Source organism: Monodelphis domestica, chromosome X (genome assembly GCF_027887165.1).
Source record: "Monodelphis domestica isolate mMonDom1 chromosome X, mMonDom1.pri, whole genome shotgun sequence".
NCBI classification, from domain to species: Eukaryota; Metazoa; Chordata; class Mammalia; order Didelphimorphia; family Didelphidae; genus Monodelphis; species Monodelphis domestica.
Window position 1 is genome coordinate 4,129,233 of NC_077235.1, and position 140,856 is coordinate 4,270,088.

Genomic DNA, 140,856 nt, shown 5'->3' on the forward strand with positions numbered 1-140,856 from the left:
AGTGTTTGTCTCAGCAGATAGATTCCTAAGTATTTTATGTTGTCTAAGGTGATTTTGAATAGAATTTCTCTTTCTAATTCTTGCTGCTAAGACGTGTTGGAAATATATAGAAATAGTGATGACTGATGTGGGTTTATTTAGTATCCTGCAACTTTGCTAAAGTTGTTGATTATTTCCACTAGCTTTTTAGTGGATTCTCTAGGATTCCTTAAGTAGACCATCATATCATCTGCAAGGAGTGATAGCTTCGCCTATTCATTGCCAATTTTAATACCTTCAGCTTTTTTTTCTTCTCTAATTGCTACTGCTAGTGTTTCTAGTACAATGTTGAATAATAGAGGTGATAATGGACATCCTTTTTTCACTCCTGATATTATTGGGAAGGCTCCTAGTTTATCCCCATTGCAGATGATGTTTGCTGATGATTTTAGATAAATACTGTTTATTATTTTTAGGAAAGGCCCTTCTATTCCTATGCTTTCCAGTGTTTTCAATAGGATTGGCTGTTGTATTTTTAGAGACTTTTTCTGAATCTATTGAGATAATCATGTGGTTTCTGTTAGTTTGCTTGTTGATATGGTCAATTATGTGGATGGTTTTCCTAATATTGAACCATCCTTGCATTCCTGGTATGAATCCTACCTGGTCATAGTGAATAACCCTCGTGATGACTTACTGGAGTCTTTTTGCTAGTATCCTATTTAAGATTTTTGCATCTATGTTCATTAAGGAGATTGGTCTATAGTTTTCTTTCTCTGTTTTTGACCTGCCTGGGTTTGGGGTCAGTACCATGTTTGTGTCGGAAAAGGAATTTGGTAGAACTCCTTCTTTGCTTATTCTGTCAAATAGTTTGTATAATATTGAGATTAGCTGTTCTTTGAATGTTTGATAGAATTCACTTGTGAATCCATCTGGACCTGGGGATTTTTTCTTAGGGAGTTCTTTGATGGCTTGTTCAATTTATTTTTCTGATATTAGATTATTTAAGAATTCTATTTCTTCTTCTGTTAATCTAGGCAATTTATATTTTTGTAAATATTCATCCATATCACCTAGATTGCTGTGTTTATTGCCATATAATTGGGCAAAATAGTTTTTAATGATTGCCTTAATTTCCTCTTCATTAGAGGTGAGATCTCCCTTTTCATCTATGATACTGTTGATTTGGTTTTCTTCTTTCCTTTTTTTAATTCTTTCTTTCTTTCTTTCTTTCTTTCTTTCTAAACTCTCCCTCACCTTCCATCTTAGAATCAATACTGGGTATTGGTTCTAAGGCAGAAGAGCAGTAAGGGCCAGGCAGTGGGAGTTAAGTGACTTGCCCAGGGTCACACAGTTAGGAATTATCTGAAGCCAGATTTGAACCCAGGATGTCCTATCTCTGGGCCTGAGTCTCCATCCACTGAGCCACCCAGCTGTATTTTTCTTATTGCTTGTTGTGTCTCTAGTCTTCTCTTCTCCTCCATCACTTCTGCAGCCACCCTAATCAATATCCCCAAGGCCAGGAAACATTTCTGGGAGTTGGAGAAAGTGAGTGAACTGAGGTACCACCTTCTCATGCACCAAATCCCCTCATGTGACTGTTTACCTTAGTGCTGTGACTTTGGTTTGGCTTGGGCTTTTGAGACTGGGTTTTGAGATAACTTATGCTCATTACCTCTATTCTTTCCCGCCTCCCTCACTGCCACATATCCACATGTACACACAAGTACTCATAAACACACTCAAACACACACACTCTCTCTCTCTCTCTCTCTCTCACACACACACACACACACAGACACACACACTCTCTCTCTTAGGTTACACAACATTTCCAAGTCAGTCAGAGACTCAGCAGAACCTGTGGAAGGACTTTGGGCAGGTCTTTGCGCTCCAGGTCAGGAGATTTGCCAGTCATCTCAGAAATTGGTTTCACTAGGTTAGCAGGCCAAGGCCTCTCCTTCTCCTGCCTTTGCTGGTGAATGGAAGAAGGCTAGAATGTTTCTCTTTGATCCAGCAGCTTTTGCAAAGCTTTTCAAAATCCCTCCTTGTTCTCCATCTCAGAATAAAATGTTGCTCTTTGGGGTCCCCTAGTTCCCTCCACCTTGCAACTGTTTCTCCCTTCATTGTTCTTTGTGTCTTGTGCCTTCACCTTGGGCAACAGCCTATCCATTGAAATGATTCTTTTATCTCCAGGGAATAGCTCCTTCCTCTGCCCACAGCCACTTAGTAACAGTCTTCTCTTATCTACATGCAAGCCCAAGGAAAGAAAGTATCAATGGCAAAGCAATACAGATGTCCTGGGGTTTCTGTTGAGTCTTAACTAGAATCTGGGTGAAGTGCTCCAGGCTTAGAGGGCCCTCCTGGGCATTTTAGGAGCAGCCACTCCCCCAACAAGGCACAGAACTGCCAAAGAGAATCTTCACCCTAGAGGGGCTGTCAGAGGGTTTCTGAGAGGAGATAAGACACAAGAAGAACAGAAAGAAAATGAAAGTGAAGGAGGGATCCAGAATGCTCCAGGGAGACTTTCAGGGGGGAGAGAAGAGATTAAAGACATGCCCGGCCCATTTCCCACAGTTTCTCCATATGTTAATGGAACTTTTTGTCATTAAAACTCTGTGCTGAGGCAAATCCTTGGTTCAGAACCCTGTACCTGATCCTTCCTAGCTGTGTGACCCTTGGAACATCTGTCAGCTTTTCTGAACCTGAATTTCCTCTTCTGTGAATGGCTTGAGGTCAAGTGTTCAAGGCACTCAGCAAACCTGAGATCACTCAAGGCTCATTGGCTGCTATTATAAAGCCAACCTTATTGCCTCTGATTGAAATCAATATGGTTCTTGTCCATTTCCAAGAGTTGGCATGAAATAGGCCACTGGTGGGAGAAGGCTTCCCTAGTGCCTCTAGGAGAGAGCCGAGTGTGTTCCCTGGAGAAGGTGGTGCCTGACTCCTGAAGTGCTACACCTGGCAGAGAGGAGGCAGAGACTGGTGTGAGGATGGCATTGTAATGTGGCCTAAAACCCAAAGAACCACTGAGGCCAGAATTGCCGGCTGGAACTACACTGGCCCCCACCCAGGTCACCTTGAGGGGCCTCCTGCTTCTTCTAGGATTGCTTTCAGAAATGTGGGCACCCAGTGAGATATCCCCACTGTCTTATATGGACGAATTTTCATTTTGGAAAAGATTGAAAGTCTCAGATGATCTGGCCTCAGACACTTCCCAGCTGTGTGACCCTGGGCAAGTCACTTCACCCCCATTACTTAGCTCTTACCACTCTTCTGCCTTGGAACCAATATGGAGTATTGATTCCAAGATGGAAGGTGAGGGTTTACAAGAAAAGTCTCAAATGATGTGCCAGGCACTTTATTTCCTTGTTACCTGGTTGATGGGCAGTATTTAGTGGTCCAAGGAAGCTTTGGGAACAAAGTCATCCAAGGCAGGTTTCTGGTGCCGATATGAATGGACTCTAAAGGTAATTCCTGAGGAGGGTTCTAGGTCTCTTCTGAGCAAGAGGAAGCCTTGAAAATATACATAAACTGGCCCCCTGAGCTGAGTATTTGGAAGGACAGACATGGCTCTCCTTTGTGCCCTACTTCTGGCCTATTTAGGACATGGACAACAAGGACATGATGCCTTGATAGCCAAGCCTAAAGCCCTCTCAGTTAGAATCTTCCGTAGGGCCACTCCACCTTTAAAACATTTGTTTGATTCCTCTCTCTCGTTTTTGTTTGTCTGTCTGCTTTCATGAGTTCCTTGATGATTTAGGGAGAGGAGAGCAACAGGTTTTGTAAGTTGGCCTTTCAGGTCATCACCCCAACAGTCAGTGATTCTAAGGCAGGGGCTCCACATCTCTGCCCTGTTGAGGGCCCCTTGGGCAGCCTCATGGATAACTCTATGGGGCCCATTGCAGAATAAGGCTTTTAAATTATTAGATTTAGTTTAAATTATGAGACCTTCTCCCTGGGAATCTAGAGAGCTTGTTTCCATGGTTACTGGAGACAAGCGAGCCACTTGGCTTGTCCTTCTGCATGTAAAGAGGTTTTATAAACAAGGGATGGATTTTCCTGGGAACTGGGAGCTGGAATTAGAGGTAGAGAAGGCACAACTATCCTATTATCCTGCTGCCTCACATAAATAGAAGTCCCTAAAGTGTGAGCCATGGAAGGAGAAGTTCCCTGGCCAAATTGTAGGGAGTAAAGGGTCCCAAAGAAAAGACCTTTTGGAAAGATGCAGATATGGTGCTGTTTAAGGTTATCACGACTTTAGACTGACAATCCTTTTCCATCTTCCTCTAGCAGCTTTGATCTCAAAATCGTATGACTAATGGAACAAAGCTTGACTCTGTGTGTGTGTGTGTGTGTGTGTGTGTGTGTGTGTGTGTGTGTGTGTGTAACAGTATCAGTATCATATCCCTTAATGGAAAATTCCATTCAGTTTTTATGTTCATAGAGGGGAAGGATTTATGGAAGGGAAAATATATCCTGGGGGCAATAAGAGTACTTATTATTACCATGGCTACTCCCTAGCGCACACACACGTGTGGTACAGATTATATATTTGCTATATATTCTATATGTTATAGATATATTATATATACCACATACATTTATATGTACCACATACATACACTTAATTTTCTTTCAGATTATTTTAAGAGCTGAGACCCCCTGCTAGCAAGCAGAGTTGAGGAAGGGCCTGATAAAGAACGGCCCTCCATTCCAGTGATACCACCTGCCATACCAGGCTGACTTAATTTCCACCTAGAAATTTCTCACAACTTTGGGGGAAATTGTTGGTGATGAGCACGACCCCCTACTAGAGGTTCATCTGTCTTGGTATTGTTAGGCTGGCCATAGTTGTAATCTCAAGACAAAGTTCATAGCTAGATGCTTCCAGAAAGGCCTGAAGATGAGGCCTTGGAATACCTGGATTCTGGTTCTGGCTGTGCCATTTATTGGGTACATACTGCAAAGGACCCAGGTGTCCTTTGGACCTCATGTTGTCATTGTCAGCATGAAGTGTGGTAAGAAATGGGAAGACTTTTGAAAGAGTTACGTTTTGCTGAAAGGCAAGATGGTCTTATCCTCATTAGTGGGCCCAGAAGTTTCCAGGGAGCTGATGACAGTGGCAGGTACACACTGGGTGGCCAGTAATTGGATGTTGTGGATAGCAGCAGTGATGAGGACGGCGTTCTCCCAAGATAAACTGCTTCTCTGGCTTATACTGAGCTCTTTACGAGGCCTCTGGAGAAATCGCCTTTGTTCTTGGACCAAGAGGATGAGTGTTGAACAACTTTTCTTGGAGCAAAAACCATGTTTCATGACTTCAGAGCCTTTTTGAAATGAATCATTTTATAGACAGTTGGAGCCTTAAGTTGCAGGCTTAGTTGCATTGAAATGACATTTCCTATATCTGGAGTTTGTTTAGTTGTCTGGGGACAGTGCATTCCTAGTCATTAGTAGAGTCCTTGTCCTTAAAGTTCAGTGTCTCTTCAGCGGAGAACTAGCTGCTTGTGGGTCAGTTTATCAGTCAGTCAGTTACAAAACTCCAGTTAACGTCAAAAATATTGCTGGGCTTCCTGACCCGTGTTTTTCTTATTGCTCTTCGTGTCTCTAGTCTTTTCTTCCCCCCTCCCTCTCCCCCCACCCCATCACTTTCCCAGCCACCCCAAGGCCAGGAAACATTTCAAGGGGTTGGAGAGAGTGTGTACCCAGAAGCGCTGTCTTGTCACGCACCCAAAATCCCCTAATGTGGCAGTTTGGGAAATGCCAGAATTATTGCTGTGGCTCTGCTTTGGTTTGGGTTTTCAAGGCTATAATGTTGTCATTGTCCATTCTGGATTTGAGACAAAATGCTGCCCATCCCCTCTCTATTCTTTCCCTACACTCTTCCCTTTGCCCTCTAAAACACTTGCCTCAGCTTCCAGGTTAAGATGGCCCCAGAGTAGAAGCAAGGCTCTTCCTCTACTCTCCACCAACCTATATAAAATGCCTCAAGAGGACAAAAATCAAAATCAGATGAGCAAAGGGGCTCCACAGTAGGATGCAGTATGGAAGATAGGCAGAGTTTGAGCATTTCCATGCTAAAAGGAGGCAGAATTATTCCCACTAAAGCACAAGCTCATCTCCTCTCCCCCACTCCACCTACAGCACCTGAGTCAGAGCAAGGGGCAACCTCTAGATTCTCGGGGGTGGGGGTAGGCTGGCTGAGGACACCAAGATTTACCCCTGAGAGCAGAGAGACTTGTGACCCCAAGAGACTGAGGAAACCTGGAGATTGGGCAGAGAAGGGCTGCACACAGCAGACACTAGAGAGACTCAAAAAAGCCTCAGGGCAAAAACCTCTCTGGAGCTCAATACAAAGATCTTCCACCTTCCTCACTTAGACTTCTGACTGGGAAGGAACAAAGCAATGGCCACCAATACCTAAGAACTACAATACACAATCACACACACAACAAAAACAAGAATAAAACCTTGACCATAGATAATTTTTTTAAAACCTCACCGTCCATCTTGGAATCAATATTCTATATTGGTTCCAAGGCAGAAGAGTGGTAAGGGCTAGACAATGGGGGTTAAGTGACTTGCCCAGGGTCACACAGCTGGGAAGTGTCTGAGGCCAGATTAGAGCTCAGGACCTCCCATCTCTAGGCCTGGTTCTCCATCCACTAAGCCACCCAGCTTCCCCCTAGATAATTTTATGCAGAAAAATTCAAAAATACAGAGGAAACAGCAGAAGATGACAAACAAGTAAACCCATCCAAAGCTTCCCCCCTCCCCCATGGAAATTGGTCACAAGCTCTTAAGGAGCTCCGATTTGAGATCATGAACCAAATTAGAAAGATAGAAGAAACATGACAAGAAAAGTGGGAAATAGTTTTAAAAAATAACAGTTTAATAGACAGAAACTCCCACTTGAAAAAAGAAGCCGGGAAATCAAATGAAATGATAAGCAAATCAGAGATCAGAATTGAACAGCTGGAAACCATGAAAAGCAGGATAGACCAAACTGAAAAGGAAAACCAAAAGATCATAGCTTAAAACTAGTCTTTAAAGACCAGAATTGTTCAAGTAGAAGTCAAAGTGAAAAGAATGACAAAATAGAAGGAAACATGAAATATCTCACTGAGAAAATGACTGACCTAGAGAACCAGTCCAAAAGAGACAATCTGAGAATCATTGGTTTACCTGAAAAACTAGAAATAAACAGAAACATTGACGTCATACTACAAGAAATTATCCAAGAAAACTTCCCTAATGTTCTTCAACAAGAGGGCAAAATAGACATTGAAAAAATCCATAGATCACCCTCTACATTAAATCCTCAAAAGACAACCCCAGGAATGTAATTGTCGAATTCAAGAACTTCCAAGCTAAGGAGAAAATATTACAAGAAGCCAGAAAGAGACAACTCATATATCAAGGAGCACTAGTCAGGATTACACAGGATCTGGCAGCCTCCACACTAAAGGACCTCAAGGCTTGGAATATGATATTCAGAAAGGCAAGAGAATTGAATCTACAACCAAGGATCACCTATCCATCAAAATTGATTATATAGTTCCAGGGGGGAAATATGGGCATTTAACAAAATAAAATATTTCCAAGTATTTATAAAGAAAAGACCAGAACTAAACAGAAATTTTGATGTCCAAATACAAAAATCAAGAGAAATAAGAAAAGGTAAATAAGAAAGAGAGGGGGATTTTTTTCTTTTTTTAAGGGCTTCAATAAAGTCAAATTGTTTATATTCTTATATAGAAAAATGTTATTTGTAACTGTCAAAAATTATATTCACTATTATAGTAGTTAGAAGAATTATTCATAGCTAGAGGTTGGGGGTACTAAGTGGTTTAAGATGATATGAAAAAAGAAAAGGGGGGCAATAGAAGATGGCACCAAGAAAAACTTGAAGGAATAAAAAAATAGGATAATCTATATCACACAAAGAGGTGCATAGGAAGGAGAAGGAAGAATACTATTATAAGAAGGAAAGGAAGAGAGTGTTAATAGGTAATACTTAAACCTTACTCTCAGTAGAATAAATTCTGAGAGGGATGAGCATCTAGATTCATTGGGATACCAAATTCTATCTTGCCCTACAGGGAAGTTGAGAGGGAAAAACCAAGGGGGAGGAATGAGGCAGGGAGTACAAAAAGGGAGGGAAAGAGAGAGGGAAGGGTATTTAATAAACCCTAAAAAAATAAGAGGAGAATAAGAAGGGAGGAATGGGAACGGAAGTAAAATAAGGGTGGGAATTAGGGGGACTGATTAAAAGCAAAACACTAGTGTAGAAGGAAATAGTGAAAGAAGAAAGGGCAGGACTAGGAGAGGAAATCAAAATGATGGGGAATACACAGGTGGTAATCATAACTCAGTGTGAATGGGATGAACTTACCCATAAAACTGAAACAAATCGCAAACTGGATTAGAAACCAAAATCCCACCATATGTTGTCTACAAGGAATACATATGAGGCAGGTAGATACACACAGGGTAAAGGTAAAAGGCTGAAGCAAAATCTATTGGACATCAACTGAGAAAAAGAAGGCAGGAGTCACAATCATGATATCTGACAAAGCCAAAGTAAAAATAGATATGATTAAAAGATAGGGAAAGTAATTACATCCTGATAAAAGGCAGTATAAACAATGAGAAAATATCAGTACCCAACATGTATACACCAAATGGTATAACATTCAGATTTTTATAGGAGAAACTATTGGATCTTATGGAGGAAATAGAGAGTAAAAGTATGCTAGTTGGAGATCTGAACCTACCTCTATAAGATCTAGATAAATCAAATAAAAAGATAAATAAGAAAGAGGTAAGACATGTGAACAAAATCTTAGAAAAATTGGAGTTAATAGACATATGAAGAAAAATAAATAGGGACAAAAAGGAATACACTTTTCAGCAGCACATGGTACATTCACAAAGACTGACCATGTACTAGGGCATAAAAACATTGCAAACAAGTGCAAAAGAGCAGAGATAATAAATGCAACCTTCCCAGATCACAATGCAATGAAAATAATAATTAGTAAGAGTACATGTAGAGGCAAATAAAATTTATTGGACATCAGGGGAAATTTTCTATCCTTGAGTTCATATATTAAAATTAGGGAGGGCAGAGGTCAATGAATTATGCATGCAAATTAAAAAACTAGAAAGTGAACAAATTAAAAATCCTCAGATGAAGGCTAAATTAGAGATCCTAAAAATCAAAGAAGAAAATAATAAAATTGAATGTCAAAGAACTATTGATTTAATAAATAAGTCTAGAAGCTGGTACTTTGAAAAAACAAATAAAATAGACAAAGTACTGGTCAATCTAATTTAAAAAAAGGAAAGAAGGAAACCATATTGACAGTATCCAAGATGAAAAGGGAGACCACATCTCTAATGAAGAGAAAATTAAGGCAATCATTAAAAACTATTTTGCCCAATTATAAGGCAATAAATACAGCAATCCAGGTGATATGGATGAATATTTACAAAAATATAAATTGCCTAAATTAACAGAAGAAGAAATACTATACTTAAATAATTCCATATCAGAAAGAGAAATTGAAAAAGCCATCAAAGAACTCCCTAAGGAAAAATCCCCAGATCCAGATAGATTCACAAATGAATTCTATCAAACATTCAAAGAACAACTAACCCCAATATTTTACAAACTATTTGACAGAATAAGCAAAGAAGGGGTTCTACCAAATTCCTTTTATGACACAAAAATGGTACTGATTCCAAAGCCAGGCAGATCAAAAACAGAGAAAGAAAACTACAGACCAATCTCCATAATGAATATAAATGCAAAAATCTTAAATAGGATACTAGCAAAAAGACTCCAGCAAGTGATCACGAGGATTATTCATTATGACAAGGTAGGATTTATGCCAGGAATGCAAGGATTGTTCAATATTAGGAAAACCATCCACATAATTGACCATATTAACAAGCAAACCAACAAAAATAACATGAGTATTTCAATAGATGCAGAAAAACCTTTGACAAAATACAATACTTATTCCTATTGTAAACATGAGAAAGCATAGGAATATGTATAAATGGAGATTTTGAACCTTTGGACTTCATCCCCCAGAAGTCCCTTAGTTTTCCCAAAATTCTCTTTTCCTGTGTCCCCACGTTTTGTGTGATTGTATTTAAGCAGCTGTAACCCCTCCCTCGTCCTCTTTTGAACCTGTGACCAGGCTGAAGTCAGGTAGTTCTTTTGTTTTGGCTATAATTAATAAAACTTTATAAAATATAATACTTAGTTATTGATTATTAATGTAAAAACCCACAAATAGAAGGGCCTTTCCTAAAATTAATAAACAGTATATATCTAAAAACATCAGCAAACATCATCTGCAATGGGGTAAACTAGAAGCCTTCCCAATAAGATCAGGAGTGAAACAAGGATGCCCATTATCACCTCTATTATTCAACATTTTACTAAAAACACTCGCAGTAGTAATTAGAGAAGAAAAAAAAATTGAGGGTATTAAAATAGGCAATGAGGAGACCAAGCTGTCACTCTTTGCAGATGATATGATGGTCTACTTAAAGAATCCTAGAGAATCAACTAAAAAGCTAGTAGAAATAATCAACAACTTTAGCAAAGTTGCAGGATACCAAATAAACCCACATCAGTCATCACTATTTCTATATATTTCCAACACGTCTTAGCAGCAAGAATTAGAAAGAGAAATTCTATTCAAAATCACCTTAGACGATATAAAATACTTAGGAATCTACCTCCCGAGACAAACACAGGAACTATATGAACACAACTACAAAACACTCTCCATACAATTAAAACTAGATCTAAACAATTGGAAGAGCATTGATTGCTCATGGGTGGGATGAGCTAACATAATAAAAATGACAATTCTACCCAAATTAATTTACTTATTTTGTGTCATACCCATTGAACTACCAAAAAACTTCTTTACAGAATTAGAAAAAAAAACATAACAAAGTTCATTTGGAGGAACAAAAGATCAAGGATATCCAGGGAAATAATGAAAAAAAAAATGCAAAGGAAGGTGGCCTTGCAGTCCCAGATCTCAAACTATACTATATAGCAGTGGTCATCAAACAATTTGGTACTTGCTAAGAGACAGAAAGGAGGATCCATGGAATAGACCTTTTCAGCTTTCCAGTGTCTGGATTTTCAGTCATAAAGTACAAACTAGTCTCATACCTAATTGTGCTATCAAAGCAAAAGAATGTTTTTGTTGTTTTGCAGTTTTGTTTTGGTGTTGTATTTTAAAAAAAGAAAGAAAGAAACAATAAGCCCTTTTCAGTACTTGAAAGTTTTGTTTCTGAATGCTATGGTCAACCATAGAATTTGAGTCAGTGTGTAGATCACATGAATCACATGACTACTTTAAAAGTACTATTTTTTTAAACCCTTACCTTCTGTCTTGGAGTCAATACTGTTTATTGGCTCCAAGGCAGAAGAGTGGAAAGGGGTAGGCAATGGGGGTCAAGTGACTTGCCCAGGGTCACACAGCTGGGAAGTGTCTGAGGTCAGAGTTGAACCTAGGACCTCCCGTCTCTAGGCCTGGCTCTCAATTCACTGAGCTACCCAGCTGCCCCCTAAAAGTACTTTTAAAAGTCTAATTAATGGAAGACTTTTAATTTCCCTTCATTGGTTATCATACTTAGGGAAGAACATTTTATAGGAGATCACATAAAAATTAAATGAACACTTGGAGGATGGGTTCGACTGCACTGAGTACATTTAGGCATTTGGTTTGGCATCAAATTGATACCTGATTCAATCAACTAACTATATAGTTACCAAAAGCAGACAATACAAAAGCCTGCCCAAGGTTGTAGCCATCAATGCAAAGAAAACCCCCAAATGGACTGAGGGGATGCCCATCAATTGGGGAATGGCTGAACAAATTGTGGTATATGTTGGTGATGGAATACTATTGTGCTAAAAGGAATAATAAAATGGAGGAATTCCATGGAGACTGGAAAGACCTCTAAGAATTGATACAGGGCAAGAGGAGCAGAACTAGGAGAACATTGTCCACAGAGACTGATACACTGTGGCACAATGGAATGCCATGGACTTCTCTACTAGCAGCCATGCAATGATCCAGGACAATTCTGAGGAATTTACGAGAAAGATGCTATCCATATCCAGAGGAAGAACTGTGGGAACAGAAACACAGAAGAAAAACAACTGCTTGATCACATAGTTCAAGGGGGATATGATTGGGGATGTAGACTCTAAACGATCACCCAAGTGCAAATATCAATAATATGGAAATACGTCTTGATCAATGACACATGTAAAACCCAGTGGAATTGTGTGTTGGCTACGGGAAGGGGGGGAGGGAGGGAAAGAATATGATTCTTGTAATCAAGGAATAATGTTCTAAATTGACTAAATAAATTTTTCAAAAAAATAAAAGAATTTGAAGGACCAGCAAAAAAAAAAAAAACAGTGGAATTGCTCATTGGCTATGGAAGGGGGTGGAAGGAGGGAGGGAAAGAACATGAATCATGGAACCATGGGAAAATATTCTAAATTAATTAATTTTTTTCAAATCACAAAAAAGAATAATAAAAAAGAAAAATACTTGCCTCCCTAACTGCCACATATACATGTGTGCACACAAATACTTGCCCCCCCAACACACACACAATTTAGTACAACATTTCCAGGCTATCCAGAGACTTATTCGACCCTGAGGAAGGGCTCTGTGCCAAATGAGGGGTTCATAGCACTCAAGACCAGGAGGTTTGCACATAGTAGAATAACTTAGATATAAGGGCCCAAGGCCTTTCTGTTATCCTGCCTCTGATTGTGAATTTCGAGGCTGGAATCCTGCTCTATTTTCAGCAAGATGCTATCAAACATTGAAAAATGCCTCCTTATTCTCAGTCATGGACTAAAATGTCACTTGTTAGGCATCTCTCGGTCCTCCAGCCTGCAAGTGTTTTTGGCTCTTCATTATTTGACATTGGCAAAAACCTGTCTGCCCCTCTTATTCTGAGGGAATTTCTCCTGTACCCACTCTATGGGCAATGATAACCATCTTCTGTGGTTCACATTTGACCCTGAAGGCAAAGAAATCCAAATGGCCATGGTCTTCTGGTCTTCCTTTGTGGGGTCATTTGCAGCTTGGTGCCAATGAAAGGCGGGGAGCTGCACCCCAGAGTCCCCAGGCCTAGTGTTCTCCTCTTGGCATTTTCTGACTTTCCATTGAAGCACCATTTTGAGGGGCTCCTTTGGGTCACAATTCACCATGGCAGGCACTAGCTGTCAGAGGACTTGGGATTAGGAAACACGTCTACAAATAAGGAGAATACCACAAAGAATGTGATAGCGAGAAGACATCAGGAAGCCTGAGGAGGGAGAGAACAGGTTCAGATCAGAGGGCACCAGGGACCACTGCTTGGACGTGTCACCTGAACCAGTCCCAGAAGGCAGGTTGATTTTAGCAGATGGTAATGAGGCAGATATATGTTCTCAACCATGGTGGAGTGGGGCAGAGAGCCTACACCAATTCACAGAGGAAGAAAGACAAGAGGAGGCTGAGGAGGAACACCTGGGGGAAAAGAGGGGTGAAGAGCTCACCCTGTAGGACAGGTTGTGTGCAGTAGGTGGAGAGCCTTAAATGCCAGTCCTAGGAAATTGGCTCTGAATCCCACCAGGATGAAATAGACTGACGGTTTTTGAGTGTGAGACGCTCGGTCACAGAGGTGAGGAAGGAGCGCTATTATTTGGGCAACTATATGGCAAGGAGGAGTCCGAAAGGGGGACCAGTAAGCAGAGAGACCTAGTCAGGAAGCTTTGGAGCTGGCTCAGATGACAGGCGATTAGGATCTGTATGAGGGATGGCCATGAGAGTGTATAGAGCAGGCTGCCCACATACCATCCTAATTGGCCCCTGTTGCTGCCTCTAGGCAGCATACGTCTGCTATTTGTTCATTATTTGAGAACAAGACCTTCCCAGAGGCTCCGACACCTCCTATCTTTTTTCTGTCTTGTGCTTTTGTTCCCTGAAGTCATCAAGGAAGGAGAGTTTCTGGTGATAATGTAACAGTACTACAAAGTCTGGGGACCCGCTTCAGAATTAGCTGGGGCTGGTGGGGCAGAGATGGCATTGGACATCGGGATAGTGCAGGAAGGGATGACAGGCACAGACTTTCCTGTTTGCCAGTCCAGTGGGAATGGCTGAATTGGAAGCATGGAACCTGACTCTGGGCCACTAGATGCCCTCATCCCTGGACCATGGCAGAAAACAACTGGTTAATGTTTCTGCCTCCAGTTCTTACCCCAATTCCCAGACGTCCCCAACTCAGAACCCAAAGGGCCCTTCCCATAGGCTAGGTGTACTCAAGCCATTCCCCTCCCTATTCAGGAAGCTCCAATGACTATCAGCTCAGGTTCAAATCGAAAATCTACTGTTCAGAGTTGGAACCCTTTCTCATCTGGCCCCTTCCTGCCTTTCCTGGCTTCTTACACTTCGCTCCCCTCCACATGCTCTGTACTTCCTTAGTGTCTCTTTCACAAGAGGCTCTCCCTGCCAGGTCAGGATGTTTCCCTTGACTCCCTGGAACACTCTCCCTCCTCCTGCCTCCCTCCCCACCTTCCCTGATTGTAAGCTCCTGGAGAGCAGGGACTTTGGCCCTTTCCTTGTGGCCCCAGGGCTCAGCAGAGTGCTTACCCACACTAGTAACTCTTGAAGTGCTGTCTGGTGAAGAGAAGACCAGATCTGTAAGAGGATGGCGTTGTAATGTGGCCTAAAGCCCAAAGAATCACTGAGTCCAGAACTGCCCTGTGGAAGGAACTGCACCAGGTCACCCTGGGAGGCCCCCCTTCTTCTATGATTGCCATCAGAGCCTCAGGCGCCCAATGGGACACCCTCACTGTCCTAAAAGGGTGCTTTTCTTTTTGAAGAAGATGGAAAGTCTCTGAAGCCCCAAATACCACACTTGACGCCTAAGCTGGCTGTTAAACTATTGCTAGATATTATTTGGGGGTCCAAACAAACTGGGAAAATACAGTAATCCCAACAAATTTGAGTAAGAATGTAAATGGCTCGGAAGACGACTCCCAAGGAGGGTTTAGACGCCTTTGCTCAAGAGGAAGCCTTGAAATCTGCATGTGGGGTTGGAAGGACAGCCAGTGCTCCCCTCTGGGTCCCCTTCTGGTTGGGCCCTTTCTCACACACTTTCCTCATCTGTCCATTTTAATCCTTTTTTCTTAGGGATTTGGAGGGAGAAGGGGAGGCAACAGGTCACGAGAGATGGTGTACAGGGTCCCCCCCAGCCCTAACAGTTAAGGATTCTGAGGCAGGGGGTCCACGCGTCCTTTGTGTCAGGGGCCCCTCGGGCAGCCTCATGGAGAAGTGTCTGGGCCCCTGCTCACATAAGGCTTTTGAATGATGAGTTTTCTTTCAGATTGTGAAACCTTTTCCCCAGGAATCAAGAGGGCTCGTTTCCATGGTTACAGACACGTGGACATGCTCACAGCTCAGGCTTCAGATACAGGATGCTTATCACCTCTATAGGCTCACCCCAGCCTCTGAGGCATGCACATGAAGTCCCACATGCCTATGTACCTGTACACACATGTCCCCACATGTTCCTGACCACATAATGAGCTTCCCCCCACCCCCCATGGATTTCCCTGCCAGCCAGACACTGTTTAGAACCTGAGGAGGGCTCCAGCACCCAAGGCCAGGAGGTTTGTACGTGGTAGAATAACATTGTTATGCAGGCCAAGGCCTCTCCTTCCTGTGACTCTGTCTGGAGAGTTAATTCCAAGGCTAGAATGTGCTCTTTTATCAGCCAGATGCTACAAAGCATTTAGAAACCCCTCCTTGTTCTCAGGCCTGAAATAAAATGTTGCTCTTTGGGGTCCTGGTTCCCTCCCTCCAGCTTGCCACTGCTTATCTCTTCCCTGTCATTTGTTTCTTTTCCTCTGGCATTGGCAAAGCTCGGTGCTGTTTACCAGCCTGTCCTTCTTTGTCCTTCCTGGGGAATTCCTCCATTCCCCACCCCATGGCCAATTGATCCCTACTGGAGACTGGAGAGAAAGTACTGAGGGCCCAGAAGCACAGATGTCCCCCTGGTCTTCTGGTCTTCCTTTGGGGGGTAACTGAGAGCGTGGAGCCAGGGAAAGGCAGGGAGGTGGACCCCAGAGCACAGGAGGCCTAGTGGTCCTGTCTTGGCTGTGGCATCATGGCACCACCTCTTGGGCCAGCAGCTTTAGGCACTAGGCTCAGAGCTTCAAAAGGAGGGGCTCTACCCCAAGGGGCTCCCAGGCCCTTCGGGAGGGGGATGAGGCACATGTACAAATCAGGTGGAAACAAACAAAAACCGTGATAGGGTGAAGGTGAGCCCCAAAGTACTCTGCAGAGCTTTGAGGAGGAAGAACAGGCTCAGATTGGTGGGAATCAGAGAAGACTTTTCTTGCCTCTTTACACTTGGCTCCCCTCCAGCTAATGTATGATCTGACTAAACTGACCTATGGAGTCCTTGTGCAAGGAACTGCAACTTGGCCAACTCTAACCATTTCCCCCAGCATTCTGTCCCCTTCCCCATCTAGGCCACTCTCTCCTCCCCAGTGCCTGACTTACCGGGCTTCTTTCATGTCTTGGCTAGTCTCCCACTTTCTGAAAGAGCCTTTCCTTCTGAGCTTTGCTTGAAGTCGTCCTGCCTGGGTCTTGCCTTTACATAGTTTCTTCCCCAAGCACAGATTCCAAATTCCTGAAGAGGAGACACTGCTTTTGCCTTTCCTTGTGTTCTTGGGGCTCAGCACGGTGCCAGCAAATCCTAGATGCATAGTAAATGCTTCTTTACCTTTTCTCACTGCTCATGCTTCTTGACTTCTCTGCTTAATCACTCTCTCCCCCTGATGCTTTCTTCTCTTCAGATTTGGGGGATAGCATTCTCTTGGATCTCCTCATACTTCTCTGAGTGCTCCTTCTCTGTCTCCAGATCCCACCCTCTGACCATAGGTGGTCTTCGGTATTCTGGCCTGGGCCCTCTTCTCCTGTCCTTCTATGCTACTTAGTCATTGACTTTAATTGTTGATGAACTGATTCCTAGATAGGATTCATGGTTCCAAATGGCTTGGGAAAATGAAGTCATCCAAATCAGGTTCTGTTTGAGGATATAAATAGGCTCTAAAGACAATTCCCAAAGAGGGTTCTAGGACATTTCTTAGCAAGTGCAAGACTAGAAATATGTGCCTTGCCACCAAAAGGGAGCATTTTGTTTCTTTGTTTTAGTACTTCTGTTGTTTATTTTTATGTTTCTCAATTACATATAAACAAAAAACTTTTTAATGTTTGTTTTTTAAAATTTTGACTTCCGAATTCTCTGCCTACTTTCCTCTCCCTGCTCCTTGAGAAGGCAAGCAATTTGCCATAGGTTATACATGTGCACTCATGCAAAACATTTCCACATTAGCCATGTTGCAAAAGAAAATGCAGACCTCCCCCAACCCCCTCAAAAAACAGGAAAAATAAACAAAGTAAGAAAAACTGCTCCAATATACATTTGGACTTCATCAGTGTATTTCTGTGGAGGTGAGCACCATTCTTCATTATACTCCGTTGGAGCATTGTATTGCTGAAGGTAGCTAAGTCAGTCATTCACAATTGATCATCATACAATATTTTTTTGACGTTTACTATTTATTTTAAAGTATTTTTCCATGGTTCCATGATTCATGCTGTCTCCCTTCCCTCTTCCCTCCACCCTCCCAGATCTAACAAGCACTTCCAGTGGGTTGTACATGTATTATCACTCAATACCTATTTCCATGTTATCTATTTTTGTAAGAGAGAAATCTTTTACAACCAAAACTCCAAATCCTATACTCATATAAACAAGAAATAAGTCATATATTTTCTTCTGGATTCCTACTCCCACAGTTCTTTCTTTTGATGTCGATAGAATATTTTCTCATAAGTAAATCCCTTGGGATTATCCTGGATCGTTGCATTGCTATTAGTAGCAAAGTCGATTACATTTGATCATCCCACAATGCTTCAGTTACTATGTGTAACATTCTCCTGGTTCTGCTTATTTCACTCTGCATCAGTTCATAGAGGTCTTTCCAGTTCTTATAGAAATCAAGCAGTTCATCATTCCTTATAGAACAATAATATTCCATCACCATCCTATACCACAATTTGTTCAGCCATTCCCCAGTCGCTTCACCATTTTTGCCAGAGACTATGACTGATCATCATACGATATTGCTATTATGGTGTACAATGTTCTTCTGGTTCTGCTCACTACATTTTACATCAGTTTAGATAAGTCATCTGAGGTTTTTCTGAAAGCATCCTGCTTATCATTTCTTATAACACAATAGTACTCCATCAGAATTATACCAGAACTTTTTCAGCCATTCTCCAATTGATGGACATTTCCAATTCTTTGCCACCAACAGGGAAAGCTCCTATAAATATTTCAGAACATATAAGTTCTTTTCCTTTTTCTCTGATCACCTTGGGAAAGAGATTTATAGTGGTATTTCTAGACCAAAGAGTATATACATTGTTCACAATTCTTTGGATATAATTCTAGATTACTCTCGAAAATGGATCACTTCACAGTTCCAACAATAGTGTTGGCTCAATTACACTTGATCTTAACCAAAAGGTCCATAAAACAATCAATGGTGTATTATTGGCCCAATTTTTCCACATCCACTCCCACATTTGTCATTTTCCTTTTCTATAATTTTTGCCAGTCTGATAGGTGTGAGATGATATCTCAGATATGTTTAATTTTGTATTTCTCTAATCAATATTAATTTAGAGCATTTTTTTTCATATGGCTATATATGTATAGTTTTCTTCTTCCAAAGCCTGTGTGATATATGTATAGCTTTCTTCTTCCAAAGCCTGTGTGTTCATATCCCTTGACCATTTATCAATTGAGGAATGACTCATATTCTCATAAATTTGCCAAATTTCTCTCTGTAGTTGAAATATGAAACCATTATCTGAAAAATTATCTATAAAAATTTCCTCCAGTTTTCCCGCTTTCCTTCTAATCTTAGTTGTGTAGGTTTTGTTTGTGAGAAAAACTTTTTATTTAATGTAATTAAAATGATTCATTTTGAAAGCTTTTAAAACCAAGCAAGACTTAGAAAAAATCACAAAATGTAAAATAAATACTTTTGATACATCAAATTAAAAAGGTTTTGTACAAACAAAACCAATGTAACCAAAATTAGAAGGAAAGTAACAAATTGGGAAACAATTTTCATAACAAAAACCTCTGACAAAGGTCTAATTGCTCAAATTTATAAAGAGCTAAATCAATTGTACAAAACATCAAGCCATTCTCCAATTGATAAATGAGCAAGGGACATGAATAGGCAGTTTTCAGTCAAAGAAATCAAAACCATTAATAAGCATATGAAAAAGTGTTCTAATTCTCTTATAATCAGAGAGATGCAAACCAAAACAACTCTGAGGTATCACCTCACATGTAGCAGATTGGCTAACATGACAGTAAAGGAAAGTAATGAATGCTGGAGGGGATGTGGCAAAGTAGGGACATTAATTCATTGCTGGTGAAGTTGTGAATTGATCCTACCATTCTGGAGGGCAATTTGGAACTATGCCCAAAGGGCGATAAAAGACTGTCTGCCCTTTGATATAGCCATAGCACTGCTGGGTTGGTACCCCAAAGAGATAATAAGGGAAAAGACTTGTACAAGAATATTCATAGCTGCTCTCTTTGTGGTGGAAAACGAGGGGATGCCCATCAATTGGGGAATGGCTGAACAAATTGTGGTATCTGTTGGTGATGGAATACTCTTGTGCTCAAAGGAATAATGAACTGGACGAATTCCATGGGGACTGGAACAACCTCCAGGAATTGATGCAGAGTGAGAGGAGCAGAACCAGGAGAACCAAGAGAACATTTTACACAGAGACCGATACACTGTGGTACAATCGAACGTAATGGACTTCTCCATTAGTGGCAATGCAGTGATCCTGAACAACCTGGAGGCATCTATGAGAAAGAACAGGATCCACATTCAGAGGAAAAACTGTGGGAGGAGAAACACCCAAGAAAAACAACTGCTTGATCACATGGGTTGAGGGGATGTGGTTGGGGATGGAGACTCTAAATGATCATCCTAGTACAAACACCAGCAGCATAGAAATAGGTTCTGATCAAGGACACATATAAAACCCAGTGGAATTGCACGTCAGCTATGAGAAGGGTGAGGGGAGAGGGGAGGGAAAGAATATGATTCTTGTAACCAAGGAATAATGTTCTAAATTGACTAAATAAATTTTTCAAAAAAAAAAAAAAAAAGATCTGGTGCTGGGCAGGGGAGCTCCAGTGTGTATATCTTAAGGAAGCTGGGCTATTGTGATGTTAAGCAGAGTAACAGAATAAGCTAATCAGTTCTGGATATTCGAGGCAATAGCCTAAATATGACTAAATAATTTTTTTAATTAAAAGAAAAAAATAAAATAAAATGATCCATTTTATATCCTATAATGCTCTTTATCTCTTGTTTTGTCATAAATTCCTCCTTTATCCATAAATCTGAGGTAAAATATTCTATGTTCCAGTAATTTATCTATTATATCACCCTATATACCTAAATTATGTACTCATTTTATCTTCACCTCAGTATACTGTATGAGATATTGGTCTATACCTAGTTTCTGCCAAAATGCTTTCTTTTTTCCCATGCATTTTTTCTCAAACAGTGATTTCTTGTCCAAAAATCTTGGATCTTTTGGTTTATCACTTTGTTGGTAATATATAGAAAGGTTGATGATTTGTGTAGATTTGTTTTATATCCTGCCACTTTGTTAAAATTATTAATTGCATCCATTAACTTTTTAGTTGAATCTCAGACTTTCCAAATATACCATAATATCATCTGCAAAAGGAATTAGTTTTATTATCTCATTGCCTATTCTGATTTATTAAATTTCTCTTATTGCTGTGGCTAGAATTTCTAGAACAGGATTGAATAATTCTGATAATGGGCATTGTTCCTCAATCCCTGATCTTATTAGAAGGCTTCTAGTTTATCCCCCTTACAGATAATGCTTGATGATGGTTTTAGGTAGATGCTCCCTGTCATTTTAAGGAAAGATCCATTTGACCTAGTCTTTCTAGTATTTTTTTAGTATATGAATTTTTAAATGAATTTTTTAAATTTTTATTTTATTTTTGGTTACAGTAATGACTTTATTTCCCTCCCTCCCTTCCACCCACACTTCCCACAGCCAACACGCAATTTCATTGGGTACTACTTGTGTCCTTGATCAGAACTTATTTCCATGTTGGTGTTTGCATTAGGATGTTCATTTAGAATCTACATTCCCAACCATATCCCTTCCACTCATGTATTCAAGCAGTTATTTTTCTTCAGTGTTTTTATTCCCACTGTGTTTCATCTGGATGTGGATAGTGATTTTTCTCATAGATCCCTCCAAATTGTTCTGGATCAGTGCATTGCCACTAATGGAGAAGTCCACTACATTCGATTGTGCCACAGTGTCTCAGTCTCTGTGTAAAATGTTCTCTTGGTTCAGCTCCTCTCACTCTGCATCACTTCCTGGAGTTGTTCCAGTCCCCATGGAATTCGTCCAGTTCATTATTCCTTTGAGCACAATAGTATTTCATCACCAACACATACCACAATGTGTTCAGCCATTCCCCAATGGAAGGGCATCCCTTCCTTTTCCAATTTTTTTGCCACCACAAAGAGTGCAGCTATGAATATTTTTATACAGGTGTTTTTCCTTATCTCTTTGGGGTACCAACCCAGCAGTGCTATGGCTATATCAAAGGGCAGACAGTCTTTTAGCTCCCTTTGGGCATAGTTCCAAATTGCCCTCCAGAATGGTTGGATCAATTCACAACTTCACCAGCAATGAATTAATGTCCCTACTTTGCCACATCCCCTCCAGCATTCATTACTTTCCTTTACTGTCATGTTAGCCAATCTGCTACATGTGAGGTGATACCTCAGAGTTGTTTTGGTTTGCATTTCTCTGATTATGAGAGATTTAGAACACTTTTTCATGTGCTTATTAATGGTTTTTATTTCTTTAACTGAAAATTGCCTATTCATGTCACTTGCCCATTTATCAATTGGAGAATGGCTTGATATTTTGTACAATTGGTTTAGCTCTTTATAAATTTGAGTAATTAGACCTTTGTCAGAGGTTATTGTAATGAAGATTATTTCCCAAGTTGTTCCTTCCCTTCTAATTTTGGATGCATTGGTTTTGTTTGTACAAAACCTTTATAATTTGATGTAATCAAATTTATTTATTTTACATTTTGTGATTTTTTTTCTAGCTCTTGCTTGGTTTTAATGTCTTTCCTTTCCCAAAGATCTGACATGTATACTATTCTGTGTTCACCTAATTTGCTTATAGTTTCCTTCTTTATATTCAAGTCATTCACCCATTCTGAGTTTATCTTGGTGTAGGGTATGAGATGTTGATCCAAGCCTAATCTCTCCCATACTGTCTTCCAATTTTCCCAGCAGTTTTTATCAAAGAGTGGGTTTTGGTCCCCAAAACTGGAATCTTTGGGTTTATCATAGACTGTCCTGCTAAGGTCATTTACCCCAAGTCTATTCCACTGATCCTCCTTTCTGTCTCTTAGCCAGTACCAAATTGTTTTGATGACCGCTGCTTTATAGTATAGTTTGAGATCTGGGACTGCAAGGCCATCTTCCTTTGCATTTTTTCATGATTTCCCTGGATATCCTTGATCTTTTGTTATTCCAAATGAACTTTGTTATGTTTTTTTCTAATTCAGTAAAAAAGTTTTTTGGTAGTTCAATGGGTATGGCACTAAATAAGTAAATAAGTTTGGGTAGGATGGCCATTTTTATTATGTGAGCTTGTCCTACCCATGAGAAATCAATGTTTTTTCCAATTGTTTAGATCTAGTTTTATAACAATCATCCAGCGATTGCTATATAAATTTTGTTGTGGGTTATAACTTGAGAAGTAGAAGGGAGCTGGAGGAAAATGGATGATAAGTGAAGACTCAAAGACAAGTTAAAAGTTATGGGGAGCGGCACTAGTTCCTTATAATGTTTTGCCTTGAAGATTAATTAAAGGAAAACATGAGAAATAAGAAAACATGTGGAAGTAAGAATTCCAAAATAGAAAGCACATGTGCAACAGTGTCCCTAGGAAAGATAAGGAGAGATAGGAGGAAGAACTCCAAGAATGCAGAAATCAAGAGAGAAAATAGCACCACCTCCTCCGAATTTATTGAGGGATGTGGATTGGGAGGTGTTCAATTAATATGTCACATTGAATAGGTCTTAACATTAGTTGAATAGACAATGACAAGATCAGAGGAGGTGGAGATTCCCCTGACATGCACTTTTCAAAGGAATGAGGTTTGACCAGGTGATATCCATGCCTTTGTGGCTTAGGCTCAGGAATTCTCCTACCCTTTGAACTGTCTATACATTGATTATTAACTGATCTGACCAAGTATCTAATACATCAACCATACTTCCCAGATGCCAACATGCCTCGTATGCTACAAGTTTTAATTGTGTGGCGAGTGTTTTGTAGTTGTGTTCATATAGTTCCTGTGTTTGTCTCAGGAGATAGATTCCTAGGTATTTTATTTTGTCTAAGGTGATTTTGAATGGGATTTCTCTTTCTAGTTTTTGCTGCTGAGCTGTGTTGGAGATTTACAGAAAAGCTGATGATTTAGGTGGGTTTATTTTGTATGCTGCAACTTTGCTAAAGTTGTTGATTATTTCAATTAGCTTTTTGGTTGAATCTCTAGGATTCTTTAAGTAGACCATCATGTCATCTGCAGAGAGTGATAACTTGGTCTCCTCCTTGACTATATTGATACCTTCAATTCCTTTATCTTCTCTAATTGCTACTGCGAGTGTTTCTAGTACAATGTCAAATAGTAGAGGTGATAATGGGCATCCTTGCTTCACTCCTGCTCTTATTGGGAATGCATCTAGTTTATCCCCATTGCAGATGATATTAGCTGATGGTTTTAGATATATACTGTTTATTATTTTTAGGAATGACCCTTCTATTCCTATGCTTTCTAGTGTTTTCAATAGGAATGAGTGTTGTATTTTGCCGAAGGCTTTTTCTGCATCTGTTGAGATAATCATGTGATTTTTGTCAGTTTGCTTGTTAATATGGTCAATTATGTGGATGGTTTTCCTAATATTTTTAAATTTTTTTTAATTTGGTCAATTTCAAACATTATTCCTTCGTTACAAAAATCATTTTCTATTCCTCCCTCCCCTCCCTCAACCCCTCTCACAGCCGATGCCCAGTTCCACTGGGTATCACATGTGTTCTTGATCAGAACCCATTTCCATTTTGTTGGTATTTGTACCAGGATGTTCACCTAGAGTCTATATCCCCAATCATATCCCCTTCCACGCATGTCATTAAGCAGTTGTTTTTCTTTAGTGTTTCTACTCCCACAGTTTTTTCTCTGAATGTGGATAGTGTCCTTACTCATAGACCTCTCTGGGTTGTTCAGGATCACTGCATTGCCACCAATGGAGAAGTCTATTACATTTGATTGTGCCACAGTCTCTGTGTATCAGTCTCTGTGTACAATGTTCTGGTTCTGCTCCTTTCGCTCTGCATCACATTATGGAGGTTGTTCCAGTCTCCATGGAATTTCTCCACTTTATTATTCCTTTTTGCACAATAATATTCCATCACCAACATATACCACAGTTTGTTCAGCCATTCCCCAATTGAAGGGCATCCCCTCGTTTTCCAGTTTTTGGCCACCACAAAGAGCGCAGCTATGAATGTTCTTGTATACGTCTTTTTCCTTATTAATCTCTTTGGGGTACAAACCCAGTAGTGCTATGGCTGGATCATAGAGCAGGCAGTCTTTTAGCACCCTTTGGACCTAGTTCCAAATTGCCCTCCAGAATGGTTGAATCAATTCCCAACTCCACCAGCAATGAATTAATGTCCCAACTTTGCCACACACCCTCAAGCATTCATTACTTTTGTAACAGTTAAATTAGTTTCTAGTAACAAAAGTATTATATTTTTATGAGGTTTATTAAAGATTATTAGAAATCAAGGATAAAGAAATACAAAATAAGAAAAGCATGTGCAACCTACTCACTACATCTTGCCTACCAGGTAGAGAGACACGTGTGCTTAGAAGCAAAAGAAGAGAGTCTTCGGAGGCAGAGAGCTCTTTAAATAAAAATTGTGTTCTAGCACTCAGGTGAGGACTCAGGTGAGATTATAGGGAATTTTGGGAAGTACCAAGGATTTCTGGGGATTGAAGTCTGGGGTTCAAATCTCCATTTTTACACTTTCCATTGCTGTCATGTTAGCCAATCTGCTAGGTGTGAGGTGATAACTCAGAGTTGTTTTGATTTGCATCTCTCTGATTATAAGAGATTTAGAACACTTCTTCATGTGCTTATTAATAGTTTTGATTTCTTTATCTGAGAACTGCCTATCCATGTCCCTTGCCCATTTATCAATTGGAGAATGGCTTGATTTTTTTGTACAACTGATTTAGCTCTTTGTAAATTTGAGTAATTAAACCTTTGTCAGAGGTTTTTATGAAGATTGTTTCCCAATTTGTTGCTACCCTTCTGACTTTAGTTACATTGCTTTTGTTTGTACAAAAACTTTTAAATTTGATGTATTCCAGATTATTTATTTTCCATTTTGTGACTCTTTCTAAGTCTTTCTTGGTTTTAAAATCTTTCCCTTCCCAAAGGTCTGACATGTATACTATTCTGTGTTCGCCTAATTTTCTTATAGTTTCCTTCTTTATGTTCAAGTCATTCACCCATTCTGAGTTTATCTTGGTGTAGGGTGTGAGGTGTTGATCCAAACCTAATCTTTCCCACACTGTCCTCCAATTTTCCCAGCAGTTTTTATGAAATAGTGGATTTTTGTCCCAAAAGCTGGGGTCTTTGGGTTTTTCATATACTTTCTTGCTGAGGTCACTTACTCCGAGTCTATTCCACTGATCCTCCTTTCTGTCTCTTAGCCAGTACCATATTGTTTTGATGACCACTGCTTTATAGTATAGTTTGAGATCTGGGAATGCAAGGCCCCCCTCCTTTGTATTTTTTTTTCATTATTTCCCTGGATATCCTTGATCCTTTGTTCTTCCAAATGAACTGTGTTATGGTTTTTTCTAGATCAGTAAAACTTTTTTTGGAAGTTCCATGGGTATGGCACTAAATAGATAGATGAGTTTGGGTAGGATGGTCATTTTTATTATATTGGCTCGTCGTACCCATGAGCAGTTAATGTTTTTCCAATTGTTCAAGTCTAGTTTTAGTTGTGTGGAGAGTGTTTTGTAGTTGTGTTCATAAAGTTCCTGTGTTTGTCTCGGGAGGTAGATTCCTCAGTATATTACTTTGTCTAAGGTAATTTTGAATGGGATTTCTCTTTCTAGATCTTGCTGCTGAGATGGGTTGGAGATATATAGAAATGCTGACGACTTATGCAGATTTATTTTGTATCCTGCAACTTTGCTAAAGTTGTTGATTATTTCTATTAGCTTTTTGGTTGAATCTCTAGAATTCTTTAAGTAGACCATCATATCATCTGCAAAGAGTGGTAGCTTGGTCTCCTCATTGCCTATTTTAATGCCTTCAATTTCTTTTTCTTCTCTAATTGCTACTGCTAGTGTTTCTTAGCATAATGTTAAATAATAGAGGTGAAAATGGGCATCCTTGTTTCACTCTTGATCTTATTGGGAAGGCTTCTAGTTTATCCCCATTGCAGATGATGTTGGCTGATGGTTTTAGATATATACTGTTTATTATTTTTAGGAAAGGCCCTTCTATTCCTATGCTTTCTAGTGTTTTTAATAGGATTGGATGTTGTATTTTATCAAAGGCTTTTTCTGCATCTTTTGAGATAATCATGTGATTTTTGTCAGTTTGCTTATTAATATGGGCAATTATGTGAATGGTTTTCCTAATATTGAACCATCCTTGCATTCCTGGTATGAATCCTACCTGGTCAAAGTGAATAACCCTTGTGATGACTTGCCGGAGCCTTTTTGCTAGTATCGTATTTAAGATTTTTGCATGTATATTCATTAAGTAGATTGGTCTAAAGTTTTCTATCTCTGTTTTTGACCTTCCTGGTTTTGGGATTAATAGCATGTTTGTGTCATAAAATGAATTTGGTAGAACTCCTTCGTTGCTTATTCTGTCAAATAGTTTGTATAATATTGGGATTAGTTGTTCTTTGAATGTTTGATAGAATTCATTTGTGAATCCATCTGGACCTGGAGATTTTTTCTTAGGGAGTTCTTTGATGGCTTGTTCAATTTCTTTTTCTGATATGGGGTTGTTTAGGTAATTTATTTCTTCCTCTCTTAGTCTAGGCAATTTATATTTTTGTAAGTATTCATCCATATAACCTAGATTGCCATATTTGTTGCCATATATTCGGCCACAGTAGTTTTTAATGATTGCCTTAATTTCCTCTTCATTAGAGGTGAGGTCTCCCTTTTCATCTTGAATACTGTCAATTTGCTTTTCTTCTTTCCTTTTTTTAATTAGATTGACCAGTACTTTGTCTATTTTATTTGTTTTTTCAAAGTACCAGCTTCTTATTTATTAAATCAATAGTTCTTTGACTTTCAATTTTATTAATTTCTCCTTTGAATTTTAGGATCTCTAGTTTAGTCTTCATCTGAGGATTTTTAATTTGTTCACTTTCTAGTTTTTTAATTTGCATGCCCAATACATTGAGCTCTGCCCTCCCTAATTTATTAATATATGAACTCAAGGATATAAATCCCCCCCCCCCAGTACTGCTTTGGCTGCATCCCATAGGTTTTGAAAGGATGTCTCATCATTGTCATTTTCTTCCATGAAATTATTAATTGTTTCTATGATTTGTTCTTTCACTAACAGGTTTTGGAGAATCGTATTGTTTAATTTCCAGTTAATGTTCTATTTACCTCTCCATCTACCCTTACTAATTATTATTTTCATTGCATTGTGATCTGAGAAGGTTGCATTTATTATTTCTGCTCTTTTGCACTTGTTTGCAATGTTTGTATGCCCTAATACATGGTCAATTTTTGTGAATGTACCATGTGCTGCTGAAAAGAAGGTATATTCCCTTTTGTCCTTATTTATTTTTCTCCACATGTCTACTAACTCTAGTTTTTCTAAGATTTCATTCACTTCTCTTACCTCTTTCTTATTTATTTTTTGGTTTAATTTATCTAGTTCTTATCGAGGAAGGTTCAGGTCTCCCACTAGTATAGTTTTTCTATATATTTCGTCCTTGAGCTCCACTAGTTTCTCCTTTAGAAATTTGGATGCTATGCCATTTGGTGCATACATGTTGATTACTGATATTTCCTCATTGTCTATACTGCCTTTTATCAGGATGTAATTACCTTCCCTATCTCTTTTAACTAGATTTCTTTTTACTTTGGCTTTGTCAGATATCATGATTGTGACTCCTGCCATCTTTTTGTTAGTTGATACTCAATAGATTTGGCTCCATCCTCTTACTTTCACCCTATGCGTATCTACCTTCCTCATGTGTGTTTCTTGTAGATGGCATATGATATGGTTTTGGATTCTAATCCACTCTGCTATTTGCTTGTGTTTTATGGATGAGTTCATTCCATTCACATTCAGAGTTATGATTACCAGCTGTTTATTTCCCAACATTTTGATTTCTTCTCCTAGTCCTGCCTTTTCTTCTGTCACTATTTCCTTCTACATCAATGTTTGTTTTTAATAAGTCCCCCTAGTTCCCACCCTTATTTTACTTCCCTTTCTACCCCCTCCCTTTCCCCGCCCCCGTGGTATTGCTGGATCAAAAGGTGTGTATTCTTTTATAGCCCTTTGGGCATGATTCCAAATTGCCTCTCTGCATGGTAGGATCCATTTACAACTCCTCCAGCAATGCATTAGTGTCCCAATTTTGCCACATTCCCTCTGACATTTATCATTTTTCTTTACTGATATATTGGCCAGTCTGCTAGGTGTGAGGTGGTACTGCAGAGTTGTTTTAATTTTCATTTCTCTAATTGAGAAGGATTTAAAACATTTTTCATATGATTATTGATGGTTTTGATTTCTTCAACTGAAAACTACCTATTCATATCCTTTGACCATTTATCAGGTGGGGAATGGCTTGTATTTATATAAAGCTGACTTAGTTCTTTATGTATTTGAGAAATGAGACCTTTACCATAGAAATTTGTTATAAAAAATTTTCCCAGGTTGTTGTTTCCCTTCTAATCTTGGTTGCATTGTTTTTTGTTTGTAGAAAACCTTTTTAACACATCTTAATCAAAACTATTCATTTTCTATCTTGCAATGTCCTCTATCTTTTATTTGGTCATAAATTCTTCCCTTCTCTGTAGATCTGACAGTTGAAATATTCTGTGTTTCCCTAACTTACTTTGTTAAAGGGATTTTCTATTCTATGTTACCCTAATTTACTTTTTGTTAAAGGGATTTTCTTAATCTCTCCCTCTGTCTACAGCTTAAAATATCACTCTTTATGTTTAAATCATATACCCAGTTTCTAGGCTCTCCTTTTTGAAAATGACTTTCAGGTTGTCCAATAATTCTTAACTTATCTCTTCTCTATGTTTTCCAGGTCCATTGTTTTCCCAATGAGGTATTTCACATTCTCCTCTATTCTTCCCATCCTTCTGATTTTGTTTCTTGAAGTATCATGGAATAGTCATTAGTTTGTACTTTCCCAGTTCTAATTTTTAAGGAATTATTTTTCTCAGCAATACAGTGATCCAAGATAATCCCAGAGACTCATGATGAAAAATGCCACCAGGGGGCAGCTTGGTGTCTCAGTAGATTGAAAGCCAGGCTTAGAAATGGGAGGTCCTGAGTTCAAATCTTAATTCAGATACTTCCTGACTGTGTGACCCTGGGCAGATCATTTGACTCCTATTGCCTAGGCCTTACTCCTCTTCTGTCTTGGAACCAATACACAGTATTGATTCTAAGATGGAAGGTAAGTTGTTTTTTTAATACCATCTGCCTTCAGAGAAAGAACTAACAGAGTCTGAATGCAGACCAAAACATATAATCACTTTCTTTCTTCTTTTGTTTATTTCTTTGATATCCCTTCCACAAAATGACTAACATGGAAAAATGTTTTATATGATTGCACATGTAAAATCCATGTCAGATTGTTTACCTTCCCAAGGGAAGGAAGGATGGGAGGGAGAAAGAAAAGGAAAGTGGGAAAGAGGGAGAGAATTTAGAACTCAACTTTTTTAAAAAATGAATATTAAAAGTTGTTTTTAAGTATAATTGGGGGAAATAAAATATTTTTATTTGTTGTTTCCCTTCTGATTTTAGTTACATTGGTTTTGTTTGTACAAAAGTTTTTTAATTTGATGTAGTCAAAATTATTTATTTTACATTTTGTGATTCTTTCTATGTCTTGCTTGGTTTTAAAACCTTTCCCCTCCCAAAGGTCTGACATGTATACTATTCTGTGTTTACCCAATTTACTTATGGTTTCCTTCTTTATGTTTAAGTCACTCACCCATTTTGAATTTATCTTGGTGTAGGGTGTGAGGTGTTGATCTATTCCTAGTCTCTCCCACACTGTCTTCCAATTTTCCCAGCAGTTTTTATCGAATAGTGGATTTTTGTCCCAAAAGCTGGGATCTTTGGGTTTATCGTATACTGTCTTGCTGAGGTCGCTTTCCCCCAGTCTATTCCACTGATCTTCTTTTCTGTTTCTTAGCCAGTACCAAATTGTTTTGATGACTGCTGCTTTGTAATATAGTTTAAGGTCAGGGACTGCAAGGCCCCCATCATATGTGGTTTTTTTTCATTATTTCCCTGGATATCCTTGATCTTTTGTTCTTTCAAATGAACTTTGTTATGGTTTTTTTCTAAATCAGTGAAGAAGTATTTTGGTAGTTCAATGGGTATGGCACTAAATAGATAAATAAGTTTGGGTAGGATGGTCATTTTTATTATATTGGCTCGTCCTATGCATGAGTAGTTAATGTTTTTCCAATTGCTCAAGTCTAGTTTTAGTTGTGTGGCGAGTGTTTTGTAGTTGTGTTCATATAGTTCCTGTGTTTGTCTCGGGAGGTAGATTCCTAGGTATTTTATTTTGTCTAAGGTGATTCTGAATGGGATTTCTCTTTCTAGTTCTTGCTGCTGAGCTGTGTTGGAGATATATAGAAAAGCTGATGACTTATGTGGGTTTATTTTGTATCCTGCAACTTTGCTAAAGTTGTTGATTCTTTCAATTAGCTTTTTGGTTGAATCTCTAGGATTCTTTAAGTAGACCATCATGTCATCTGCAAAGAGTGATAACTTGGTCTCCTCCTTGCCTATTTTGATGCCTTCAATTTCTTTTTCTTCTCTAATTGCTACTGCTAGTGTTTCTAGTACAATGTCAAATAGTAGGGGTGATAATGGGCATCCTTGTTTCACTCCTGATCTTATTGGGAATGCATCTAGTTTATCCCCATTGCAGATGATATTAGCTGATGGTTTTAGATATATACTGTTTATTATTTTTAGGAATGACCCTTCTATTCCTATGCTTTCTAGTGTTTTTAATAGGAATGGGTGTTGTATTTTATCAAATGCTTTTTCTGCGTCTATTGAGATAATCATGTGGTTCTTGTTGGTTTGCTTGTTGATGTGGTCAATTATGTGGATGGTTTTCCTAATATTGAACCAGCCCTGCATCCCTGGTATAAATCCTACTTGATCATGGTGGATGATCCTTCTGATCACTTGCTGGAGTCTTTTTGCTAGTATCCTATTTAAGATTTTTGCATCTATATTCATTAGGGAGATTGGTCTATAGTTTTCTTTCTCTGTTTTTGACCTGCCTGGTTTTGGAATCAGTACCATGTTTGTGTCATAAAAGGAGTTTGGTAGAACTCCCTCTTTGCTTATTATGTCAAATAGTTTGTATAGTATTGGGATTAACTGTTCTCTGAATGTTTCATAGAATTCACTGGTGAATCCATCAGGCCCTGGGGATTTTTTCTTAGGAAGTTCTTTGATGGCTTGTTGGATTTCATTTTTTGATATGGGATTATTTAAAAATTTTATTTCCTCTTCTGTTAGTCTAGGCAGTTTGTATTTTTGTATATATTCATCCATATCACCTAAATTGGTGTATTTATTGCCATATAATTGGGCAAAGTAATTTCTAATGATTGCCTTAATTTCCTCTTCATCAGAGGTGATGTCCCCCTTTTCATCTTTGATGCTGTTAATTTTCTTTTCTTACTTCCTTTTTTTAATTAGATTGACCAGTACTTTGTCTATGTTGTTTGTTTTTTCAAAGTACCAGCTTCTTGTCTTATTTATTAAATCAATAGTTCTATCACTTTCGATTTTATTAATTTCTCCCTTAGTTTTTAGGATTTCTAGTTTGGTTTTCTGCTGGGGCTTTTTAATTTGATCGCTTTCGAGTTTTTTAATTTGCAATTCCAATTGATTGATCTCTGCTCTCCCTAGTTTGTTGATATATGCACTCAGGGATATGAATTTACCTCTGATTACCGCTTTGGCTGCATCCCAAAAGGTTTGAAAGGATGTCTCGCCATTGTCATTTTCCTGGATAAAATTATTAATTGTTTCTATGATTTCTTCTCTAACTAAACAATTTTGGAGTATCATATTGTTTAATTTCCAATTAGTTTTTGATTTGGTTTTCCATGTACCTTTACTGATCATTATTTTTATTGCCTTGTGATCTGAGAAGGCTGCATTTATTATTTCTGCTTTTCTGCATTTGTGTGCCATGTTTCTGTGACCTAATGTATGGTCAATCTTTGTGAATGTGCCATGTGGTGCTGAGAAGAAGGTGTATTCCTTTTTATCCCTATTTATTTTTCTCCATATGTCTATTAATTCTAATTTTTCTAAGATTTCATTCACTGCTTTGACCTCTTTCTTATTTATTTTTGGTTTGATTTATCTAAATTTGATAATGGTTGGTTTAAGTCTCCCACTAATATGGTTTTACTGTCTATTTCTTCCTTCAATTCTCCTAGTTTCTCCATTAGAAATTTGGGTGCTATATTATTTGGTGCATACATGTTGATTAGTGGGAAATAAAATATTTTTAAAGGAAATATTTTCTTCAGTTGGCACCTCTTTTTCCATTTGGCCAATTATGCTTTTTAAAGCGTTCTTTTCAGTGGATTTTTGGGTCTATTTTACTATTTAATTAGTTCTATTTATTTTCTTAAGAATTTTTGGTACCAAGTTGTTGACTCTTCATGAAGTTCTTGCATCACTCTCATTTCTTTTCCAGATTTGTTCTCTTCCTCTCTTATTTGATTTTGATAATCATTTTTGAGATCTTTCTGTAATTCTTATAGGGATTGTATCTGATTCACATGTTTCCAGGCTTTATTTGTTATTGCTTTGGCATTATTGTCTTCTTCTGAGTTTGTATCTTGATCTGCCCTGCCACCATAGTAACTGGTTATGGTCAAGATTTTAGTGTGTCTGTTGTTTACTCATTTTTTCAGCCTATTTTTTGACTTTTTACCTTGTGTTAAAGTTGGTCTCTGTTCCTGGGGTGGAGGGTCATTGTCCTTAGCTTCAGTCCTTTCTTGTAGCTGTTTTCAGAGCTACTTCTAGGGGTCTGTTGGTTTTGGGTGCTTCCAAGGAGGTATGATCTAGGGAGCTGTGTAGTCACTACTTTCCCAGCTTGCACTCTAGTTTTTACCCAGGAGGGGACTTGGTTCCCCTCTAGTCACCAGCATTAGGATTCCTCCCTGGCCCTGGGACCCTGATCAGGTCCCCCTCATTCTTGATGTCACATTTGCTAGTGCTCCCCACTTTCTTGAAATTGGCATTGCTCTGGGTTGGGAGGCTTTAATGACTTATGGCATCTTGGGTGCCAGCAGCAGCAACTCATTCTTGAACCCTCTGTCCCCAGTGAAGTAGGGCCCAAAAAACCTGGGGGAGAACCCTCTGCCCCTTGATCTGTTAGGAACTCCAGCAAGGGCTTCTGCCTCACCTCCTTTTCCATTCCATTCTGTAATAAAAGCTGGACTTGGTGTCTAAACCCCTTCTCAAAAAAAAAAACAACTGACCAGAAGCTGCACATCTATTGATCCTTTGGGAGTAAGGACTGTGTTATTTTAGAGTTGCTTGAAAGGGAATAAGGGAGACTCAGGATGAGTTCTCTCCATAGCCTTATTGGCTTCATCCTGTAATGAGAAGGTTTGGAAGGACAGCCAGTGGTCCCCTCTGGGTCCCCTTCCGGCCATCATGGACACTATTCCTCAACAGCCACCCGGAAGGCCTCTTGGAGCAGAACGCACACACCCCATGTCATTCTTTTGGGCCCTTTCTCACACACTTTCCTCATCTGTCCATTTTAATCCTTTTTTCTTAGGGATTTGGAGGGAGAAGGGGAGGCAACAGGTCACGAGAGATGGTGTACAGGGTCCCCCCCAGCCCTAACAGTTAAGGATTCTGAGGCAGGGGGTCCACGCGTCCTTTGTGTCAGGGGCCCCTCGGGCAGCCTCATGGAGAAGTGTCTGGGCCCCTGCTCACATAAGGCTTTTGAATGATGAGTTTTCTTTCAGATTGTGAAACCTTTTCCCCAGGAATCAAGAGGGCTCGTTTCCATGGTTACAGACACGTGGACATGCTCACAGCTCAGGCTTCAGATACAGGATGCTTATCACCTCTATAGGCTCACCCCAGCCTCTGAGGCATGCACATGGAGTCCCACATGCCTATGTACCTGTACACACATGTCCCCACATGTTCCTGACCACATAATGAGCTTCCCCCCCACCCCCCATGGATTTCCCTGCCAGCCAGACACTGTTTAGAACCTGAGGAGGGCTCCAGCACCCAAGGCCAGGAGGTTTGTACGTGGTAGAATAACATTGTTATGCAGGCCAAGGCCTCTCCTTCCTGTGACTCTGTCTGGAGAGTTAATTTCAAGGCTAGAATGTGCTCTTTTATCAGCCAGATGCTACAAAGCATTTAGAAACCCCTCCTTGTTCTCAGGCCTGAAATAAAATGTTGCTCTTTGGGGTCCTGGTTCCCTCCCTCCAGCTTGCCACTGCTTATCTCTTCCCTGTCATTTGTTTCTTTTCCTCTGGCATTGGCAAAGCTCGGTGCTGTTTACCAGCCTGTCCTTCTTTGTCCTTCCTGGGGAATTCCTCCATTCCCCACCCCATGGCCAATTGATCCCTACTGGAGACTGGAGAGAAAGTACTGAGGGCCCAGAAGCACAGATGTCCCCCTGGTCTTCTGGTCTTCCTTTGGGGGGTAACTGAGAGCGTGGAGCCAGGGAAAGGCAGGGAGGTGGACCCCAGAGCACAGGAGGCCTAGTGGTCCTGTCTTGGCTGTGGCATCATGGCCTTTTAGAACAGGCTAAGATTGGTGGGAGTCAGGGAAGGATTCTTAGAAGTGATACTTGAGCTGGTCCTAGAATGAAGGAAGATTTTAGCAGGTGGTGGAGAGGCATGCCTAATCTTCCGTCCCTGGGGGACAGAGAGCCTATCCAAATGCATAGAACAGGGGAGAAGAGGAGGTTGTAGAAGCACACCTAAGAAAAGAGAGAGAGAACAACTCAGGCTGTAGAAGGACAAGTTGGGTGCAGTTGGTAGGGAGCATCAAATGCCAGGTTCAGGAGATTGGTTCTTTAGTCCACCAGAATAAAATAGACTGAACAACTGAGCAAGGGAGCAGAAGTGAGGAAGGATCTCTATTCTTTTGGCAACTATTTGGCAAGGATGAGCTGGGGAAGGAGGCCCTTCAATCCTAGAGGCCAAATCAGGAGGCTTCTAATAACACAAAGATGATGGATGATCAGAGCCTGTGTGAGAAGAGTAGCTATGGCAATAGATAGAACTTGTTGCCCACATCCCCTCCAAATGGGTCCAATCATTTCAGGACAAGACCTTCCTAGAGGTTCTTTTGCCTTTTCCTGACCTTCATCCCTGAAGTTATCAAGGAAGGAGGGTCTCTGTTGATATTGTACCAATACTGAAAAGATTGGAGACCCAGGTGAGAGTGAACCATGGCTCATGGAGCAGAGAAGTAAGTGAGTCTCCTCAGGATATTTGGGGGGTGGTTGCAGATAGGGACTTGGGGACCTCCTTACCAAAGCAATGGGGTATAGAAAGAGTGGGAAATGGATCTTTTGGAAGGGTGGGGTCTGGTTATAATGAGGAAAGCCCAGGGTCATGTACCTGGGACCACTGTATCCCATCATGCTCAGACAATGACAGTAGCCTGCTGGTTGGTGTACTTGTCTCAAGTCTTTCCCCTCCCCTACCAAAGTTCTCTTCTCATTGGTCAAATTTTCCCATATCATTCTCCTAGTCAGTAAGATCCAGGCGTTCCCTATTAGCTCCAGGGTCCAATTGAAAAGTCTATGTTTTGAGTTCAAAGTGTTTCCTGACCTGGCCCCTCCTCATCTCTCCGGCCTTCTTACCCTTGAATCCCCACCATATCATCTATGATCAAACTACACTGGTCTTGTAACCTCCTGCAGTTACATATTAATATTTCTGTGGGTGGACACCTGAGAAGGGAATTGGAAACTGAGGGAAAATGGAGAGAGGAGGGAAGGAGGGAGGGAGGGAGGGAGGGAGGGAGGGAGGGAGGGAGGGAGGGAGGGAGGGAGAGGGAGAGACAGAGAGAGAGAGACAAAGGAATAAAGACTCAGAGACAAGAAGTTAAAAAACATGGGCTCCATCGTGCGTGCTCCTCCGATGGTATTGAAAGAGGGCTCCACATGTGTCTCCAAACTTCTATTGGAGGGTTTAGGAATGTGGAGTGGGAGGTAGCTAATGAACATGTGACATGGCATAGGTTAACATTGGCTCAGTTGACAGTCACGTAATCAGTGAGGAGGAGGTTAATCGAACATGTGACTTGCTAAGGAGTGTGGTCTAACAAGGGGGGAGCCAGGACCCCGTGGCAGCTAACGCCCGGCCCAGGAATTTTGACTTTTGGACCGAAGATTAGGAAATACAGGGATTAATAAGTAGCATGGCCATGAGTCAGGAATATGAACACAAGATGCAATATCAATACAACAATGATGTTTTCAAGATGCCAATATAGCTGGGATGCGACAAGTCTCTTATGTGTTCTTGCACAATAGCCATCAGCTCCCAATTGTGGGTGATTTCCCTGACTCCCTGGAATGCTCTCCCTCCTCCTGTCTCCCTGCCCACCTTCCCTGACTTCCTTCCAGTCCCACCTAAAATTCCACCTTCTGTGTCTGTCAGTGTTCCTGTCCTCCTGTGGTGAGCTCCAGTGTACCTAGCCTAGACCCTGTGTGGCTGCTTTCTGTCTCGGGGGCCTGTTGGCTCTGAGAGCAAGTGAGGGCTGTTGCTATTTTTTAGCACAATGACCGGCACATGACAAATGATTCAGAAATGGTTCTTGTGTTGACTTGCTCCTGATCCAGCTGTAACGGAATCTGGAAAGCTTTCTACCAGTGGCCAAGTCACTTTATCTGTCCACACCTCAGCTTCCTTATCTGTCAAAGGAAGTGATCAGATGATCCTTGCTGTGTCTCCTCAGCCTTGAAGAGTGGCTGTAAAATGGTGCTTCCACAAGATCACTTTTGCATTTCCTCCCTACAGGTCCCATGTTCTCACTATGGACATGGAACTCTCTGTCACTGTCCTTATGCTGTAGCCCAACGAATGGAGAGCCCCCAATTTGGTATCATGGAAGCTTTGGTTCAGAGCCCCATGTTGAGACTTCTAGGCGTGTGACCCTGGTAATATCTCTCAGCCTCTCTGAACCCCATCTGGAAGGTGGAGATAACGGCAGCATTGATATCAGCTAGTATTATTAACGGGGTTTGATTTTCTCATCAAAATCTATTCATAATGTTCAGTTTACACTTGACATGGTTGGGCAAGACTCCCAAAGGACCTGTGGGAGGGAGTGGATATTCTTCCCCAAGAAAATGGCACCAATCTGGTTGGGGAGAAGATGGAGATTAGTATGAGGATGTGATCATAATGAGACCCTAAAACGAAATGCCATGACTGCCCCTTGGAACTGCTCTGGCCACCACACTGCTTCCTCTAGGTTGCCTTCAGCACCTCCAGCACACAATGGCATTTCTCCACTGTCCTGTAAGGAATGAATTTATTTTTGGAAATAGCAATAGTTGGCAGACACACAAGTCCCAAATGGTATACCTGGCACCTAGGTTGATTGTTGATTAATTGATAGATATCATTTCGGGGCCCAAACAGGCTAGTACAACTAATTCATCCAAAGCAAGTTCTGAGGAGGACATAAATGGGCATCAAATAAGGTTCTAGGACTCTCGTAAGCATTACAATATGTATGTGGCTGCCCAAGGTGAGCATTTAGATTCTATACCCTAAATCTGTTTAGGGGGCCAGTTCACTGTCCCTCACACTGTTGGAGGGCCAAACTGTAAAAACCTAACCCTAACCCTCACCCTCACCCTCACCCTCACCCTGGCCAGGCAGCAGTATACACAGTGTGGAATCCCCTCCTCCAGACCGCTACTCATCGTGGTGATGTCTTCCATTGTGCAGTCACATAATCCTTTGCGCAGCACCTCGTTCTAAGGCACCACGCAAAGGATGATGTCACCCGAAGTAGTACTGTAAGTGAGCGATACCGCCATTTGCGGCACCACCACATACGGTGCTTCTTTCACTGACCACCAATGAAAGAGGTGCCCCTTCCAGAAGTGCAGTGAGGGCCAGATACATGGCCTCAGGGGGCCACATGTGGCCTGCGGACCATAGTTTGGGGACCCCTGGTTTAGAAGGACAGATCAAGCTCCCCCTGTGTAACCCACCTCTGGCCCATTTAGGAAATGGGCATCATGGGCAATATTCTTCAACAGCCACATCTAAATCCCCCTTGGAACTAGTCTTCCACCTGGCCCAAGATCTCTATGTCATTCACACTTTTGCATATTTATCTGTTTTATCCCATTTCTTGAGTGGTTTGGGGGGGACTAGAGAAGACAATGGTTTGTGTAAGATGGCCCTTAAGAACCATCCAGCTTTGATTGCCAGTGATCCTAAATCTGGGCTTCCATATGTCCTTTGGATTCTGGGCCCCTTGGGTAGCCTCCTGGAAAAATCTATGGCTACTTCAGAATGAGGCTTTTAAATTATTGGATGTCATTCGGCTTATCGAACCTCTTCACAGGGAAGCATGAGAGCTCGTTGCCATGGTTACAGGAGACAAGAGAGCCACATAGCTTGGGCTTTTGTCTACAGAGAGGTTCTATAAACAAGGGATGGATTTTGCTGGGAAGCAGGAGCCAGAATCCCAGGTAGAGAAGCTCCAGCTGCCCCATCCTCCTGCTGCTGCAGATGGATATGAGGCCCACAAGTGGGAACCGTGGAAGGTAAATCCCCCTGGCCAAATTGAAGCTATGAGTAGGAAAGATGCAGAGACGTCTCTGTTTGAGGTTATCACTACTGGAGGCTGCCAATCCCTTTCCTTCCTCCTTTAGGTGATTCGATCTTAAAATCGAAAGACTGATAGGACAAAGGCAGAATGAGTTGGGGGGGGGGGGTTGTGAGACGCACATGTGACCATGATATGAGACTGACATTAGGGACAATTCAGTATCCCTTACAAGGGGAAAGTTGCTCATGAGTAGATATCTGTCCAGGGGATGATATGGACATTATCATCCTGGCTGCTGCCCGCCAGGCCTCCCTGTTATTTCACAGCAGATACAGAGTGGCTTTTTTCAGATTAGTTGCAGAGCTGCAATTCCCCTGCTAGTAATCTATGTTGAGAGGATGGGGAAGACTGGCCCTCTGTTCTGAAGGGTGTCGTCTACTATGTTGTTCTTTCTGTCTCCATTTTCACCTGGAAACTTGTCTGACATTTTAGAAGCAACGTGCATGATGGTGCACCTCACTAGACGTGCGTCTGCCCTCAGATCTCGGGCTGGCCATAATTTCTGGAATCTCAGGATAGAGCTGAGAGAAGGGAGGAACAGAGGATAGCTAGTGCCACTATAGCACTTACTGAGTCCAAACGCCAATGAATCCAAGCTCCTTTGGACCTCGTGGGGTCATTGTGAGCATCAGATGCTTTTGAAGAGTCTTCAGAGAGCTAAGCACTGCAGGAAGGCAAGGTGCTACCATTGCCATCCTCATTAATGGGGGCCCAACGTTTCTGGGGAGCTGCAATGACAGTAGCAGGTACACACTAGGTGGCCAGTAAATTGGATGTTTGTTATCGATAGTGGCAGTGAGGACAGCGTTCTTCTAAAGATGAACTGCTTCTCTGGCTTATGGTTAGCTCTTTAAAGAGACTCCCATAGAAATCCCACTTGTTCTTGGACCAAGAGGGCAAATCTGTTGAACAGCTTTTCTCAAAGCAAAAAGCATGTTTCATGATTTGATATTCTTTTCTGAATGAAATATTTGTAAAGAGGGAAATAGTAGAGGGTATATCATCTCTGGCTTTATTTGGATTCCAATGACATTCCCTAAGTCTGCAGCCTCTTCAGCTGGTCCGGGATGAGAGTGTTCTTTGTCCTTGTCTTTAGATTTTGGTATAGGGGCAGCTGGGTAGCTCAGTGGATGGAGAGTCAGGCCTAGAGGTAGGAGGTCCTGGGTTCTGATCTGGCCTCAGACAATTCCAGCTGGGTGACCCTGGGCAAGTCACTTAACCCCCATTGCCTAGCCCTTACCACTCTTCTGCCGGGGAACCAATACACGGTATTGATTCCTAGACAGAAGAGAAGATAAGGGTTTAAAAAAACAAAAAAAGTTCAGTTTCACTTCGCAGGAAAGCTGCTTGTAGGTCAGTCAGTCAACAGAATTCTCCAATAAACACAGAAAATATTGATCGGATAGAGTGGTGTGCAGAAGCACAACCTTCTCATGTGCTAAACGGCCTCCTGGAACCATCTTGGAAATGCTGAGATTACCTTTTTGTTTGATTGCTTTGGGGTAGCAAGAATTTGATATTGCTGGTAGCTGTGCAGGCCCATCACCTCCATTCCTTTCCCCTGGGCTCGTGTTGACAGATCTTTAACTCCACACAGAATCATGGCCCGCACAGACATGCGGACACCAGGGGTAGCCTGAGAAGGGCTTTGCAGAAAGAGGGGCTGGCTTCGGAGGACCCCAGGGCAGTGGGGCTCGTGTTTTCCCCCTTACTGTTGTTTCTTGCTTGTCCATTTGCCATTGGCACAAACCCCTCGCTTTTCAATTTCATCTCTTGGATTCCTGGAGAATCCCTTTATTGCCAACCCTGTGGCCAACTGGGAGCTGTCTTCCCCGGCCTCTGTGTAGAAAGCGCCGTCTCCCCACATGTAGCAGGGGGTGTTGTATCGCTCAAAGGGAGGCAGAATAGGCATCTCGAGACTCTTGTACCCCCACCCTTCTGCAGGGGAAAGCAATAGTATTCCCTGGCAGGAAGAAAAGCAGGACATTGGCTCCAGAAGTTTGGTGGCTCTGATCTCCTAGGAGACAAGGGGCAGCAGCCTAGAACTCTACCTGTCTGCTCCCTTCAGTGTTATTCGTCTTCAGATTTAAACTAACTTCTTTTTTTAACCCTCACCTTGCGTCTTAGAATCAATGCTGTTGTATTGGTAGCAAGGCAGAAGAGCAGTAAGGTCTGGGCAATGGAGGTGAAGGGACTTGCCCAGGGTCACCCAGCTGGGAAGTGCCTGAGGCCAGATTGGAACTCAGAACCCCCTGTCTCTGGGCCTGGCTCCCAATCCACCCAGCCCCCCCCCCCAGCTGTCCATGTTAACTCATTGCTCTCTCTTTTGGGGGAAAGCAGGAGTGGGAACCCAAGCTTTATACCCAAAGCTTGACTCCCTTCCCATTAAATGTGTCCCTCACAGCAGATAGCAAAGGAACCTGTTTATCCAAATGTAGCCAAACAAAAATCAGAGAAAGTAGCTTAAGAGAATAAATACCAGAGAGTAGTGAGTAAGAGCTCTCCCACTGGGAGGAAAGTAAGTCTCTGCAAGACTCAAGACTCAGAAACAGCCAGAGGCCCAGATCTTAGAGCCAAGGAGAGTTTCCCAGAGTCCCAAGGGTAGCAAGCTGGGGTAGGGACATGATGGGGACTGCCACTGCGCCCGTGTCACCTTCTCCCTAGAGACTTTTGCTTCAGCCACCTGAAGTGGGCTTGGCATTGTCCTTATTCTTAAGTATGGGAGCCGAAAGCCCTGGGAGAAACGGCAGTGCCCAAGAGAACAGGCTCTCCTCTTCCCCCAGTCTCTCCAACTCTTCCCTACCATCGATCTCCCCCAAAGGCAAGAGAGTCCATAGCGATTACGACTGGGCTATGTGTAGCCTCGGCTGGGCAACGAAATGCAAATGCTTATGGCTTTCTAGTATTGCTTTGGGGGTTACCTTCAAGCATGATGCCAGGCCTAGGGTTCCTCTTGGCTGGGGCGTCATGGCGTTTTGTGCCCATTCAGTCAGCCAACAGTGCCTGAGCACCTGCCCTGTTGTTGGGCCAGCCACTGTAGACCTTAGGAGAGTCCCTGTTCTCAAGGGGTGCAACACCACACAAGCTCTTTGAAACCTTTTCATGGCTTCTCTAGTCCCACACTCTCAGCTGAGAGTTTTCCCTCAGATTTTACTGAGAAAATCACTAGGCCTAAAACCCTCTTGAATCTAGTCACCAACAGGTCCCATATAACCCCATGTCACTGATTGGGGCCTCTTTCCCCCTCTTGTTCATTTGTCTGTGTTGTCTCATCTGCCTTAGTGGTTTGGGGGAAGCAGGGGAGGCTACAGGTCACTCATGAGACCCCTTTTCAGTCCTTCTAGCGCATGGCCCCCTTGGGCAGCCTGACGGAGAAGCCTATGGATGCTTTCTCCAAATAAGGTTGTGAAATTATTAGATTTCATTCAGGTTATAGACCTCCCCCCCCAAAGCCAGCGAGCTCGTTTCTATGGTTACAGGAGACAAAGCAGCCGCACAGCTTGGCCTTCCCTGTACAAAGAGGTTCCAGAAACAAGGGATGGATTTTCCTGGGAAGCAGGAACCAAATCCCAGGTAAAGAAGCTACAGCTGCCCCATCTTCATACAAAGCCCCAAAGTAAGAGTCATGGAAGGAGAAGTCCTGTAGGAAAACCCTTTTGGAAAGATGCAGAGATGTGTCTGGGGTTATCATTATTCTAGAGTGGAAATCCCTTTTCATCCTCCTCTAGACGATTTGATCTTAAAAATGAATGATTAATGGGACAAAACTAGAGTGAGCGAGCGTATGTATGTGTGTGTGTGAGAGAGAGAGACAGACAGACAGACAGACAGAGACAGAGGCAGAGAGGGACTGAGAGACAGAGAGACAGAGAGACATTATGGATAATCCAATATCCTTTCCTCAAGAGTTGCATTTGCTTTTAGGTCCAAAGGGGGAAAGTTGTATGGAAGGAGAAATCCATCTAGGGCGTTGTAAGGGCATTATTACTATGGCTGCTGTGCCCCCCAATTGCTTCACATCATAGACATATTCTCTTTTCTTTCAGACCATCCTAAGACCTCCTGCTAGCAATCAGTGTAGAGTGTATAGTGAAGAATGACCCTGTGTTCTAGTGATACTGTCTACCATGCTGGAGTGACCTCAGTTTCACCTGGAAACTTGTCCCAACTTTTAAAGAGGTGTCACGGATGCCCACAGCTCCCTTAGTAGAGGTGCCCTAAGATTCTCAGTCATTGCAATCTCAAGGTAGAGCTAGTGGATGGAGCAGAGAATGGGGGATCGGAGTACCTGGGTTCTAGTGTCAGCTGTGCTACTAATTAGGTATGTACTCCAATGGTCTCAAGTGTCCTACGGAACTCATGGAGTCATTGTGAGCATCCACTGATTTTTGAAAGTTTTTGTAGAGTTAAGCCCTGCAGGAAGGCAAGGTGCTATCACTCCCTTCTTCACTAATGGGGGCCAGAAGTTTCTGAGGAGCTGATGGCAGTGTCGGGTACACTCTAGGTGCCCAGTAAATTGGACGATGATGTCAATGTGATGATGATAGTGTTCTTCTAAAGATGAATTACTTCTCTGGTTTGTATTTAACTATTTTTAAAAACTTACTTTCCACCTTAGAATCAGTCTTGTGTACTGGTTCCAAGGCAGAACAGCGGTAAGGGCTAGGCAATGGGGGTTAAGTGACTTGCCCAGGGTCACCCAGCTAGGAAGTGTCTGAGGCCAGATTGGAACCCAGAATCTCCCATCTCTAGGCCTGGCTCTCAATCCACTGAGCTACCCAGCTCTTTAAAAGAAGTCTCCTTAGAAATCCCCTTTATTCCTGGACCAAAAGGGCAAATCTATTGAGCAGTTTTTCTTGGAGTCAAAACCAAATTTCATGACTTGATAACCTTTTTGAAATGAAATATATTTAAAGACAATTGGAGATGGTTTTTCATCTGTGGGTCTGTTTGTACTCATGTTTTGTTTCTCCTAAGTGGGGTCACTTTGGCTGGTCTGGTGATGAGAAATACCTGAGAGCCCAGGGAGGCTTGTGAAGGAAAGGTCAGGTGCAGTTGGGACAGAGCCTTCAGTGCCAGGCTTAGGAGACTGACTTTCTAGCCCATCAGGATGAAGGAAAGTGAAGGTGTTTGAGCAGGGGAGAGGCTTGGTCACAGAAGTGAGGAAGGAGTGTTGTTGTTTGTTTGGCAAGGATGAAGTAGAGAGGGGAGGCCCTGTAGCCTGGAATACCACTTAAAGAGACTTCTGAGGTGGCTCAGATGGCTGGTGGTCAGTACTTGTTTGAGAGAGGGTCATCATGGAATGGAAGAATGTGCTGCCCAGAATTGGCACTTGGGGATCTGTTGGGCATTTTGGTGCGAGACTCTCCTGCCCCAGGTCTTTTTTCCACCTTGTGACTTGAGTCCCTGAAACAGTGGTGGAAGGAAGGCCTCTGGTCTGACTTAACAATACCCTAAAAGATGAGAGCCCCAGCCAAGGCTTGTGGGCCAGAGAAGGGAGTGCCCTTGGGATGGTGTAGGGAGCTTGCGACAGACCACTGGGAAATCAGAGTGGGAAAGGGCTGGATTGGAGGTGGACTGTCTTAAGACAGTATTGAAAACTATGGACTGCGTGTGTCTCTGGGACCATTGGATCCCATCACAGGGGCAACAGCCAACTGGCCCGTTTCCGCTACCTTACGGTTCTGGTCACACCCTTTCTCTACTCCTGACTATTCTTCGCTGGACTCCTGAAGTCCTCTTCCTAAAGCACAAGGAGTAGCCATGTCACTCCAGGCCACTCATTAATTTGCAGTGAGTCCCTATCACCTTCAGGAACAAAGTGACAGTCCTCTGCTCAGAGATCAAAGCCTTTTCTAACAGGGACTCCTCCTACCTGTCCAGTCCCCTTCTCCTTTACTCCCTTCCATGTACTCTGTGATCTAGCGCCATTGGGCTCCTAACTGTGCTTCCGATAAGAAACTGGGCATTTCCATTCCTGGAATGCCCTCCCTCTTCCCCTCTGCCTCCTGGATGCCCTGACTTCCTTCCCATCCCAATTAAAATCCCACCTCCCCAATCCCTGTCAATTGGGCTATTGTCATCCTTTCTTCTGAGCTTCTTTCCTGTCTATAGGTGGTTTTTACATAGTTGTTTGGGTTTTCCTTGAGGGCAGGGGCTGTTTTTTCCTTTCTCTGTGTCCTCAGGGCTTAGCTCAGAACCCTGTTGTTGTTGTTGTTGTTGTCATCTTCTTCCCCTCCTCCTCCTCCTCTTCCTTCACATTTTCCCTTTCTTTCTATCTTAGCATCAGTTCTAACCAAGAAGAGCAGTAATAGCTAGGCAGTCAGGATTAAGTGACTTTCCCAGGGTCACCCAACTAGGAAGTTCAGTAAATGCTTCTTGACATGACTTGGCCCTTATACAGGTGTCTAGGAAGCAGCAGCAATCAGTGTGTTCTCTCTGTCTCTGTCTCTCCTCTGCCCAGGTCTCAGTTTTCTTATTTGTAAAATTAGATGATTAGATGGCCTCTGGTGTGTCTTCAATGTCTTGGATTTTTAAGTACTAGTTTGACATCATCTGTTGAATCATTCTTTAAGAAAATTGTTTATTGTGAGTCATGTAACCATAGAAAAATATTCTAAATCAATTCATTAAATAAAAATGTTCAATTCGAAAAAATTATTTTATTGATTTCCACAATACTGGTCTGAGTATTTCAATTTATAAATTAAGCTTTTTTTTCATCATGCTGTTTGAGCCTCAGTTTCCTCATCCAGAGAATGGCAATAATAATTGGCACCTACCTCCCAGGGCTACTGTGAGGGGGGTCAATCAGATAATAAACTTGTATTAAAGGGCTCCTAATGTTCCAGGCACTATGCTAAGAGTTAGGGATACAAAAGGAAGCGAAAGACAGTTCTTGACTGCCCAGAGCTTCTAATCTGATGGGAGAGAAAACCAGCAAGCAAATATGTACAAACAAGCTATTTCCAGGACAAATAGTAAATTGTGAAGAAAGGGAAGGCACTGGAATGAAGAGGGGTGGGAAAAGCTCAGAATTGGAGTTAAAAGTGAGATTGTAGTTGGTACTTAAAGGAATCCCGGGTGCAAGAGCATTTGAGGCATGGGGGTCTGGCAAAAAAAATGCCCAAAGCAAAGAGATGGAGGACTTTATTCTAGAAGAGCCAGGAGGCCATTGTCATTGGATCAAAGAGTATGTGTTGGGGAGCAAGGTGTAAGGAGACCAGAAAGGTAGGAGGGGACCAGGTGATGTAGGACTTTGAAGGCCACAACATTTCATATTTGATCCTGCAGGCAATAGGGAGCCACTGGAGTTTCTTGAGTAGTGAGGTGACATGGTCAGACCCATGCTTTAGGAAAATCACTTTGGTGACTGAATGGAAGATGGCCTGGACTGGGGAGAGACCCCTGCCCTGCCCCACCCCAGCCCAACAGCTAGTCCAGCTAGGAGGTGATGAGGAGCTGCACAGGGGGACAGGGGGATAGCAGTGTCAGAGGAGAAAAGAGAACACATTGGGAAGGCGTTGAACAGGTGAAATTGCTAGGCCTTGGAAACCGATTGAACATAAGTGAAGTGTGGAGGGTGACACGGGTTCTGAGCTCAACACTAATAGAGAAGGGAGGAGGTGGAGAGGGATGGGCCAAAGGTGCTGAGTTCACTTCTGGACATGTGGAACTGGAGGGCAGCAGAGAGATCTGGCCATGAGATGATCCATGCAAAGTGCTTTGCATACATGAAATCAGTACCCATGTATCAGTTGTTTTCAGTCATGCCTGACTCTTTGTGACTCCATTTGAGGTTTTCTTGGCAAAGATCCTGGAGTCGTTTGCCGTTTGCTTCTCCAGGTCATTTGACAGATGAGGAAACTGAAGGCAGTGGGGTTAAATGACTTACCCAGAGTCACGCAGCTAGGAAGTCTCTACAGCTAGCTTTGAATTCAGGAAAATGAGTCTCCCTGACTCCAGCTTGGCACTCTATCCGCTGCACTGCCCAGCTGTCCAGCATGTTAGTGCTTATTAAATGAACCTTGTTACCACTGGTTAAAATCTCTATTTGTAATGCCCCTTTCCAACGCTTGGCATGGCAGAGTCTATTGGTTTCCCAGGTGCCTATTAGAGAGTAGGGATTGTGCCTGACCCTCTGAGATGCCAAGTCTGGTGTGAGATCAGTGTGAGGATGGCATTGTCTTGTTTGTCACATGGAACTGCTCACCCCAACACTAGTCACTATGGGAGGCCTCCTGCTTCCTTTGGAACTGCCTTCCGAACCTTGGGCGCCCAATGGGATACCCCCACCGTCCAAAAAGGATTTGTTTTTGGAAGTAGCTGAAGCTCATTCCAATCTCCGAAGATGTATCCGGTACCCAAATGGATTGTTGATTCATTGTTAGGTAGTATTCGGGGGTGGTTGCTGTTTGTCCTTGATTTTCTAAGAGAACTGATAACATCATGGGAGGATGTCTTGACTTGGGCATCAGCTGGATTACAGTGAGGCAGAATGGCACCAAGTCACCATTGCCCTCGCGGTCTTCCAGAGTCTTCTAAGTCCAGCGGCAGGGTGAAAGTCAAGACTACTGGCATTAGCCCGGGTTCCGCCCAGGACAGCCTTGGTGTCTTTGATGTCTGAGCAAGCTCAACACACACCACGGTGTGTTCTGGGCTGGGTTGGAGGGCTGTCACTTACCCTCAACCTGGCTTAGCCCATGTGCCCTACTGTGCATGCTGCAGCTTCTTGGAGCCACAGGAGAGAGTTGGGTGAAAGGTGGACCCCACCGGCGGATGAGCAGAAGGGGCCAGAGGAGCCAGCCCTCCCTGAACACCAACAATGCCATTCTTTTTGAATGCCATAGTTCATTTTTTCCCAGTTAACATGTACAAATATTTTTAACATTTTTAATCATTTCTTTATTTAATAAATTTTAGATATTGCAGTTTCCCTGAGTTATATGATCAAACTCATCCCCCTCCCATGTTTTCTAAATTTGGGGGTCCCCAATAAAATAAGGCAAAGTCAACATGTGGCATGAATATAAATGGGCTCTGAGGGCTCCTGGGCTCAAAGGATGTATCTGGCTGCTGGAAGGACACACAGCCCTCCCCTTTCTGCCTTGCTTCTGGATTGTTTAGGGCATGGACCTCAATTGGCACACCTAAAGCCCTCTGGGAGCCAGCCCTTTGGAACCGAGCCCCACACCCCCTTGGGGTCCCCTCTTATACTTTTGCTATTTGTACATCCCCCCTTTTCTTAATGGTTTGGCAGTGAAGGGGAGGGAGGCAACAGGTTGTCTAATATGATGACCATCGGATGGATGGATGATTCTTAGGCGGGGGTTCAACCCCTCCTCCATGGCATGCCCCCCTTGAGCAGCCTGGTGGAGCAGCCCATGAACCCCTTCTCAGAACAAGGCTTTTAAATTATTAGATTTCATTTCGATTACGAAACCTTTTCCCTGGGAAGCCAGAGAGCTCGTTTCCATGGTTACAGGAAACAGGACAGCCACACAGCTCATGCGTCAGTGTGCATAGAGGTTCTAAACAGGTGATGGATTTTGCTGGGAAGCAGGCGCCAGGATACCAGGTTAGTTTGAGCCAATCTTTTTTCCTCTATTTGCTATATATTTGTGTGGATATTGGGACAATATTTATCTCATCCTAGGGCTGCTCTGTCAGGGCATCTGCCTCTCTCTGTCACCGGTCCTGGTTTCCTCTTCTGCATTGTGGGATATTGTTGATAAGTTCTCGTTGGCATTTTCTGTTTCTTTTATCGTTGTGGTTATTCCATGTAGCCTCCCCCCAGCCCTTCCCAGAGAGCCAGCCGTCCTTTATGGGGAATGTTAACGGTTCAGAGGAAAGCTCAGCCAATGGATCAATGCATTGAAAATGCCCCAAGCCCTGTGCAGTGGGTGCCACCTGTGGACCTCCCACCTCCCCAAGGGCTAGGCTGAGGACATGGCTGCATCCCTCCCCTGGCTCCCCTCCCGCTCGCTTGCTCGCTCGGGATTTCCGGATGGTCATTAGCCTTTCCCTGAGTGCCTGAGTGCAGCCTTTTCTTGCCTTTCCTCAGTTACTTTGCATCAGTTCACGGAGATCTTTCCATGCTTCTTTGCATGCATCACATATAGCATTTCTGATGCCGTTACATCCATGTGCCGTGCCTAATGTGCGTGGCGTGGCCAGCCCCATCGAGGGGCAGCTGCATGCTCTCACCGAATCCTGCCGTACAAAGGGGCTCCTCCTCATGGCTAGCCTCTGCGGGGCATAGACCCTGCTCCGAGGGGTGGGCAGCCTAGCGAGCAATGCCGGGGGTCGTGCACAAAAGGGGGCTGCACTTCCCCGAGGCTTTTCCTGCCTCCTTGGGGGCTCCTTTGCTAATGCTGAGCCATCCTGGCGTCCCTGCCGTGAATCCTACTTGGGCAGGGACTGCTTTTTCCAACTCCACTGCTGCAGTCTCTGGCGAGATTGTGCTCGCCATTCTCGGGTCAGTGTGCATGAACGCCCGCCCGGGGCTGGCCTACAGGTTTTCTTTTGTGCTTTTCCCTTCCTCCGAAGGCACTAGAGGGACGTTTGTCTCCTAGGCGGGGCCTTGTCTCGGTTTTCCCGAATCCTTGGGGAAGTGGAGATGCTAATTGTTGTTGGAAAGTTTGCTCGGTTCTCCTAGGAATGCGGCGGGAGCCGGAGGGCCCCTTTTGCAGCTCCGTCTATTGCCTTTCGTTCCTAGATGGGGGCGGGGGGGGGGCGGGGGGCTTGTGAGGGTCTCCTCTGGGCCCCGGAGTGGGATTGGCGCCTAAGCTGCCCTGTTCGTCCTTTGTCTCTCCTGGGTCGGTGCTCATTTCACCTGGCTCTCCTTCCCTTTTCGGGCGTCTTTTAGATTAGCTACGGGCTTGTCGGCGTTGGTGGGCAGGACCAGCCCGGCTTTATTGGCCCTTTGGGCAGGGCTTTTGTCTCCTCCGATTGGCATCCTTCCCTCCCGGGGGCTAACTGGGGGTCGGTATCGGGGCCGCCGCCTCATTTTTAAATGCTAATGCGGTCCCCAGCCCTCTCCCTCTCCCTCCCCCTTCCAGTGGACCGCTGCAGGCTCTCTGGGGTAAAATCGTGTCTGGCGGCTCCAAATCTGGCTGATCTGGTGCAGCGATTGCAGGACTCGCTGGTGCAGCCGCACTGATTTTACTACGGAAAGGCGTTCCCTCGTCCCACCCCCTAATCTGCCTCGGCTCCCGTCCCGGGGGACCGGCATGGCCCCACCAGGCTGCCGGGGCGAGCAGCGCCTCATCTCCTCCTTTGGAGGAGAAAAGGTCACCCAGCCGTCCCTGGGGACAAATCGCGCCCCCGGGCTGTGCTCCCTGCTTAATGGCCTCCGGCGGCTATTAGCATTCAGCACGCGTCTGGCTTGGGGAGAGCGCGCGCACGCTGCCAGTGAGGGGCTGTGCCTGTAAAAATCCCCGAGAAGCCGACACGTCAGCGTGGCTTCTTCCTCCCGGTACCATCGAGGCAGGCAGGGTCTGGCAGCCAGCCGCAGACAGGCGAAAAGCGCAGGTTTTGTCTGCACACACAGATAATGCCGCTTAGGCTGACATTCAGTGGTCCATCGTGTGGCGGGCTCACACTGGAGTTTCCCCAATGCGGCGGTGTACGATTTGCCAAGAGGCTTGGATAAATGAATGAACGAACGAACGAATGAATGAATGAATGAATGAATGAATGCAGCCAAAACGGCTTAGAAGGAGAAACAAACGTGCTAATATTGGGGGGAAATGAAACTTCAGGGGATTATTTTTAAAAGTCGGGGAGTTCCCTATGAAAGCTGCACATGGAATTGCTTTCTGGCATTGCTGTGAGCGAGAAACCATTTTGACTATTAGAGTATCAGTCACAGAATGAACTGGTGTCTGGCTCCACTCTGCCTGCACCCTGCTGTCATGGCTATAGTCAGAAGACAAGAAGGACTAGCAGGCTCGCCAAAGAGCTCCCAATCCATATCCTATCAGTGCAGCACGATGATTCTGGACCATTTTTTATTAGCAGCGCCCAATACCTGAACCCAAATGAGAATTAAAAGCTCGAAGCATTCAGGTTAAAAAGGCTTCTTTGCCTTCTCGTTTTCAAATACATTTTCAGTTTAAAAAAGACCTGACAAATGCCACCAGCAGTTTCTTTTTTAAAAGATGTCCTTTTAGAGACGGAAAAATCCCCAAAGAAGCCTTTTCAAAACGTAATTGCAAAATTTTCAGAAGGCAAGCTAGCCACCTTCCTTATCAATCCATTCAATTCAATAAGCATGTATTAAGTGCCTACTGTGTACCAAGCATTGTTTAAAAAAAAGGGAAAGAAAAGAAAAAATCACCATTCAGGAAGAAGGCAAAATCCTATTCATGTGAGACACCTGTGGACCTCCCACCTCTCATGCCTCTTCATTCCATTCCTGCTAGGATGTGTAATTTTGTTCCATTTCCTTTTGAAAATGTCATTGATACCTCTTGATTTTTATTATATCATTGTATGTCACATCTTATCATTTATTCATTAACATTTCAAAATGGATCCATTTTATTGATATTTTCTCTCGTCATCTTAGTTATCCCATGAATCACTCACCCATCCCTTCCCAGAGAGCCAGCCCACATGAGAAATCTAGTTTCTTGGCGAGAGAAAAGGAAGAAAGGTCAGCACATTGAAGAAACTCTGGCAACCCGTGAACCTGCCATCTTCATGAAGCAGGCAGAGAGTGAGGGGCTCCTCTCATATCTCTTCACTTGGGTCTTGCTGGCTCAGTAGAATTTTCTTATATTTACTGTTTGTAGAAATACATTTTTGTTCCTATTTTCTCTCTTACGTCATCATCGCCATCCCATGTATCCCTCCTTCTTCCTCCTCCCACAGAGCTATCCTATATGACAAACAGTATTTTTTCCAGAGGGGAAAAACATCACTAGTGATCAATATATAGGAAGAGTTTCAAATTACATGCAATGGTGATGCCTGTGGGCCTCCCACCTCCATGAAGGAATGTCTTGTCATGTCTCTTCATTTGCTTCCTGCTATTACATTTGCTTTTAATGTTTGGCTGCCTCATTGTTCTTTCCACATTCACTTGACTCTCCATCAGCTCATATAGATTTTTTCATGCTTCTCTGTTTGTAATCACACACATTTCTTGTAGCATGCTCCATTCTATTCATGTTAGTTTGCTTAATCATTACCCAACGGGCAGGTATCTACCTTCTTTGGAATTCTTAGCTCTCACAAAAAGTGCTGTTATAAACATTTTGTAGTATTTGGGGACTTTCCTCTTATTGGAGGCTTCCTTGGGATATAAGCCCAATAATGCCATCTCTGTTTCAAAGGGTATGGACATTTCAGTGATTTTATTTGCTTCATTCCAAAATGGTTTTGTCATTTCACAGCTCTACCAACAAAGTATGAGTGTTCCTATCATTCCATAAACCCTCCAATGTTGATTATTGCCATTTTCTCCTTTTTGCCAGTTTTTAGAGTATAAGCTGAAAATTCAGGGTTGTTTTGATGGGTGTTTTTCTTGTTATCAGTGATTTGGAACAGTCTTTTCATATGGTTGTGCATATTTTGCAATTTTTCTTTCAAGAATTGTTTGTTCATACCCTAGTGCAAACACCAGCATGGAAATGGGTCTTGATCAATGATACATGTAAAGCCCAGTGGAATTGTGTGTTGGCTATGGGAGGGGGGAGGGGGGAGGGGAGGAAAGGACATGAATCTTGTGACTATGGAAAAATATTCTAAATTAACTAATTAAATAAAATTTTCCAAAATTAAAATAAATAAATAAATTGTTTGTTCATGTCAGATCTTTTTTTTTAAACCTTTATCTTCCATCCTAGAATCAATATTGTGTATTGATTCTAAGGTAGAAGAGCAGTGAGAGCTAGGCAATGGGGGGTAAGTGACTTGCCCAGGGTCACACAGCTGGGAAGTGTCTGAGGCCAGATTTGAACCCAGGACCTCCTGTCTCTAGGCCTGGCTCTCCATCCACTGAACTGCCCAGCTGCCCCTGATAAAATAGTTTTTTGATCATATAAAATTGAGAAGCTTTTGCTTCTGCAGAAGCCTTGGAACCTATACCCAGTATTTATTCTAAGATGGAAGGTGAGGAGTTAAAAAAAACCTATTTTATCTTTAGTGATTTCTTCTGTTCCTTGTTGAATTCCTCTTTCCTAGCTACTAATCATTCAACAAATATCTATTAAGTGCCTAGTCCATGCTAGTTACCTGAGATATAGGTATGAAAGATAAAATGCTTTCTGCTCACGTGAGCTTATATTCCAAATTTATGTGGCCCACATAGAAAGCTAACAAATGCATGCATACTTACATGTATGTGCATACCGATATGTATATGTGTGTGTAGACACACACAGAGTTAAATACAAGGTGGTTTGAGGAGGGCGGTAGCCTTCAGTGCTATCCAACTCGTTATTGATTTCCTCTAGCTTTCTTTCTGTTATCTTCTATGCATTTCAAAAATATATTTTTAAAATGTTTATTTTATTGTCCTACAAAGCCCACTTCCATATGGGTAATTGTCGTAAGAGCAAACTCATTCATAACTAAAACTCCAAAATAAGACCATGAATACCCTGATGTGAAAGACGACTCCAACAGGACCACACCTTGTTCAGCCATTCCCCAATCAATGGACATCCCCTCACTTTCCAGTTCTTTGGCTCTACAAAAAGAGCTGCTAGAAATATTTTTGTACAAGTAGGTCTTATCCCCTTTTTAATGATCTCTTTGGGATATAGACCCAGGACTGGTATTACTGGATCAAAGGGTCTGCACAGTTTTACAGCCCTTTGGGCCTAGGCCCAAATTGCCCTCCAGAATGGTTGGATCAGTTCACAACTCCACCAGCAATGCATCAGCGTCCTATTTTTGCCACATCCCTTCCAACATTAATTATTTTCCTTTACTGCCACATTGGTCAATCTGATAGGTGTGAGATGGAACCTCAGAGTTGTATCACTTTGCATTTCTCTAAGCAAGAGGGATTTACAACAACATGATTATTGATGGCTTTGATTTCTTCAACTGAAAATTGCTTTGATCATTTGTCAATTGGGGAATGACTTGTATCAAAAATACATTTCAATGAAATCCTTTTCTTTCATTTCTCCCCCCACCCTTTTTTGGGCAACCTTATCCCTAGCTCTCCTCTGTCTCCCAAATCCATCCCTGAAATCCATGCAACAAACATGCTCAATCAAGTAATACAAATTCTCAAATTGTTCATGTTAAAAAAAAAGTTTGCTTTGCATTTCTTTTGTTATTGAGTGATTTGAACCTTCTTTTGATGTGGTAAGTAATAGTTTTTAATTCTTCCTTTAAAAATGATTTGTTTATATCCCTTGTTTCTTATCTATTGGGAAATGGTGGTTGGTCATCTATGTATATGTATGAATATTTACATGTGTGTGAATATATAGATATTGTCTTGGATATGAAATCCTTATCAGAGAAATTTGTTTCAAAGACTTAAATTGTGACTGTTTTTCTTCTTTTTGTTGTTTAATTTAGTATAGCCTTTTATTCTTAATTTTTATTTGTATTTTAAGTTCCTGATTCTCTAGCTCCTCTTCCATCCGCTGGGAAGGTAAGTGGGAAAAACAAGAAAATGAAAGAAAGGAAAGCAATCTGCACTCTGAGGCCATCAGATCTCTGTGTGGAGATAAATAGCATTTTATATTATGAGCCCTTTGGAGTTGTGTGGATCAAAGTATTGATGAGAGTTCCTGAGTCTTTCAGGCTCGATTATCTTTATATGATTGCTCTTACTGTATAGGTGGTTGTCCTGGTTCTGCTCACTTCACTTTGCATCTATTCATCTAACTCTCCCTGGGTTTTTCGGAAACTATCCCCTTCATTTCTTACAGCACAATTCTTCAGTTTCATGTATTCACATTTCTCTCTTTTATCTTGAGTAATTAGTAAGCTTGCGTATACATTTAGAATGTATTGTAGAATACCATGTAAGATGCTGGTCTCAGCCTGGTTTCTGTCAGACTGCTTTCTAATTTTCCTATCAGTATTTTTAATCAAATATGAAGTTCTTTCCTAAGCCATTTGTATTTTTCTGTTTATCAAACATTGTAATTGAGTTCCATTGTTTCTAGTTCTCCCTTTTCTAGTCTGTTCCCGTGATCCTCCTCTCTATTTTTTAAAACCCACATTCTGTCTTAGAACCCATACTAAGCCCTGGTTCTGAGGCAGAAAAGCGGTAGTTTTAATGTGCCGTCTATTCTAAACTTTCCTTTTTGATTCATTGCTCTTGCACTTATTTAGTCTTTAGTCTCTGCAATCCTCATGGAATTAAAGCTTTTGAGGTACCTAATTGGGGTTCCCTCTTCACAGTTTCTGTTATTGTCTTGTAGATCTTGCACCCTGACTCCCTTTTTACCTGTTTTGCCTCATTCTTTGTTGCTGTTGTTTGGTTGTTCAGTCATGTCTGACTCCTCTTTTTATTTATTTGTTTGTTTGTTTGTTTATTTATTTAGAATATTTTTCCATGTTTACATGATACATTTTCTCTCCCTTCCTTCTTCCCTCCCCCCTCCCAGAGCCAACAAGCCATTCCACTGCGTTGTACAAATGTTGTCTCTTGATACCCATTTCCATATTATTCATTTTTGCTATAGAGCGATTTTTTAAAGCCTAAACCCCAAGTCACATCCCCATATATACATGTGATAAGTGACGAGCCATTTGTTTTTCTTTTGCATTTCTACTCCCATCATTCTTTCTCTCAATGTGGTTAGTGGTCTTTCCCATAAGTCCTTCCGGAGTGTTCTGGCTTGTTACATTGCTACTAATAGCAAGGCCCATTATATTGGATTTTCCCACCAAGTTTTCTTTTCTGCGTAAAATGTTCTTCTGGTTCTGCTCCTCTCCCTCTGATCACTTCCTGGAGGTTGTTCCAGTCTCCATGGAATTCCTCCACTTTATTATTTCTTTGAGCTCAATAGTATTCCATCACCAACATATACCACAATTTGTTCAGCCATTCCCCAATTGAAGGGCATCCCCTCATTTTCCATTTTTGGCCACCACAAAGAGCGCAGCTATGAATATTCTTGTACAAGTCTTTTCCCTCATTATCTCTTTGGGGTACAAACCCAGCAGTGCTATGGCTGGGTCAAAGGGCAGACAGTCTTTTTTTTTTGTATATATAAGTCCTTTATTTTTTCCACTGATTTCTTTGGAATATAGAACTGGTAGCAGTATTGCTGGATCAAAGGATATGCACAATTTAGTAATTTGGGGGGCACAGTTCCAAATTGCTTTTCAGAATGGTTAGGCCAGCTCATAGCTTCATCAACAATGCACTAGTGTACCTATTTTCCCACAACCCCTCCAGCAGTTGTCAGTTTTTTTCCTTTTCTTCCTTCCTTCCTTCCTTCCTTTCTTTCTTTCTTTCTTTCTTTCTTTCTTTCTTTCTTTCTTTCTTTCTTTCTTTCTTTCTTTCTTTCTTTCTTTCTTTCTTTCTTTCTTTCTTTCTTTCTTTCTTTCTTTCTTTCTTTCTTTCTTTTTTCTATTCTTTTCTTTCTTTCTCTTTTTCTCTCTTAATTTCTTTCTTTCTCTTTCTCTCTCTATTTCTTATCAACTTTGCTAATCTGATCAGACAGTCTTTTAGTGGCCTTTGTGTCTAATTCCAAATTGCCTTCCAGAGTGGTTGGATCAATTCACAACTCGATCAGGAAAGCATTAATGTCCCAATTTTGTCACATCCCCTCCAGCATTTATCACTTTCCTTTACTGTCATATTGGCCAATCTGATAGGTATGAAGTGGAACCTCAGAGCTGTTTCGATTTGTATTTCTCTAATTATGAGAGACTTAGAACATTTTTTTCATATGCTTATGGATAGTTTTGATTTCTTTATTTGAAAACTGCCTATTCATGTTCCTTGACCATTTGTCGATTGGGGAATGGCTTGATTTTTTTGTACAATTGACTTAGTTCCTTAGAAATTTGAGAAATGAAAGGTTTTTGTTATAAATTTTCCCCAATTTGTTGCTTTCCTTCTAATTTTAGTTGCACTGGTTTTGTTTGTACAAAAAACCTTTTTAATTTAATATAAGCTTTTATAGCAAGCCAGGTCCTTCTGTCCTCCAGTATCTCCAAAAGTCTATCCAACTTCACATTCATTGTTTCCGTGACACTCAATCCATCTCATCCTCTGCCACCCCCTTCTCCTTTGGCCTCCAATCTTTCCCAGCATCAGTCTTTTCCAGTGAATCCTGTCTTCCCATTATGTGGCCAAAGTATTTAAGCTGCAGCTTCAGTATTTGACATTCCAGTGAATAGTCTGAATTAATTTCTTTAAAAATTGACTGATTTGATCTCCTTGCTGTCCAAAGGACTCTGGAACATCTTCTCCAGCACCACAATTCAAAAGCCTCAATTCTGAGGCCCTGAACCTTCCTTATCATCTAACTTTTGTAGCCATAAATTGCCACCAGAAAAACCATAGCTTTGACTATGAGGACCTTTGTTGGCAAGGTGATGTCTCTGCTTTTTAGTATGCCATCCAGATTTGCCACAACTTTCCTTCCAAGGAGCAAGTATCTTAATTTCAGGGCCGAAGTCAGCATCTGTAGTGATCTTTGAGCCCTGGAATATAAAATCTGACACTGCTTCCATGTCTTCTCCCCCCATTTGCCAGGAAGTAATGGGACCAGTTGCCAGTATTTTTTGTTATGTTAAGCTTCAAGACAGCTTTTACACTCTCCTCTTTTACCCTCATCAAGAGGCTTCTTAATTCTTCTTTACTTTCTGCCATTGGAATGATGTCCTTACAGAATCATACTTTCTTTTAGTCACCAGACATGTCTACAGCTGAGCTTCCTTTCAGCTTTGGTCCAAGTGCTTCTTTCTGGAGCTACTTGTAGTTGTCTTCTCTTCTCCAGGGGTGTGCTAGACACCTTCTAAACTGAGGTACTCGTCTTCCAGTGTCATAGTTTTTTAAATCATTTTAAAAGTTCCCTTGGGCTTTTTTAAGAAAGTATACTGGAGGGGGCAGCTGGGTGGCTCAGTAGATTGAGAGCCAGGCCTAGATATGGGAGGTCCTAGCTTCAAATTTGGCCTCAGACACTTCCTAGCTGTGTGACCCTGGGCAAGTCACTTAACCCTCACCACTCTTCTGCATTGAAACCAATACACAGTATTGATTCTAAAGCAGAAGTTAAGGGTTTTTTTTAAGAAAGAAATAAAGGATATTGGAGTGTTTTGCCATGTCCTTCTCCAGTGGATCATTTTTTGTTACAACTCTCTGCTATGACTTCTCTATCTTGGAAAACACTGCATAACAAAGCTCAATTATCTTCTAAACTATTCAGGTATAGCATGCTGTCATTCTGTGTGCTCTTCAAAATACACAGGGTTCTCTGTCCCTCAAGTGTTCGATCATTTTCCTTTCTCATGCAGTATTTATTCAGGGAAGACTGAACTTGTTTTTTACTGAATTGAGAGGCCAAAATTTCTGTTTGTTTCTCTGATTATTCTCAAATTCTTTAATTTAGTTTTCTTTTCCCTTATAGCTTGCTTATAGTCATATAGTTCTTATCACTCACTGTCTGACTCCTTCCCTTTTGAGTGTGGTTTCATTTCGGGGCTGGACTGCAAAGCCATCTCAACCTCCTGCCAGTTGAGCAATTCATGATTTACCAGACTTGGTCTCTGAACCAAGTGACTTCTAGGGTGATGGTACTGCCCCTAATTAGTTACTGGCCTTGGAGTCAGAAAGACCTGAGTTCAAATCCTACCTCAGATACTTATTAGCTAAGTGAAACTGGACAAATATCCTCTTTCAGCCTTAATTTCCATATCTCCTCCTAAATGAGAGGGCAAGACTCATTTGATGTCTTCCAATATTCTTCTAGCTCTAAATCCATAGTATGATCCTTTTACACTTTTAATAAATTTTCTGTATGCTAGAACATGGTCCATTTTTGTAAAGGTAATATGTAATTCTGATAAATCTTTGTTCTTTAATGTCCCAATTCAAAAGATGCCATACGAATTAAAAGCTAATTCTAATTTCTCCAATAGCTTGTTCAGTTCTTTAGTTTGCTTTTTGCTTCTCTTTCTGTTAGATTTATTCAGCTCTGAGACAGGGACATTAAAGTCTACTCACAATATCATTTTACCATCTATGCCTCTTTGTAATTTAGTTTACTTTTCCTTTATGAAATTATTTAGATGCTTTGCCATTTGGTATGTCTATGGTTAATGTTTATATTGTCTAGGATATCTTTAAGCATAATTTCATTTTCCTGTTAAGTTCTTTTCACACTGCAAATTTTTATTTTCGCTTTCTTTTGGTAGTGATTACAACTTCTCTTTTTGAAAATCAGCTAGTAGAGGCAGCTAGGTAGCCCAGTAGATTGAGTCAGGCCTAGAGATGGGCAGTCCTGGGTTCAAATGTGGCCTCAAATACTTTCTACCTGTGTGACCCAGGGCAAGTCACTTAACCCTCATTGCCAAGCCCTTACCGCTCTTTTGTATTCTTCAGTATTGATTCTAAGGCAGAAGGTAAGTAAGGGCTTAAAAAAAAGAAAAGAAAATCAACTAATATCGGAACTGTAACTCCCAGGGTCTTGATGAGGGCTGGTGCACATAGTAAAGGTTCTCCTCGCTTCTTATTTTCTTTCTGAATTTATCTATTTTTTGATGGATTTTTTCCACTCAACAAAGCTTTTGGCTTTGTACTGCTATGCATTTTGCCACTTTCATTTGAGCTTTTATAATCTTTAGCCCATTCTCATTTAAGGTTACAAGGATTAGGCTTGGGTTTTCTCCTTCTCCCATTTATTCTTTTGGGTTGAATTGTCTCCCCTTTGTTCTTTAAGTCAATTTTTTGACCCTGTGATTTTTTTGTTACCAGAATAGCCCATCTATCCCTACAGGCCCTCCTCTCACTCCTGCTTGTATCCCAAGTTCTCTGACTTCACTTAAACTTGATATGTCTGCTTTCTTTTTTCCTTCATCTGTTAGTCCACTTCTTTTGAGCCTTTTCTTTCTCAACCCAGCTAATCCCCGCCCATCTCTCCCATGGAACCAAGACTGGCCATTCAAAGGCAACTTTTTCAAGAAGTTTGTTGGTGAAAGAGGAGAATAAATATCTAACAACCAGCTCTCCAAAAATGTACCAAAGCACTTCATTGATGTTCTCTTAGAGTTAGACCATCAAGACCTCAGGCTGAAAATTTTACCATTGACTCCCTCCAGCTCGTCCGGGCTGGCTCTAGTGTTTATATCACTGGTTAGAAGGACCAAATGAAACTTTTTTCAGGCTTGGGGACACCTGAACATCTATGTTTACCTGATAGAACATGCGAAATGCAACACACACATTCGTTATTTCGTTCGATTTTCACAATAACCCAATGAGACAGGCATTACCATTTTATAGTTGAGGAAACTGAGGCTGAGAGTCAGTGTCAGAGGAGGGATTTCAACCTATGGCTCTGGGGTTGGTTGTCAAGGCCAATGCCTTCTCCACTACCACACACTGCAGAAAGGAACCCCAGGGCAAAGGAGAGATTGAAGATGCCAAGGAGGGGGAGAAGGACTGCTGAATCAGGGAACAGGAACAAAGGACAGAGAGAAGGATTGCCCATGGCGGGCTGTGGAGATCTCTCTTCTGTGACTAGCATGAAGGAGGAAAGAGAGCCTGAAAATGAGGGAGAGAGGAGGGGGCCTGAGGAAGAAGCTGCCAGGGAATGGCTTCCATCTTTCCAGTGAAGTTCTCATGCTCAGAGAGCTAAGGGAATGAACTGAATCCGAAGGGCTCATTTCTGCCTCGTCTGACTTTTTCTTCTTCAGACCCAGCTAGTTTTTGAAAGGAAAATATCCACAAGGAGCCAGTTTTTTCACTATCAACATTTTTATTTCTTTATTTGCCATTAGCTGAAAATATTGGCGGAGGTTTGGAAGCGGGACAGACGGGAGAGATGAAAATAAAAGGAACAGTACTGACCCTTTCACTTTGGGGGTGAAGGGCTGCAGGGAAAAATTGATTCTCCTGACCATTAGGGCCTCTAAAGAGAAATGGTGAGAGGACCTCCATTTCTATGAGATAGCTGGTACCTGCAGCTGTAATCAAGAAAACTCAAGAGAGAAGGTCGGGAGAAACTACCTAGTGATTCTGAAAGTCATGCTGGTTGTTTCTTCCAGAGAAATTACATTAGATGTTCCATTCACATACTATAGCAGTGCAACCATTCCCCAACTGATGGCCATCTATCTACCAGTTTCCAGTTTCTTATGACCCCCAAAGATGTTCCTTTATATATTGTCATGTTGAGAAGGCCTTTGACCTTGTGGTAAATGCCCAAAGAAATCTCTAAACAATCTAGTAGAGCTCCAAATTGTTTTCCAGAACGATTGGCCCAGCTCTACTAATGGGCTATTATTGGGCTTTTCTGCCCATTGTAGCCCCTCCAACATTAACTATTTCCATCTTTGAGCATCTTTGACAATTTTCTGGCTATTAGGTAAAATGCTGGCGGTTTTTTCATTTACATTTCTCTTATTATCAGTTATATGGAACAGTTTTCCAGGTAGTCATTGGTCATTTGCATTTCATCTTCTGAACTTTGTTCGTATATTTTGGCTACTTTTCTATTGGGGAATGGCTCTTGGTCTTATATATTTATAGAAATTCTGTATAGATCTAAGCTGTCAGAGTTTTGCAAGAGACAGATGCTATGAAGATTTTTTTCCCAATCTGTAGTTTCTCCTTTAAATGCTATTATGTTGATTTTGTTCATGCAAAAGCTGCTACATTTCGTATCATCAAAAAAAAGTTTCATCTATTATGAGCTCCTCTTTGCGTGGCTTAGTTATGAATTCTTCCCCAAACTATAGACCCAAAGGATACTGCCTTCTGTTCTCTGCTAGCTTGTTTTACTACGATGTGGCCTTTTGCTTTTCTATCAGAGTACAATGCTAATTGACGTAAGCTAGAAGAAGCCATCTTGGCCTCTGAGTGGGAAGAAGGTGAGTTGGAGGCTAGCTCATGGTTTGACCTAAATGATTCAGATTTGGTCAGTGGCTTTGCTCGTATCGCTCATGTCACTGTAGCCCCTCTTGACCTTGGCCCAATCTGACCATGCATGGCCCAGGCTAGGGCAGAGTTGACTTCTCAAAATGTTAGCACTTTCTATGGGTTATGTGGGAGTTTTTGAAAGATAATGCCCCACAGGGGAAAATGTTGCCTACTGTAGGAGCTCCCAAGTTTGTCTTAGCTCTGCGAAAAGTGGTTGGGAAAGACAGGTGTGCTCCCTGGGAGGCCTGCCCACTTTGACTTCCTAAAAGTCACGGTATGAGGATCGCAAGGGAATGTGGGTCTTGGTACTATCGCTGCCTTTCAGTGAGTATCGATCACAGGGTTTGCTGCAGCCGCCTGGTCTAGACCTGGTAGAGGCTATGGCTGAAGCAGAAAGCTTCTCTTGGCCATTGCAATCACAGCCCCTGGCAATGGAGCTTATGCTATGAGATTTGCTGCTCAGGAGGCGTTGGAAGACTTGCTTGTCCGAGCGCTCCTTCCTAAAGTCATCTTCAAAGGCCTTGAGCTACAAAGGAAACAAAGGAAAGACTGCAGGGACTGGGGGATTGCAGGTTAGAGGAGATCTTGTTTCCTAGGGTGCTAAGGTCATAGACTTGGCTTGAAAGAGACCTTGGAGATCGCTGGGTTCCCCTTCATTTTACAGGTAAGGAAAGTGAGGCCCACACAAAGCAAGTCACTTACCTAACGTCCTACGGGGTTAGGCCCCATCTGATTTCCCTTTGTGAATACCCCAGTCAAGAAGCCTTTACTAAGAGATGGGATTTGGATCTTGAATCAAGGTACCAGTCTGGGTCTGTCTGTTCCTCTCTTTGTCTCTTTCTCCCTCTGGAACCTCCTTCTTTTATTTCTGAATTGTGATTCTCACTCCTCACTGTTGGTTGAATTTGATTCAATCCACCAAAGGGTTGTTAAGAGGTGATAGTGCCAGGAGCTCCAGGAACTAGGAGGGGCTCTACCATGCATTGCCTTATGTGTACCCAATTCAACTGGATCCTTGGGTTGGGTCTATGAGGGATGAGGGCCATTTTACTGTGGGATTTGAGCCAGTCATGGAGTTTGAGTGTTTCTTAGTCCCAAGTGAGGACCTTGTCTTCTGCTCTTGGATGGTGATTGGCGCCTTGGCTCCCTCCCTGCTAATAGTTTGAATTTATCTGAGTACTTCCCACAGACTCTGAGGCCTCGGGTTCTAGGAGAATGGCAGCTTCTAGGGGAGAGTTAGGGTTAGGGTTAGGATCTTCCTGCGCAGGGCTTCCAGTTCTTCTTGTGGGGCATGGGGTCAGCTACAGAAACCAACCAACCTGTTCTTTCAAAAGGGCCATTTGGTGCCTCATGTCCTCCTCCTTCTTGCGTAGATTTTCACTTTCAGTTTTCATTCGCTCCAGGTCTTTGGGCTCCAGCATGGACCCAGTTTCATATAGTTCAGTCTGTTGGAAATCAGAACCAGAATGGTAACATAGGAAAGCAGGGGGGGGAAGAGACCCCAAGAGCAAGGACTCCCATTCTGTGGGAGCCCACCTTCCTTGATTGATTGCCAATGTGCTCAAATAGTGACCAGCAGTCAAGTCAGCTGGGGCGCTGGAGAAAGAATTTGCCAAGGCCTCAAAGATTACCCATAAAGAGTAGGTAGTCACTGGAGTAGAGCCTGGGGGTTGTAAGACAGCTAAATCCCAGAGCTGGACATCCTGCCAGTATCCCTAACTAGCCAGGAAATGTCCAGAACAGAACTGACTGCATGCATTTCGCCCCTACCCTGCTCCCATCCCCCAGTGCTTGACACTTTACAATCTCCTATGACTCCATAGTCTTCCTCCCAGTTCCCAGTTACTCATCATATTGATTCTACCTCTGCATTGTCTCTCCAATCCAGCCTCTCTTTTCTACTGTCTGGGCCTGATCACTTGGGCCTGAACTAGTGCAATAACCTCCTGCCTAACCTAATAGACTGTGCCCCAATACATCTTACACACAAAATGGCCACCAGAGGAACCCGCATCACTCCCTTGCTCAGAAACTCTGAATGGCTTCCTGTTAGCTCTCAAATAAAGTCTACACTCACTGGTCCATAAAGGCTTTTCTACCTTGTGACCCTGGCTACTTGATGCACCTCTACTAGTCACCCTGAGCATCTTAGCTGGCCCAAGGCTCAGCTCAGGAAGCTGGCAGCTTTGGGGCTTTGCCTGTAGTGCCAGGAACTCGAGAGAGAGAGAGACAGAGAGAGAGAGAGAGAGAGAGAGAGAGAGAGAGAGAGAGAGAGAGAGAGAGAGAGAGAGAGACAGAGACAGAGACAGAGACAGAGAGACAGAGAGAGAGACAGAGACAGAGAGAGAGACAGAGAGAGAGAGAGGGAGGGAGGGAGAGGGAGGGAGAGAGAGAGAGGGAGGGAGGGAGAGGAGAGAATTTGGGAATTTCCAGCTGGTACTTAAAATACAGAATCTTCTGTCCATTCAGATAAACTAGCCCATGCCTATACTGGGGACTAACCTTTCTGTTCTTCCTGGGCAGCAGGATTGGAGAATTGCCATAGCCTTCTAAGAAATTCTAAGAAAACGAGAGGGATTTCAGCTCAGCCAGCAATGGCTGCATAGCAACCATGGGATCAAGGCTCCTGTGTTCAAATTCTGTCCCTGTTATCCCCGAACTTCCCTAATAATGACAAGAAAAGAGAGGGCCATTTTCTCCTGCCAGAAGAGATTTACGAACTAATATGCTGTGGTTACCAAACTGGCCAGTTCTTCACACTCTCATCTATCCTCTGTCCAATAGGCATCATCCAGCTAGGAATGGCTGTAGAATCCCAGAGTTGGAAGGGACATCTCAGGAACCATCTAGCTCAATAGCACATGAACAGAAACCCTTTTTACAGCTTGTCAGATCTCCCCTCCTAACTCAGCAATTAGAGAGTAAAGTCAGAAAGACGAGTACAAATCCCACTGTGGACACTTACTAGCTCTCTGACCCTAGGCAGGTAACTTAACCTCTCAGGACCTTTGTTTCCTTACCTGTAAAATGGGCAAATAATAACGCCTACGTCCTAGAGTTGTCTGGAAGATCAGACAAGCTAAATCAGGTAAAGTAGCAAGGTCATGAGCTCTGAGCTCTTGTGTTGGCTGCCCCTGCCTACCTCCTTGCTATTTCCAAGGGCTGAGGGCAGGGGAGGGAAAGGGGGGAACTCAGGCTTTTTCTGACCCTCTTCCTGGTTCCATTGCCTGGTCCATCACTCACCACCAGGGTCTGCCTGTCATGACTCTGGCGCAGTTTGCTCTCAAGGTGCCTCACATATTCCTGGAGGTTCTGGTTCTTCTTAAGCTCCTGAAGAAGGGTTTGTTCATAGTACTCCTTCTTGTTCTGCAAAGAGACATCCAACAGGCCAAGATCACTAGGAAGCACCTTTCTTGGTACTCTGAAGACATGCTGCCTGCCCCCAGGAAAGTTTACCATCTCCTGCCTCTTTTGTGTCTCCCTGGCCCTCACCCACACTCCCAGCAACTCTCCCATTACCAAGTTTGGCCTTTGGGCAACGAATGCTACACAAGAGATCCCAGGTTGCAGTAGCCTGGTGGGGGGCTCTTACCTGCTCTTGTTCAAGCTTCATGACCAGTCGCTCTCCCCGCTGCTTGAGGCCGACCACCTCCATCTGCAAGGCACTCATCTTTTGCTGCATTTGTAGGGTCGTGGTGTGGTAGATGTGATCCCACTCTTGATTCAGCTTCATGAGCTGTAAGGGGGAGAGAAAAGGGAGTGTGGGATTGGGGGATCCTCCTCCACTCAGGCTTTTGGGGCCTGGAAGATACAGCAGGCCCCTCCATGGTCTTATGTTCACATGGCAGCCTCAGAAGATACTGAAGGTATGAGTAACTCTGTGATTCAGAGCTCCTGGTGGCATTGCTCAAAGCCCGTTGGAATATGTTCTAGCCTCCAGCAACAGCTCCCTTGTTCCCATCCCTCTCGACCCAACTCTGCCCACCCCTTGCCTTGCCACCAATGGCCCAGTGTGAAGCTACCCCAGCCCTTCCTGATGACCCAGCTTCCCTGGCCTCCCTTTCCAGCACTGGCTGACTGTGATACAGGAGAAAAGTAGAAATGCAGCATAGTTGGAAGGCACCTACTGGTTCCAGATCAAAGGCTCAAGGAGTATAGTACACTTCCTTTCTTCTGCCTCTGCCCTTCTCTTGTCTTTCTCTCATTCCCGCCAGAGTCTCCCCTGTATCATGGAGGCCTCCGGGAGTCCTTACCTCTTTGTTGAGCCTCCGGAGCTCTGAATTCTTGCTCATCAAAAGCAACTTCTCCTCATCAGCCGAGTTCATCGCCAGGCTCTCTGTGACATAGCTGATACTCTCAGAATGTCTGGACTCAGAACGTTTGTTCTCTCTAGAATGGGAAAAGAGAAGGGGAAGGCCAGAAACCAAATGAGGGAAGCACCTTGGAATTAGGGTTTGATGAGCTGGGTGCCATAGGCCACATGCTGGACAGAGGAAGAACAGAGGCAGGCAACTCCATGCCCAGGAGAGTAGCTGGACCCAGGATATGTGCCTTCTCCAAAAGACAGAAGATGCTCACAAAAGCATGGCACAACTTACTACTCCGAGTGGGCTGAGCCTGTCGAGGGATGCACAGGCTGACAAAAGGGGGTTGGGGTAATGCCATTTTAGAATAGGCCTCCATTTCAGTGTAAAAGAGCAATCATATCGAACCCCTATTTTTTGTCTTCTGGAATAGTAAATCTCTGGACCATATCTAGAGTTGTCCTGCACGGGGACAGTCCCTGGCTCTACCTTCTTGGATGAGAACATGCTTCTTCAGGACAGACCAAGTTCCTCTTTGGGCATAATACATACTTGGAACCTGGCCTGGCGGAGGGATCTAGAAAGACGATTGACAAAAGGCATGGAGGGAGACAAGAACTCTGAGCCCAGAAGGGGAGAAATCAGTGGGGAGTTAGCCCAGAATGAGAGGAACCACAGGCAGAGGCAGAGAATGAATGGGCTTTCACTTCCAACTTGAGGGCCTTGAGTTGCCTACATCAAGTAAAGAAACTAGGAGGAGGGGAGTGATTGTGATGGCTGAGAATAGTACCTACCTCCTCTGCTACTATGGAGCCTCAGATGAGGTACTAGATGGCCAGGCATCCTGCCACTCAGTAAATGCTCATCAGTATTCCTTCCAGTGTAATGGAAGCTTCCTGAGGGCAGGCACTTTTGTCTTTGCCTCCACAGGGTGGGCACTTAATAAAAGTGTGCTGAATTGAACTGAACTGTAGCCACACCCCCAAGAATTTGAGGCCTATGGAAAAGATCCTGTGGGCCTTCAGCATTCCCATCAGGCATCTGGGGCTGGACCGCTGCTATTTCCTGATACCAAACAAGGTCTAGCTTCTTCCCACCCCAGTTTCTGAAAGGCTAAGGATTGGGAGGCAGTCTCTCTGAAAGCAAAAAAGCTCTTGAACCCAGGGCCTGCTCCCTGCCTTGGGTGACCTTTTGCCTCAGCTGGGCCAAGGCCTTGCTTGCTCCCCACCTTGAAGGCACAAGGGAGGTAGGAGAGAGGCCCCAGTGGAGCTGGTGCCACAAGCAGCTGCAGGGCTTGTACAGGCAGCTGTAGAGAGATGAAGACTCTGAGACCATGCAGATGAATCACTGGGTCCTTGCCAACAGTGGGGTTCCCCTTTATGGGCTAAGAATTTCACCAGGATGTTCCTCTAATCAAAAGAACTGCCTATGCGAAATGGGAGGTTCATTCATTTAGCAGGGAGTACACACTCAGCCTTGTGACATCAGCTATTGCAGGAGATTTTTGGATGAGGGCCCGTGTCCACCAGGGTTCGAGAACAGAGGGTGGAACCCAAGGGTACATGAGGTTGAGCAATTGCACTGGGTTTGTGGAGTCACCCAAGAGCGAGAGTCGAATGAGATAAAGAATGGAAGGTAGGGGTATGGCCTGCTGGCTAGGGGCCCCTCCTCCACCCTTACGTGTAGCAGCACAGAGCCTGGGGTGACAAAAGCTTGTCAGATATTAGAGAATGGATGTCCTGTTCTACAGTTGGTCTGGTCTGCCTTAGGACTCCTAGACCCTTCCCTTCAATTATCCATTCCTGCCCGTCCACCCTGGGCCACGCCCTACCTACCTGGAAAAAGTCAGAGAATGCAGAGGCTGAGGCTGGCTTTTCTGGGCCACTGGAGCCAAGGCCAGGGTTTGGATTGGGTGATTAGCCCCATCTGGAAACCTTCTTTCCTGATCTATCCCAAAGGGTGAGCTGTCCTGCCGAGAAGCAGGTAGGAAAACGGATGTACTGCTCATGCTTCTCCACAGGAACAGGAGGGTCTCCAAAAGCCCCAGGATCTTCTGAGGCTGCAGGTAAATTCAGTGGTTAGAGTGAACCTCCCACTCTGAGCAGAGGGCTGAGATTATGGCCCAAAGCCAGATTTGGCCTCCTTTCCCAGGAGCAGAAGGAGGATGCTTCTTCTTAGTAGTGGTGACCAGATTAGGAGAGAAAATGGCATCTGCTCCCTGTTGAGATAGGGAGGGAAAGAGGAATGAGCCTTGGCCTGTGTCCAATGGGGACAAGCACCCTTACATCAAGGACGTCACCGGGTCCTTAAGGCCATGGCCCCTCCTGCACACCTATCCTCCCAAGAAGAATCCCTTGGAATTGCTTGCCAGTTAAGGCCTTTCCTCCTCCCCCTGTTACCACTTTATGCATCCGCATGCATTCTCAGGCAAACATCAGCTCTTGATTGAGGGTGAGAACTTTTTCTCTGAGCCCTCTTGGTTTGGGGTCAAGTTTGGAGTCAACCCTGAGTTGCTCTTTCGGTGGCGGTTTGTTTAGGATAAGCCTTCTTCCAAGAGCAGATTTCCTGTCCTCCCCAAGAAAAGAGACAGTGTGGTCTGAGAGGGATGAGGTGTCCAGAGACCTCCGTTAGGTCTAGTGCTACTCCTAACTAGCTATGTGACCTTGGGTTACTCAATTTCTCTCTAACTGTTTCCTCCTGGCTACAATGAGGCAATTGGAAAAGATGTTCCCTAAGGCCCTTGGAAAAGTTCTGAAATGCTGTTATTCTTTGGAGCCATCCTGGAGAGCGGGGCTAGGATAAAGAGGACAGGGAAGCCAAATTCGAGAAAGTCAGGAGGCTCCTTGGTGGGTTTATGTAAAGGTTTCACCTTCCAAATCAACTGTAGACTCTCCCGAAGGTGCTTTACTCGGCTTCTGTTCATGGTCAGTGTGGTTCTAGCTGTCCTGGAAAGACTTACCAGAAAGTGAAGGGCTCAGAAATGGGCTAGAGGGGAGCTCCTCCTACTTGGTTATTAGGCTCTATAACTGGACCCCGACCCAAGACTTGGGGAAGAACCCCCCCAGCCAAAAGCTGGTACCAGCTCCCCATTTCCACACCGTTAAGATCAAGCGGCACCTCCCTGGAAAGATGAGACATCACAGGCCCCTCAATGGGGTCTGCAGCCACTTTAGGTAAGCTTTGCTTTCAGAATGCACCCAGTTATGGTCTTTCTCCGACACCAAGGCCAGAGGGAGAATGGAATGCCCTTCCACTGCCTGCTTGGATTCCTACTTGGGGATATTATAGCAAATCATCTCCTCTCCTCCAAGATCTTCCCCTAGACCCCGGATTCCCATAGCAAACCCCAAGCAAGCAGAGTTGCCAGTTCCATAACCCTGTCCAAGTACTGGCCTGAGTTGAGGTCCCGGTGAAGTGAGAAGTGATTGGGTCAGGTCAGAGCCTCTGCAGCCTTCCGAGCTCCCGCACTGTCCCCAACCTCCCCGGGGGCATGTGGGGCCCCTTATATATGTGCCTTCTCCTTAGGATGTCTATGAGGTGGCACGGCCTTATCTTGACCTTTCCAGTGTCCTGGTCAAGAATTAGGACACATTCCACAGTTATCACCTCACTGTCACTCATCTCGCTTTGATCAGGAACAGTGTGTTCATGCATCCCCATATGTCCCTGAGATTGCACACTTGCAACAGTAGATTCTGAAAACCATGTTACCATGCTTTGGCCAAAGATCAAGGACAGATCTTTTGTTTCGCCTCCTGGAGGGGGAGGGAGTGAAAGGCCTTCCTTTTACCGCAAGGGAAATAAGGCCAAGGTTAGCTGACAAGCCCAAAGTTCTGGAAATCATCATTGTCAGAGGTGGGATTTGAACCCTGCTTCAAGTCAGCGCCTTTTTATCGTTCCATACTCCCATCACCCTGAGGACGCTTCCCATATCAGCCATTTTCCAGGGAGGTGACCCTGAGTGAGGTAGGCTCAGCTTCAGTGTCCTAAGTCTAGAAAATGGGGGTGACAACAACGAGAATGATGATACTAGGCGGGCCACGATGGACAGAGCACCGAACCCGGAGTCCGGAACACTTGAATTTCAATCCAACCTCTGGCATTTACTAGGAGTGTGACCCTGGGTGAGTCATTCTACCTCTGTTTCCTCCACTGTATGGTGGAGATCATAATAGTTCCCACCTCTCAGGGTCCTTGTGAGCATCCATCGAATGGAATAATAATATTTGTAAAGCACTTAGCACGGTGGCTGGCACACTAGGTACCTCATGGATGCCTCCCCTCCCAGGTTTGTTGGGAACAAAGTGGGAGTTATTATTGTTAGAGCCGAGTTCCTACAGCTCCTCTAAAGAGCCGGTTCGCTTCTCTCTGAACTAGGGGAACAGACCTGGAGAAGTCGCTCCAGGAACAGGAACAGGAACAGGACCAAAAGCAATGGCGGGCAGGTAGGCAGTAGCCCCAGTTTAGAGGGGAAGAAAGAAACTGAGGCTTACGGAGGTGAGAGTGGTCCCCTAGCAAGGGAGTGCCAAGTACAGTACTTGCTGGCGCCCTTCCTGGTCAGCACGGGGGAGTGAGCCTTTTAACGGCGGAGCTGCCCCAAAGGTCAGTGTCTCTGCAGGTGTCCAAGGAGAGGCTGCCTCAGAGTTTTCCCAGATGAGGTACAGGTTGGACTTGATGCATTCTGGGCACAAGTGACCTCTCTCTTCCCCCACTGCCCACCCTGGCTCCCTGCTGCTCCCTGCTGTTCTTAGCTGGTTAGTCTTTAGCGTTTGTCTGTCCACTGAGGCTCCCACCCCACCCCCATCCTTGAGTACTCTCCAAATCTTCCAAGACTAGGGAAGGACCGCCTACCCTGTCCCGGCCATTGTCTCCTGCCCTCCACCAGGGAGAGAGTTCTGCAAAGGAGCTCTATCTAACACCAGAGTGAGAAGAGGAAGGCCTAGAGAGACCAGCCAACAGTAAGTAACTGGGGCCAGTTGGAATGGAGACTACGGCTGTGACTTCGTGTCGGGGAGATAAGGCGGTAAGGCCATCAAAAAGCCGAGCGTCAGGAACCTTGAATGCCCACTTGGGCACTGGGAACTTTGACTCTAAGCCTGGGCACTTCACAAGGCTTTCAGGGAGGGGAAAAATAACCTGATCCAAGAGAGTTTTGGGTAGATGGAGCACACCGGTCAGTAGCAGGCCCAAGAAGGAGGACCAGTGCCCGCCCCTTTGGTTCCGCAGCCTCAGACATTAAGTGCGTCAACACTGACTGATGTGAGCAGATTGCTGAACTGGCCAGGACGGTAGGGAGGCAGCTGGCAACCTTAGCCTCTCACAGATGCCTTGGCCTCTACTGTGAAATGGAGAAAATAAGACGCAGAAATTCAAGCTGTTGCTGGTGGCCTTCAGGGCTGTCCTTCTTCTTCTCCCTTGATCCTGGCCCACCAGTAATCCTATTATCCATTCCTGTACCTGATCTTGTTTTTAACATTCAAAGGGTCTGAATTGTTAGGAGGCTTTTTCTGCATCTGTTGAAGCCCTGGCCCTTATCTTCTTCGTGCTCTGGTTTTCCTGATGCCAGGGCACCTTTGTTAGCCAAGTTACTAGAAGCTCTGGTGCCAGCATTTTATTGAGTAGTTTGGCATCTCCACTCTAGGGCCCTTTTTCTGCTCCATCATTCTTTGTTTGGGAATCAGGGCTACTAATGCTGGTCTCAGAGAAGTACCTTCTCAGTCTAGGTTTGAAGCTACTTAAGTAGCACAATGCAGATTTGGTCTTTAAGTGCTTGCTAGAAGTCTGTCTGTACCTGTGATGCTAGGTTTTCCCTCAGTGGACTTTACTTTCTCCTTTTCTGTCTGAGATCAGGTATTAGAGATCTAGGCTGGAACTTGGAACGACCTGAGTTCAGCCCCGGCCCCGACAGGGGCTTCATAACCCTGGGCAAGTCGCCACCTCTGGGGGCCTTGGTTTCCCCATCTGTATAAAGGGCAGCAGAATACCTCTTGTGAGGTTTAAATGAGAGAAAGCATGTCAACTTTTTCCTGGATTTGAAAGTGCTCTGTGACTGGCAGGTATTGTTATTAGACCCACTTGGTAGTTTGCTCATTTCTCTAGCCAATGGTCCCCCATTTTGCTCAGGTTTTCATTTTGTTGTCATGCAGTTGAGTAGTTTCTTTCTGATCAGCTTCCCTCACTTGTTGAGAATTTCTCTTTTCAGTTTTGTCTTGACTGTCTTTGAAGAGGGCTATTAGCAAATAACTGACCAATGAAGGCTTTCCCAAAGCAATTGTTTTATTCATTTACTTTTGTTAATGTTCATTTCTGTTTATCTCAACTTTAATTTTCAAAATCTCCTCTGTGCATGTTTTTGAATTCATTGGCTTGCCTGCTCAGGTCATTCGTTTGCCCGATGTCTTCTCCGTTACCATGAGTACTTCGGGAATGGAAATTCTCCTCTCACAACTGGGTGAGCTGCACCCCTTACATGTGGACATGGCTTATTGCTGACTTGAATCTTAAAATGGTTTCTCCGGTTTGGTTTGTTTCTGAGGGTGTCTTCTGTTTGTTTTTGTTCTCTTTGTGCTTTTTGCTTTTCCATCAGAACGATCTCCAAGTATTTTCTTCCCTGCCTCCTTCCCTTCACATAAAGATAAGGAAAGAAAAGAACCAAACAGTTCAGCAAAATGAAATCAAATGTTGTCCATGTGTAACAGCATGCACTCTGTGCCCAGGGTCCCCCAGCTCTTCTGGGGCAAGCTGGATCTCCCCCTCACCCCCAGTTCAGTTGCATGCTATTGTTCTCTCACACTGTATTTTGGGAATTACTGAGCCTGTTGATTTTCTAGTTCTACTTCCTTCACTCAGCATATGTATTCTCATATTTCCCTGAATTTCTCATTGTCATTGCTTCTAATTGTCATTCCAGTTCTTTACTATTCCCAGAGTGCTCTTTTGAATATTCTGGTATATATGGAAACTTTCCCTCCATCTTTGACCTATTTGGAGCATATGTCTAGCAGTGAGAACTCTGAGACAAAGCACTTGGCCATTTGAGTCCTTCTCTCCCAGAATTCCAAACTGTTTTTAGAAGGGTTGGGCCAATATAATGGCTCTGCCAAGTGGTTCGCTGTATGCCCATCTAGTACTGACTCTTTCCATCTTGCACTTTGGGGTCTGTGAGCAACTTTGGCCCAGTCCTTTGACCTCGGTTTTCTGTTCTCTAAAATGAAGGGGTTGGACTAGATGAACTCTGGTCTTTTCCAGGTCTAAAACGTATGATCTCAAAGTTCTTGGCTCAGAATGCCAGAGAAGGGAGGTGGTGGGCATATATATTGGGGGGATGGGAGGAGAGGAGAGAGATTCTTCTTTTCACACTAGAGGAGAGGTGGTCTTGGCATCAGGACAGCAGTAGAGATGGGGCTCAAGCCTTTACTTCTCGAGTGTCCCCCGCCCCCTTGCATTTAGGACTCTTTCCAGGGGAACTCAGAGGAGGCAGAGATAGGTATGGGCTAGAAATTAGGAAAGTTTCTTGCTTGTGGCAGTCAGATCTATAGTTGGGATCAGATTAGGCTTCAGTGAAAATGAGTGGCTCCTGCTCAAAAACCAAGTGGAAAAGCTCAGGAAAACAGAAAGAATCCTGGATTTGTGAGTCCAGAGAAAAGTGTGTTCAACTCTTAAGTCTTTGAACTGTTTGATACTGTAATGGTGAGAAGAGGGATGAAAGAAGAAACTGAGGCAAACAGGATTAAGTGACTTGCCCGGAGTCACACAGCTTGTAAGTATCTGAGGCCTGAGGATTTAACTAAGGTCTGCCTAACTCCAGTCTCAAGACTCTATCCACTTAGCCACCTAGCTGCTGTTCCAGTGGGATTGTCCAAGGCCAAGTCTGGAGTTCAAGTGCTCCTGACTTTCTCTGGTAGGAGTTTGTGTAGATGACGTTGTGCGCCTTTTGCCTTGGAAAGGGCTCTTGGTTCCCTGTGTATCCCTGTACTGTCATTGTACAATTATTCTACCATATATTAGATTTTGTATTCTTGTACGATTGTACTATATAGTAGAGATTGTACTAGCCTATCCCTGGTACTGTTATTGGAGAAGGGGGCCGTGAAACCACAGGTTTGGCTTTTTGATGGGACCTCTCCTATCACATATTTTGTAATGAGATTTAAGAGTCACCAATTGAGTATGTAATGTGTGTTCATTCTTGCTTGCTCAGCTGAACTCACGGGATTTGAACTCAGAATTCATTAAACTGAGTTAAGTTAGATTGAACGGAACCAAATTTTCTGATATTTGCCTACCAAGATTTTCTCGTTTCTACAAGAGCCTCTGCTCTGTCAGTCCTGTCAGTCCTAGGGTAGGGAATGCCCACTCAGACCTGGAAGCGCTCCCAAGACAATTTCTGTGTCATCTGCCCACAGTCTGTGCTAGGGGCTCCTCTCAGTCCCACACACACAGAAGTTGCTTACTAGGGTCCCCTGGCTCCTAGACTTCTTTTTAGTGTGCCTTGTGGAGCTGGCGGGGGTTTTTCTTCATCTGGAGCATGAACATTCCCAATAAATGACAATTTCCCCAGATAGCTAGTGCTCCCATCCGATGGGATTCCCATCTCCAGGCCAGCTTCTTCTGGTGCCCCATACTGTGTAGATTAGGGTGTACTTACTGGGTGGAACTGCAAATAAAAGATCCAAGCATTCATCTTCCCAAGTGGCCAAGGCCCAGCCATTCCTAGAAAGATCTAAAGTCCTAAATCCCTGTGGGATCCCAGTTCTCAACTTCACTCTGGGCAAGGGAACAGACATCCCCAGAGGCTTCTTGTGGAGGAGAACAGGTCCATATCACAATCCCAGAGTGGGAAAAGGGAACCATCACATCCCCTGGTGGGTGGCAATTCATGAACCTGGCGCCGAGAAGACTAGCTCATTGGCAGCTGATGCCTGCACTCTGACAAAGATGAACATTTGCATGGTCCTTGGAGGTTTGAGGGGGCCTGGAGCCATTCTCTTCCAGGAGCCAGTGCTGCCCAGAGTCTTTGTAAGCCCAAGGGGATCAGCATGCCCCATCTTTTTCTTGCCATTTCTAGGCAGCAGCAGAGAGAAGGGAAAATACAGGGATTCCGAAACCGAAATGCCATAGCAGGCTGCAGAAAAACAAAAGCAAAGAGCCCAGTTTCTAGAAAACAGGCTTAATTGAGGCTAAAGGGAAAATAGGCGAAATATGCCAGATATGGCCAAGAAAGACAGCCTGGGCAGTGAGCTAGCCCAAACCCCAAGGTTCCCTGCATTTCCCCTTCTGGCTGCTGCCCAGAAATGGCAAGAAAACCAAGGCGGGGGTGCTGAGCATGGCAGACTGACCACTGTGTGGAACACTGAGTTAACTGGAAGGAAGTTCTCAATAATGGCAGCAGCTTTCAATACTCAGGTCAGTGGATCTGCAGTGTCCATGGTTGGGACGCTCTTCCCAAAGACATGGGATCTAGGGGGCACCTTCACACCATGAGAGGAATTGGGGTTACCTCAGACCCCCTCGCCCATTTTACAGATGAAACAGAGGCTCAGAGAGTTTGTGGCTTCCTGTAGTCACACAGCTTACAGAAAGGGTTGGAGGCAGAATTTAAAGGCAGGTATCCATTGACTTGGGCAGCTAGGTTGGCTCAGTGGTTGGGTGTTGGGCCTGGAGTCAGGAAGACCTCAATTCAAGTATGGAAGAAGGAAGTGGCAAAGCACTCCAGTATCTCTGTCTTCCCAAAAAAGCTCAAAGAGGATCATGGAGAGTTGACTGAACAACAACAATTCCCTTGACTCCGTCCTGTTCATTGAACTGAGATGGACTGAACTGAACTGAACTGAACTCAGTGGGGAATTTCCCTCAGAGGGAATTCAATCCATTTAATAAGAATTTAAGTATCTACCATGTACCGGGCACTGAGGACACAAATACAAAGTGCATGACTGGTTCTCAAGCTCAGAGCAATTGCATCGTACTGGTGGGACTCAACATGTTAGCGGAGAGGTCAATAGAAGCTGTGTACATAGAGCAAAGAAATAAAAGGTCATTGGGGGAAGGGAAAATCCGGAAAGGTGCCTGGAAGGAGGGCGAGAGGTGAGAGGAGCTGATCTTTGGAGGGAGGGAAGATTGGGGGGGAGGGGGGTTCCAGGTCAGCATGAGAGAGTGGGGTAGGAAGGAAAGGAGGAATGTCATGTACAGGGATCAGAGAACAAATGAAAGGAAGTGAGGTGTGGATACACACCTAGCTGGAGGTCCCAGACCCAGATCTTGAAGTAGTCAGGGCAGTAGCCCAGTTGGACCCTGTGCTGCTGTAGACACAATCGGCTGCCAGTTGCCCGGCTGCAGGCGCAGGCGCAGGCGCACTGGAAGTGACATCAGATGGAATGCTTGAAGCCGGGGGTTACAGATGTTGAGCTGGAAAGGGCTGCGGTTAGTGATCCAGTCCAATTCCTTCAGAGAGGTTGGGCGGCCGACCCAGGGTCACACAGGTGAACAAGTGGCCAGGTCCTCTCTTTTATTCTACACCAGCTAAGGGACAGACTCAATAGGATTCTACTGGCCCGAATGACTATATACGGGAACTGATTGTGTGGCAGGGGCCTGAGATGGACTGAGTGAGAGGTGAATTGGATCCAACTGACCCGAACGGAAAGAAACCCATCACATCAACTGCAGTAGAACTGAACCGAACGGAACCGGTCAACCAAAGCGAAAGGAACTGATCCGGAAGTGACAGAACGGTAAGGAGCGGAAAAGCGTCTTGGGTTGCTAGGGAGAGTAAGAAGGGAGTTGCCCCCTAGGGCCTCCCCCCCCCCCCTTTCAGTCTAGGAGAGCTCTGGGCTGGATGATTTTCTGTCACAGGGGTCGTCGGGAAGGGCTCCTATTGGGGAGGAGACATGCTGGGAAGGGCACTGGGGCGGGCCACAGCCAATTGGCACCTGTTCTAGAGTGTGAGTAGGGGGGGCTGCCACCGATGTCACTGTGATGCGGTGCTGACGTGGCCTACTCTCATTGGGCACCACCGTCAGTCCTTCGGCAGCTTCAGAAGGGTGAGGATGGCGGCCAAGCAGCCCCGCCGCGGGTCTGCCCGAGGCGCCTCTCAGAGCCGAGGAGAGGAGATGGAGGCCATGATGGATGCCTGGCACCGCCTGGGCACCCTCACTGATCTGCAGGGCGATTCTGGTGGCCGCCAGCAGCCGCCGCCGCAGCAGCCGCCGCCGCCACAGCCCCAGCAGCGAGGCCGACCTCGTACCCGCTGGCCCCGCTGGAGCCCAGAGGGAGGCCCCTCCCCATTCATGGGCCCCAGGTCCAGAATGGGGGCAGGGGCGGTGCATGAGCACCACCACCACCATCACCACCACCACCACCACCATTCCCGCATGGAGGGGGCCCAGGGTGCTGCGGGTGCCGTTGGTGATGCTCAGGCAGGGGCAGCTTCAAGGTATGGCGGCTCCCCTTAGGGGGGCGGGGGAGGGGCAGGTCCCTGGGTTTTATGTGGTCAGAAGTGGGCGCCCAACGGAGAGGGTTTCCAGAGCTGGCCTGCTCTCTCGTGTCCTGGGGGCTGCCTGCACGTGAGAGGGTGGGTGTAAGCACCACCTCCTGGGATAGGAGGCGGGGCTTCTGTGCACAGCGCTCTGTCTCCCCTCTCCACAGTGCCTGCCCAGATGTATGGGGAGGTCAGCAGCTGAGGGAGAGCGAGGACAGTGAAGCCAGCGAGGGCAGCGAGGGCAGCCAGAGGCGCCGGGAGCGCAAGGCCGCCACTGCTGCTGCCGTTCCCGCCACCGGGCCTCTATTCCAGGAGGCAGCGGCCGCGGCCAGGGCCACGAGCGGGAATCCAAATTTGGCGCTCGGGGCCCGCCCCCGACAGCCCATGGGCGGCCGGGGCAGGGGCCGCCCTCGAGGGCGGGGCCAGAGCCGCGGGGAACTGAGAGAGGCAGAGGAGGCAGCCGGGGCCAGTGGCGGCCGCTGGCGAGCAGCCAGCCCCTCCCCGCCTCCTGTGGTGGGCCCGCATCGCTCGGGCTACCTGCTGCGCCCCAGGACCCGCGGAGCCGAGGCGGCCGGTGGCCCGGGTGAGGGACCTTCCACTTCAGCCTTCGGCCTATCGGGAACCAGGTGAGGGGGCGGGGCTCGGGCGATCGAGATAATGGCGGGCGGGGAGCGGCGGCGAGGATAATGGGGGGGGGATTCGGCCACTGGAAGGGGAGGGGGTTGGTCTTGGTTGATGGAAGTTTCTGGAAGAGGGAGGGGAGGGGCGAGGCGATCGGGCTAAGGAAAAAGAGGGCTTGGGGCTGGAGGCCTGGGGAAGCGTGGCCTTCGCCATCTCTAGGCCTGGGGGCGGGGCCTGGGCGGTCCTGTAGGGGGAGCTCTCCTCTTGGAAGCCTATAGATAGCGAACCACCTGGTAGTTTCCGGAAGAGGAAGGCGGGGAGGGAATCGGGCGCCACTGGGAGAAGAGGGATGCCGCCTCCGCCATCTCCGGAGCTCCGGCCTGCGGTCCAGCAGGGAAAGCTGGGCTCCAGGAAGTCTATTTCTGCTCTGAGAGCTGGGGCTGAGGGGCAGCGCTGGCTCTTTACTTATTCCGGGAATTGCGAGAGGGCTGGAGGCGGGGCCCGGGGAACAGGCTTAAAGGGCATGTCGGGTCCGGAGAAGGCCTTCAGGGCAGCCTGCGTATAGGGGAATCTTTCTAACAAGCGGATGGGGGTTGGCTCCGCCAGTCGTATTCAGGAGCAAGATGTCGTCGTGGTGGGGAAGAAGTCGCCGAGAAAGAAGAGAGGCCCACGTAGACGGGTGCTGCCGCTTCCCTACCAGGTGAGGCCCCCTCCTACCTCTTCATCCTCAAGAAGCCCCGGGCCCCTTCCCGGACCTTCGAACCCCCACGATCTGCCCCGGAAGGCTCTCCCAACATGGCCTCCAGGGATTCCTGATGCCCCTTAGGCAGGATTGGGAATCTGTGCCGCCACGGGAAGCGGCCTCTGCCTGAGGGAAGCTTGGCTCCTCTTTTTCTAACTGCCACTGCAGATGGAGAAGCCTACTAGTGACGAAGAAAGAGAAGAGACCAGGAGATCAGTCCCCCCTGAGGAGGAAGAGGAGGAGGAGGAACAGGAGGCTGCTGCGGCTGCAGCAGCCGCAGCCGCTGCAGCCGCAGCCGCTGGAGCTGGGGCTGGGGCTGGAGCTGGGGCTGGAGCTGGAGCTGGAGCTGGAGCTGGAGCTGGAGCTGGAGCTGGAGCTGCTTCGAGGAACCCCCTGCAGAGATCTCAGTCCAGGATTGAAAAGAAGGTAGGAACTCGTCAATCTCCCTAGTTTCTGTGCTTTGTCATCTCACTTCCCCCTCTTCCCTGCTCCTTTCTCTGCTAGCCATAGCTGCTTCTCTCTCTCTCTCCTCTCTCTCAACCCCTTCTCTTCCATCTAAGAATCAATTCTGTGTATTGGTGTCAAGGCAGAAGAGCAGTAAGGGCTGGGCGAATGGGGGTGAAGTGACTTGCCCAGGGTCACATAGCTAGGAAATGTCTGAGGCCTGACTCTCAATCCACTGAGGCACCCCAGCTGCCCCCATGCATGTCTTTCTTGAGGTATAATCTCATGCCCTCTTCCCCAGGTCTGTGAGGTGGTCCAGTACCTGCTAGTGAAGGATCAGACAAAAATACCCATCAAGCGGACTGGTAAGTGACCTGCTGCTTCTTAGATCAGTCCCAGTGGGGATCCAGGTCCCCTCTTCCCCCAGTGCCTAGACTGAGAAGGTACCCTACGTCATTTTCCTTCCCACCCCAAAGAGGAAATAGCCCCCCTGGTTAGATCCCAATCCTGCATTTGTGTCTAGGGGTTTAGATTTTTCTGCATCACCTCGTTGAACTAAGTCTCAGAGTAACAGGGCAAAGATACACACCCTTCTGGCTTATGGGGTGACTTGGGTCAAGATCTAGTGAAGGAGAAAGAAAGAATTAGAAATCCAGAGAGCAGCAAGTGATGGGCCCATGTCCAGTGCTGGGGAACAGTCAAGAACCATGAGTTAGTGACTGGAGGAACCAGTAGACAGCCCTCTATTGGGGGGAGGGATAAAAGTGAAGCTGTGGGTATTCTTTATTCTCCATAGATATTGTGAACACCATAATTAAAGAATACAAGGAAATGACCACAGAAATCATCAACCGAGCTGGTCAGATGTTGGAACAGGTAGGTGGATGCTGCCACAAGAGGAACAAACACTGTGGTAGCTGGAGAAAATCCGTCTTGCCCCTCTCTCATTTTATGGGCAGATACTAGAGCCCTGGACTCTTGTCCCCATGGGATCTTCAAGCCCTGTCCCTCCTCCGCCCCTCTTAGCATTTTGAACCCAGCCTCTCCTTTTCACTTTCCATTGGCCCAAATTCTACCCGGGGTATCTGGATGTTAAGTCTAGACCTGTGTGTTCTCTCTCATAACCCCAGCCTGACCCTGACTTTTACCTATCTGTGCTTTGCCTGGAATCCCTTCCACTTCCTATCTGTCCCAGCCCCTCACTGACCTTCAAGGCCCAGCTTTATTCTCCCCTCCAATTAGTTCTGTCTACCCTTAGAGTTGGTGCTCCTTTGACCCCTTTACCCTTAGACATGCCCCATCTTGTCTCCTTTTCTGACTTTGGTTGGTTTTGTCAGGTAAAAAAAGGCATTTTTCTCTGATCCTAAGTTTCCAGTCTCTCCTTCTTTATGTGATCCCTCTTCTCCTCTCCCTTGATAGGTGTTTGGAATAGAGCTGAAGGAGATTGATGACAAGGCCCCTGCTTATGTGCTCCTTAACAAATTGGAGCCTCTGGAAGAGGATGACACTATGAGACCGTAAGAAGGGAGCCTGATCCCATTTCCCCCATTCTCATCCCCAGAGTCCTGTGATCTCTGCTGTCTCCAGACTCGGGGCAACAAACTGGGGTGGAAACTGCCCTGAGCAGAAAACAGATGAGAGCACATTGAGCAGGAAAACCCTGGCCTTTGCAACCAAGAGGTCCATTAGCATTGACCACTAGTGTTAGTTAGCCACACCAGCTTTATGAAGTCCCAAGAGGGTCACTTGATGCTGAAGAGCAGAACCCAAAGGAAATCTAGGAAGGGCATTTTAGATCTGAATTTGTTTGTACTTAGGAGACATGAGAGCTTAAGCCCAAGCCCTGAAATTATGAGGGGGGAGGGTGCAGACCTATTTGCTTAGCTGGGCCTTGGGACTTCACTTGGTAACCAACTTCCCGTGAAGGTGAGAACCTTCTCCATTTGCTTTTCAGAAAACATGATACAGCAAAGATGGGACTTCTGATGGTGATTCTCAGCCTCATTTTCATGAAGGGGAACTCTGCTAGGGAGGGTAGGTAACCCCAGCCCTCCTTCTCTTATGGGAGGGAGGCAGAATGGGGCCTTAAGGGACCAACCTGGACCCATTTATTCCCTTTCTCTGCATTCTCTCTTCAACAGCTGTGGTGTGGGACATGCTCAGGAAGATGCGGCTTAACCCAGAGTACGGTGTAGTGATTTCTTCTCTCTCCCCTTTACTCCTATGGATAGGATAGGATTTGTCAGCCCTCTGGACCTGATGCCTAGCCCACCCTTACCCCATATTCCTGACCGCCCCAGTAGTTGATATGCATGTCCTGATTGAATATTCAGTGACATTCCCCTGAGACTGGGGATTCTCCCCCACCCCCTTGGATCCTTTTAGCTGTACTGAGGAGGCCGAGGCCAAGGAGCAAAATGAAAACCTGCCCTGGCCTCTCTAGAATTCCAAGACCGGAAGGTCCCGCAGAACTATACTTAGTTCCCAACAGTCTTGTGAAGTGGGAGATGCAAGTATTATCATCCCCATTTTATGGATGAAGAAACTGAGACTCCAAAAGGATTCTACATTTCGTATGAATTTTCTAGCAGAATATTCCAGTTTCTTCAGCAATTCCTCACATTGTGTTTCCTTCCCCAAGAGTCTTGATATAAATGCTTTGGTGTACACAGGATTTCCCCTGTAGTCTTCTGACCAAGATCCTAAGCTGGAAGGGCTCTTAAGGTCTGATTGGTCCTTGTTGAGTGGGGACTTGGGGTGGGGAGCATGTCAGACTAGGTGGCCTTGGCTGGCATAGTCCATACTCGTTCAGAGACCTAGGAGCAGTGGGAAGGGGTAGAAGGGGCAGGTTTAGGCTAATGATCAGAGCAGTCCCAAAGCAGGCATATAGCAGGCTCCCCAACACCAGAGGTCTTCAAGTAAAATTCCGTAGAGCGCTTGATTGGGTACTGAAATGGAACACTTGTGCACTTCTAGCTTGGGCTAGGTGGCTTCGAAAGGCCCTTCCCCGCCCAAGCTGGGGTGATGATTATCAAATAAGAATCAGTCTTAACCACTGGCAGGATCTTGCTTGCCATGTTCTCCAGCCCATCTTCCCTCCTTGGGCAAGGCATCTGCTCTGAGGACATCTCTGCTTAGAGACCTGCCTCATTAGGCTGGGGGGTAGCTCACTACTCCTGAGTGAGCAGCTGTCCTGGAAAGGTCCTTTCTCATGGGAATGTGCTATTTTCCTCCCTATGATTCCCACTCAATGCTCCTGACCCTGCTCGGGAGAGCCTAGCAGAACAAACTAGAATTTTTCCTCCCAGTACCAGCCCCTCAGTGATCTAAGGCTCCTCTTCCTCAGGGTAAATAAACATGTCCATGCTCTCCCAAATGATCTTCCCAGGGCCCATCTTCTTGGGAAATGTCTGACTTTGTTGCCCAAATGATTCTTTGGGTTTTTTCTTCTGTCTTTAGCAAAAAGCATCCACTGTTTGGGGATGTGAAGAAGCTGGTCACTGATGAGTTTGTCCGCCAGAGGTGAGTTGGTACCCCCTGAGCAGGCCTCCCTTGGAGCCCTAGCCAACACTGAGCTTCGGGTTTGGGGAAGTTGATTAGGGCTCTGATTTCTCTCTTCCTCTTTTCCCTCTCTGGGCTTCCAAATATCAATCTCTCTTTCATAGGGATGGGTCATTCTTGGCCCTTTGGTTTTCACACTTATCTATTTGTCTCCCCCTGTTCCGAGCAGCCTTGCTTGCACAGAGATCCCCCTTGGCCCTTGGCTGGCAAGAGCGGTGTGATCAGAGCAGTCGGCAGAGAGCGTGGCCAGGCTGTTTACCACACACCGTACAGTAAACCCCAAGAGGTCCTTCAATCACAGGGGGGCAGAAGTGTTTGCCTCACTGTCTCTCAGTTGACCGTACACACTCAATCCTGCCAGCCTTGTATCTCATCAGATGGCATGAGATCATTGGCATTGGGGTTGGGCTTAGAAAGAGGACTGACCCTCCACATGTGGGGGAAGGCCTCCTCAAGGGGACTAGGCTTTTGTCCCTGGGAGTCTGGGTGGAGGGAGAAGGCCCATCTTGGAGATGAAGGCTCTATTTTCCCTCATCTTCAAGGTATTTGGAATACAACCGGATTCCCTACACTGATCCTGAGGAGTTTGAGTTTCTTTGGGGACCCAGAGCTTTCCTGGAGACCAGCAAGATGCAGGTCCTTCGCTTCGTGGCTAAGGTATTAGCATAGATGGGGGGGGGCAGTCACTAGCAACTTCCTCCCCTTGTCTGGAGGAGAAGGGGCCCTGTCTGTGCTGAGTTTCCTGGCTTCTAACAGGTGACTGGCTCTATTTTCTCCTAGATCCAAAGGAGAGACCCTCGGAGCTGGGCAGTCCAATACAACGAAGCTCTTCAGGACGAGGCAGCAACTGCCTCTGCCTCCGCTGCTTCTGCCTCCGCCTCCACTGCTTCTGCATCTGCTTCTGCCTCTGCCTCTGCATCTGCCTCCGCCGCTTCCGGCTCTGGCTCTGCCTCTGCCTCTGCCTCCGCCTCCGCCTCTGCCTCCGCCTCGGCTTCAGCCTTGGCTGAGCCTGATGTCCTGGCTGAGACCGATTCTGAGTCTGATACTGAGGCTGAAGCCTGTGCCTCTGCCTCTGCCAGTTTCTTGGGGTAGGAGAGCGCCCAGTCTGAGTCCCCCTTTGAGGAGGCAGTTTTGTTCTACGGGAACATAGTAGTAGTTATGAGTTAAGACCCACCCTCTGTAGTCAGGGTCTAATAAAATTGCAAGTTGATCTCTGTGGTCTCTTTGTGCGCCTCTCGTCTTCCCTGTATTCAGCTTCCCAGATGTTGCCTTGGCTTTGAGGCTGGCCTCCTGAGTGGGTGGTGGGACATGGAGAGGAGAACTTGCTTGGCCTTGGCGCCCCAGACCCTGTCTTTGGCATGTGTGCGCGTGTGTGTGTATGTGTGCTTATCCTCCTAATATACTGAAGTTTCCCGGAGTCCAAGTTCCCTGGGGCTTCTTGGAGGTGGGCAGAAAGCACTTAGCTTGGCACGTAGGAGGAGCTTCACAAATGGATAACACTCTTGGGACTCCAGGCTTTGGGGGTACCAAAAGCCTGAACTGGGCTTGGTTTGTGTCACCATATTCCGTGAACAGCAATGGGAAGGAAGATGCCTCCTTGAGGGTCAGACTTAGCAGGGAGGACAGCTCTTGCCCAACTCCAACCCATGGTTCCCCTTCAAGTGGGCAAAGATGGAGTTGAGGAATGGACTTGTGACCAGCAAAGGCTACCAGTACTACAACCCCTTGCACTTTGAGCCCTCCCTACTGGTTCTCACACTTCGGTCCCCTTCTTTCCCTCTGTGGGCTGTCTGACATCGATAATAAAATGTGTTCTGTCTCCCAGAATGATTGTGGGTAAAGTGCTTTGTCGATCTTGGGGCCCGCACCATTCACTCACTACCAGTCTGTTGGTTTCTATCCCTCTGTCGAGAGCAGCCTTGTTCTTGCCCCATCAACCTTTTGCTGGCAAGAACAGTGTGATCAGAGCAGTTGGCAGAGATCTTGGTCTGGCTGTTTACTACGCACCGCACAGTAAAACCCTGTTACCCAGAACCCCAGTGGAAAGTCACGTGGTAGCTAGTACTAGAAGTGGGGAAATGGAACTTGGGCCAGGACTTGCTGGCCCTGAGGCCCACTCTAGTCACTAAGCTACACTGCCCCTCTGGGAACTGATCACAAGCACCCCGCACAAGACTGGTGCAGTGTTTGGCTAAGTGCTTCGAATTCTCTGGGATGCAGATTCTGAGGAAGAACAGTTCACCCGCCTCTACCTTCAAAGCTGGATGCTTCCTGGGGGGCTTCTCTAATCTAACCCCCCCTTTGGTTCTGGGAAGGAAGAGGCCTTGGGAAGATAAAGTCCAACCCTCTTTATTTTCAAAACAGGAATAGCAGGGAGCGTGATTTTGCCAGTGTCCCTAAAGAGATGGCCGGAGCAGGTTAACGATTATCAGCTAGCAGGGGCCCTGGAGGACACAGGAGGGAGGCAGAGCCACAGTGACCCTGTCATCGCTCCCCCAGCGGGAGCCCTGGTGCTACCCTCTTGGGTCTCCCGGATGGTGAAGACTTCCCAAAAGGCCAGTTGTTTGAAGTGGGCTGACAATTTCAAATGATCTCCCCCCCCCAACAGGGAACTCGTGGATGTTATTGTGTTGAAGGGGAGCCGCTGTTGGGGTACCCAGAGACACGTTTCATCTCTGAAAGGCCAGGAGGGCTTGGGGGCCAATCATCAGCTGTGCCCCTGGGAATCCTGGATCTGGCTGCCACATGGAATAGGTAAGAGCCTAGTTGGGGGCAGTGTTACTGGTCGGGTCTCCCCTCCCCTTTCATCATTGGCTTCTCTGCTCCAATCCCGTCCACCTCCCACCCTTTCCTGCCTGCCTCAGTCTCCAAAACTAAAGTGCCGAATCAGGGCTTGGCTGTTGGAAAGCTAAGCTGGATGGGAGACGTGGATCCCTTTGTTGGTGGGTAGGTGGGGGGGTGGGCCAGCCTCTGGCTGGGGGGATGCGAGCAGGAGCTGGCTCTGTGGCCTGGCCCAAGATGCTTAGTAGTGAGCTGGCACCGTATCCAAGGCTTCTTCAGGTTCACGGCTGATGTCCACATTCTGAAAGAGAAGGGTGGCAATGGGACTGGGGCTGGGGCTGGAATTCTGGGCTGAAACGTGGGAGACCCGGGACTGGCCTGGCTCTATTATTGCTGCCTTGCTGTGAGACTTGAGCAGGAGTCGTCCTTCCTACTGTAAAGCCACGACCTCTCTTTCAGTCCTGACATTCTGGGACTCTGGGGTACCCGGGCCCTGAGGAAGCTGGCCAGGCTCTGGCTGGTCCTCGAGGCCGTCTTCGACCTCTCTCCAGCCTGACCTCTCACTCTTTCCTTAGGGATGCCTTCAACTCCTCCCACAATATTTGTCTGGGCTTTCAGGCAGCTGGCAGGAGAGAGCTCTGCTTGCTACTGGGGCCGACTAGGGGCACAGCGGACAGCCCTGGCCTTAGAGTCAAAGAGACTTGAGCTGAAATCTGGCCTCAAATACTTCCTAGCTGTGTGACCCTGGGCAAGTCACTGAATGGCTGTCTGCCTCCATTTCCTCATCTGTAAAATGGGGTCCATGATAGCCCCTACCTCCCAGGGTTGTGAAAATAATTGTAAAATGCTTAGCACGTAGTAGGCACTTAATGAATGCTTGTTATGTGTCAGTCAGACTGACTGAGGCTGAATGGGAAGGAGAGGCTGGAACACTCTCCAGGGCTACTGCCTCCTGACCCCACTCTGCACTGCTGGCTCCACCAAAGGCCCTCCGCAAATCCGTGGTTGAACTACAAAAGCTGGCCAATTGGGGTGTCTGATGAAAGGAGATAGTGGAGTCGCAGCCCCCCCCTGAAAGAGAGAGACTCTACGGGCGGAGGGAGGGGAAGGGACGTTTACCTGAGGGTTCAGGGAAGGGAGGCCTTCACTCAGGTCTTCCAAGGAGGGCTGTTGGGTTGGTGGGGGGCTGGCCAGAGGAACAGGGTGGAAGTTCCTGTGTGTGGGAGCATGGCTAGCTGAGCAGATGGGAGTGATGCAGGATGGGAGAGGGAGGACAGAACTACAGTGACAGAGCCCCGGTGTTCAGCCCGGCTCCTCCAGTGGAGCCTTCCTGGATTACTCTGGCTCATGGCAGGGGAAGAGACCCAGGAAACAAGGGAGGTTGGAGTGAGAGCAATGTGGAGCCAGGTCTGCCCCAGAGGAACAGACATTAACTCTTCCAACCGACCACCGCCGACAACCATAGACTCTTGGAGCCAAAAGGAACTCAGAGAGACTGGGTCCAACTAACACAGATGAGGAAACTGAGGCCCAACAGAAAGAAGAGGATACCTTATGGTCTCCTGCCTTCCCCCGGCCTCTCCCCTGGAAACACGATGGCAGACATATGTGTTGCCTCAGCCACGAGATCTCACTTTAGAGATAGATCACTGTGCCCAACTAGCTGCCCATTTTCCAGATGAGGAAACTTAGAATCCAACAGGAGGAGAAAAAGATCTTTTGTGGTATCACCACCCCAACCCCTACTTGTCTCCCCGCCCCTAATTTGGTGACACAGTGGAAGTAGTAGGTCCCTGAGTTACAAGGTCCCGCCTTGGACTGAGAAACAGAGCCGGGACCTCCTTGGAGTCACCTGTCTGAGGCAGCCATGAGCTTTCCCCACGTGGCCGGTCTGGCAACCGAGTCTGGCAGTCAGGGCTAAGAAGCAGGCCGGGGCAAGGGTGAAAGAGCTCCCCAAACTCCTAGCAGCTGAGCTAGTCTGCCCTTGGGGCACTGTCTTCCCTGTGAGTGGGGTGCAGAGCCTGCCCAGCCTCACTGAGGCAATGGTTCCCATGCCTGTCCTTACCTCTGGCTTCTCCCGGTGGGTGTTCACTGCCTCTATGTTCAGGTAAATGGACTCAACTTTGCAACCTGACAATGGGGGAAGGGGAAGAACAACCTGTCAAGCCCACAACAGTACTGAGTGGAGAGGAACCTCTGCGGCCTTCGAGGCCAGTCCCTGCATGGCCAGAGACAGAACCAGAACCAAAAAAGGGATTACGAGACATAGGAGAGAGGGAGGGAGGGAGAGAGAAGGGGGCCCAGGACAGAGCCTAGGGAACAGCTATGGCAAGGGTTCCAGGGTCTGGTAGAGGAGACGGAGAAGCGGCAGTGTCAGGAGGCAGGCAGGAAGGAGGGCAAGGAGGGAGCAGGGCAAGGAAATCTAGGGGAGGAGAGATATTCCAGGAGCCAAAGGTGATGGAAGACGATGCTGAAAACTGCCGAGAGGCTAAGAAGGATGAGAAGCAAGAAAAGGCCCTTCACTTGAACCACAATGGCAACGGTTCTGGGGGAAGGCAGCCCGCAGAGAGCTAGGGGGAAGCAGAGGCCCAGGAACTGCAGAATGAGAGTGAAGAGAGGCAGCAGGAGGCCCATACTCTGCCCTGGATTTGCCATATGGCACTGGGTGAGCTGTAAAATGGATATTCTTATACTTGGAAGGGTTGGGGGACTCCTTGGATCCCTTCCAACTGTCTGGGCTTGGTCTCCGGGAAGAGAAAGTTGGTGGGAGTTGCCATAAGTGGGGGCACTTTGGGTAAGTTATGGCACTCACCGTAGGCCACTGGGGTAAGTTTGAGTACTGTGTGCAGGGGGCATTTGAGATAAGGCAGCTCCTCTGGAAGGGAAGGAAGAAAGGTCAGCCAGAGGAAAGCCCATCTGTCCACCCATTCAGCTCCCCACCCACATGGCCCTCCCCCCATCTGGCCGCTACACAAAGTAGGTTCCAATATGGCATTCTGGGACTGGGGAAGATGGTGGAGGTGCCAAGCCTGGGTTCCTGAAGGTCTAGACCAATGGAAGGCAAACCACGCCTGAGATCAGACTTCCCAAGTATGCACAGGGCCTCATCCCCCTGGTAACCCATGGAACAAAGAAAGGTCCACGCTGTAGGAACACAAGTGGCCACGTCCTTAGGCACTGAGACTAAAGGACAATGTGGCCGACTCATGCGATGGCAGGAGAACCAGAAGGAGGATTGAGAGGAGAAGGCCAAACAACAACCCGTCGAGATGAGAGGACACAGTTGAACTGAGATCAGCAGCCACCTTGGAGGGAAGACCTGCACGGAGCCAGGGAATGGGCTTGTACTTCCACTGGCAGAGGGAGGCCTCTGGGGAGGAGAGTTTCCCTAACAGTACAGACTGACCACAATGACACAGCTAGCAGGGCAGGGCAGGGCCAAGAGCCCAGTTGTTCCCAGCTTCCACCTTCTGCCTTTCCACAAACAAAATATTCTGTACCTCCAGAGATGCAGCAGTCCCTTCTCTCTCCATCGATGCCAACCTCAGCCCCTCCCATGGGAGGTTATGGGAGATAATCCAAACAATACCTCCCATTTCCAGACTCCTCTAAGTTCTCAATCCTGTTAGGTATTTGGTGTGAATATTATTTCCATTACAGAGGAGGAAACTGAGGCTGAAAGACTAAGGAACTTATCCAGGGTCACTTCCTAGTCGGGGAGATTCCAAGCTATGTACCTCGGCTCCCAGGTCAGTGTTCCCCCAGCTCTGGCATACCATCCCTGCCCATGATGCCATGAGATGCTGTGGCCTCAAGTGAAGGGCCCAGTTAGGCTGAGCCTGGCCAACAACCCTCCAGGTGAGCACCGAACCTGGCTTTCTGGGAGCTGCCAAAGGATGCACTGGGCTGGCACCATCTTTGAGAACCCAGGTGTGCCTCCATGTCAGGGCACCCTTTTTTTTTTTTAAATAATGCTTCTCTGCTAAAAATAAATAAATAAATAAAGCCTCTCCAAACCCCTCCACAGCATGAGGCATGCCACTCCACAGGCTCTGCTTGTTCCACGTCTTTGAAGGCTTCCCATGTAAGAAGGCTCGCTCTTGAAAATGGCACTTAGTAGTCATGCTTGTCTGTCTCTTAGGGGGAAAGTCTCCGCTTTGAAAAAGAATTCCCCGATGATATGTCCCATCCTGAGCAAACCACCCTTGGGACTCTGAGAGACTGCTCGAGGCCTTGTCCCACTCTGTGCCGCTTTGGATTGAAGTTGGCTTGCCCAGGCATAGGGAACGCCCTTGCCTCCCCTCCCCAGCCTCCTCACCCACGAGGGGCTACCTGCACTCTTATCCAGGAAGTAGGCCAGGAGACAACGCATCACAGCCTGGTGGCAGATCACTAGCACATTCTCCTGCCGTTCCAGTTCCATGATCACAGGCTCTAGACGCTGTACCAAGTCCTCATAGGACTAGAAGGGAGAGACAGACCCTGACGTGAGCAAGAAGAGAGGGGAGCAGGCCAGGGCGATCCCAGGGGGCATCTTGCTCCTGCCTCAGTCCTTGAAGTTCCCAGCTAGTTCGGGGCAAGGCCTTCCCAGCCCCAGCCCCATCCCTCCCTCTCACCAACCCACTGCCCACGCTCTTGGGCTTTGGCTCTCTCCACTGCACAACAAGGGAGCATGAGGTTGGGGAGACGAGAGCCAGAAGGAGGGTTGGCGTCTCCCTTCTTCCATTGGCCCAGTAAGCATGGCGGCCACCCAGGGAACTTGGAATCCAAATAGGTAAGGGATGAGGGAGAGAGAGGAGCTGTGCCCATGCACGATTGCTTGCTTAGGCCCTTCCCTTCTCCTCTGCATGACGCAGGTCATTTGTCACTGAGGTGCAGGGGAGTGGGAGGTGAGCAGCTGGGTGGGCACCCACCGCACTCTGGAGCTCGGCTCAACGCCAGGCTTGCTGGGGTACAGGGATCTGGCTGGCAACTGCTGCCCCAGGCTCCGTTTGGCTGGGCCAGGGCCGGGGAAGCTGTCCCTCCTAGTGGGCCTCCCTCACCTCTCCCTTGGGGTAGCGGTAGCGATATTTGTCCTGGTCTCGAAGTGCAAATTCCTCTGGGTAATGCTCTTGGATCTCCTCATAGGTCATCTCTTCACAGACACCCTAAAATGCGACAGGCGTCCATAAACAGGGGCAGAGAGATCTGGGATGCGGGCACACATACATGCAGGGTTTGCAGGGGGTCCATGAGGGTCGGCATCCCCTCTGCATTGGCAGGGCTACGTGTGTCTCTGGCTTCCGAGTGTGTGGACACATAGACATATCTACACATATACACACGTGTGCTTCTGGAGCATCCATATGGTGGATTTGTATGTGCGTGTGCATGTCTGGGGTGGCGGTCAGCATGTGTGTCTGCAGGATCTGCATGGGCTTTTAGTGGCTGGGTTTGACTCTGCTTGTACATGTGTGGCTCTGGCTATGTATGTTCCATGTTCCATGTATCTATGGAGTGCACATGTACGTTTTGTTTCTGCGTGTTTTTGGTATATGCATGTCCATCATTGTCGCTAGTGTGTACTTACATGCATGTGTGTATGTATGCACATGGGGGGATGCTCTGGGTGTGCATATTGGGATCTCCCCAGAAATTCACTTTCTCAAGTACCAGCCTGGGCGACTTCCCAGCCTCACTCACAGCATCGATCTCGTTCAGGGCCTTCCATTGCTCGTACGGAACCCGCAGGGCCTCAGCCGTCTGGATTGTTCTTTTCATGTGGCTCGTCCAGACCTTCAGGGAGCTGATGCTCTGGGCCTGGATGAAGTTTGCCAGGGCATACGCATACTGCCAAGGAACAGGGAGAAGGGAGGTGAGGGCTTCCTCTTGAGGCCCTGCTGGGCTCCATACCACACCATACAGTACCGAGAGAAACCGTGTGGTCCAGCTCAGTGGCCAGAGGGGCCCCCAAGAGCCCAGCCTTGCCCTAAGGAGGGCTTCTGTGCACACAGAGGAGGCATATCACCAACCGGGTGGGGTGAGGAGAGCCTTTGGAGAGGTGGGAGTTGAATGGAGACCACTGAGTTTGGGAAACTGCTAGTAATCCATTTGACTTGGAATGTGGAGCATGTGAAGCAAGCACACGCACATGTGTGTGTGTGTGTGTGTGTGTGTGTGTGTGTGTGTGTGTGTGTTGGAATAAAAGGAAACAAGGCTAAAAATAGGAGAAAGAAAGGAAAGAAGGCCAGACTGGGCAGAGGATGGACACGCAGCCAAGGAGCTGGGGTTGGATTCAAGGGACAGGGAACCAGCAAGGACTTCGAGCAGGGGTGACATGCCCAAAGCTGTGTGTTCGGGCCCCTTGGGGAGCAGAACAAAGGGTGGCCTTGAGGAGGAGAGCCTTCCGAAGCAGAGAGCCCAGTGAAGAGGTGGGGGAACTAGTCCAGACAAATGGCGGGAAAGGCCTGATCCTGGGAGATGATGGGAGAGATTCTGAGAGGAGGGGAAGGGCACATGCCAGAGGCTGAGGGAGAAGGCAAAGGAATGAATGAATGAACAAATGAATGAATGCATTCACAGTGGAGCTTTCGAAGTTACATGTCTGTGTTTCTGTGACTGGAGGAAGATTCCTGAAGGAGGGAAGTCTGGAAGGAAGGAGCAAAAGGAAGGATTTCATAGAGAAAAGGAGGTATGAATGAGTGAAGGAGGGAGAGAATGAACAAAGGAAAAAGGCATGACAGAAGGGGCAGAGCAAAGGAGGAATGAGCAGAGGAAGAATGAACTGAAGGGAGGCAAAGAATGCATGACCAAGTGAAGGAAAAATGATCAGAAGAAAGAGTGAGTGAAGGAAGGAAGTTGTGGAGAAGGGAACAAAAGAATGAGGGATAGAAGAATGGAAGGAAAAAGCAAGGAGGGAGGGAGGAAAGAAGGAGAGGGAAAGAAGATGGAAAGAAAGAGTTGAGAGTGAGTGAGGAAAGGAAAGGAGGGAGGGAGGAGGAAAAAGGCAAAGAGGGCCCCCCCACCTGCTTGCCCCTGGGGGAAAGGCCCGAATCGCCCCCAATGCGGCCCTTCAGGTTCAGCTCACTCTCCCCATGTCTGCACAGGTAGATGGAACGAGGCGTCACGTGGATGTTCATCAGGTAATACACAGTGCGGCTCTGGATGTGGTCCTGCACTCGGTTCACCAGGTAGCGGGTGCCCACGTCAAAGATCTTGATGTAGGACAAGTGGCTGCGGGGACAGAGAGTCTCAGAAGGGAGCTTTGTTGGGACTCAATCTGTGCGTGGAGCCTCCTCCAGGAAGCCAAGTGCCACATGTCTCTTCTGTGTCTTCTTTGTTCCCCATATGTAAGCGGGCCTCCTCCCCTGGCTGTGCCCAGAGCTGGGCTCTTCTCTTGCCAAGCACACACAGAAACACTGTACATGGGTCCCAAAGAAACCCCCGGAGGGATTTCCATGGAAGAGCCATTAAGGGGGTGAAAGGAGCTGCTTGGCAAAGGCTGGAGCGACGCCCCACTTTTCTGCCTGTGTGTACAAGGTGAGACCTGTACCACCCGGGAGGCCTCAGCCAGAGACCCAAGAGTCCGAAGGGCACCGATTGTCACCCATCGTTTTCCATGGCTGATCACTGCTGCAATGCCCCACCACCCTTAGGGAGAAAGTCCATGCCTCCTCCATCCAGATCCGGCTCCCTTTCTAGTCTCCCTGCAGCTGCCTTGCTCTCCCTCACTGCTCCACCTTGATTCCATCTCTGCACCTTCCCTGGGCTGGTGGGCCTGCCTTTCCTCTCCCCCAGCTCCAGGGCTCAGAGAGGGCGGGACAGGATCTCTTCCCTTCTCCCCTTTGCCAATCTTCCCCTCATTCTTTCCTCTTTTTTCCTTACTAATAATTGCTTCCTCCTCTCACTTGTTCATTCCTTCTCCCATTCAGTCTTCCCTTTCCTCCCTCAATCATTCCATCCTCCCCTTGCAATGGTTCATTTCTTCATGCCTTCTTTCCCTCATTCATTCTTTCTCTTGTTCCTTCCTTCACTCATTTCTTTCAATCTTTTCTTTTCTCATTCTTATTTTACTCACCTGATCCACCTTTCAATCACTCCCTCCCACCCTTCCAGGTCTCTTTCTCTGGGATCGACTTAATACAATCTCTCTCTTCTCTGTCTTTCCTCTCTCTCCCCCCTTCCTCCCTCTCCCTCCCTCGTTCTCTCTCCCCTCCCCCTCCCCCACCTCTCTCCCTTCCCCAATTCCTTCTGGCCTGCCTCTGTCTCTGGAGCCCTTCCCCACATCCCCACCCTCGCCTGACCTGTCCAGCTCCTCATCAATGGGCTGGTAATTCATCTCATAGCACTCGATTCTCTTGAGGAAGTCTTCTACCACCTTCTCCCGGTCGCAGTCTTTGTAATCTGGGCTGCTCAGCTTGACTTGCTGAGAGAGACAGACAGGCAGATAGAAGAAGAGGAGGAAGAGGAGAACAGAGGAAGGGGGAGAGAGGAGGAAAAGAAGAGATAGAGGAGACCGAGACAGAGACAGGAGGGGAGAAGGGAGAGGGACAGACAGAGGGAGACAGAGGGAAGAGGTTTAATGTCTGCCTCCCAAACTCCTGGACATTAGTAGCCTGAAATGACATCAGCTAATCCTTTGGAGTCCCTCCCACACCTCTCTGGAGAGAAGGATGGTGCCCACTGTAACCTCACTTTCCCTTTCTTGGGGTCAATCTCACTGCCTCCTTTGGACCTCAGTTTCCCCATTTAGAGCTCAAAATCTTGGGCCGGTTTCACTTTGTGGCATTCAGCTGCCTCCTCTTCCTCCGGGCAGACCACAGTGAGGTGCTGTAGGCTGGGCAGGGAGTGACCTGGTCAGGCTCCCCAAAAGCAGTGGCCAGGGAATGGGAGAATCAATGGCACTTCCGTTGAGCCCTGGAGGGCAGGTTCTCTTACTGTGATGTTCTCCTCAATGATGTCTGGATCATGGCAGATGGACTCAATGAAGAAAACCTGCCAGGAGACAAGAGAGGAGGCCCTGAGCTTCCCTGCACTCCCGGGCCTGGCATGGAGCTAGGAGCTCCCGGAATTCCTTTGAACTTAACAAAGCTGCATCAGAGACGGGAATCTTGTGGACGAGGAAGCAGGCACCCAGTCCCAAGTCCAAGCCCTGCTATGCGATTCTAGGCCAATCTCATGCCCCTCTGAGCCTCAGTTCTGATCCCAAAGGGTCCACAGAACCAGAGCCCTTCACACCACGGCTTTCCCTTCTTGTCTCGATTCGTGGCAGTCTGGAGGGCTGGAGCACAGCCCTGGGTACTTTAGAAGGGCTGGGGGTGCAAGTCAGTGTACCTTGTACCCGTGCTCCTTGGCAAATTGCAGAATGAGTGACCGTCTTTCCCTGGTAGTGTTGGTGGCATCAAAAACCTAGGGACAGAAAGGAGAGTTTGGAGCTAGGCCAAATGGCTGGCTGGGGAAGACTTCCTGGAGGAGGAGGAGAAGACAAGGAGATGGGACGGAACTGGGCCTTCAATGAAGAGGGCAGGACAGGACAGGCAAGTGTAAGATTTCCCGGGTGCCAGCTCTTCAGGTAACAATGAGAAAGGGGAGACCTGGGTTTCAAGGCCAGAGATCCTTCTGCACAACTGGCTGGTAACAGGGACAGATGTAGAAACTTGGATGACTTCTCACCCCTCCCTGGGCCTCCCTTCATTTTCTCTCTGTGCGGTTATCAAGATCCTCCCAGATGGCCTTACTGGGTCTCCCTTCCAGCACAGAAAGACCCTTAGATCTATTTACCGCTACATGACCTTCTTCATGGCCAAGGTAATCATGGACATCCTTCAGGGCTGCCAGGGCACACTGCCTGTGGGGAACAGAGAGACAAGATGCATGATGGAGGAGGAGAGGGAGGGGGATGGAGAAAAAGAGAGAAGGAGACAGAGAGACAGAGAAAGAGACAGAGAGGGAGAGAAAAGAGAAGAAAGAGGGGGAAGAGAGAGGAAGGGAGAGAAAGGGGGAAGAGAAAGAGAGGAGAGAGACAGAGAGAAGAAGCGAGAGACAGAGAGGGAGGGAGAGAAAGAGAGAGAGAGGAGAAAGAGTGGAAGGGAGAGAGAGGGTGGAGAGAGAAGGAGGGAGAGAGAGAGGGAGAGAAAGGGGAAACAGAAAGAGAAGGAGAGAGAGACAGAGAGAAGGAGAAAGAGAGAGAGGAAAAAGAGGGGGGAGGGAGAGAGAGGGTGGAGAGAGAGAGAGGAAGGAAGGGAGAGAAAGAGGAGAGAGAGACAGAGAGGAGAGACAGAGAGAGAGAAAAGAAAGAGGGGGAAAAGAAAATAGAGAGGGTAGAGAGAGGGAGGGAGACAAAGGGGGGAGAGAAAGAGGAGAGAAAGAGACAGAGAGGGAGAGAAAGAGAGAGAGGAGAAAGAGGGGGGAGGGAGAGAGAGGATGGAAAGAGGGAAGGAGAGGGGGGGAGAGAGGAGAGAGACAGAGACAGAAAGAGACAGAGGGAGAGAAAGAAAGAGAGGAGAAAGAGGGGGAGGGAGAGAGGGGTGGAGAGAGACTGAGGGAGAGAGAGAGAGGAGAGAGGGGGAGGGAGGGAGAGAGAGGGAGAGAAAGGGGAAAGAGAAAGAGAAGGAGAGAGAGAGACAGAGAGAAGGATAAAGAGAGAAAGGAGAAGGAGGGAGGGAGGGAGAGAGATTGAGAATTGAGAAAAAGGGGGAGAGAGAGTAGGGGACAGGGGTGGGATGTGGAAAAGGGAAGTCACAGGAAGGGTGAAGAAGGAGTCAGAGGCCAAAGACAGAAGCTTGTTAGGTGGTCGGATGAGCAAGAGATCATCTGGGGCTTAGAAGGGTTTCCTGAGTCTGGATCAGTGAAGGGGCAGGGCTGAGCAGATAAGAAGGCCCATAGCCTTGGGATGAGTGGAGGGGAAAGGAAAGGCTGGCTGGTGAACAAAGGTAGAACTACTCACTTCCGGATGACCAAGGCTTCCTTGTTATCTGGCCGAAAGAACTCGTAGTTCTTGTATTGGACGGCCTCTCGACGGTACTGGCCTAAATTGAACACTAGATGGAGAGTTGAGAGAAGGAAGCCTTGAGTGGGTGAGCCTGGCCTATTGGCATTCTGGGGGCACAAGGGGCTCAGGGCTGCGATCATTCTCTCAGCAGTCCCGTGACTTCTTCTCCGAAGGGGTCCAGGACCATCAAAGGTGGGGAGGACCACCGAGGAGTCTGGATTGGCTGTGGCTCTGGGGACCACATTAGGAAAAGTCCCCAGGGGAGGGTGACTAGGCTGGCAGGCCCTCAGCTTCCTACCGTGTGGCTTAGAAAAGGCAATGGGGCTATTTGTCTTGGAGAAGAGGAGGAAGAGTCTTCTTTTCTTGATGCCAAACACCCTCAAAAATCAGTTCCTTCCCTGCTCCTTGGATGGCCTGTTATCGGATTCCCTCCCCGCCCTGGTCTGCCTCCTTTGCACCTGATCCATCCTGTTCCCAGGGTTGTGTGACCCAGAACTGAACTAAAGGCTCCTCCAGGTGTGGTGGGACTGAGGAGCAAAGAGGATGGAATGCCTGGAGTGCCCCTTACCCTTGGATATGTGCTTGGATAAGGGCACAGATTCACAGTGACATTCAATTTCATGAGCATTTATTAAATACCTACTGCATGCAAGCCTAGGGATACAAAGAGGCATGGAGAACAATTCCTACTCTTAAGCAGGCCCCCTTTACCTCTGCTGTCTGGGGATAGTATAGGGGAAAAACACTAAATTGCTCTGGAGTCACAGGCCCCAAGTTCAACTAGGGGCGGGCAGCACCTGGGAAAAATGGAAAAGAATACTATTTTACCCAACCTTTGTTGTGTCTTTATTGTCATGTGTTTGTGAAGGTCACTGGACCTGCTTGCTGCCCAAATGGCCCTGGGCAAGTCCCTCCCCCTCTTTAGGCTTCTTTTCTCCTAGCTGGAAGGCCCTCTAGTGCTGCCCTGGACAAGGAGGGGGGAATCTGCCCCCCCCTTGGCCACAGGGTCATTCGTACCTTTGGTTGGGGTTCCAATCCAGTTGAGGTACCTGGTGAGCTTTGTAGAGATATAGGTCTTGCCCCGGGCAGGCAGCCCCACCATGATCACCATCGTTGGGGAGTTGGTGAACTGGGGGATGGATGCTGAAATTTGAAGTTCAGTTGAGTTGGACAAACTCTGTGTGCCTCCCACACTGCCCTTGGGGAACTGAGGATCTAATAAGGGGGCACAGGGGAGCCCCGGCTGGAGAGGCCACTTCTGCCTCAGATGCAGGCCTCAGGCTTAAAGAGATCCCAGCTTGGCACTGACTTACTGGACAGCCCACCCAGCTTCTGTTTTCTTGTCTATATAATGCTTGGGTGTGCGAGAAAGGGACTCAGGGAGCCTTGAAGGTGATAGCAAGGAGGCTGTTATTACTGGGCAGCAGAGGACCTGGGATCAAATCCGAGGTCTGTTACTGTGGGTCTTGGCACATTTCACTTTCTCTGCCTCGGTTTCCCTTTTGGAAATTAGGAAGACTGAACCGGATGGGCTTTAGGGTCCCATACAGCTTGACATGCCATTCTATCATTTTCAGCAGCGACCCTGGTTTGGGCTTTTCCTGGAATGCTCTGCCGTTTTCTTTCCTGGCTCCTTTTATAGATGAGGAAAGTGAGGCAAACTGGGTAAAATGACTTGGCCAGGGGCTCCATCCACTGACTCTAAGGGCAGGGCTGGTATGTTTTTCACCTATTTCCCATCACCTAACAGAATAGCCAGCACACAGTAGGCAGGCTACTAACCGTTACTAAAGGCTCCTGCTTGGGCTGAGATGACTACTCTCACAAAGGGAGCTCCCGGGCTGGGCCTGGGTTAGTGGGGCACCTAAGTTAGGGCGATGGGGAGGAGAGGCCAGGGCGACAACTGAGGTAGGAGGACAGTTGGGGCTCTGGCCCAAAGGGAGGAGTGGACTGCTCCAAGGTCACACAGCGGCCCCAGACCTCTTATATCACTGTGCTGCGGTGGGTGGCCTTATCTGCAGAGGCTTCCTGAGCCCTGGCCAAGCAAGCTCAGCGAAGGGGCACTCCCAGACCAAGGCCGCTGTTATCTTTGGCCAAGTGGCCCTCTTGTCTCCTCTGAAAACGTGCCCTGCCGCCTCCTGCCCCCTCCTCCGGGCAGTACCCCGGGGCCCAGCGGACCATTAATGGAAACAGGACACTTCGGGGAGGCCTGGAGGAGCCACGCTGGCGGGGGGCCACGGCTGGCCAGCACCTGTCTCTCACAGTCCAGACCGCACGTCACCTCGCCTCACCCCGACCCCCGGCAGGCGGCTGGGATGGAGGCTGGACGCAGGAGAACTGGGTTCGGCCGGCGCTCGGTGCTGCTCTGGGTGATCTCCAGCCCTCTGCGGCCCTCAGTGCTGCTCTCTGCCAAAGGGGCGTGCGCGCGCGCGTGCAGGCCGAGCCCCTCCGCGTTCCCTCCAAAAGGCCACGGCCCAGCCGCATGGAGGCCATCCAAGGGAGAAAGTTTGTGCGGGCGCCCCTCCCCCGCCCCACTACCAGCCCCACTTACAGCCCCTGCGCCGCTGCAGACGGCTGCCGCTGCTGTGGGGGATCCAGATCTTCTGCAGCCGCGTCTGCGTGAGCTCCCCCATCTCCTGGGACATGTCGGGCCGCCCTCCCTGGCTGTCCCCTCGCTCGGGAGTGCGGGCCGCCCGACGTGGCCGTAGGCAGGCTAGAGGTCAGCGACGTTGGCCTCCGCACTCGGGCCGGCGAGCGAGCGAGCGAGCCAGGGAGCGAGCGAGGGAGCCAGAGGGCGAGGGAGCGAGCGAGCGAGGGAGCGAGGGAGCGAGGGAGTGAGCGCCGGCTGGCCCGGCTCCGCCTGTTGGGCTGTCTGTGTGTGGAGCAGATAACCTCGGGCCCTTCTCCTCCTCCTCCTCCTCCTCCTCCCTCTCCTCTCCCTCCAGGGCTGCCAATGGCCAGAGGGCTTTGGGTGTCAGCAAGTCCCCTCCCTCCGGCCAGCGGGCCACGCACACCCTGCTGCTCGGGGGTGGACCAGAATGGCCCGGGGGTCACCGAGGGCGCCGGCCCCCTCCCTCCCGCTTGCCCTCATCCCCGGCGGCCCTTTGTACCCTCCGAGAGGGAGCCCAGGCTCCAGGGGGAGACTGAGGCACAGAGGGAAAGTCGGAGAGATGGAGGGAGGCCTGGAAGGCAGGAGCCCCAGAAGAAGGGGCAAGCGGCTTGCCAAGGGAGGCCGGACATGGGGAGCCCTGGGCCCTAGCAGGGTCACTGGCCCTTCGGGGAGCAATGGCCTGCAAGTAGGCCAGCCTCCCCCAGCCCACGTGAAGGGCCCGTGGGCCTCGCTGCTCTCCTGGCTTCAAATGGCTGGCTGCCATCCCGAGCGGGGCTCTTCAGCCCTCCCAAGGCCGAAACTGCTGTCAGTGTAGCCCCAGGGGACGATTGGCCTCCACAGCCTCCCTCACTCTCTCCAACCCGCTCTGGCCTTCTCTCCTCCCTCCCAGCCCCAGGGGGCGAAAACAGTTCAAGGCATTCTCTTGGCCTCGCTTGGCCGGCCAAACTCCCCACTGGCCCCAGGGCAGAGATCAGGAACAGTGCCTGCTTCTCCGATGCTCTGCGGAGCACACCCCGATCTTCCCGCAAGGGCAACCTCGCCAGTTGGCGGCTGAGCACGTACTTCTCACAAGGGGAAACTGAGGCTCCATGAGACCTGTCTCCTGCCTCTGTGCACTCCTTATCCTACGAGAAGCCCCTCCAGCCAGCCAGCCTAGTGGTCCAGGAAGATGCTAATTGGCTTAGAGGCCCTCTTGGCCGGCCGGCCTTTCCGGCAGAGCAGATGGTAGAGACCACACCACAGCACTCAGCCAGCCAGCCAGCCAGCAGGGAGTCCGACTGCCTCCTTTCATTTATTGAGAGAGGAAACTGAGGGCTGCCCAGGCAGGGGCAGGGACCTCGAACCACAGAGCATGGCACCTAGAAGGACCCTAGGAGGTCCTACGGGTTGGCCCTCCTAGAGTGAGTTACAAAGGGAGAAACTGAGGCTGAGAGTGGGGAAAGAGCTTCAAGATGATTGAATCTGCTCCTTGCACTTCAACTTAGTCTGAAGAGCTCCTGGGCACCTCAGGGCTCCCCACTTGCCTCCGGTTTGGGAAACTGAGCCTCTGAAGGGCTTGGCCAAGGTCATGCCACCACCACCAGGCTTCCCCCCCCACAGGGGATCCTGGGAACCTGGTGTGTTCCAGAGACCCAGCCAGATGAGGAACTTGCCCTGGAGTTTGGGCCAAGCTTTCTCCAGACCCTGGAGCTCTCCATTGGTGAAGGACCCACTCTCCCAGCTCTCCTCCCCAGGCACCTTGGCCTGCCTTTGCCAGCCTTGGTGGCCCCTACCCTTACCTGCTCTCTTGACTCTTCTGTCCTCCATGGCTTAGCTAATTCACCAGAAACAGGCCCAATGGGGCCTTTCCATTGGCAAAGGGGGACAGCTGCTGTCCGCCTGCTCCCCCAGGAGAGTGGAGAGCCAGGGGAGCACCCCTTGGGTAGGGAAGGCTGTGGGCTGGCTTGGACAGAGGAGGCAGGGGCAGCAAGGTGGGGGGTGGGGGCAGGCTGCAATCAGCTGTTGCTAGCTCTTGCTGAAACTGCCTATAAATCTTTGCCTGAGTCCCCCCCCACAAAGGTCAAATCTAATTTTAAACCCATCCTGGCTTGAGAAAGGAATATAAAACCACATACTTACGCAGCCCCGGGCTTCAGGAACAAGACAAGTTGGCCAGTGCCCCATGGTCTGTAGACCCGCTGCAGGGAGGCTTGGCCCGCCTGTTGGGTGCTAGCTGCAGTGCCACACGATGCCATGCTCAGGGCTTGGCACCCTCTCTCTGGGCCCCGGGGCCCCTCTACAGAAGCCAAAGAGCCTGACCTGGAGGGCTTCTCAGCCAGGGAATGAGAAGTCCCAACTGCGGGGCTCAGGTGGGGAGGCGTCACTTCTTGTCTTCAGGATTGCCTCCCTCGTCTCTGAAAGCACAGCTTGGGGCTTCCACTGCCTCTCTCTCTCTGGAGCCCCTTTTTCCTTCTCTACAAAACTTCCAGGGCTCCCCTCTAAAATGAGTTCATGGGGCGCATCTGCTTCTGGGAACATCCACACACCCCCACTTGGAATTCTGGAAAACCCAGAAGCACCAAAGCGGTGCCAGAGAACAAGTCCTTAATGAGCACAAGACCACCCTCTGGCCCTCTGGGGACTTGCCAAGGGCCTGAAGAACTTTGGGGGAGTCTAGGAAAGGCAGGCCAGCTGCTGGGCTTCCTTGGAGGCCAGGGGAATCTTCCAAGGCAAAAGGGCACTTAAGAGCTGCTATTCCTGGTGCTTACTGGCTGTCTGATACCTTATTGGGCAGGCTGGAACTAGGGGCTCTCTGACAGTTCCCAGGGGACAAAGGTAAATCGGGGGTCCCCTGGAACAAGGATGTCGTTCTCTAGCCAGGCTGAAAAAACAGCAGGAAAGACCTGTGTCACTGGGATCAGAGGGGACAGTCCAGTGGCTCAGGAAGGGCCAGTGCAAGCGCACCTGGGGGGACAGGCAGCTGGGGCCAGAAACCCGGCTCAATCTAGTGCACCAGGCTCCTGGGGAGCCTAGGGGCAATACCACCCCCAACCCCCAACAGAAGAGAACTTTCTCTTATTTTTGATGTTTCTTGGGTCATTTTTAAATATTTTGCCATGGTTCCATGGTTCCTGTTCTTTCCCTCCCACCCCCTCCCGTAGCCAATGAGCAACCCCACTGGCTTTTACATGTGTCATTGATCCAGACCCATTTCCATATTAATATTGACAATTGCACCAGGGGGATCCTTTAATCGGCCCTTTTTCTTCTGCGTTTCTGCTCCCACAGTTCTTCCTCTCCATGTGGGTCACGTTCTTTCTCTTGAGTCCCTCCGAATTGTCCTGGGTCATTGCGTCGTTGTTAGTAGCAAAGTCTATCACATTTGATCTTCCCACAATGTTTCCGTTTCGGTGTACGATGTTCTCCTGGTCCTGCCCATTTCACTCTGCAACAAGAACTGAATTTTAGCATGTTCTAAAAGAGGCTGGAAAAATGAACAAAAGACAAAGGAAAACCCTGACCTTAGAAAGTTACTTCAGTGACAGAAAAAGATCAAAATGCAAACTCAGGAGAGGCCAGCAATGCCAAAACAGAAACATGTGAACCCTCAAAGTATGAGAAAATAACAAATGTTGGACGGGGGGTGAGAAAACTGGGCCACGAGGGCACTGTTGGTGGAGTTGTGAACTGTGAACTGAGCCAACCATGCTGGGGGGTTTGGTAGGGTTTTTTGTTTGGTTGTTATTTTTTTTTTTACCAATTACAAGCAATAAAAAATTTCCACGCACGTTTTCCAAATTGTCTCCCTCCTTCCCTCCCATCCCTCCCCTTTCCCTGAACTGGTAGGCCATTCCATCTGGGTTATACACGTAATATCAAGAAAAACCCATCATCTCCATAGTGTTCATTTTTTTTAAATCCTCACCTTCTGTCTTGGAATCAATACTATGTATTGGCTCCAAGGCAGAAGAGTGGTAAGGGCTAGGCAATGAGGGTCAAGGGACTTGCCCAGGGTCACACAGCTAGGAAGCATCTGAGGCCAGGACCTCCCATCTCTAGGCCTGACTCAATCCACTGAGCTACCCAGCTGCCCCCCATAGTGTTCATTTTTGCAAGAGAATAATCCCACAAAACCAAAAAGCCAAATACACTTAGGTGGAAACCCGTATCTTTGATCTGCATTCTGACTCACTCCAAGCACTCTTTCTCTGGAGGTGGACAGTATTCTTTAGGTTCTTCAGGATTGTCCTGGGTCATTGCATTGCTCTGAGTAGCAAAGTCTATCACAGTTGATCATCCCACCGTGTTTCAGTTACTGTGTACAGTGTTCCCTGGTTCTGCCTATTTCACTCTGCATCAGTTCCTAGAGGTCTCTCCAGCTCTTTCTGAAATCAGCCCATTTCCATCACCAACATATACCACCATTTGTTCAGCCATTCCCCAACTGCTTGATCACATGGGTCGATGGGGACTCAACGATCACCCCAGTGCAAACACTAATAATATGGAAATGGGATTTGATCATTGATGAATGTAAAACCTAGTGGAATTGTGCATCGGCTGGGGTGGGGGAGGAGGGGAGGGAAAGAACACGGATTGTGGAACCATGGAAAAATAGTCAAAATCAGCTAATTAAATGAAAATCTAAAATAAAACTGAAATCAGCCTGTTTGTCAAACCTTGAAAAACACAGAAGCACCCAAGTAGTTAGAAAGAGCAAGTCAGGACAAGAAAGATTCAGCCACTGCCCAGAGTTAAGCACTAGATACCACACAGAGATGAAGCTCTGGGACTCTGGGAACATTGTCTCTGGGGGGAAACACGAAAGGAGATTTTCCTATGAACTGAAGAACTTGGGGTCTTATATACCTTTTGGAGGAATCTAGGACAGGAAGGTTCAATTGGGAGGAACCTCCAAGACAAAAGGGCATTTAAGATTTGATCATATCTAGTCATCTAGCTAAGCTGAGACCATTGGCTTTAAAGTTTAAGATTGATTGTTCAGGCTCAGACAAGTCAGTCCGGGACTTCCCAAGGGACCGGAGGGGGGGTGGGACATGAACAAAGCTGAGTGGTATTCCATCATCAGCCATTCCCCAATGGATGAGCATCCCCTCCATCTCCAATTCCTTCCCATCACAAAAGAGCTGCTCTCACTATTTCTGTGTAAGTGGGTCCTTTCCTCCATTTGGGGATCCCTTTGGGACCCAGACCCAGAAGTGGTCTTACTGTGATCCAACCCTTCTGGAGAGGGTCTGGAACTGTGCCCAAAGGGCTTTAAAACTGTGCATGCCCTTTGCCAAAGAGATGAAAAAAGGAAATTCTGCATGAATGACCATATGAATATGGAAAATGTTTTCTATTATTGCACATGTAAAATCTATATCAGATCACTTGTGATCTCAGGGAGGGGGGAAGGAGGGGAAGAATTTGGCTCAGATAAAAAAGGTTAAACATTGTTTTTAAATTAAGGGAGGGAATAAAATATTAAACAAAAACAAATCTTTCCTGTTTAAAAAACAAGTAGTGTGAAAGGATGTCAGGCCCCAAAAGACCTCTTGGAAGAGCTTGAAAAGAAGTTTAAAAATCAAATAATGAAAGAAGAAGAAGAGAAACTGAGAAAAGAAATGGGAGAAAGACTCAATAGCTAGTTGAAACTCAGCTGTTAACAAAAATTCACTGAAGAAAGTCAAGGGGGCTCTTCTCATTGGTGGAGGTTGATTACTCAATGCTCCTCACCTGCATGAGGGCCAGGATTGGTGAGAGCTTGGGAGAAGAGAGGTCCTGGTCTTTTGGTTTCTAGCTTCAAGGAGGAAGACGGAAGGAGGAAGTTCTGGACTCTCTTCAGATCCCGGGAAAAGTGGACAGTAAGTAGTGCAGGGAGCCAACCCCTTTATCATGTCCCTAGCTCTGGATTCCTCTAATAGAGACGGGGGGATGTTGACTGGGAAAAAACACAGAACTGTTAAATAGTCAGAAAATCACTCTTTAATCAAGAAAAGGTGTTCAGTGTGAGAGCAGGCCTCCACACAGAGCTGCGCGCTAACAACCACAGAGTCTGAGGATTGAACTCTGGCCAATCTGGGCACTGACCCCTGGGAGAGCCAATGGTGCTAAATTGACAACTCCCAGGAACAAGAGAATTTGGGGAACTTCTCTACCATTTGGGGGAAATCCAGAGGCAGGGAATGGACATCACTATAGCTACAAAGAAAACGGGAATGTTCAAACTATACTGACATGATACAATCAAGCTTGGGAAAAGAATTGGAGCTAGGGACGAGGGTCTAAGGGAAGGGCTGCTTTCCATGGATACTAGAGGATGGTCCCTGCCCAGGTGTGGATCTTCTTGGGTAAGAGTCTCTGATACAATGGGCTCCATTATTCAGTCTGAAACTGCTAGCCTGAGATTCCCTTCAGGGTGGATTCCCACTGGAACAGGGAACAAGGACAAGCTTTGGGGTCTCCAATGTACAAGCTAGTCCTAAAACTTGGGGTTCATCAGATCCTACTAAGCTACAAGTTGGGGGGGTTCTAGATTCCATGTTGACAGGGACATCTGTGTGTGAGTGAGATCCAGGCTCTTTCTTGCTCTTGGTGGAGGTAAGATCTCTTGCTCCTCATTTGAGAGCTAATTTATTCTGTATAGTGTCTGATATATCCTCTCACTTGAGCAGTTCTCCAATTTCTGTTTGCTATTGGCGTGAATTTTATTGTTGTTGCTGCCCTTCAGTCCCGCCTGATTTCCTTCTTTGAACCTTTCAGTGAGCCCAGTAGTGATCTCTGGATCGCTGGAGATGGCACTCTCCTCCTAAATACTCTTTTCTTCTCCCTGGGTCTTCCGTGACATTGTCCTTGGTTCTCTTCCTGATGGCCTGCCCACCTGCCCCTTCTCAGCCTCCTTTGTTGGCTCAAGTGATAGGCAGATACCTGCTTATCTAGCTTAGATCTGCATTTATGGAGTGGCCCCATACCTCCAACCACTTGGGGCTCCCTACCTGCATGTCTCCTCAACATCTCCAATTTCACACTTTGAAAATAGAGCTCACAGTCTTCCCCATCTAACTCACTCCGCTCCTCGTCCAAACTTCCCTCTTCTTCTTGAGGGCACAACCTTTCTTCTGGTCCCAACTTTGGAATCATCCTCTCTTCCCTCATAACCAACCAGCTGGGAAGTCTTATGGATTATACCTTCGCTGGAATCCAGGGCACCTGGGGAAAGGTTGGCCTTAGCTAACAGAAGGGCCACCTCATCACCATACACTGTGAAGGAGAGAGGTGGGGAAGGCCTCCAACAATGAGGGATGGAACAGGAAGAAGGGAGAAGAGAGACCTAAATGTTTCCGGGAAAGTGGAAGGTGATCAGGAAGTGGTATGGGAGGCTTAAAGAGCAAACCAAGGGTGTGCTGAGTGGGACAAGGCATCAGTTAAGGGGGAGGAGAGGACTTCCTTCCTATGTAAGGATCCAGTAGCTATTGCCTAGAAGAAACTCCTAGTGGCTCCAGGCCACAGGGCTTCATGACTTCCTCCAACTCCATTCAGTATCATACAAGGAGGAGTGAAGGATGAAGACGATAGTGGCATGAGAAGCAGGGTTTCCTCTGGATGTCCCAAACTCCACAAGTGTTCCAGGTCAAATGGGACACAGGAAATTCCTTTTCTTCCTTGTATTCTTGTAGTGCTGAGCATCAGAGACCCATGAGAAGGAGAGGCCCCTGAGAGAAATGTCCCCCTTGATTTTGTGATGAATGCAGATAGGCATCTCTCCATTGTCCTCTGATGAGCGTCTGGTTATGTCGAAGGCATCTAATCATCCCCTGAACTCTTTGGGTCACCCCCTATGTCTTCCAGACACAAAACATCACTCCATCCCTGGTCAGGTGGCCAACATCCCCCCACTTCTGATTAGGCAGTAACATCATCCCATCTCCTGGGGGAGGCAGTGTCTGCTCTTGCACTGTCTCCTGGCCATTCAACTTACATTCAGTTTAATGTCTCTCCTTTATTTCAAAGCTAATCATTGGAGTCTGTCTCTACCCAGGGTTTTACTTCCAAGCTCTCCCTCCCACATCAATAGGAGCAATGGAGTGTTTGGCTTGGCAAGGCCCCATCATTGAGAGAGTTCAGGGTAGACTCAAGCCAGCCTTTTCTCAGTCCTCATCCATGACACTGCCAGTCACCCTCTTCTTCTTAATAGCCTATTCTCCTATTCTAGGGGCAGTTGGCTGGGGCAGTGCATGGAGAGCTGGGCCTGGAGTCAGGCAGACCTGAGTTCACATCTGACCTGGGACACTAGCTTTGTGACCCTGGGCCAGTCTTTCTGCCTCAGTTTCTACATATGGAAAATGGGGCTCATGATAGCACCTACATTAAATGAGAGAATAATTATAAAGTACTTAGCACAGTGCTTGGCACATAGTATCTATCCATCCATCCATCTATCTGTCTATCTATCTATCTATCTATCTATCTACATATTTATATTGTATAAATGTTAGCTATTACTAGTCTAGAAAGCCTGAATGTCATCACTAAATCCAGGAATTCCATTTCCACTAGGAATAAGGCTGAGACCATACCCCCATGGGAGCCCCCACATCAGCATTTATTTCAGACATGTGTCACATCCCCAACCAGGAGGATCCTGGGAAATCTGGACTGGGCTGGAGACACTGGAAGGCTCCTGAGCCAGACAGTGATGAGACTGACTGAAAGATGAAGGAGAACAGCTGCTGTGGCAAGGGACAGTCTCAGTGCAGCCCACCCACATGGCCCCTTTAGCTGAGGTGGATATGGAGGTTAGGTCAGATGCCCCCCATGCTCACTTGGTCTCTAATGCTGGACGGCAGAAGCAGAAGGGTCTATTCAGTTCCTCCTCAGGGTGGAGCAATGTGTGCTGATGTGGACTGACCCCGAGAGGGGCTGTGGACCCCAAGAATGCAGGAAGCATTTGACTTTAGGAATGGGGAGGGAGGGGAGCCAGGCACTCTTTCACTTCAGGCCTCCATCTCCTTACACACATGGAGCTTTCCGAAGCAACAGGAGTCACCTTTGACTATCATCCCCCATTCAAGAAATGTTCATCCCCCACATATAGTAACTAAGACTTTTATTTCTCCTTCTAAAACGTTCTTTGATTATCTTGGATAATACACGTATGACCCAGATTGAATTCTCACCAGCTCCAGGATGGATGAACAGGGCAGGGAAAGGAGGGATGGACGGACGGACAGGTAGAGACAACTTGGATGGTAGCGCTTAGGGAAACTTCTGTGGAGATTTGTTATTATATGTAATTGGCCAAGGAAAATATCTTTATGCTAAAGAAAAGAATAAAAACATGGCTTGCCCCCAAATGTGAAAAAGCTGTTCTGCTTCCATCCATCCATCCATCCATTCATTCATTCATTCATCCAAGACTCGCTGCATTGAGAAACTCCTATGTGATCCTGCCACACGATGGATTGAATCTCAACATAACTGGAGTTATCTGTCTGTGCAGACAAAACCTGCACTTTTCTGCTTTCTCTGCAGCTGGCAGACCCTGCCTCATTCGTATCGTCAGGAAGAAGTCACAGAGGTGGCCAGGTGACCTTCTTCCAACAAAGAAGCTAATTAGGTGGTTTGGTGCTGATGCTGAAGGCTCCCATGACCTGGAGCAGACGTGTCAATCCCCCAAGGGTCGAGAGGCAGTTTGTGAATTCTAAGAAGCCAATGCCTTTTGGTAGTAAAATGTTCGCCCCTGGACCAGTCAGACTGGACTGAAAGTCCAAGAAGGAAATGTTGGCAACCACTACCCTGGACCAATAAAAAGATAAAAAGAGATAAAAAGAGATAAAAAGGATAAGAAGCACTAGCATCTTTCCAGACATCTCCTGGTGTTAGATTTTGTGGCTCCTACATCCAAGCAAAATCCATTCCTTGTTTATAAAACCTCTTTGCCCCAGGAAAGCCCAAGCTGTGGCTGTCCTGTTTCTTGTAACCATGGAAACCAGCTCTCCTGCATCCCTGGGAAAGGGTTTAATAAACCCAATTAAATCCAATAATTTCAAAGCCTTATTATTCTGAGGAATAATTAGACTTCTCCACAAGACTGCCCAAAGGGCCCACAACAAAAGAAAGAGGGACACCTGCCTTAGAATCATTAATCATTAAGGCTAGAGGGACCATAATAAGCACCATATTATACAACGTGTTGTCTTTCCTCTTTCTCCCAAGCCACTGAAGAAGCCAGATTAAAACAGACAAAATCAAAAATGTGAAAGAGGATCTGAATGAATGAATGAATGACATGCAGATGTATGGGCCCTGCTCCAGGGGACCAGCTCCAAGAGGGCTTGGCTATCCAGGTATATTGCCCAAGAGGTCCCTGGCCAGGCTTGCTGTCTATTCATCAAAACACGCAGATCAGGTGGTCATACATGTATTTCAAGCCTTAATGTTGTCCAGAAGAGTTCTAGAACCCTGCTTGGGAATTGCCCTTAGAGCCCATTTATAGTCTCACCAGAAACCTGCCTTGTATTTCTTTGTTTTTCCAGCATGTTTGGATCCCAAGATGGATGGATGGATCACTAAGTTACCAATCAGCTTAGGTGCCAGGGGCATCCTCTGAAGTTTGAGGGATTCTTTGTCTTTGCCAAAAATAGAATCCTTTCTTTTGGGATAGTGAGGAAATGCCACTGGATGTCCGAGGTGCCAAAGGCAATCCCAGAGGAAGCAAGAGGCCTCCCGAGGTGGCCTGTGTGGTGGCTCCCGCTGTTCTGATCTCTGTGTTTCTTTGCTTTTGGAGTCTTATTATAATCCTGTCCTCGTAATGATCTCAGGCTCTTCTGCACCAGGGGTCAGGCACCATCTTCTCTACTTGCTCCTAGAGGCACTTGGGAAAGCTTCTCGTACCCATGGATTATTCCATGCCAAGAGAGAGATAGTGGCTAGGAAACACATCAATTTGGATCAGAAGCAATGAGGCGTGTTTAATAATGCTACCTGAAACATCTAGAGTGATTCAAGGTCTGTAGAATCTTTTGCCCTCCAGAATGGTCCTGAGAGCAAGGTGCCATCATTATTGTCCCCATTTTCCAAGGCTCCAAGAGGTTGGGAGGCTTTCCAAGAGTCCCAGCTAGGAAGTGGCAGAGGAAGTGCTTTGGAGCAAAATTTCTCTGATTCCAAGGCCAGGGCTCTCTACCCACTGGGGCACACAGAGCTCAAGTCATATATTGAGATCCTGGGACTGGGACTGTGGAAATCCCTAAACCATCTTCTCAAAGCTTGAGAAGATACATGGCAGACAAGAACTGAGAGAGAGAGAGAGAGGGACAGAGACAGAGAGAGAGGGACAGAGACAGAGAGACAGAGAGGAGAGACAGAGACACAGAGGGAGAGAGAGATAAGGAGAACAGAGAGACGGGGGGGGGGGAGAGAGAAAGAAAGAGAGAGAGAGAGAGAGAGAGAGAGAGAGAGAGAGAGAGAGAGAGAGAGAGAGAGAGAGAGAGAGAGAGAGAGAGAAGACCCCAGAGGCCATCCAGTTATTGCAGCCAATGAGCACATTGGCTTAGGGAGGTTCATCATTTTCAGAATATGCACTCCACCTTTTTCCATATTTTCCCAATTATTTAGGCCTGACTTTTGTCACTGTGTTCATAGAGTTGCTGGGTTTGTTTGGGGAAGTGTTTTCTATTGTCTACACTGACTTTGAATGGAATTTCCTTGAACTTTGCTGGTGGGTTTCATTTGCTGAGGTTGGGCGCTGCCTCTCTTGGATTTGGTTGACCCCTGGAGGTTCTCTATGGATAGCATCTCATCGTTTTGTAATCCTTTCCATTTCTTTTCTTTTTCTGGCATTGCTAGTACAATAGTAAGCTGTGTGCTGCTCATGGCCCTTCTTGCTTCACTCCGGATCTCATTGGAAGGGTCTTAATTTACCCCCATTACCCATCGTGCTTGCTCATGCCATGTATCACGTCAGGGCAAGCTCCTTTGGTCTAGAAGAGTTTGTCTTTCCAAAAGCCTTTTCCTGCGCATTGCTGCCAGCTTGGCCAGGGTAGCACTCTTCCTTCCACACATGACTCAGCCTTCTGGGCCTCATATCCATCTGCAGTGGCAGGACAATTCTCTACCTGGGATTCTGGCTCCTGCTTCCCAGCAAAATCCACACCTTGTTTTTATAACCTCTGTAGCTCTTGGCTCCTGTAACCATGGTGATGAGCTCTCAAGCTGAATGACATCAAATTATTTAAAAGCTTCATCCTTTAATCTTGGATTTTTCCAGCAGACTGTCCAACCAGCCCAGAACATAAACAAGTACAGAACCCCAGACTTAGGATTACTGTTAGCCAAAGACAGGGGGACCTTAGCGGGGCCATCTTACACAGGCTGTTTGTTCCCCTTTCCCCCTCAAAGCTCTAAGGAAGATGGATTAAGAGAGACAAATAAGCAAAAATGTGAGGGAGAATCCAAAGGAATGGCATGGAAATGCATGAGTTCTGCTGAAGATTTGATCTGAGAGGGCTCCAGGCTTGGCAGTTAAGGGCTAGTGCCCATGATGTTGTGAGAATTAAAATGAATATACAATAATTCAAGTATTATATTTATCAGATTTGTTAAAATAAAAAACGAGTTAAAAAGGAGCTGATTAACTTAAGCCATGAGAAAGAAAAAGAGAGTTTCAGCAAACTTATAACCAATCACTAACAGCACAAGTGTGAGGACACAGGGAAAGGGATGCTGAGAGACACAATAGGAATTCTGGGAAACGTAGTTCAAAGGTTCAAGATTTTCCAACTATACATTCTCCCCTGTGATCCTATTGGGAGACCAGTTTCCCCAAAAGGATCCTGGAAACATAACTAATTTATAAACTGCAATAATTTTGTGGATAAAAGGAAAAGAGAACAAAACCAATGATTGTTAGACTACAAAAAGCCAATTTGGGGGAAGTCCCCTTTGGCATAAGAGTAAACATTCAAAACAAATATATTCAACCCCCCCAGTTCAATTAGTACATCCCAAAGTTCACTCTGGATCTTCTTGTGCAGCGTGTGGTCTCTGCAGGTATCTTCACATCCAAACAGGTTTGCCTTCTGGATTCTGGGAGGCAGCCTCTTGTTTCTTATCCTAAAATTACTCTCAAAAGAATTTAAACTTTGCATTATAGGATAATAATACAGTGCCCCCTGAGGAGGGTGGTGACAAACACAGGGATCACTCACCTACAACAGTGGAAGAATAACGAACAAGGCTCGGCCACACTCTACTCTGTTAGACATTCTTCTTCTAGGCACCTAGTCAAAGGGTGAAGAGGGGAGAGGTGTTACTTTTCCAATCAGGTCGGGCATTTAAAAAGGGACTGCCATTGGCCATGGGGTAAATTAGAAAGCCACCAGGGTAAGTTTCAATTCCACTCAGAAGGGCCCTCCCACAAGAGGCAGTGTGAGGGAGCTCTGAGGATATCAAAGGGGTTTTTCCAGTGGTGTCTGCCTCTCTGGTGGGCATCACTCACATCGTGGTTGTATTCCACCTGTTAAAATTAATTGTGTTTGGACTCTGAATTATATTATTAGGTGGTCGCCAGGGATTTAATCTCTAAATCCCAAAATGAATTACTAAAGTAAATGGAATTTATGGTAGTTTATTTACAATATTTACAATAGAAGGAAGATATTAAGGAATGAGAGAGAGAAAAAACCTCTGGCTTCTTCTGATATCAGTTAGAATTTCTAAGCCCCAGCCAGGGGAAGAGAGCCTCAAGACAATGGGCCTTTCCTAGAGGCTTCACACATCCAGAAAGGTGTGGTTACTAAGTCAGCTTTTCACTCACCAGTGGTGACAGCCTAAAGAAGTCTGGGTGTCTGTATTTCGGTGGCTCCTCAAGGGTCTATCTTCTAGTCGCTCCTCTGAGTCAGTGCCCAAATGAATATTCTCTTTCTGGTTTTTGGTCCTCTTTTTAAAGATCTTTTTCTTGTGTCACCTCCCCTAAATCTTCACATCTACCAATCATAGCAGACGCTTTTCTCCAGGACTGCCCATTCTTGAGTTCTTACCTTCTTTGGTTAGATTTTCTACAGGACTGTCCACTCTTTAGTTCTCACCTTCTCTGGTTAGATTATATCTTTTTGGGTTACTTAACACCTCTTTTGGTAAGTTCACCTTTTGTAGTTACTTAACATCTTTTTGTGGTTAAATCTAAAAATAAATTGTAGCTTACAATTCTAGCTTCACTATAAAGGAAGTGCTAAGTACCTTCATTGTTACAATCAGGAGATAGCTAAATCCAATCTTCACACACCATATTAGAATTCTCATAGACACAGGTGCCACAATATCGTTTTTAAGCCACAGCTTTCCCTAACCCCCTTCCTTGGAGTGACAGGCAAGTTTCTATAATGGGAATTACAAACCACATACAATCTTTACGTGTCCCAACCTCTCCCACTTATTCTAGGAGAAGTGAAAGATACACGTCCTTTAAACTCTCCAAACTTAACTATCGTATATCTCAGTCAGTTTCCAGGGATTCTTCCTCAGTACAACCTTGACACTTAAGTTGGAACCTGGAGATTGGGTATACAGGAAGAGGCACCTACTCAAGGATGCACTACAAGTCAGGTGGGACAGGTCTCATCAAGTGCTGCTCATGAACCCCTCAGCTGCCAATCTAAAAGGAATAGACATTTATCCCACCTAAAGAAAGCTCCAACTTCAGTGTGGTCTGTACAGCCAATAGGGGGCTCAAAAATAGGAATGACCAGGAAAAGAAGACAGAAGAAAGTTGAACCTAAGTAAGTTTTTTCCTTTTAATTTCTTTCATTTGTATTTCATTCTTTCTGAAGTGGGTGTATAATTGGCCATTTTATTTCCCCTGGGAATTGCAATTCTGCCCTGAGCAAGGTCATCTTTAAGTAGAGAACCTAGAAAAGAAGAGAGCTATCCCCCAAATTTAGCCAAAGGAGGCAAAGTTTAAAGTGGTAGCATTTTACCTCACTAAGAGGTTTTCGATGTGGAATCTAGAAGCCCCCAAACTTGTAGCCTAGTAAGATTTGAGGATCCCCAATTTACTTAGCGCAAAGGTGAAAAGCCCCAAGTTTAACCTTGTCCCTGAGGGAAAGTCCAACTTCACTAGTCTCAGACTGACAATAGACCTGAAAGGAGTTTAAGTAGGGATGGCTAATCCCATCAGGTGTTGAGTATGTCTTTTGTCTCAATGGTTTCTCCCCTTGGGCCAAAGTCCTTTACCAAGGGGGCCCAGGGCTTGGCTTTTATTACTGTCTGGGACTCCTCATTTTCTTAGTTACCATTGTGAAGTCAATCATCTATCCCTCTCATCCTCAGTCCCCATGTTTCCCAAGAAAGATATTTAAGCTTCTCAACTTGAATGGCTCCTTGGAATTGTCCAATCTAGCATGGTTGGTGTTCCCAGGGGTCAGTGACCAGAGCAACCAGAGTTCAATCCTGGGACTCTGAGCAGGCTCTTTGTGGAGGCCTAGTTCGGCACGGTACCCCTTTCCTTAATTAGAGAGTAATTTTTCTGACTATTGAAGAGTTCTGGCTTTCCCCCAGTTAACAGACACAAGGACTCGAGTGCTGGACTTAGAGCCAGAAGTTCAAATCTAATCTCCAGAACTTGCTAGTAATTTACCCCGTATCTGCCTTAGTTTCCTCATATGCAAAATGAGGATACTAATAACCCTGCTTCCTAGGCTTGTTGTGAGGAACTAACATTTGTAGAACACTTTATAAACCTTCAGATGCTGTCTCAATGTTAGCTATTCCTCAACAGAGGCCTTTGATCCTCCCACTCTTGTCTTCTGCCCAAGCCATCCAATCTCAGCTGTCCCTCTTGTCTTTTTCTGTAAGAGAAGACATTTCTGTCCAATCATTCCCCATCTGGCTTTTGGCCGGGACTTCAGGATCGCAGCAGAGTCTCATCATCTTGCAAGCCGGCTGGAGCTCCCAGGTGGGCAGGCGGGCAGCCTGTCCCGACAGGACTCCAGCCCTGGCTATCCTCTCCCTCTAAGGCAGGGACACTTCAGTGTGTTCTTTGTAACCCTCGAGCTTGGCCCAGTGTTTGTTAGCTAAGTGTCCCCTGCACATGGCAACAGTCCTAGTAGGGAAGGCTGCTCTGTTTCTCTTGGGACCGCTTGGCAGTGCCCCATTCCATTTTCTCCTCCATAAGACTCTAGCAGTGGGCTTCGGGGCTCTTTCCCTTCACGAAAGCCTCCCCTTCTCTTCCTCCCAAGTAGATTTGTTGGCACTTTCGCTGCCTTTTTCTTCCCTGGCTGGCCCCAACCTCGCGGGCCCCTCCTGGCTTTTTCCAGAAGCCTTCTCCAGGCATCCTTAATGCTAGACTTTCCCCCTGCCCAATTTCTCCAGTTGTTGGGACTTGTTTGTGTAGACGATCGGTCTCTGCCTTTAGCTTGGGAGACATCCCCAGTGCTTCACAGAGAGCCTTGCCTGGAGCGGGAGTTTAATAAAAGCTGGGAGACCTGGAGAGGAGGGGAGGAAAGAGGTTGAGAAGAAGTAAATCGTAAAGCAACTCTAGCGCAGCGAGTTGTCGCAATGGCTAGAACACTTAGTCTGGAGTCAGGAAGATCAGAGTTTAAGCCTGGCCCCAGACACTAGCTGTGTGACTCTGGGCAAGTCACTTCACTCTGCCTCAGTTTCCTCATCTGTAAAATGGGCTGGGGAAGGATATGGCAAACCTCTGCTAAGGAAGCCCCATAAGAAAAGGACAGGCCTGAAGAACAACAGATAACTTCACCTTTTAGGGAGGGTGTTGCTAGGAGATCAGAAAGCGGCAGCATGGAAGGACCCATGCTGAGAAGCCAACTGCGCAGGCGCCAGGCCTGCTGCTGGCCCGCCCTGGCCCTGGGAGCTGTCCACCTGAGAGAGGCCACGACTGATTTGAACTTCCTGCTCTCCCCTGGCTCCCGGGATCGGGATCGTAGAACTTCCCCGAAGCCCGAAAGCCCGCTTGAGGCGGGCGGGGACTGGCAGAAACCAATTTGTGGGGGGTTTATTAACAGGTGCTCGGGAGCCCTAGGTGGCGGCACCTGGCTCCTGTGGAGAGGCGGGGTGGGACTTGCGCAGGTGCCTCCCAGCCAGGCCTGCGGTTCGTGCTGTGCTGAGGTCCTGCCCTCTAGAGGCGGACGAAGGGAAGAACAACCTTCACTAGGAAGGCAGCCTGCTGTGGCTCTGGCCAGGGCAGAGAAGGAGGAACTCATCCCGCCTTTGCTGGAGTTCAAAGTTGAATGGCGGCCCCAAGTAGATCCGGGCCTCCATAGCGCATTGATAGGGGGCGTATTACGGAGGGCGGGGCGGAGGGGCATCGGAGAGGCTTCCTGGACCAGCCGGGCTTGAGCTGCTCTTGTGCTGGAGGAGTCCTGGGGACAATAGTGATGCCCTGGGAGCCGGTGAGCGCCTTCGGGGCAAAGAGCAGCTCCTGCCCGCCTGCCTCCCTCCCTCCAGCCCCAACCCGAACCCTAACTAATAGAATTGCTGGATCTGCAGAGGCGCATCTTGAGAAAAATCTCTCCGATGGCAGCTAGATGAAGAGGAACCCAAACCAAATCTCTAGAATTCAGTGGTTAGACCCAATGACATCAGTTACTTCGGGCAAGATCTCTATTGCCCTTCTTTTACCCCCTCACCTTCCGCCTTGGAATCAATACTATGTATTGGCTCCAAGGCAGAAGAGTGGTAAGGGCTAGGCAATGGGGGTCAAGGGACTTGCCCAGGGTCACCCAGCTGGGAAGTGTCTGAGGCCAGATTTGAACCCAGGGCCTCCCGTCTCTAGGCCTGGCTCTCAATCCACTGAGCCACCCAGCTGCTCCTCTATTTCCCTCTTTGAAAACCTGAGTAAAGGCGGGGGACCAGAAGGCAGGCTTGTGGAAACTATAAACTCTGAAAATAGATAGATACTCCAGCGCACACAATTGCCAAGAAGTGGGGGAGAAGCACCCCCCTCTGAGCCCACAGAGAGAGCACAGAGGCAAGCAAAAAAGATCAAACAGTTACTGGTGTCGTCATGGTTTGCATGAAATTGAAAAAGCTGCAGGAATGCAGCACGACAAGGTTCAAAATGGAGCAGGTTCAAAATGGAGCCGTTTGAGGGGGAAGCCTTCACCTCTAGGGTACACACACGTCCATGATTGGGGCTAAGCAAGAGCTTTGAACAAAGGCTCCCCAGAAGAGCAGGAAACCATTAAGGGCAGAAATCAAAACAGCTTTTGAGGCTCCCCTGCAGCCAGCAAAACTGGCCAAAAGGGACTGCCCAAGACAGGCATGTTGGTTTCCTCTCGATAGAGCTCTGAATCAGCCCAACTTTTCTGTAAAGCAAACTAAAATTGTTCTGTTAAAAAAGGCAACTAAGGGGCAGCTGGGTGGCTCAGTGGATGGAGAGCCAGGCCTAGAGACAGGAGGCCCTGGGTTCCAATCTGGCCTCAGACACTTCCCAGCTGGGTGACCCTGGGCAAGTCCCTTGACCCCCATTGCCTAGCCCTGACCACTCTTCTGCCTTGGGACCAATACACAGGATTGATTATAAGATGGAAGGGAAGGGCTTTTTAAAAAAAGGCAACTAAGATATCCATATCATCACTGAACATATACTTTAAGGAGGTCAATAACAGAAGGAAAGGTCCTGAAGGGACCCACGATGTATGTGTATGGGAGAGCTGGCAGAAGGAGCCTTAAGAGCCTCTACGGGGCACATAACACACCACCCGCAGAGACCCTTTTGTACTAGCCGAGATCCGACAGCAGAAATGTGCCCACAGCCTGGAAGAGAGCCTAAACAAGTCACGATTTGTGAATTACAGTACAAGAGCCGCTTCCTTCCCTGCTCCTCCTCAAGTTGGCTTATTGTCTGACCTTTCATAGCTAAGTGATGTATTTATCTGACTATGCAGTGGGAGATGTTGATTTAAACCCAGTTTCTTTTCTCTCAATTTATCGATTTTTAAAGATTTCCCCCACGGTACATGACTCACGTTCTTTCCCTCCCAGAGCCAACGGGTAGTTCCACTAGGTTTTACCTGTCATTGTTCAAAACCCACTTCCATACTATTACTGTGTGCACTAGAGTGATTGTTTAGAGTCTCCACCCCCCAATCACATGTTAAACCCAATTTCTGCTGGATCAATGTTCCGTTTTTCAAGTAGTTTAATATTTTTTTAGAACCCTTACCTTCCATCTTGGAATCAATTCTGTGTATTGGCTCCAAGGCAGAAGAGTGGTAAGGGCTAGGCAATGGGGGTCAAGTGACTTGCCCAGGGTCACCCAGCTGGGAAGTGTCTGAGGCCAGATTTGAACCTTGGACCTCCGACTCTAGGGCTGGCTCTCCATCCACTGAGCCACCCAGCTGCCCCCTTAATCTTTTTTTTTAAAACTGAAGGTCTACGTTCTCTCTTTCCCACTATATTCACCCCTATTGGGAGAGTAAGAAAAACAAAAATCCCAGTTGCAAACGTGTTCTATTGGTCATGTCCAGAGAAAATACAGCTTAAAGTGCAACCTTGAGTGCATTATTCTCTCTCGGGAGGGGGGGTAGCCCACCTCAATAAGAGTCCTCTGGGCTCTTAGTTGGTGGTTGTAGTCATCAGCGTTCCGCAGTCCAAGTCTCTCAGAGTCGTTTGTCTTTACAATATTGTTATTTTGTAAACTGTTTGCTGTGCAGCAGCTCATCCAAGCCTTTTAGTTCTCGGCTACCCCAGTGGCTCCTCCAGGATTTGCCATTTTCCTTTTGGCTACTCGGATCGCGATTGTTTTAACTTGCATTTCTCTATTTGGGACTGAAAGGCTTTTTTCTCTGGTTACTTTGGGGGATTTTTACAACTGATGTTTCTTTTCTTTGCAGTGCCACAATCTCTCCCTCTCCTTCCTCTAGCCATGGACAAGGCCAGCCGGCCGGCTGACAAACAAGCCCTGTTGAAATGTGTGTTCAGGCCAAACAAAGGAGCAAGGAACCAACAGAAGAAGGAGAGAGAAAAGGCTTCAGCTTGGAGTAGGGGTAAGTGGAGTCTTTAACCTTGGCTGATGGCTTCTTGATGGGAGCTCCTGTTCCTAAGCCTTTCCAGGCGTTCGTCGTCTTTGCAATAGTGTACATATATTCAGATTATCTGAAACCGTGGATTTCTGGGTATTCACACACATGCTTCCCCCCCCTCCCCCCGTGATTTCCAGTGGTTTGCCACCACACGAAGCTGCTGGGCATATTTTCCCATGTAGAGATCTTTTTCCTCCCTCTTTGATTTCTTTGGAGCATCTGGCCAGGGTCGCCTTCAAATTGTTTTCCAGAATAGGAGGGCCAATTTAGAGCCTTCAAATACCGGGTTTCCCACAGCCTCTCCAGTCCTCATTCTTTTCCTTCTTGGGGAGTCAGTTTTGCCGGTCTGACAGATGCTGCGTGTCCTTCCATTTCAGAGCTGTTTGTGGGTCCAACTAGCTGAGCCTTGTGTCTCTGCCCTGCTCCTGAACCCAGGGAGCTGACACATTTCTGTAGTGCTTCCCAGGTACTCCCCATTTCCACACCTTCCAACGCAGTCATCAGAAGGGGCCACCTCCCGGCCGGAGCAGGTCTTGCGGTATCTCGGCCCCTTCTGGGCCTTGCACTCTGCACCCCTGTGTTGTGTGACGACCCCGAATTGCGATTCCTTTTCCCAGAGTCGTGCCCACCCCCAGTTGCTGTGTTGGTAATCCCTTTCTATTTCAGGTTGACAGAAACAACGAACATGAGCTTATGTTGGGAAAATTGGTAACACCAATGTAGTTAGGAGAGCGGCCTCTCTTGTGATTGGTACGCTGTCTGAGTATCAAAAAGGGGTCTAAAAGCTATTTGTGCTCAGCATTGCCATTCAAACGGTTCCCCAAAACATCTTTGTGCTTCCTCTGACGCCGTCTGAGGGCTGTTGCCCAGCACGAGTCAGAGGTTATTTGGGCTGTTGATACGGCTCACAGTAGCCTATAGTAAGGAAGGAAGCTCCATCCAGATCTGCTTAGCTCTATTAAAGCCTTGGGAGAAAGGACGAAGGATTTCCCATGTAAGGCAATTTGGAATTCTGACTAAATTCATGCCATCTGATTAGCTTGGTCAAGCAACTTCTTTTGCATCTGGATGTTGGTCAATTATGAACTGAACTTTTTTTTAATTGAAAAATTTTATTTAATGAATCACTTTAGAATATTTTCCCATGGTCACATGGTTCATGTCACTCCCCCCCCCCCCCCCCCCCCATAGCTGAAGCACAATTCCTCTGGATTTTACGTGTGTCATTAATTAAGATCTATTTTCCTATTATTGATATTTGCACTGAGGTGATCATTTAGAGTCTCCATCCCCAATCATGTCCCCATCGACCCATGTGATCAAGCAGGTGCTTTTCTTCTGTTTCCGCTCCCACAGTTCTTCCTCTGGATGTTGGTCGATTATGAACTGAACTTTTTAAAGGTGAAAACATGAAAAATGTTACTAATCAGCCTTGCTGACCATGTTGCAATGTCTTGAAGCACTGCAGTGAAGGGGAAGCTTCATCTGCGATTATTCAGCTGCCATTTATGAAAACTGGGCAACGATTGCTTAAATGCTTAGGGGTTAATGTGAGAATATTCAAACTTATCCAGTATTTAAATAGGCATGTTTTAAAAAGGGAAATCTGACATTGGTCACTGGGTGGGAAAAGGTACAAAGAAAGGACCTTGGAAAACCTTTTTCTTTGCTTCCGACCAAAATACCATGTAGGAGTTTGCTGCTGTGTGAAACTTCTAGCCTTTCCTCTTGGGTGCAAACATTTCCCGCCTGGCTGATTCTAAGCCTGGCTGGGGCATTTTTTGCAGTGCCACATATCTATCTCTCTATCTATCTCTCTATCTCTCTCTCTATCTCTCCATCTATCTCTCCATCTATCTATCTCTCCATCTCTCTGTCTCTCTCTCTCTGTCTCTCTCTCTCTGTCTCTCTCTCTCTCTCTATCTTCTGCCTGGAGCTGGCATCAGGCTAAGCTACTGTCTTTCCCTTACTGTAGCCATGTTCAGCTTGTTCCTTGGATAGCAACTTTCTAGAATCATGGCAAGTGATCAGGTTTACCTCAGAGAATACAGCTGGAACACTTCTAAGATACAGGGATGTGAGATCCAAGCTGTTCATCCTGCAACTAGAGGCCTTTCTATAGTCGGTAGATGAGGACATATAAACAGGCAGGGAACAAGCCCCAATGCTCACCCACTTATATATCTACATTCATGTGTGTGTGCATAAAATAAGTTCCTTCTCTACTTCTTTTCTACTTCTCTTTTTAACCCCTTCCCTTTCATCTTAGAATTTATACTGTGTATTGGTTCCAAGGTAGAAGAGTGGTAAGGGCTGGGCAATGGGGGTGAAATGACTTGCCCAGGGTCACCCAGCTGGGAAGTGTCTGAGGCCAGATTGGAACCCAGGACCTCCCAGCACTAGACCTGGCTCTGAATCTACTGAGTCACCCAGCTGCCCCCCATCCTTAAGTATTTCAAAATGATACAATAATAATTGGGTTCTCAGGCAAATGATGGTGCCCCAGGCTCGCTGGGCCCTCCTAATTCTTGATTATAGATGGTTTTTTCCTTATGTGAGCTGACTCTGTTTTAGGACTCCTCTATTAGACTGGGAGATCCTTAAGGGTAGGGGTCATGTTTTTGCCTTTCTTTATATTCCCATCAAGTGTCTGGAATATAGTAAGCACCATACACATGTGTGCGTGTGTGTGTAAGAAGCATTTCCCAACAGGTCGGAATAACTCGGGTCTTTATGGCCAGCCAGTGCCTTCCCAGAACAGGTTCAGAGTGCTGAGAAAGAAGATTTCTTTTTCTTGGCTTTTTTACTTTGAGTCTATTAAAATGCTGCCTTCACATGATGCCCAGCCCCAGAGGGTCCCTGTTGAGCTTTGGGGCTCTCAGAGCACCTGGCTGGCTTGACCTTTCTTTGCAAATGTAGATGTCCTTCCTTGCCTTACTCTATCTGTCCCTCCTCCTCCTCCTCCTCCTCCTCCTCCCAGTTCCACAAAGATGCACCAGAGGAAAGCAGACGATTCATCACTTGTTTATTTGGGGTGGTGTCTGGGGGTTTGGGTTTTAGATCGGTCACTCACAAAAACGATCAACACGGACACAAAAACATACTGGAGAAAGTTTTCATCAGAATAGTAGACCTGAGTCACAGGTTGTTAGGCCACCCGCCGTGGGATGCCCAAGCCACAAACTCCACCCCCACCAGGGCAGATGGGGCCATTCAGTTCCTCATTAATCCCAGTGGGAGGAGGCAGAGCTTTCCCTCTGGGCTTTTCCCTCCCAGAGGCACCCTGGGGAATGTGCTTTGTATGGCATCATTTCAGCAGGTCCAGCAGAATGGCATGCACAGGTGGTCTTGGCTTCCAAGGTGTCCTGCTTCTGCTCCTCCCCATCTCCTTCTTTCTTTCTTGTTTATCAGGATCTACCCTGCCTGATCAGTAGCTTGTGGCTGCACTCCCTTGCTTTGGATGCTCGGGTTTCATTTTGTTTCATTTCATCCCATTTCTTTCCCTTTCATACTACGTAAGTCTGAGGATTTCCCTTCCACATCTGGCTGCCACAGCCCTGTCAAGGCATCTAGTGTGGGGAAACACAGGTGATCTGCTATGAGCAGGCCGCCATTTTAGTCAACTCTCCTCAGGCTCCAACCTGGGTCCCTCTTCAATTTCTGCCTCTGCAGGTATCTTCTTTTGGTTGTGGGCCCTGAAGGAGCTTTGTGGGAGGGGCATGACTGGGAAAGAAGCATTAGGGTAGAGACTCTCTGATCCAGCCTCACCACACAGGGACTCCTCACTGCAACACGCCATTACTAATCATGAGCACCAACATGTGACGGCAGTGGCCAGATTCCATTAATCCGTAACCTTTCTCTTGGGTGAGGGGGAGGAAGTTGAAGTGTATCCCCACATACTGGGAGCAAAGTGCTTCCTCTCCTCCCTCCCCACCTGCAGGACTCTGAGAAGGCCCTGGCAGTTTAGTTGCTGGCCCAGCCCTGCCCCTCGCCCACTGCCCGCTCTTTCATTGTCCCCACACTCCCCACCTCCTCCAAGCAGCCCAGAAGGCACATGTTTTCCCACAGGGCACAGATACCACCTCTCCCCATCCATCAGCTCCAATGAATAGCAACAATGGGATTTAGGAAAGGATTTATTCCCTTTCCCTCTAATTTGAGAGTGGAATATACCATATACCAGGGCCCCTAGAAGTCTCTGCTTCCACTCCCCAAACTTCCCTGCATCAGCTGTGGTGACTTCCTTTGCAGTCAATGACAAGGAGAAGAGGGGACAAATAGTTGTGGCTAGACCTTCCTCCTTGAGGGTAGTTCAGAAAGGGAGAAGGGCTATAGACTGTGGCCAAATCTCTCTTTCCTTATAGCTGCCTGCTGAGTGGGAGAGAGGAGTCCTGGGTAGGAGCAAGGGTGTGGCAGCAAGATTTACCATCATCCTAGATGTACAGGGACACTGAAGACACTTCCTGAGGCCAGGTAGAAGCTCAAACATGAAGCTGGACTTGGGACAAGGTTCCATCCCAGTCCTTCCTCAGCTCCTAGCTTTCTGGGGCACCCTGATGACAGACAGGGTCAAAAGTCTTACTTTTTGTGGCTCAGATTCGAAAATGGGTGGCATTCAAACTCGATGCTTTGGGACGGGGATTTTCTTTTTGGAACGTTCTGACATTGCAGGTTTTTCTTATTCTCACTTCAATGAGCTTCTCTTTTTCTATCGTGCTAGTAGGTTTTCAAGGAGAGAATTTTACCCCTGAGGGCTCCCCCCAATTTTGGTCATCTGTCTCCTGGTTATTCTCCTCCTTGTGACACAGGTGGATACGGAATGCTTAGCGCCCTGTGCTACTGTACCCAGTCTACCCAGTTCCTGTGCTGCCTCCTTTGAGCCTTCCTAGCAGGCAGGTATTCTATTTATTAATTATCCAAAGAGAGAGAATTATTGATCGAGTGACACTACCTTAGAGATTCCATCAGAGGTGCCCCGATATGTCAGCAGAATAGCTTTCCTTAAAAGCTTTTACACATTTCCTCCACTGGCCACAAAACAGATTCTCCTGAATGAACTTAGACTACTCCCCTCCCCACTGAGGCCTGTGCTGTTGGCCTGCTTCTTAGTTTAAGTCAGAGGTGAAACACAGCTCAGACATAAAAGCAGTAAATTCTGTGGCCACCCTCCCTTTCATTCAGCAGACACAACCAATTACATAGTGGCCACATTCAAAAGAAGAGCCTAAATACAAGGACAAAGGTTTCAAGAGCTTCTAGATGGGATGCTCGATCCCCAATCAGATCCGGACTGTCTCCTCCTGCTTTTCCTCCCAGTCTTCCTTTCTGGGTGCTGGGGGACTAGTCCTCAGGCATTGAAAGCCTGTCCCTCCTCCACCCCTCCAAAGGTCGCAGGAAAGAGCAAGGGCAGGAACTGCAGTCCATGCTCTATCCCCTTTGGAGTCAGCTTAGAGATCTCTCCTCAGGGTTCCAGGAGTAGCCCTGAGAGTTGAAAATGGCTTTTTCGAATGCTTTCGGCTTGAACCCCCACTCCCTCGTACTCTCTGCAATGTCCATTGCCAGTGACTGTCAGATGATTCTTGTTTCAGCTCTCAAAGTCTATCCACTGAGAAGACAGAGCAAGAACCAAGGTACAGCTGCCCTCTCAAGTCCAGGGCACACACTCCCCCGCTGTTCCACTTTGGTCTCCGAGGACAGCGGAGTCCAACTCAAAGCTTTTGCTATAGTGCTGAGTTTGTTGGCCGAGTTCCATTCAGACAGTGGCCCAGGGGGTTGCTTTCTCATTTGTAGGACCCGGTATCTTGGCTGCTGAGCCCAGTCCCATCTGTTCCTCGGGACTCCATCACGTTTCTTGGACTCCAGCTGCCAAACCTTTTGAAGGGCACTTTTGAAGGTCCACTCTGTGGTCAACGTTCATCACCTAAGGAACGAAAGAAACGATAGCAGGGCCAAGGGTGGGCTGAGTAGGCTGTTGGTACTAATGCCCTCTTCCTATCTGGATACTTCCAATACTCTTTGCCTCCTCACTTAAATACAGTTAGGCATGCATGAAAAAGAAAGAGCCACCCTTTGGCTGGTAATGCCTGGTATGGATTAGCAGCCAATCAAATGTCTTACTTCACCATGTGGTTAGTGGACTGGAAAGTTAGACAATAGCCACACATGTTCCAAAGTCAAAAAGCAAGTTTACTCGGCTTCCACTTGGGCATGTGTAGCAGGCAGAACAACGCACCTGCTGGAAAGAAGGGGATTCCAAAGGCCAGACCTCCTGCTTCGAAGACATCTCTCCAATTGTGGTTTTTTTTGGAATCACCTCTAGGCAAGTCTGATACGAGAAGGCCTCTCTTTTCCTTGGGCTATTCTTTCTTCCCTCTCTTCCTCACTTCTCCTCTCTCTCTCTTTCCACCCTCCAGCTGCCTCTCCAGTCCTCTCTTTTCCCTTCCTTCCGCATTTCCTACTTTGGATCATTCCCTCATCTTCCCTCTTTCATCTTCTCCTTCCTTACCTCTTTCTGTTTTTGAGCTCTTCTTTCCGGATTCATTTCCTCCCTTCTTCCTCCCCAACCTTCTTTCTAACCTCCCTTATGTGATGGGAGCTGGCCTAGAAGACCAGAATGATTACAAAATGTATTACATTCCAAATGAGCCCTTCCATTACATGTCATCATTACTTACATATGGGGTGACAGTAGGCAGAGCATGGTGTATGTGTTCTGGGATGCGGTTCCATTGGCCTGCCTTCATTATGCCCCATCTCTCCTTTTCCTATTGATCCTCCATCCCACCATCCCATTTATCCTCCAGCTTTCTCTCGGCTTTTTCTCTCTTCCTCCTGGCCTTCCTTCTTTCCATCCACCCTATTCTTCCTTCCTTTCTGGCCACTGCTTCTTTCCTCCCCATTCTACCACCATCCTTACCTCCCTTACTACTTCTCTCTTCCCCTTTGCTTTTCATACTCTGTCTCCTTCCAGCTTTTCCTCCCCACCTAGTTGTTTTCTTCCTTGTTCTCCTCTCCCTTACTCTCAGTTCCACCTCCTTCCCTAACTATTAATCCTCTCACTCTGTCATCTTCATCATAGTCATCTCCTCCTCCTCCTCCTCCTCCTCCTCCTCCTCCTCCTCTCTCTCTGTCTCCCCACCCCCTCCTTCCTGGGCTACCTCCCTTCCTTTCATTTTTCCTCTTTCAAACCTTTCCCCTTTCACCCTCCTGCTCGCTTTCCCTCCCTTCTTTCTCCATCTTTTGAACCTAGCTTCCCTTTTGGCCCCCTTTTTTCCCCTTGTGTTCTTGATTTTCTCCTTTCTGCTTCTCTTTGCCTCTTTTTCTGGCTCTGTCTTCCTCCATCTCCCTCCCCTTTTACTTGATTGAATTCAAAATTTTTATTGATATCATTGCTCTATATCACCAGTGTTGCGCTTAAAGAGAGGCTAGATTCTCTGCCTCTCTTTTCTAAGGTGGTCTTTTTGTTGAGACCCTGTTAGATTTCCCCAGGACTTCCTAAGCTCTCCCCCTCCTCTTTCTCAGCTGCAATGGCTCACCTACCTGCTAGTTGGCCTCTTATTCCTCCAAAAAAGAGTCCAGTTGCAAGAAACATTTTCCACCAGGGAACTTGCACCTTATTCCAAGCTTCTGGATCTCCCAGTCAGACTCATGAGGTAACCACCAAGGCAGTAAACGTTCATCTCTTAGGATTGCTGTTCAATGGCCTGTGGTCAGAGAAAGAGCTTTAAAATAAAAAAGCGTTGTCTGAGATTTGTCTCAAGCTGACTGGGCAAGCCCATGTTCTGGTACTACAACAGCTGCTGATGGGAAGGTTAGAAGCGGAGACTTCCCTTCAAACCCTGCCCCTACACTCTGATCGATAAGTCTCACTGTCTCTGTCTCTCTTACTTTGATACTGTCTTTCTGGCTCTGAGTCCTCCCATCTTTCGGTGGTTTTGTCTCCTTTACTAGGTGTCTTTTCTCTTCTTTTTTTGTACACCATCTCCTCATCTCTCTATCTTCATGTTTCCTCTAATTTTCTCTCAATCTATTTCCTTTTTCTAGCCCCCTTTTCTCCTTTGTTCTATCTCTGGCTTTGGCTCTTTACCTCCATCCCTGGCTTTCCCCTTCTTGCCTTTTTGTTTTTGTCCCCTTCACTATTCTTTCTCATACTGTCTTCTTGCCTGTGTATTAGGGGCCATTATATGGAACATAATGAAGATTGATCTGAGCCCTTTCAGTGGGCCTCACTGCCCTCATCCCTTGCTAAATAGCATACACATTCAGTGGCTCCTCATTCTTCTACCTTTATTGGGGGCAATGTTAAAAAAGGATTGGTCACTGAATGAGGACTAGTTGCCTATCCAGTAGGCAAGGAAAGGCCATTTCTTTACCTTTCTTTCTCTTACTCTCTTTTAATGAGGCTCGGGACTTTTCTTTTAATTTCCCAGTCAGTGAGATCTTCCCTTTTTCTCAGCTACAATGCTTTATTCTCCTGGAAATGTCAATCATCTCCAAAAAAAGAAAATAATTGGAGGAAAAAAAATCTCCTGCCAGGCAACTAGTGCTTGATTCAAAGCCATTGGACCTTGGTTCCTCTCGGTAGATGATATATGTACCCCTCTGTCTGGCACCCTATCCATCCCTAGGTCTCCCAGTCCCTCCCTTTGGACCACCTTGATCATTACCTGGATCGATCCATCCATAGATCCACTCCATCTGTTGAATTTTCTCCATGGAATCCGTCACTCTGGTCCATCTGTTGAGTAGCTCCACTTGGGTCTCTCTTGGCCATTCCTGATCTTCCTTCTGTTCTTTCATCTTCCTTTCCTCCCCCAAATACATCTATTATTTCCCCTTTCCTTCCATCTGTCCTTTCATCTATTCATCTTTTCTGCTTGTGTTCTTCCTTCCTGGTGTCCACACCTAACTCCATTCTGTCCCTTCAAGTAATCCGTCAGTCCCTAGCTAAGTCTTTACATTAATCCATGCCTCTCTCTATCATCTACCAGTATATGTTTTTCTAAGTACGGAACTGACTTGGTACTGGAGTTGACCCTTTTCTCACTTTGGTCATCTTTGTGAGCATCCAAACCCCACTTTGTAGATTTGTCCTTTCACCTGTCTCAGTGTCAGGATGTCAGTCAACACTGCATATGTACTTCTCAAATTCTCTCCTTTCATCCTCTCCTGGCTCTCTGTGTTTCTTGCCCTGCCTGTATATCCTTTGCTACTAGGACTTCGATCACACGTACCTCACTGTGCTGTGATCTCTAGCCAGGAATTTCTCTTGGTATGACTCTCCTTCCCGGCATCTTTACCTTTATATAGGTCACTGACTACCCATGTCTTATGTTACCAATTTCCCAGTTCACCCATCTCTTACTGTCTGATTTGTGCTTCCACTTACCCTGTGCCTTTTTCTTCTCACAATACAGCTTTCTGTACCTCCCAAGATCTCTCCTACCATCTGTCACTCAATGTTTAGGTCTTGCCATACATTCATCTCTCCTTGTCTAGGTCTTTAGAAGTCATACATTTTTCAATCTTGAGATCTCTCCAATTACAAAACTCCACTTTTTGATCACCACGCTATCCATCCCTCACCAAGTATGTCTGGTATTCCTTTCGTGTCTTCTGCTCTAACAGTCTAACCATCCATTTCTCTTTGCCTAGTTATAAACAAACATTCATCTCTGCCTTGCCAATTCTCATTTCAACTATTTCACTTTGTATGCCTCTTGCCATCCACCCACCCATCCATCCATCCATCCATCCATCCATCCATCCATCCATCCATCCATCCATCTATCCATCTCCTACTAGCTAGATTTCATTATCCCGTCACCTCTCATGGTCTGGGTCTATTCATTCAGACTTTTGATTAGTGTCTGTGAATCACCCAGCATCACCCCTCTCCCTTTCTGTCTTAATCTATTTTTCTCTCCTTGTCTGTTTCTCTTCATGCATTCGTCTCTCACTGTCTAGATATACCCATTCATCCACCACCCAGAAGTTAGCTTTCTCATACATACAACTCTCAATCAGTACTTCTTTAGTTCATCCAATGCATTTTTCATTCAGGTGGTCTTTCTACACAGCCAAATGTTAATTAGGTGTCTCTCTCTTAAACGGTCTCTCACTTTATGGATGGCTACAAATATTCCATGTCTCTTTTCAGGTTCTCTCCTTTCCTTCTCATTCTGTTTTCTACCACTATCCATCCTTCACTTCTCAGGATTCTGCTTTTACACATACCTCAAAGTGCAGCTGTCTCCAGCCAGGAATCTCCCACCCAGTACAACTCTCTTTCCATACATCCCTCACTCTCTTGGTCTCACCTATCAAATATTTCCCATTTTTTCTATTTTTCAGTTCAGCTATTTTTTATTGTCAGTTTTTTCATCATTTTCTTGCATAGCTCTCATTTCCCTCCTAATTTTTCCTGTATCACTCTTATTTGATTAAAAAAATTTTAATCTCTTTCTTTAGCTCTTCTAGGAACTCTTGTTGAGCTTGTGTCCCACCTGCATTTTTCTTTGAGACTACTTTTAGATGTTTTCAAGTAACTGTTTTCTTAGTGTCTTGAGCCTCCCTGGCACCAAAGAAGCTTTTTACAATCAGTTTTATTTTATGTTGTTTGCTCATTTTTTCCACCTTACTTCTTGGTTTTGGACTTTACATGAGAATTGGGCTCTGTTCTCTGGGGGCGATGAGTTGCCTCAGTTTGTCCTTTATGCCTTTCTGATTTCTCAGCTTGGTCTGGAAGCCTGTATGTTTTCAGTGCTTCCAAGATAGTGTGATCTGGTTATTGCACTCCTGATGTGCTATTTGGTCCTTGTATAAATAATTCTATTGCTCTGTCATAACAGTAATTGCTCCTCTCTGCCCTGGAACTGTGATAAGGAATTGGGAAATGGGCAACAGAGCTGCTAGATGGTGATTGCTCCTCTCTGAGAGTTGTGACTTGGAACTGGATAATAGGAGATGGGTCTGCCAAATGGCACCTGACTCTGTCCCCAGTGCTAGCACAGAGGTTTCTGAAGATCTCTTTGTGCCCAGTTTTTCAGTCCTCTTACTGGCCCCTGGGTATTGGGCCAGTATGCTTTATGCTACAGTTGGTGCTGCAACCACAGTCCAGTGCTGCTGTACCCAGGGCTGTTTCTGCTATTTTTTTTTTGCTCCTGGCCAGCCCCCAACCCATCATTCACAGATGTCTCTTTCTGTCTTCCAAAGCTTTGATGAGCCAGAAAAAATGAGTCACTGTCACTTTCCCTTGGATTTCCTTGAATTTAGAATTCAGCTTGGCACGCTTACTATGAACATTGTAAAAGCAGTTGTGGAGAAGTCTAGTTGTGACCTCTCTGCCATCTGGACTTTGCCATCCATTTCTTATTATCAATTATCATTATTATTCCCATTCCTTTCTTGTTATTTAGGTGGAGACATTCGTTTTTCTGTGCCTAGGCAGGTTTCTTCAATCCTCAGTTTCTCAGTGTTTAGGTCTTGCCATTCATCCAGCTCTCCTTTTCTAAATCAATATAGTCATTCGCTTTTCACTCTAGCTCTCTCCAATCACAATACTTTCCCCCACTCTGGTCTCTATATTCATTCATCTGTTGCCATCTAGGTCTTGCCATCCATTCATGTATTCCTTCTTCAGTTGGTCTAAAGATGCATTTGTCCTTGCCTATGTCTAACCATTCATTTCTTGCCAATTCTCAATTAAACCATTTCACATTGTAAACTCTTGCTGTTCAGCCATTTCCTACTATCTAGATCTCACTATCATTCATTTCTTACATTCTGGGTCACTTCATTCACCCTTTTGTTCCTTCCCCCCTACTTCCCTGTTGCTTAAGATATACTATATTTAACGGACTACATATATACTCTTTCCTCTTTGATGCAGTCTGGATGAGAGCTAGGCTCATATGCTGCCTACCCTGCCCTTCCTTGTGTACTCCTATTATGTGATATGATTTTCCCCAGGCTTCCTTCCCTTTCCCTCTTCTCAGTCTTCCATTCTTTTTTTGAGACCATCCTAAGATAATCAATTCAGACCTGTGCTTTGTTTCTATGGAGACTCCTAACTGCCTTACTCTTAGACATTACATGTATCATCTTCCCACGCAGAAATGTAAACAGTTTAAGCTTATAAAGTCCTTTCTTATTTCTTTTATGTTTATCTTTCTGTGCTTCTCTTGAGTTTCGTGTTTGAATGGCAGATTTTCTATTCACCTTTGGTCTTTTCATCAGGAATATTGGAGACTCCTCTATCTTGTTGTGTCCATTCCGCCCCCGTAAAGGATCATACTTGGATTTCCTAGGTAGGTTATTCTTTATTGTAATCCTAGCTCCCTTGTCTTCAGGAAACCACAGTAGGTGCTAAATCTTATGGGATCATTACTGTGGCTCTACAGTGTTGAATTTTTTCTTTCTGGTTGTGTAAAGTATTTTCTCCTTGATGGGGAGCTCCAGAATTTGGCTGTGATGTTCTTGGGAATTTTCATTTTGGGATATTTTTCAGGAAGTGATGGGGGGATCCTTTCAATTTCTATTTTGCACTCTAGACCTCCATTATCCTCTTTCTCCTTAGATCTTAATACCCATTAATCCCACAATCCTGAAGTCTCTCTTTCATTTCTGTCATCCCCTCGGTACATCCATTCAATCATACAGAAATTAGCTTTCCCTCTTCATACAACTCCCACTCAGTATATTTGTTCAGCTATCCATTGTTCACTCAGGGGGTCATTCTAAGCAGTCAAGCATCCCTTTTATTTATATTCATTCACTCGTACCTCACTCAATGCATCATGAGAAGTATAGCACACGTAATTCTCAGCCTCTCACCATTCATCCTTTTGGGGCTGATTCTGTCTTCTAAGGTTTTCATCCTTTAGTGCTGAGGCTTCTGCTTAAACACACAGACACACACACACACACACACACACACACACACACACACACACAAAGTACAGGTATTTTTCAACTAAGAATCTCTCGCTCAGTTCACCTCTCTGTCCACATTCTTAGTCTCTCTTACCATTCTCATCTCTCTTTGGCCCACTTTCTCCATTCATCCATCTCTTACTGTCTAGGTCTCCCTTCCGTTCATTCTTTGCCTTTCAGTTCTAGATCTGCATTATTCTCTTCCTTCTTAATCTTTATAACCATTAATCTAACAATGCCAAGTTCTGGTTTCATGCATTTGGCTCCCTCTATGTAGAACCATGCGTTCATCCATCATTCCAATGAGCTTTTGATCTGCATACAGTTCCTACTCAGTTCACCCATCCAGCTCCCCCAGGTGGTCATTCTAAGCAGGTAAACATGATGTATGTTTACATTTGTTCACTTGCATCACACCCAGGGAATCATTAGAAACATAGCACACATAATTCCCAAGTGTTCACCATTCATCCTTCTTCTATGGTATTCATCCTTTAGTGCTGAGGCTTCTGCTTTGACACACACACACACACAGAGCAAAGTACAGGTATTTTCAGCTCAGAATCTCTCACTCAGGGTGCCACTCTTTGCACACACCTCTGGCTCTCCATGTCTCTCTTGCCATCCATCTCTCTTTGCTCCACTTTCTCTATTCATCCATCTCTGCTGTCTAGGTGTCTCATTCTTTCCTTGCTCTTGAGTCCTAGGCCTGCCTCATTCTCTTCCTCCTTAGATCTTAACAACCATCAATCTCACAATGCTAGAGTTTCTCCTTTCATTTTTTTGTCCCCCTCTTGGTATAGCCATACGTCCATCATCCAGAGATTAGCTTTCTCTCTTCATACAACTCCCACTCAGCCATCCGCTGCTCACAGGGGGTCCTTCTAGGCAGCCAAGCTCAATTCACTTGTATCTCACTCAATGCATTACTCGACATAGAGCACGCGTGATTCTCAGACTCTCATCATTCATCCTTTTGATGCAAACACAGTCTAAGGTATTCATCCTTTAGTGCTGAGGCTTCTGCTTTCACACATGCAGCAAAATCCAGGCATCTCCCAGACAGAGTCTCTCCCATGGTCTATCTCTCTTTCCACACAGCTCTCTCTAGCTGTCTCTTTCCAACCTTCACTCATTTCGCATATTCTCTGCATCAGAGGATGGTTCCTTCCTTTCCCTCCTGTTTTCTGACCTGGTTGCTGTATATTTTCACCTTCTGCTTCTCTGTTTTCAAGCATACACTCTGTGTTCTCTGGCTCTCTGTCTTGCTCTTTTTCTTTTCCTCCACTCCTTCCTCACCTTGTAGCTATAGCCATTCGTTCACCCCACAGTACAGCTGTCCCTATGCATATGACTCCCATTCACAGCATCATTTCACCCAGACATCTCCTGATACTCAGGGTATCTTTTACATAGCCAGACATCCCTTTGCTCTTATCTCCATCCTCCTACCTCCACCTCCCTGGTTGCCCATAGCCACTGTATGTCTAGCTAACTCTGCACATCTGGCCTTCCTCCTCTTTCCCTTTTTCCCTTTCTCTGTTTTCTCAGCAGCCCAACTTTCACTGCGAAAGCTTCTATTTTCACACATACCAGAATGAGCAGGTATCCTCACACGGGCAGGAATCTCTCCCTCAGGGCAGCTTTCTCTCCTCTCACTTCTCACTCTCTGCTCGCCCTTCCCTTCCTTTTCTCCCTTTCCCACTTTCTGCACTCATCCATCTCTCTTCTCCAGCCCTGTCTTACCTTCCCTCCAAGACTTTAGGATCTAGCCCTGCATTCTTCTATGCTGTCTGAGCTCTTAACACCTCTTAGTCTCCCAAAGCTCCTCTGCTGTGTCTCTCAGCCTCTCAGTGTATCCACCCATCTCTCACTCACAGACAAGCTTTCTCTCTGCACAGACACTGCCACTCAGTTCAACCGTGCATCGCTCGCTCACTCAGCTGGTCTTTGTCAAACATCACTTGTACTCACTCCTCTGTCTCTCACGCTCTAGGTCTCTCTTCATTCCCATTTTGCCTTGGAGTTCCAGAGTGCACCCTCAGCCTCTACATTCATGCATCGCTCACTGCCTGCTTTTCCACATGCATTTCTTCCTCCATCCATCACAGCTCCTCAGATCAGCCGTCTCGCAAAACATATTCATACCACTCGTCCCTTTCTTCACAGCTTGACTGCACAGTCACTTCACATATCAGAGTTTGGGTCTCTCCTTTCGCTCTTTTCCTTTTCTCGTACGCTTTCTATCACCCATCCACACCCCCTCTCTCCATCTCTTTGCACTCTCTCTTCCTCCCTCTATCCCCATTCTTCCCTTTCCCTTTCTTTCCTTCTGTCTTCCTTTCTAACTCTCTGTAGTTATCTCTCCCTCATTCTCTTGCCCCCATCTCTCTCTCTCTCTCTCTCTCTCTCTCTCTCTCTCTCTCTCTCTCTCTCTCTCTCTCTCTCTCTCTCTCTCTCTCTCTCTCCCTCTCCCCCTTTTCTCTGTTCTCCTCTCTTCAGTCTCTCTCTCTTATTTCTCTCTCTCCCGTTCTTCCCTCTCTCTCTCTTTTTTCTCTGTCTCTCTTCCCCTTCTCTTCTATCTATCTGTTTCTCTTTGCCTCTTCCTTATTCCTTTCCCATTCTTCCCCATCTCTGCCTTTGCCTCTGTATGTGTCTCTGTCTGATTTTCCTCTCTTCCTCTATCTCTTCCTTGTTCTTTCTTCCCCCCTCCCTCTCTTCTTTCTTTTTGTCTTGTCCCTCCCTCTCTATGTCTCTTTTATCTCTGTCTCTTCCTTTCTTACTCCTCTATCTTTTTGTTTCAGTCTTTCTGCCTCAGAATATGCATCTCTTTCTCTTCGTCTCTCTCTCCCTTTCTCACTCTCCATCTCTTTACTCACTTTTCTTTTATCTCTCTTTCTCTCTCTTTGTCTCTATCTCTCTGTCCCATTATTCCTTCTCTACCTCTCCCTTTACCTTCTCTTTTTTCTTTCTCTTTGGTATTTCTCTGCCTCCCTCTTCTTCTATCTCTGTGTGTGTCTCTCTGTCTCTTGCACCTTCTTCTCTCTGTCTCAGTTTCTCTGAGTCTTGAAGTTTCTATCTCTTTTCTCCTTCATTCTTTTCTCTTTGCTTTCCTCTCTTTCTCTTTGTCTCTCCTACTCCTGTCTCCTTCCTCCCTTTCTCTTCTGTCTTGGTCTTTTTGTCTCTGTCTCTCTTCTCTCTAACTCTCTCTAATTCTCTCTCTCTCTCTTCTCTCAGTTTCTTTCTTTCCATCTCTTCCTTTTCTCCCTTTTGTCTGTCTCTTTCTCTGTCTCTAACATCTCTATTTCTCTTTTTTCTTTATATTTCTTTGTCTCTTATTCTCCCTCTGTTTCTCTCTCCCCTTGTCTTCTCTATCTCTTTGTCCCTCTCTCAGAATCACTTTCTTTCCCTCTCTACCTCTTTCTCCTTGTCTCTCATTCTCTATCTCAATCTCTGTCTCTTTCCTTCTTTTCTCTCTCCCTCTCTATCTTTGCTTCTCTCTCCTCACTCCCTCTTCTTCTTTTATGTCTTTCCCTCCCTGTCTCCTTTTCTTTCTCTCCCATTCTTACCTTTCTATCTGTCTGTCCCCATCTTTGTCAGTCTCTCTTACTCTCTTCTCCTCATCTCTTACCGTCTCTATTTCTGTATGTCTTTGTTCCTCTTCCCTCTCTCTTCTCTGCCTTTCTCATTCTCCATCTCCTCTCTATCACTCCTTCTCTCTCTCCCTCTCTGTCTCTATCTTTGACTTTCTCTCCTAGTTTTCCTCTATATTTCTCCTTCTCTCTCTTCCTCTTTGTCTTCTTTCTTTCTTTCTCTTGCTCTTTTTGGTTTCTCTCTCATTCTTTCTTATTATTCCCTCTCTATCTCTCTGTCAGTCTCTCTCTATTCCTCCTCTCTGTCTTTCTTTCTCTCTCTTTCTAGATCTCATTTGCTCCCTCCCAAACTCTCTACCTTTCAATTCTCTATTTCTCCCTTTGTCTCTCCATCTCTCTTTCGCTCTGTCTTCTTTCTCTCTCTCTGTATTTGTCTCTCTCACTTCCACTCTTCCCCATACTCTGTCTTTTTCTGCCTCTTTCTCCTTCCCTTTCTCTCTCTCTCCATCTCTCTCAGTATCAGTCTGTGTCTTTTTATCTCTTCCCTGTCTTCCTCTGTTTGTCTATCTTCTACCTCTCTCCTTCTATCTTTCTCTGTCAGTCTCTTCTTCTCTCTCTCTCCTTCCTCCCCCTCTTGTTCCTCCCCCTTCTTTTTTATATCTTTTCTCTTCCTCTCTCTAGGTCTCTATTTCTCTGTCTCTCCTCTCTCCCTCTCTCTGTTTCTTTCCCTACTATTCTTCCTTCTCTGTATTTTTCTTTCTTTCTGCCTTCTTTCTTGCCTTCTCTTTCTCTTCTCTCTCTATCTCTGTCTTGATTCTCCTCCTGATCTCTGCCCTCTACTCTCTTTTTCTCTCTCTCTTTCCATCTTTTTAGTCCTTTGGTCTCTCTTTCTCTTTCTACTCTCTGTCTACCTCTCTTTCTCTCTGTCTCTCCATCTTTCCATTCTCTTCTTTGTTTCTCTCTCTCCATCTTTTCTCTTTCTCATCCTCTTCTGTCTCTCTGTATCTCCTCTTCTGTCTGTTACATTTTCTCTCCCATTTCCCCTCTCTATCTCTCTTTTTTCTCTGTCTTTTTCTCTCCTCTCCTCCTCTCTAACTCATTCTGTCTCCCTCTCTTTTACTCTCTCCATCTCTTCTCCCTCTCCCCCTCTCTTCTTTACCATTCTTTCCTTTCTTTTTCCCTGTCTTTTTGTCTTTCTCCTCCTTTCTCTCTTATTCTATTTCTATATATCTTTCTGTCTCTCTTTACCTCTTTCCTCTTTCTTCCTCTCTCCTCCCCTCTTCTTTTCCTTCCTCTTCTCCCCCTTCTCTCTCTCTCTCTTTCATTCTTCCCTCTCTATCTCTCTGCATGCGTTTGTCTCTGTCTTTCTCTTCCAATCCTCTCTCTAGCACTGTCTTCCAGTCTTGATATGTCTCTATGTATATTTATCTCTCTTTCCCTCTCTTCTGTGTTCCTCTCTCTTTCTCTCTCACTTTCCACCTTCTCTCTCTTGCTCCTTCTCTCCTGGCACATTTGTCTCTGTTTCTCTCTTTGCCTTTCCCTCCCATTCTTCCCTCTCTATTGCTTCCTCTCTCCTTCCCTTTTCTTCTTTCTCTCCCTCTCTTTGGTCTTTCTCTCTCCCCCTCTTTTTTCTCTCTTTCTCTTTCTCTGAATTTCTCTGCCATTCTTATCTCCCTGTCTCTCTCCCTCTTTTCTCTCTCTGTCTCTTTCTCCCTTCCTCAATCCTCTCTCCCTCTCTTTTCTATTTCTTTCCATTTCTTTTCTGTATTCAGTCTCTCTTCTCTATCTTTCTATCACACTCTCAGTCTCTCTCATTCTCTTTCTCTGTCTCTTTCTCTCCCATTCTTCCCTTATTATCTTTTTTCTCAGTTACTTTCTCTGGCTCTTTTTGTCTTCTCTATCTCTGAATGTCTGTCTGCCTGTTTCTCCCTCTCCGCTGCTCTCTCTCTCCTCCCTCCTTTTGTTTCTTTCTCCCTCTCTGCCCCTTTGCCTTTCTCTTCCATTCTTTTCTTTCTTCCTCTGTCTCTGTCACTCTTTATGTCTATCATTTTGCCTCTCTTTTTCTCTTTCTCTCTGTTTCTGTATATGTCTCTGCTTCTCTTTCCCTCTCTTCTCTATCTTCTTTTCTTTCTGTCATTCCACATCTTCTCTTTTTTGCCTTCTCTTCTGTCTCTATTTCTCTTTCTCTTTTCCTATTATTCTTCCCTCTCCCCACCTTCCCTTTCTCTGCCTCTCTTGTTTCTATCTGCCTCTCATTATTGTCTTTCTGTCTTCCTATCTCTCTCTCTTCCTCCTCCTCCCTCTGTCTCTCCCCATCTCTTCTGCTGTTCTCCTGCTCTCTTTTTTTCTTTGTTTCTTTCTCTCTCTCCCCCTTTCTCTGTCTCTCTTTATATATCCTTCTATTCCTCCCTCCTTTCTTCCTGTTTTCTTTATCTCTTCTCTTTCTCTTCTGTCTGTCTGTCTGTTTGTCTGTCTCTCTCAGAATCATTTTTCTCTCTTTGTCTCCTTGGTCTCTTTCACTCCCTTTCTTTCTCTCCCATTTCTCCCTTTCTTCTGTCTCTTTTCTTCTCCCCCCCCCCCCTTCTCTATTCTTCCATTTCTCTCTGGTTTTCTCTCTGTCTCCATCTCTTTGTCTCAGTCTGTCTCTCTCCTATCATTTCTCACTATTTCTCTCAGGCGCTGAGTCTTTCTTTCCTTCTCTTCTTTTTTCTTCCCTTTCTCTCTGTTGCTGTCTCACTCTTTCTCCTCCTTCCTCTCTCTTCTCTTTGTTTCTTTCTTTCTGTCTCTCTGTGTCTCTCCCACTCTGTCTGTCTCTCCTCCCCAAACCCCATATCTCTTTTCCTCTTTGTCTTTGTCTCTCCGTCTCTATTTCTCCCTCTGTGTGTGTCTATCTTTCTTTTTCTCTGTGTCTCTCTCCCTGTTTGTCTCTGTCTGTCTGTCTGTCTGTCTGTCTCTCCCTCCCTCTCTCTCTCTCCCTCTCCCTCCCTCCCTCTCCCTCTCCCCCTCTCCTCCATCAGTCTCAGTCTCTCTCACTTCCTGTCTGTCTCTCTGTATCTCAATATATCTTTCTCTCTTTCTATTCCTGTCTGTCTCTATCTCTATATCTCTGTCTGTTTCTCTATCTCTGTCTCTCTCTGTCTCTATTTGTCAATGTCTCTCTCCGTCTCTCTGTCTCACTCTCTGTCTTTCTGCCTTGCTATCTTCCTGTCTGTCAGTCTCTGTCTTTCTCCCTCTCTCTCTCTCTCTCTCTCTCTCTCTCTCTCTCTCTCTCTCTCTCTCTCTCTCTCTCTCTCTCTCTCTCTGTCTCTCTGCCTCCATCTCTGTCTCCCTCCCTCTTTCTGTCTTTGTCTCCATTTCTGTCTCTCTCTTACTATCTCTGTCTCTATCCCTCTCTCATTCTCCTTCTCTGTTTCTGTGTCTCTCCCCTGCGTCTCTCTCCCTCTGTCTCTGTATCATTATCTCTCTCCATCTCTCTCTCCCTCTCTGTCTTTCTGTGTCTCACTCCCTTTCAGCTCCTGTCTCTCCATTTTGCTGTCTTTGTATCTCTCCCTCTATCTATTTTTCTGTCTCTCTCCCTCTCTGTCTCTTTCTCTTTTCCTCTCTGTCTGTCTTTGTCTCTCATTCTTTATCCCTCTCTCTGTCTCTCCCTCTCTCCCTCTTCCTCTTTCTGTCTCTGACTCTGTCCATTTCTCTATCTCTGTTTCTCTCCCTCTCCTTCTCTCTGTCTCTCTCTATCCCTCTCTGTCTTTTCCTCGTTCTGTCTCTGTCTCAATCCAATTCTGTCTCTCTCCCTTTCTCTCTCTCTGTGTATCTCTCCCTCTGTCTCTCTCTATCCCTCTCTGTCTCTTCCTCTTTCTGTCTCTGTCTCAATCCCATTCTCTATCTCTCTCCCTTTCTCTCTATCTCTGTATCTCCCCCCCTCTATTCCTCTCTGTCTCTTCCTCTTTCTGTCTCTTTCTGTCTCCATCTATCTCTCAATCTCTCCCCCTCTGTCTCTGTATTGCTCCCTTTCTGTCTCTCCCTCTTTCTATGTCTCTCCCTCTCTGTCTCCTCATCTTTGTCTCTCTCACTATCCCTCCCTTTCTCTCCCTCTGTCTCTTTATCTCTCTGTCTCTTCTTCTCTATCTCTCTCCCTCTGTCTCTGTATCTCCCTCTCTGTCTCTTTCCCTTTCTCTCTCTCCATTTCTCTGTCTCTCTCTCTTTCCCTGTCTCTCTGTCTGTTTTGCTATCTCTCTCAATCTCTTCCTCTCCCTCTCTGTCTCTCCTTCTCAATCTCTC

At 46.2% G+C, this 140,856-nt stretch overlaps 3 protein-coding genes and 2 non-coding genes across 12 annotated transcripts; 2 read left to right on the forward strand and 3 right to left on the reverse strand.

The window, feature by feature from the left end:
• Nucleotides 1–48,921: 48,921 nt before the first annotated feature.
• Nucleotides 48,922–84,877, forward strand: TRO (trophinin). Of its 3 annotated transcripts, XM_056809334.1 has the most exons (16): nucleotides 70,675–70,944; nucleotides 71,198–71,265; nucleotides 71,652–71,778; nucleotides 77,410–77,553; nucleotides 77,842–78,254; nucleotides 78,467–78,925; nucleotides 79,527–79,620; nucleotides 79,831–80,088; nucleotides 80,408–80,471; nucleotides 80,903–80,982; nucleotides 81,526–81,623; nucleotides 82,061–82,140; nucleotides 82,248–82,290; nucleotides 83,566–83,628; nucleotides 84,210–84,324; nucleotides 84,448–84,877. In XM_056809334.1, exons 5-16 carry the CDS (start codon nucleotides 77,869–77,871, stop codon nucleotides 84,757–84,759), a joined length of 2,052 nt encoding a protein of 683 aa, XP_056665312.1. In that variant the 5' UTR covers nucleotides 70,675–70,944; nucleotides 71,198–71,265; nucleotides 71,652–71,778; nucleotides 77,410–77,553; nucleotides 77,842–77,868; the 3' UTR covers nucleotides 84,760–84,877. The 3 variants fall into 3 exon arrangements, with proteins under 3 accessions (XP_007507813.2, XP_056665312.1, XP_056665313.1); XM_056809335.1 differs by having other exon boundaries at nucleotides 71,198–71,778; nucleotides 77,342–77,553; XM_007507751.3 differs by lacking the exons at nucleotides 70,675–70,944; nucleotides 71,198–71,265; nucleotides 71,652–71,778 and adding an exon at nucleotides 48,922–49,016.
• On the reverse strand, nucleotides 61,331–70,309 carry LOC103096080 (TNFAIP3-interacting protein 1-like). Of its 3 annotated transcripts, XM_007507753.3 has the most exons (8): nucleotides 70,214–70,309; nucleotides 68,656–68,879; nucleotides 66,770–66,905; nucleotides 66,109–66,252; nucleotides 65,760–65,882; nucleotides 65,019–65,075; nucleotides 63,836–63,961; nucleotides 61,331–63,042 (listed from the first exon to the last, which is right to left on the reverse strand). In XM_007507753.3, exons 2-8 carry the CDS (start codon nucleotides 68,826–68,828, stop codon nucleotides 62,779–62,781), a joined length of 1,023 nt encoding a protein of 340 aa, XP_007507815.1. In that variant the 5' UTR covers nucleotides 68,829–68,879; nucleotides 70,214–70,309; the 3' UTR covers nucleotides 61,331–62,778. The 3 variants fall into 3 exon arrangements, with proteins under 3 accessions (XP_007507815.1, XP_016282313.1, XP_016282314.1); XM_016426827.2 differs by lacking the exon at nucleotides 70,214–70,309 and having other exon boundaries at nucleotides 68,656–69,037; XM_016426828.2 differs by lacking the exons at nucleotides 65,019–65,075; nucleotides 70,214–70,309 and having other exon boundaries at nucleotides 68,656–69,037.
• On the forward strand, nucleotides 83,880–83,955 carry LOC130456216 (small nucleolar RNA SNORA11). Its single transcript, XR_008914809.1, has one exon. It is a non-coding gene; the product is annotated as a small nucleolar RNA SNORA11 (small nucleolar RNA).
• Nucleotides 84,878–86,000: 1,123 nt separating the features above from the next.
• On the reverse strand, nucleotides 86,001–101,975 carry PFKFB1 (6-phosphofructo-2-kinase/fructose-2,6-biphosphatase 1). 4 transcript variants are annotated; one of them, XM_007507756.3, is made up of 15 exons: nucleotides 101,807–101,975; nucleotides 98,435–98,560; nucleotides 97,373–97,466; nucleotides 96,208–96,274; nucleotides 95,761–95,835; nucleotides 95,365–95,421; nucleotides 94,731–94,852; nucleotides 93,453–93,660; nucleotides 92,131–92,277; nucleotides 91,491–91,595; nucleotides 90,781–90,910; nucleotides 89,261–89,323; nucleotides 88,514–88,578; nucleotides 87,568–87,661; nucleotides 86,001–86,749 (listed from the first exon to the last, which is right to left on the reverse strand). In XM_007507756.3, exons 1-14 carry the CDS (start codon nucleotides 101,832–101,834, stop codon nucleotides 87,593–87,595), a joined length of 1,356 nt encoding a protein of 451 aa, XP_007507818.1. In that variant the 5' UTR covers nucleotides 101,835–101,975; the 3' UTR covers nucleotides 86,001–86,749; nucleotides 87,568–87,592. The 4 variants fall into 4 exon arrangements, with proteins under 4 accessions (XP_007507818.1, XP_007507817.1, XP_001363907.1 ...); XM_007507755.3 differs by lacking the exon at nucleotides 101,807–101,975 and adding an exon at nucleotides 99,969–100,203; XM_001363870.4 differs by lacking the exon at nucleotides 87,568–87,661.
• On the reverse strand, nucleotides 95,421–95,476 carry MIR12411 (microRNA mir-12411). Its single transcript, NR_163032.1, has one exon. It is a non-coding gene; the product is annotated as a microRNA mir-12411 (primary transcript).
• Nucleotides 101,976–140,856: the final 38,881 nt, after the last annotated feature.

Coding starts and splice junctions, on each gene's coding strand:
- LOC103096080 (XM_007507753.3), bottom strand. CDS start 68,828: ATGAGCAGTACATCCGTTTTCCTACCTGCTTCTCGGCAGGACAGCTCA. Junction 66,253..66,769: donor TCCGGAGGCTCAACAAAGAG/GTAAGGACTCCC, acceptor TCCCCCTTACAG/CTCATGAAGCTGAATCAAGA. Junction 65,883..66,108: donor TGAAGCTTGAACAAGAGCAG/GTAAGAGCCCCC, acceptor GTCTCTTTGCAG/AACAAGAAGGAGTACTATGA.
- TRO (XM_007507751.3), top strand. CDS start 77,869: ATGGCGGCCAAGCAGCCCCGCCGCGGGTCTGCCCGAGGCGCCTCTCAG. Junction 79,621..79,830: donor TGCTGCCGCTTCCCTACCAG/GTGAGGCCCCCT, acceptor CTGCCACTGCAG/ATGGAGAAGCCTACTAGTGA. Junction 80,472..80,902: donor AATACCCATCAAGCGGACTG/GTAAGTGACCTG, acceptor TATTCTCCATAG/ATATTGTGAACACCATAATT.
- PFKFB1 (XM_007507755.3), bottom strand. CDS start 100,062: ATGTCCCAGGAGATGGGGGAGCTCACGCAGACGCGGCTGCAGAAGATC. Junction 97,467..98,434: donor GATTGGAACCCCAACCAAAG/GTACGAATGACC, acceptor CTCTCCATCTAG/TGTTCAATTTAGGCCAGTAC. Junction 92,278..93,452: donor TTTCCCCCAGGGGCAAGCAG/GTGGGGGGGCCC, acceptor GTTCCTTGGCAG/TATGCGTATGCCCTGGCAAA.